We start from the raw sequence: 109,292 nt of genomic DNA, 5'->3' as shown, positions 1-109,292 counted from the left end.
TATTATTATTATTATAAAGTTTTAGTGATAGTAAGCATACATCAGGGTTAGCGTTAAGCCCATATCACTTTGTTTTGCTTTTGAACGAGTTAACTAGGCTCCTACAAGATGAGGCATTGCGATGTATGCTATTCGTTGATGACATGATTTTGATTGATGAGACTAAAAGAGGCGTCAACGTAAAGTTGGAAATTTAGAGGAATTCTCTAGAATCTAAAGGTTTCAAAATTACTTAGGACTGAGACAAAATATATGAAATGCAATTATAATAATAATATGAGAAAAAAATAAGGAAGTAGTTAAGATTGAGGACAAAAAAAAAAAAAAAAAAACCTAAAAGAGGTTATTTTCGATATCTTGGATCAATAATCCAAGAGAATAGAGAGAATACGGAAGATGTCGCGCATAAAACTAGAGTTGAATGGATGAAGAGGAGATGGCATCCAAAGTTTTATATGTCCACTACAAATCAATAAAATTGAAGGGGAAGTTCTATAGGATAGTTGTAAGACCAACCATGCTTTATGGCTTAATGTTAAGCGGTCAAGAAACAATATATCCATAAGATGAGTGTAGTGAGATGCGGATGTTGTATTGGATGAGTGGCAAGATAAAAAATGATGGAATCCAGAACGAATACATTTGAAGGAATTGAAGTGTGGCTTCAATAAACGATAAGATGAAAGAAAATAAACTTAGGTGGGCTGACCATATGCACTATAAACATAATACAACATCAATTAGAAGGTGCGATTTAGTTTAAGTGGAAGGGCTTAAGGATATAGATGGAACCAGTGAGAAAAGATATGGTAACTTATGGTATTATTGAAGATATGACTCTTGATATAGCAAAAGGGCCGAACAAAATTAATGTAATCAACCTCAAATAGTTGGGATAAAACTTGAACAATGATGATGATTATTATTATTATTGTAAAAAAAATTAAAAAAAACCCTTATTTACATTTGAAATTTTAAAAAGTCTCATGTATTTTATATTAGAAATTTTTTCAAAATCCACAAACCTTTGAACAGTTTAACAATTTATCCTCTTTAGCTATTTTAACTCATTACTGTGTGCATTTTCAGTTTATATTTTACACTTAAGTCCTTTATTCTAGAAAATACTAAATTTTAGTTCTATTTTCTTTTCTATATATGCGGTAAAGCTCAAATTTAGGGCACCCATACTTCTCACTATAACACACATTTGAAAAATATTATAAAATGGAATTAATTTAAATAAAAATAACCTAAACACCCCTATAAATTTCAAAATTTAAAAGTTTTATATGCATAGGGCACACATTCCTATATTTGTGTCCCCCAAGGTATAAACTATCCCATCAAAAGTTGAAGCAGATGATGGTCCCCAAAAAAACAAAAGAAGAATCAACGATTTGAATAGTTATTTAAAAAAATATCATTTTTATTTTGATTTTTTATTTAAATTACATATGAATGATCCCTATGTGAGGCACTGCGGATTCCTTAAAATTAGAGTCAAAATCTATTTCAAAAATAGATTAATACCTATTTAGAAAATAGATATTAATGTAAGCACCTCAAAAAATTTCTTAATTTTACCCTCTGTCCTTTCAGATAGTGAGATCTAAGTATTAGAAAACTCGAATTTCAAAATTTTTCTTTCAAAAATAATATCTAATGATTCCTAAATAGTTCCCAAAATTTTATAATGAAAAAATATCCCCCCAAGTCTTCTAACTGAGAGAATCGGAGTAAACTATGCTCACAATACATGCTCGAAAATAAAATTAACATACCATGCACATTCTCAAAAAGTGAAACTTAAAGGTAGAAAATATATGATATAGTTTTGATAGTAAAAGGGACTTTTTCTTTATTAAAATTTACTAACTACCAATGGACAGTATACTCCCGCGGGAGTATAAACTCTTGTAGTATAATTAATTGAGTTGCTTGCGGGGTTATCATTTCAAAGCAAAACAAAAATTGAAAAATCGTTAAAACCGTTATTTGAACAACAGCTAAGCCATCAGCCGTTCCTTGCCTGAGGTAAAACGCAAAAGCCCGCCCTCTCTCTCTCTCTCTCTCTAAAATTGTGTTATACGAAGCTCCACAGCCCAATTGTGACGAATTTCATCTCTCTCTCTCTATGCTTGCATTCTACAAAGCTCCATTCTCTCTCTACAATGTTTTTCTTTTAAAAAAAAATAATACAATCCCCACCTTCTCTCTCTCTTCATTTTCCACAGTCTACCTGAGTTCTGGTTTTGCTCCATTTTCTAATCCAAATTGGATTCAAGCTCTCTCTCTCCATTTCGTACTGACGCTCTTATTTTATTATATTTTTTTCTCTAATTAAAACAAAATTGCAGTTTCTCTCTCACATATACAATGTAAGTTACATGTGACCCCACTTCTTAGCCGTTCTCTCTGAATCCAATGGCTACCTTTATTCATACACCAATGTCATGTCAAACACAATTTTTATGTTTATTTTTTTCTAAAAAATATTTATGGATGAAATTTTGGGCGTCCCATCATAAAATTAAAACGATCCTAAAAAATATTTTTTATAAAATTAAATGACCAAAATACCCCTGCAATAATAAGAGGTATTCTGGTAATTTTGTATCACCGAAAATATTTTATTATTATTTTTATCATGTGTGCCAGCGCCAATGTCAGATTTAAGCATGTCCCAAATTTTGTTTTAAAGTGATTTATAAAATAAAAAACTCTGAACCGCCGGATCAAGATCCGACGGTTAAAAGCCAGCTCGTGAAATTGTGACTAGCCATCTACTCAGATATGATGATGGTTGAAACAAGAGGTAAAATATATATCGGGTGGGGTCACATAAAAACGCTTCCCACAAAGTACAAGAAATTTGGAGAGAAAAAAGAAAAAAGGACAATATATCGTTAAAACCGTTATTTGAACAGCAGATGAGTCAGAAGCTGTTTCTTTCTACTCCCCCGCCTCCTTACCAAAATAATAAAAAACCCCCACCTTCTCTCTCTGTTACACAGGCTATAGAATCTTGTTCTTTCTCTCCATCTCTATGGTTTTCTCTTTCTATGGTTTCTCTGTAATTACGCTTCCTTAACTCTGTTCCATCCATGGAGGACTTATCCAATGGCCCAAGGAAAAAAAGGCAAAGACTTGCAGACCTGCAAAGCAGTGGCGATGAATCTTTACCTTACACAAGAACGCCCAAAAGAAGTGCTTCTTCGATGGAGAATTCAGAGCCCACCATGACTCCTGCTGCGGGTTCACGAGAGACTTCGGAGACAACTGTGGGTTCTTTATCTGGTTTGGAAGAGAGCACAACTCTAGTTCAGGGTTCTCGCTCTCCATCAGAAGAAGTACGCGAATCCAGGGAGGTTTCAGAAGAGAGGGAAAACCCAATCACAGTTTCTTTCTCTAGTTCACTGGAGCCATCTCAGCCTGTGGAAGACTCTTGCTTCAGTGAAAAAGAGAGACAAGCACCCATTGTGAATTCTGGAGCCATGTCGTCTTCTCATATGGACCAAGAAAGGGAACATGTACCAATGGAAATTACTCCACTGAATTCCAATGAAATGGGGGCTTCTTTATCAGGTATGAAACCCGAATTCAAATTGGTTATGGCTTCCTACTCCTATCAAGAAAATAATTCCAAACTCCTTAAACATTTTTGCTCGATATATGTATCATGCTTCCTCAATGTGAATCAGTAGAGGTTTCTCTCTCTCTTATTCATAGAAGTAATCAGAATCAAATGAAGTATTTTCTCTCTGGTTTGGGAATCAAAGGAGAGAAAGCCTCATCCACCGTTATTTCTTTCTTGATGCAGAACATATTGAGGCTTTATCCACTGGTCAAGAAGAGCCCGGTTCAATGGAGAATCCCGACCTCACTAATCAAGAACGACAACATTCACAAGAAAAACCAGAAGAGGCAGAAGCAGGAGGTGGAGAAGTAGAAGAAAGACCACAAGTGGCAGAAGTAGGAGGAGGGAGAGAAGTGGAAGAAGGAGAAGAAGTAGTAAGTGGAGGATCACACCCTCATGCAACAACAGACGACTCAGACATCAAGGTCGTCGTAAAAATAAATGATGAGAGAGATGTGGTCAAACTGACACAAATTGGCATAAATGAGATGGATCGAGCCCATAGAAGGCTTGTGAGTTTTTCCATTACAAATGCAGCAGCACACATGGTTCGCTTTGATGACAGAGGCTCTGGAAACCTCTTCATCTCAGGTGTGGTTCTTCCTTTTAATGGCCGCGTATCAAATCTTAGGTTTTATTGTGAGTCTTTCGGGCCAATTCGTTCGTGGTGTATAACAGGCTTTCGTGAAGGGATCCTGGAAATTTGGGTCTCGACTGATATCGCTGACTACCTTTGTGTAAATGCTGCAATAGAGTACCAGAGGCTCTATAGTATCTTCTATAATAAGGCCATACTCTGCATTAAAGCCGCTCATGAGCTCGTTGAGGACCCCGAATTGGAGATGGACACACTTTCAAATTGTCTCTCCACTTCGCTTCATGGAGGGCTTGGTTGCTTTGGCCATGATACAGTGGTGACTATGGTGAAGCGTCATCTGCCTTTTATAGCTGATCAGCTGGTTGGGCTTGATCGAAGGTTCTCTGATTTTCAGGCAATAGAAACAATCAGTGAGAAGTTTAAGGATCAGGTAAAGAAGTATGAAATGCTTAGGCAAATGAACATGATGGATGGATGGAAATTGTCCGGTTTTTTCTACTCGATCCAAGATTATAACAAGGAGAACCATGGGGAGTGCTCTAAAAGTAGTCATGAAATATCCATGACTAAGGCTTCCTCCCCATCCACTCCTTCCAGTTGTAAAAAGAACGGCTCCCTCGAAACTAATGCGACATATGAGAGGAATCTCGATGTGAATAGGAAGGCACTCATGGATCCTCAGGACATAGTAGGAATACTGGAGTTAGAAGCAATTAGCATGACCCGAACCGGAGATAGTGAGGCCAAGCGATCCCTTCGAACACTTAGGGGATTCGAGATTTTGGATGGGAGAGAAGCTATGCAACAAATTGAAGACTCAGAGTCCGATGAATTCTACATTACCTCTGAGATTTGGCCATTCAATGTAGCCAATTCGAACCAAGTGGTACGATGTGAGATGTTTGGGAAGATCACCTCCTGGTGCATTACAGGTTACAATGAGGGGTACCCTTTTATTTGGGTCTCAACTCGAGTTGCAGATTACCTTTGCGAAGAGCCCAATGAAGGTTACTCGCCTTTCTATAAGGTCTTATACAGAAAGGCAATGCTTTGTGTTCTAGCCTATCACATTCTAAATAACGCACCATATATGCAATTTGATGAGTTTTTGCTAAAACTGGTTTTAGATCTAATGGACTGCTTGGGCACCTTCAAAGATGAAGAAGCCACTCGAAACTATGTAAATTCTCAGATGGGCTTTGTGGCCGAGCAGTTAATTGGACTCGATGCAAGGTTCTTCTCTAAACTGCCAGTCATAAAGATCATTATAGATAAGTTCAATGTGAATATTGGAGAGGCATGTCATTCATTTTTCTCGATCGATGAAAAGAACAAAGGGAGAGAGGGAATGAGAAATCTAGTGATTCATGCAGAAGAGAAGCCTAGGCCAAGAGAGCTCGATGTGAATAGAAGGAAATTTTCCGATTCTTTTTACTCGATCCACGACTGCAATGAAGAGTTTGACAAGGAGGCTTCAAAAGACAATGATGGTGAGACAGTCATGATGGAGGCCACGTCCTCCCAAACTTATTTGGAGAAAGAGAAGCGTCGCCCTCCAAAGAAGCGATCTCTTCATATAAATATTGAGAACCAGAAGAAGAATACAGAAAAAGCAAAGAAGGTGGCCATGGATACTAGGAAAATAAAAAAAGAAATAGAGGTGGGTGATGACGAGTTTGTCGCAGTTAGCATGACTGGGACCACAGATATCAAGACCACTCGGGCCCAAAGAAGACTTGAGGGATTCGAGATGTTGGACGAGGGAGAGGCATTGCAGCCCTTTGAAAATTTGGAATATGAACGACTGTACATCACCTCTGAGATTTGGCCAAGATATAATTTGGAAGAACCCGACCTAGGGGTTCGGTGCAAGTCCTTTGGTCCAGCCGTATCTTTGTGCCTCACAGGTTATAAGGAGGGGGCCCTTGAGATATGGGTGTCGACAGAAATGGCAGACTACCTTTGTCGAAAGCCAAGTGCAGATTACGTGCCTTTCTTTAAGCCTTTTTATGAGAAGGCAATGCTCTGCATCCGGGCCTTTCATATTGTTAGAGCTCATCCTAATTTGGAATTTGATGAGTTCTGTAGGAAACTGGTTTTGGATATATTGCCTCATTTTGACACCTTCAAAGATAAAGAAGCCGCTTGGAACTTTGTAAATTCTCACTTGGGTTTCGTTGCAGAGCAGCTTATTGGACTTGATTGGATATTCTTCTCTTTAAGACCATCAATAAAAAGCATTATAAAAAAGTTCAATGTGGATGAAGTAAAGGCATTGGAAAGAATGCCGTGTGGTTCATTTCTTTCACTCAACTACAAGATTTGGTGGATCAAAAACTGTCAATCAGAATACAAGAAATTGGCAGGGATAATGAAGAAGGCAGAGATTAATATGCCTCTGGGTTGGGCTTCAGGGCCTTTAAAATCTGTGGTGAAGCTATTTCATGGTATGAAGAAGGAAGAGGTGAAAAGAGAAAGGAAAAAGAAGCCATGGTCACAGTTGAAACTGGGTGAGGATTTGGCAAAGAAGGACATGGCTGTTACCAAGCATGTATGCAATATTTGCAGAGATTATCGGTTGAAAAAGATGAGGCAAGAGGACAGCATGAATGTAGAGCATGGTAGACCACGGGAAGGGCCCATGAAAATGGAGATGAGGAAAGAAGAGGCCATGAAAATGGAGAATGGGGGCATGAATCAAGAAGCAGATGTGATTGAAAATGAATTGGTTGCAGGCTACTTGACTGGACCTAAATCCATTGAGAGCAAATTTCGAAGGCTCACGGGGATTCACAATTCTGGATGAGAAAGGAGATATGCATGCCATCGAGGATTTAGAGCCCAGGAAGTTCTATTTTTCCTCTGAGATTAGGCCATTTTCTGCAGCGAATTTGAGCGAGGTGGTTCGACTCAAATTCTGTGGGCCAATCATTAATTGGTGCATTACAGGCTACAATGCAGAGCACCCTTCTATTTGTGTCTCCACAAAAGTTGCAACTTACCTTTGCGATGAGCCTAGCTCAGTGTATTCACCCTTATTTAAGCCCTTGTACATGAAAGCAGTGCTCTGCATCCATGCCTCGCAGTTTCTCAAGAGAAAACCTTCTGGGAAATTTTGTGAGCTTTTTGAGGAACTGGTTTTAGCTCTAATGGCCCATTTTGAAATCTTCAAGGACAAAAGACAAGCTTGTGCCTTTGCAGATTCTCACTTGGGCTTCATGGCAGAACGGCTAATTGAACATGATATGAGATTCTTCTCCAATTTACGTGCAATAAAAACCATGATAGATATGTGCATGGTGGATATAAGAAAGGCAGGTACTCCTATGGCGCATTTTCCACATTTGTTGATCTATAGAAAAAACGAATCGCTACATAAATATCGTTCATATTCCTCGGCCAATGAAAAAAAAGAGCAACATCAAAAACATCAATTGGAAGAGAACATAGAGAAAGTCAGGGAAGAGATCACCAAGAAGCCCGAGAGACATGTGAAAGTAAGACGAGAGAAAGCAACCAGAGAAGAAGGCATAGGTGAAGAGACAGGAGCACCAGAAGCCAAGAATATAGATGGGACTATAAGGCAAGGGAAGGACATGGAAATGGAGCATAGTAAACAAGGTAAGGGCATGGATATGGAGCATAGCAAACCAGAGGATGGTCAGGAGATGAATACAGAAGAGAAGGATGGGAGTGGAGCATGATAGAACAAAGCGCCGTCCGGACATAAGGAAAGCAAAGAGCATGGAAGTGGAGCATGATGGCATTGAAGGTGGGTCAGGAGATAAGAAAGAAGAGAAGCATGGAAGTGGAGCATGGTAAACCAAAGTAAATGTTGAAGTGCACATGAAGCTCTCTAGTGAGTCTCTATTTAGGCTTCTATATGGCCCAGGTGATATTCCTCCAGTGTATTGCTTGCAATACATAGTCAGGGGAATGGTGATACTCATCTCTACTATTGTGTATTGTACACCATACATATGCTTTCCCTAGACAAAGAGAAAGTAGTCTTCTTTAGAGGGAAATCGCCTCTTGTGAAAGGTGTCTTGGGTGCATATGTGTACCATATGGAGATTTAATAACTTGCTACCTTGAATACATTCTTGATTTTAGTACAAGATTATAGTTTCTAAATGAGTTTTAGCTTGGTGTTTTTTTTCCCTTTTTTTTTTATTTCGAATGAGTTTTAGCTTGGTAGCTTTTCTCATTGACCAAAAGTAGAACAAATCACCTTTTAGTATAGGGAAATAAGTACAGGGGAACAAAATGCATTTCTAGTGCTAGAAAGCTTGAAAAATCATCTCGACATCAGCAATTACGGATATGAAAAAAATATTTCAAATGTTATAAATATTTTATCTTGTAAAACATTTTTTGGATATCTATTTTAAATATTCAAAGATCAGTTAGATCTGCACATTTTGAAGCTTCAAATTCCATGGTTAGGAAAATAAATCAATTTCAAAAGTAGGTGGCAATAACAGCTTGTGACAATTTTTTAAGCTTCACCTATATTGGGCATATTGGGCTTTTGCTCTAAGAAATTGAACTAGCATAGATTAATAGGAATCAGGCTTGGGCTTGAATGGTTACCATTTGATGTAAACAACGCTATTGTCAAGTTCAATTCCTACACCTGAACCACCCAAGTTCAATTCCTACACCTGAACCACCCAAAGGAAAAATAAGAGAAAAGGTTAAGAGAAAAATTTGTATACCTGTCTCTCAAATCACAATCCTAAATAAACCCCCTAGTCTCCAAGTTCAAAAAAAAAATTAAAAATTAAAAAGCAAAAAAAAAAATCAAAAAAGATGTTTTTCATTTTTGTTATTGTCATAAGGAAAATTGTTTCATGCGGACTAGATCACATTTCTACATATGCGGTCCAGAAGTGTAAAGCATCCATCTTAAAGATAGATGCAAGTAGCCGGTCCATCTAAAAACAATGGAAACTAACGGTCCAAATGTTTTCTTGATAAAAATAATTTATTTTTTTATATTTATGATCTCCATGTAAGAGACTATATGTCCTTAAAAATTAAGTCCAAAAATCCATCTAAAAAATAGATTTTTAATAGGCATCGCATTTCTACATGTGCGGGCTTGGGCCGCATGCGAACCACGTCTTTGTCCTAATCACAATATGTATCTTTTTTATCTTTTCTAGTGACCCATTCATCAAAATCTTAGAAAAGTTTCCCCTTCCTTTCTCTCGGTTTCTCACTTGTGAACCTCTTGCTCCCTATTTCTCTCACAACCTACCTTGAACCTTCATATTTCTCTCTAATTTGGTGAAGTCCCTCTTTCTCTTGCAACCTCCCTTGAACCCTCATATCTCTCTGTCATTTGGTGAACCTCACCAATAGGTTAAAAGAGGCATCTTAATCTCATTTATTTAATGTATTATTAGAAGCAAAAAGAATAAAAAAAAGTAAATGATGTAATTTTGACAATGAAAAATGTAAAGAGATGGTTAAATGTCTTTTTCTTTTAACTTACATAGGGTTTAAAGGCGTCTTATGGATCTAGGGGGTTTAAGATTTTAGAAAAAAGGTTATACATCCTCTTCCAAAAGTTAAATACTAGACATTGCTATGCATGTAGTGCATGGTAGTACAATGGCTATCCGCCGTTCATATGCAATAATGGATGGTGGAGACGATTGACATTCATGTGTGATTTAGGGATGGGAGAAGGCAAATAAGGAACCCAGAAAAATGAAAGGAAAAAATAAATGTTGAAACATTACACTCTCTTTAAAGGTCTACAAGAAAGTCTAGCTCATAAGATCTTTCCATAAAATCCCAAAATACATCCACCTTCTCTTTCTCTGCCTCCCTCTCTCTTTTAGGTTTAATAGTTGTATGTTTATAAAAGAAATGGGAAAATGTCTCTCTCCATTTCTTTTATCCCCTCCCTCTATTTGACCATCTCTCTCTCTCTTTTCTCTCTCTAAAGCAACCACTATGGGCTTGTAGACTTTCCCATTTCATTTTTAGATTCTCGAAGATGACAATAAAAGTGGTATATATATTATTAATTTATTATTATTATTGTTGTTGTTGTTGTTGTTGTTATTATTATTATTATTATTATTATTATTATTATTATTGTTATAAAATCTCAGTAGAGCTACATCAGGGTCAGTGTTGAGCCCATATTTCATTGTTTTGGTTATGAACGAATTAACTAGTTACCTACAAGATGAAGTACTGAAGTGCATGCTATTCGTAGTTGACATGGTTTTCATGTAACTAGAGGACGTATCAACTCAAAGTTATAACTTTAGAGGGATGCTCTAGAATCTAAATATCTTAAAATTACTTGGCCTAAGACATAATATATGGAATGCAAGTTTAATAATAATAATATGAGTAGAAACAAAGTAATAATAATATGAGTAGAAACAAAGTATTGAAAATTGATGGCAAAAAAAATACTTAAAAGAGGTTATTTTTTATATCTTCGATCAATAGTCCAAGAGAATGAAAAGATTGAGGAAGATGCCACATATAGAATAAAGCCGATTGGAAGAAGTAGAGATGTACATCTGGAGTTTTATGTGACTGCTACATACCAATAAAACTAAAGAGGAAGTTTTATAGGTTAGCTGTAAGACCTGTCATGCTTTATGAGACAGAATGTTAAAGGGGTCAATAAACAACATATCCATAGGATGAGCGTAATATGACAAAAATGTTGAGATGGATGAGTAGCAAGACAAGAAATGATAAAATCCAAAACGAATACATTTGAAAGAATTTAGATGTGGCTTCAATATACGATGAGATGAGGGAAAATAGACTTAGATAGCTAGTGAAGTGCAACATAGACCTAATACAACATCGATTAGGAAGTGAGATTTAGTTTAAGCTGAAGCCTTTGAAAGGGCAAGATGATGGCCAAAAAAAGACATGCATGGAACATGAAAGTATAGCTCTTGATAGAGCAAAATGACAAAACAAGATTGATGTAGCCAACTTATAAAACGTTATATGCATTTCACGCATATTTCAACATTTGCATCCCCCAAGGCATAAACTATCCATCCAAATATGGATATAGATGATGGTCCCTAAAAAACAAAAAAAAAAGCGTAGAATCAACGGCATGAATATTTATTTTAAAAAATAAATTTTAGTTTTATTTTTTATTTTTATTTTACATATGAATGATCTCTATATTAGAAATTAATATTCCTTAAAAATTAGGGTCAACATATATTTAAAAAATAATGTCTCGATAATGAATATAGACCATCTGCATTTTAAATGTTCTAACTGTTAGAAAACTTGAATTTCAAAATGTTTCTTTTAAGAATAATATCTAGTGATTCTTAAGTGGTTCCTAAAATCCCCTCCCAATTAGATCTTAATTAAACTATGCTACATATAAGTGCTCGAAAAAAATTAACATACCATATACATTCCCAAAAAAGGCGGAACTTAAAGGGTGAAATATAAAAGGGTGCGGTTTCTATAAGGATGCAACCTTAAACAATCCAATTAAGGCGCATCTTAAAATTTTATCATATAACATGTAAGTTTGTTATAAAAAATTCTTAGTATTATCTTAAAATCTATTTTCATAGCTAATTAGAAAATTTTGAATTCCAAAAATGGTTAAAATCAAGTAGATCTATAAATAAATGAAAATCTTGAAAATAGACGGTTTAGATAATGTGTTGCAAGATGCACTATTTATGGGACTCAAAAACTTTTTTTTTTTCATATTCATAGGTCTCAATGTCGAGAAGATCGATTAGAGGGTTTATTCAACATTAAAACAACATTTCCGTTAGTGCATATGTGATTATACATTTTAAGGTTGCAACCTTATTTAAACTTTTCCCAATATAAAATGCATGATTTTTTTTTGAAAAATTGATAGTAGAAAGGATTTTTTTAAATCAAAATGCACTTACTACCAATGGACAGTATATCCCCGCGGGAGTATAAAATGTTGTGGCATAATTAATTTGGCTTACGACCTTATCATTTCAAAACCAAGCAAAAATTGAAAAATCGGTAAAACCGTTATTTGAACAACAGTTGAGTCAGTTCCTTGTCTGAGGTAACGAACCCAACCCTGCTTCCTTCCTTTTTCAAATAAATGCAAACCCCCGCCAACTCTCTCTCTCTCTCTCTCTCTCTCTCCAATTCCATTCCAATTGTAACGAATTTCATCTCTCTCTCTCTCTCTCTCTCTCTCTCTCTCTCCAATTCCATTCCAATTGTAACGAATTTCATCTCTCTCTCTCTCTCTCACTAATGTTATTCTTTTTCGGATTCTCTTTCTTAGTTTCTTTCTCTGGTTTCCCTGCAGATACGTTTTGATTAACCCCAGTTCGACCCATGGAGGACTCATTCGTTTCCCCAAAGAACAAAAGGAAAAGATCTGTATCTCCCCAAGGAAGGAAAAGAAGATTGTCTTGGACTGATTCAGAAATTATTTCAGGACCCATTGCACCTTCTTCCACTTCGATGGAGGAATCAGAACCCACCATAACTTCTTGCTCTGGTTCACAAGAGAATTTGGAGACAATTCCAGGTTTGTTATCTGGTTTGGAAGGGAAAGAAGGTCATGTACATGGTTTTTGCTCTGCATCTGAAGAGAAACCTCAAGCCATGAAGGCTTCAGGAAAGAGAGCCGCATCCACGGATCTTCCTTATGGTAGTTCAAAGAGAGTAAAACCCATTTCAGTTGATCCTTTGAATTTCAAAGAAACAGACGCCTCTTTATCAGGTATGGAACCTGAATTCAATTTTACTATGGCTTCCAGCTCTAATGAAGAAAAGGACTCCAAATCCTTTGTGGATTGTTCTTTTTCAGAAGAGAAAGATATATATATGATGGATCCCAATCTGGATCAATGGTGGTTTCTCTCTCTAATCCAGAGAAGAAACCTGAATCAATGGAGGTCTTTCTCTCCAATCCAGATAGGAAGCCTGAATCAATGGCGCCTTCTCTCTCTGGTTTGGGAGTGAAACCCACACCCTCTGACATTGCTCTCTTGCCATCAGGAGCTGCTATGTCTCTCTTGACATCAGGAGCCACGAAGACTTCATCCACTGGTCAAGGAAATGAACCCAAATCCTTGGTCGAACGCAATGTGGGCTCTTCCTCGGCTTCCAAACCATCAAAAGATTCTGATTCAAATGAGAACCCTGACCTCACCATTCAAGAGGAGCAACGTTCACAAGAAAAACTAGAAGGAGAAGATCAAGAATTAGAAGGAGAAGAAGAAGTAGGAGAAGGAAAGGGTGAAGAAGAAGAACAAAAAGAAGAAGAGGAAGAAGGAGAAGGAGAAGGAGAAGGAGAAGAAGAAGAAGAGGAAGTAATAGAAGAATTAAACATGAAGGACATAGTAGAAATAAATGATGAGACGGATGTGATCGCAGTGACTGCGCTTCACTTAGATGAGGACCGGCCCAGAAGAAGGCTGACAAGCTTTTCCATTACAAATTCAATGGGTGAAATGGTAATGTTTGATGAATCAACACCCGAAAGCCTGTTCATTTCAGGTGTGGTTATTCCTTTTGAGGGATGTACATCAGAAAATTTACGGTTTCGGTGTGGGCCTTTTGGGCCCGTTAGATCATGGTGTATTACAGGCTTTCGTGGAATGTTCCTCTCTATTTGGGTCTCAACAGGATTGGCCGATTACCTATGTGTAATGCCTAGAGAAAGCTACTTCCATTACTATAGCTGCTTCAAATTTAAGGCTTCACTCTGTTTTCGAACCTTTCAGGAACTCACTTTGGATAAAGAGGTGGAATTTGGGGATCTTTTATCACTTCTGGCCTTAAATATGCTAGACGATTGCCCAGGTTATGCTGACTTTAACTTGATGTCGGACGCAGCGAAGCCTCATATGGCTTTTGTAGCTGACCAGTTGGTTGCGCTTGATGAGCATTTCTCTGAGTTTAAGGTGATAAAAATGATAAATGAGGAGTTCAAGGAGGATATGGAGAAGATCAGAATTCTTAGGCAAGCGAATATGGTGAGCGGAAGGAAATTTTCAGGCTCTTTCTACTCGATCCAAAACTGCAATGAAGAGTTTACCAAGGCGAGCTCAAAAGATAATGATGGTGAGAAAGCCAGGAGAGGGGCCACTTCCTCCCAAACTTCTTTGGAGGAGGAGAAGCATCATCCTCCTAAGAAGCAATCTCTTCCTACGATTATTGAGAGCCAGGAGAAGAACATAGAAACAATAAAGAAGACGGCCTTGGATGTTAGGAAAAAAACAGAAGAAATAGAGGTGGTTAATGACGAATATGTCGCAGTTAGCATTACTGGGACCACAAATTCCAAGACTACTAAGGACCAAAGAAGGCTCAAGGGATTTGAGATGTTGGACAAGGGAGAAGTCATGCAGCCCTTTGAAAATTTAGAAGCTGATCGAATGTACATCACCTCTGAGATTTGGACAAGCTACAATTCGGAAGAACCCGACCTAGGGGTTCGGTGCAAGTCCTTTGGTCCAGCCTTATCTTGGTGCATTACAGGCTATGAGAAGGAGGCCCCTGAGATATGGGTGTCGACAGAAATGGCAGACTACCTTTGTCAAAAGCCAAGTGCAGATTACATGCCTTTCTTTAAGCCTTTCTATGAGAAGGCAATGCTCTGCATCCAGGCCTTTCATGTCATCTGTGCGACTCCTGATTTGGAATTTGATGAGTTCTGTAGGAAACTGGTTTTAGATATATTTCCCTGTTTTGACACCTTCAAAGATGAAGAAACCACTTGGAACTATGTGAATTCTAACTTGGGTTTCGTAGCCGAGCAGCTTATTGGGCTTGATGGGATAGTCTTCTCTGAAATAACATCAATAAAAAGTATTGTACATAAGTGCAATGTGGATGTTGCAAAGGCATTGGATAGAAAGGCGTGCGGTTCATTTCTTTCACTCGATGACAAGAATTGGCGGATCCAACAATGTCAATCAGCAGAGACCAGGAAGAAGCCAGAGATTGATATTCCTCAGGTTTGGAATTCAGGGACTTCAAACCCTGCGTTCAAGAGATGGAAGAAGGAAAAGGCAAAGAGAGAGAGGAAAAAGCAGCCATTGCCACAGTTGAAATCATGTGAAGATTTGGCGAAGGAGGACGTAGGTTTTACTAAAACCAAGCTTGGATACAATATTTGGACAGACTATCACTCAAAAAAGATGGGGCGAGAGGAGAGCATGGATGTAGAGCATGGTAAACCAGGGACTATGGAACATGATAAAACAGAGGTTGGTAAGGAGGTGACTACCATGGAACTGGAGCATGTAAAGCCAGAGTCTCGTATGGGGTGTAGGCAAGAAGAGAGCGGGGAAGTGGAGCATGGTAAACCAGAGTCCACCATGGAGATTAGGAAAGAACAAAGCATGGAAGTGGAGCATGATAAACCAGTGAGTGGTCCAAAAACTTCTGAGAAAATGGTGATGTGGATCAAGGCACCAATCCATGATCCAGTGTCTGGTGATATGTTGTTTGGAGGAGCATCCCTCAATGGAGAAACCTTGAGTGTTAAAGAGGTGGCATTGGTCAAAGAAAACGGGTGTGATATTTTGGTCCTAGTGCAGTATATGTATCAGAGGTCTGATGAGTCCAACATGGCTCATGGGAGAGTTTTAGTGAAAGGTTGTGACACTTTCTTAGGGAATGCAGCAAATCCAAAGGAAGTTTTCTTGAATGAGAGATGCATAGATTTCAAGCTAGAGAATGTAAAGAGAAAGGTGAAACTAGACTTGAGGTTGGTTCCTCACAAAAAGGATGAGTCTGCTGAATTCTTTTGTGGCAATGTTTATCTGAAGGAGAACAGGGCCTTTTTAAGGATTCAGAAGAAAGAACTTGAGCAAGCGATGGGGAAGTGTTCGGTTTGCACAGAGAGAGAGGCTTTGGTTCCTCTGAAGTTAGAGAGAGGAGATTATGTGTATGTAAAGGCTGTGTTTTGGGGGTATGATGACATTAAAAGACCACATGTGGTTTGTGAGGTTTTGAATGTATATGAAGAAGCCTCACCATCGTCTCGGATCAATGAAGTGTGGATGGAAGTGAGAAGGTTTTACAGGCCTGAGGACATTTCTGCCAAGACTTCTTATGAGGCAGACCTTAGAGAAGTGCATAGATCTCTCTCTCTCTCTAACACACGCAAACACACACACACGCACTATATATATATATATATATATAAAAAAAAAAAAACAGGAAGAATGCTATTGAGTTATCTTTATTTATTTTTGCCAAGTGACAAGTGGGGTTATTAAATAACTTGTCATAAGAAGAAATCTCTCTCTCTCTCTCTCTCTCTCTCTCTTCTCTCTCTCTAAATAAGTAAATATAAGAGAAAAAATAGACTTAAGGAGTATTTATTTTTTTTGCCAAAATGAGAAGTGGGTTGCTGAACAACCTGTGACAGGAAATTGCTTATTGATATTGTAGGTGTATTACGGTGAAGACATAATCCATGTTCCTATTGTGGGTGTGATACAAAGATGTCAGGTTCATATGACAAGAGACAACTTTCCACCTCCACAGAGTCTTCTTCTCTTTGAACACATCTTTTATTGTCGATATATCTACGAACCAACAAATGGGATTATGAAGATGGTTTGTCCTATTTTTGACCAAGTAGTTCAGTTAATCTGTGTCTCTAGCAAATAATTTGTAGTTCAGTTGATCTATCTCTAGCAAATAATTTGTTCATAGTAATTTGGTCATTATCTTCCAATGAAATGCAGTATGGATCTCTCTCTCTCTCTTTCTCTCTCTCTCTCTCTCTATTATGGTCTAGCACTTCATCAGATGGTGATGACATCATGGGCTGCGGTCTTTCTACAGCTCATTAGACTATACTCTACTTTGCCAATATAAAGTAAATGGATCAATTGGAAGTATATGTTTCCAAGGAAAACTTTCCTATAACTTCTGCTATAATAAATGACTGTTTAATGTTAAAGAAACTTAGAAGATAATATCGAGTTTAAAAAGTAGCTATAATACTAGAAAGACATGAAAATCAGTTGCTGATGTTATGGTTATTCAGCTACCTGAGAACTTGTTGACTTGGAAAGAAGAAGCACAAATCAAGAATAACAAGGAGGAGGGGAATGATGATTGTAAGAGGAGTAACGAAGAAAAAGAAGCCATTAAGTCTGATACTCTATTGCCAAGACATGAGGGGTTGGCCATTATGGATATATTTTCAGGCTGTGGTGGATTCACACAAGGATTGCAAGAATCAGGTAGCTAAGCTCCACACGTGCTTTTCTTTTCTCATTAAATTATACTTCTTCTCTCTCTCTCTCTCTCTCTCTCTCTCTCTCACACACACACACACACACACACACAACCAAAGAACTTGGACTGTAATTCTTTCAGGAAGCGGAAATCAAAGTTTCGGTTGTGCCTGTCAACTGAAAAAGAAAATCAGACTGAAATTCCAAACTTTTCATCGATTTTTTCTTCTTCAAAGCATATGGGGATAATATTACTTTTATTAAAAACCACTTGATTTGAATTTTCTATACTTTCCAGAATTAAAGCTGGTTTTCCTAAGACTGTTCAGCATTTTATCCTAACAAGTAAGCTCCTTTTGATTGGTGGTTTGCTTTGACTTGCAGGACTTGGATTCACCAATTGGGCATTTGAGCATGATGAAAATGCAACCAAAAGCTTCAAACTCAATCATCCTAACACTGAAGTTTACCATGTTAATTGTGCTGTGATGCTGAGGTGCTTAGCTGGAACCCATAATTCCTTTTTTCTTTATATTTTTCCTTTTTTTCTCAGTAATAAAAGAGTATTTCTAATATGGAAACCCACAATTCTTTTAATTTTTTATTCAGAAAAAATATGGCTGTATGCTCAATGTAACATTTTATATGGCAGGGCCATTTGACTTCATAACACTTGTTTTTTCTCAGATAATTCCAATAATTATCACCAGGACCTATGCGATGGTGGATTAGGAACTTCTTTCTGAAATGTGAAACACATTTGGTTAAATATGCCATACATATGCAAATTATGCAAGTTAATGGCTTCCATGACCAGATTAAGAGAAAAAAATAATGGTAATTCCTTAAAAACCCAAGTATTTAGAACAAAGAAAAAGATTGGAGAAACTTCAATCATTCATTCAGCTTGAGCTACACTCATCTAATACAAATTCAACTGTATCGTTCCCTCACTTTTCCGGCCTATATTGAGTTTTATCTGTAATTTTGAGCATGCCTAGAGATACTTAAGCTTAGTCTTGTCACTATGGAACCATAAGATTTTGGGTGGGTGGGTGGGTGGGGGTGTGTGCGTGTGTGTGTGTGTTTGTGTATGTTTGTGTTTGTGTGGATGCACACACATATAAATATATGATCGTTCAGTATGTGGAGATCATCTAAAACATTGATACCGGACACAATCTTTTTATCTTATAAAAGATTCTTTTTTTTTTGCTCAAAAATCAAAGAAAGATACCATCCAACATGGATAATTAATTATATTTTTTGGGACTTAGATACTTGACATATTTTTCTATGTGTATATATTTTTAAATGTGGAAATAATCTCAATCATACTGAAGTCACACTTACTAGCAAAAAGAAAAATAAGAAAAAGAAGAAGAAGAAGAAGAAGAAGACTAAGATTTTATCTATGTTTTTGTGCAAAACACATGCCTTGTACCAGTCTGGTTGCTTGTAAACTCTGAAATTTTGCCTTAGTTTGTCATCTTCTTCATTGATGGTTTTCTCTACAGAAATCTCATAAAGATGCATGGGAATATTGATGATTGCATCTTTGACACTAAATCTGCTTCACTGCAAATAAATCTAAACAAGGACCAAAAGGAGATGCTGCCACATAGGGGTGAAGTAGAATTAATCGTTGGGAGCCTTCCCAAGGTTTGAAAATTTCCCATTTTGTAATATGCTTTCCATGTATTTATAACAACTGTAATAGTTAATTGTTAATAAATCAAGCACTTAAATATTTGGTATCTTTTGATTTGGAAGGGAAAATATCATCCCAAGTTGAAGGAATTAAGCAAAATTTTGAATCTGAGGCTTATTGTTTGAAGTTTCTATTCTCTAGAAAAGTGATAAGTGCTTAATGGAAACTTGTGACAGAAACTACAGAAAAAAAAAGGGAAAACTTTGAAAGAATTACTCTTCCAATACTTAATGTGGTTCTCCATTTTACTGTTTCTCTTGCCAGAATACAGGAAGCGTTTGTAATAGCTTTCTAAGTTCTCTGAGTTTGTTTTGGATTCCAGCTTCTTCTTCTTTTTCCTTGGGAAGGGGTTTAGATTCATAAATAATGTATGCATTTCTATGAAAGGGCCTTTGAATAGAATTGATCATGTCCTATTCCTTGTGTTCTCAGGTGACAGATGGAAATGACTTGATTCACGAGCATGAATGGAATAGGGCCACAACTCTTCTATCCTATGTTGATTTCTTGCAACCCAATTTCTTTTTGCTTGAGAGTGACAAGAAATTGGTGACTCTCCCCACTAATCAGATCTTTCGTTTAACTATTTCTACACTCTTGCATCTGGGTTATCAGGTAAGGAATTAGAAAATGTAGCTACCCATTTAAGACCTCCTATAGATTGGTTTGGTTGCTTTTTGTTCTCTCCTGGTTTAATTGGTCTATGGTTTCAGGTGAGGTATGGTATCATAGAAGCCGGATGTCATGGTGTTCCTCAAGCTGGAAGGAAGTCTTTCATAATTGCAGCTTATCATGATGAAATCTTACCTGAATGGCCAGAGCCAATGCATGTTTCCTTGTGCACTAATGGTGATAGAGGTGCCCCGTTTCGTTCAATAACTGTCAAGGACTCCATTGGTGATCTAATGCTTTGTTTGGATTTGAATCTCGAAGAAGGTCTTTCATATGTGCGTTCTCTTACCTTGACTTATGTTCTCATATAGCATCACTGACATGAAATGGCATTTCATCGTTTACATATGTGCTCCTCAATCTAAGTACATGGGTGTAATGACATTTTGCTTGCGTTATACAGTTTAAAAATCAACCTGTTTCATGGTTCCAAAGCATCATTCGGGGGAACCAGAAGGTCTTGAAAGATCATATAGCATTTAATTCAAAATGGGTTGATTTGAATTGGGTGAGAGAGCAATTATTCAAAGAGGATCTGGATACTAATTTGCAAGTCCAACAGGTACACAAGGTACATAATGCATCACTAATGTATGTTTACATGTTTAGAATGATGGATTCAAGCATGTATAATCTGTGCAAGATAGGTATGAATATTGTATGTCTGACATTATTGTCGGCTCACTCCCAGCCACCGGATCAAGATCATACATATAAATGCTCTAGACACCTAAATTGTATACCTGTGGACACATACAAAACTCACCTTTTCTTTTATAGGAAACTATTTTATATAAAGATTAGATGGCTAGGTTATAGGCTAGCACTAACTGTGTTGATGAAGCCATATTTGATGCCATTGATGTCAGATCGCTCCCAACTATTTGATCATAATCAAATGGCTGGATATCTATAGACCCATATAAACTGTGTTGTTTACTTTATAGACCCATATAAACTGTGTTGTTTACTTTAAACACAAAAAAGCTTGCTCATTATATATTTAAGCAACAGAAGTAGTATATATCAAATTAGAGGGTCTTGTAGCACTCTAAACATGTCGACTTTGACAACCTTTCATATGCATAATTATCTGACATAGAATACTTACACACACAGAGCATGACAGCATGTAGAAGAAAGCTAGAGGAATAGATAGATAGATGTAATGATTGATTGATTGAGAGAGAGAGAGAGAGAGAGAGAGAATTAGTTAATCTCTTAATGGTGTTGCTCCTTGGCTTCTTCAGTATAATTTGTACCATTACGCACACGCTCACGTGCGTGTCGCTTCTTGGCTTCTTTTGTAGAATTTGTAGCATTATATTTTGTGTGTGTGCATGTGTGTGTTTGAGAGAGAGAGGGAGAAAGTGTGTGTGTTCTGTGATCTGATGTCAAGAGATAGTCAATTTCAGAAAATACAGGGGCTCTTTGGAAAGTTGGAGTGGGTAGGTAAGTTCCCATCCTCTAGTCCTCATCCCAAGCCCATTGGAAAGCTGGGAACTTGGTCTCATCCAAGCCATAACAGACCTCTCACTGTTCGTGAATGCGCTCGTGCTCAAGTAAGTCTGTCTCTCTCTCTCTGGATATTGAATGGACAATCTACCCAACCCATCGTAGTTTTGAAACACTGATTCAAAAATGTGCACACCTATACTTTGGTGATATTTTTTATAATATGCCAGTGCACATAGAGCTATGAAAAATGAAGCAATAAACTAAACGTCCTTTTAACTGTCATCAATGCCAATTTCTTGAATATGTGTTTTAAAACATCTTAGGATTTTGTGGGAATTGTTTTGGGAAACTTGAGTAAATTGTTCAGCTCTACGATCACATAACCACATTTTGGACCTCATTGTGATTGTAAGACCACAGTACGGATCACTTTGTGGTCTATGGTTCTCAATTGGGTTCTGTGCATGATTTCTAGACCATAATGTCTGATTATTATTATTTTTTGGGTAATCCAATGGGGAAGACAGCCCCGACCCATTTTTTCAAATAGTTTAGGAGTTAGGCTGTTGAAGATGTTAGTGGACTAGTGTCAGTGGGAATGAAAAGTAGGGTGTGGGGTACTACCATACAACCCCAACCCCTTTTCCCACGTCCCATGAGGGAGGGGCACCCATGAAAACAATCTTTCTAAATGGGCAATTTTGAAAATATGAAAATATGACTTGTTGACCAAATCATAATCCCATGAAATATGGGAAGTCTTATGTGATTGATGTGGGGTTGATATATCCTCCATCTTTTACTTAAAAGAGGGAGATAGAGATGAGAAACATTTTAAGAAGTTATGGATATCCTTTCCATATTGGTCATTATCCCATTGACCCATATAAGAGCAATACGTGGGGGCCTAGATCTCTTTAGCCTTCATGCTTCTCTCTTGAAAGAGAGCCGTGTGCTCTTGGGGTTTTAACCACAGCCACTTCTCTTGGGCCATTTTTAGGATGCACCTCTTTTGAGCCATTTTTTTGGGAAGAATCTACTTGGTGTATTGAAAAATATAGGAAGCTTTCTTTTGCAGAGAAGATGAAGAAGAGGAGATAGAAAGTTATCATTCTCTTACAGAGAAAAAGAGAGAGAGAGTAATCCTTCTTTGAGAGAGAAGAAAAAGAGAGAGAGAGTAATCCTTCTTTGAGAGAGAAGAAAAAGAGAGAGAAAGTTGTCATTCTTCTTAGAGAGAAGAAGAAGATAAAAGAGAGTCAATGATCATCTTCTTAAACATTTTCTTTATAGAGAGATAAAAAAGGAAGAAGAGAAGAAAAATAGAGAAAGAGAGAACCTTTTCTTTTAGAGAGAGAATGCTTTTAGAAAGAAGTCTCTGAGAGATCAAAGAACCTCAAAGAATAAAACCTAGAGAGAGAAGTCTCTAGAAGACATCAGTGAGCCCAAGAAAATTTTGTTTTTTGGAAGACTATTGTAACCATTGAGTTAATAGTGGATTGTCTCTTTCTCCCGTGGACTTAATTTGAAAAGATGAACCATGTAAATCTTGATGCCAATAAGTTTTATTTGCTTTATTGCATGTTTTCTCACTTATACACACACACACACATTGACTTTGGCATTTTTTTTGTGTCGCATATATCCTCGTTCCATTACATGCATCGACATTCGTGCGAGAGGGCTTTAAATGGGTGAGCCCAACAAATGATATTAAAGCAAGGTTCCCCTAGCTGTAACCTAATCCTGAGAATATGCTCACGACTGGGACAAGGTTCAGTGGCTAGCTATTAATCCCACTCTTTGATCACAGTCACTACTCCTGAGCTTTGCCCCAACTTTGATTGTATTATTTAATTGGGCATTCAGGATTGTAGTGGGACATGTCGTCAATCAGAGACAATCGATGAGTGCTCATTGTGCAAAGAAGGTCCTGACTAGTGGACTATTAGTCATCACCTTGATCAACAATGAATAATCATTGTGCAAAGAAGGTATTGACCAATGGACCATTAGTCACCATTTGACCAATAGTGAATCACTTTAATCGACGGTTGACTGACGGTGATACTCTGACCGATGGTGGATTGCTTAATCGACATAGGATAGCTTAATCGAAGGGGGATAATCTTAGCAAACGATGAATAGTTTAAAGGCGTGTGAAAGACAGTTGTGCGGATTTTAGATGGATTCCAGTACCGGGAGCAGGATGATATTGCTCAATGAGAATAACTAGATCATCTGGAAGTCAAAGATGGAATATCTACTATACTATAGGGACTTGTACCTACCCATTGGAGGGGTAGAATACAAGCTCGAAGCTATAACAGAGGATGAGTGGAAAAGACTAGATCAAAAAGCTCTTAAAATTATCAGACAATGGTTAGAAAAAATGTATTCCACCATGTGTCGATGAAGACATCCTCGAAGTCACTGTGGGATAAGCTACATGACTTGTACGAGAGGACGACCATCCAAAATAAGGCATTCTTGACTTGGAAGTTAGTGAACATGAAGTTCAAGGATGAGGAATCCGTTGCAGAGCACCTGAATGAGGTGCAAAACATCGTTAACCAACTCGCAAAGATGAAGTTGTTCTTGGAAGATGAGCTACAAGCTCTGTTTTTACTAAGTTCACCGCCGAACAATTAGCACACCCTGGTAGTCTCTATGAGCAACTCAGCACCTAATGGGATAGTGACCATGAGTCTGATCACTAGCAATCTGTTGAATGCGGAGGTGAGAAGAAAATTCACCGACACATGTACTCGTAAGCCCTTGTCACAAATCGAGAAAAATCCATGAATGGGGATCAAAATTGATCGAAGACAAGAAAGGGGATCACATGTTTTCATTTGTGGCAAGGAATGACACATTAAGAAAGATTGTCGAAAGCTCAAGAATGAGTGGAATGAGGACAATGTCAGAAATGAAGGCAAGGAAACCACTGCAGTGACCACATATGTTGGTGTGATTGGAAACTATGGTGAAGGGTGCATTAATACTGCATCATGCAACTCAGACTAGGTTGTGGATACTAGAGCATCGTTTCATGTTACTCCACAACAACGTTATTTTGCTTCTTACAGAGCCAAAAAATTTGGCTTTGTAAAGATGGGGAACAATGATTCCTCAAAGATTGTGGATAAGGGAGATATATGCATCTCTAACCCCACGTGACCACGTTTGCTAGGGAAATAATGTAAAGCATCTTTCTCTAGTAAGGGCTTTAAGGAAATCCTAGAATTGATGTATTCAAATGTGAGTGGTTCCATGGATGTCAAATCACTTGATGGTGCATCATACCTCGTCACCTTCTTCGATGATGCTTCAGGAAAGGTATGGCTGAAAACGAAAGATCAGGTGTTTTGAGATCTTTTAGGATTTCCACACTAAGGTGAAAAGGGGAAATGTAAGGTGGAAAGGGAGACATGCAGGCTGCTAAAGTGTCTCAGAGTTAGGAGTATGTCATCCACCACCAAGCTGTATTTGAGTAAAGCAATCCTCACAGCATATTACCTAATAAATAGATCATCGTTGTCGTTGGTGGTATAAGAACAATGGGATAGAAATGCAATCTTTAAAAAATTTTCATTGCATAAAAACTCAAGGGTTTAAATGGGCGAGTATCTCAATACAAAACCATAATACATATATTCCAGCCTACAAACATGGTTTATACACATTTGAATAATAAAATTCACTCCTAATAGGTCCCTTACAAATCCCTTACTCAAAAATACAATTAGCTCAATACAATATTCAAATATTCACAATGTACATCTCTACAACATATTGTACGACTTGCACTTGCAATTCCTCATTCTATCAAAATTATATGATAATTCCATCTTCATTCTACATCCTCATCATATATCATAATGTCACATACACATCATATACTAGATCATAATAATTCGATAAGATTTCAATTCGCATAAACAATAATGCATAGCATTAAAGTTCATACCGCAAGATTAAATAACAATCTCAATATACACACAATATACTCAATTTAACCAATCATGAATCCATTTAATAACTATAAATATATCAAATTAACATGCAAAACATATATGGAGAAACCATGGTTCGAACTCCTTGTGCCCGGGCCACGAAAGGGCCTTTTGAGGACTTAATTTTGTCCCATTGTCTAAGACACGGGTGATAATAATAACTCAAGGAGATCAATCCAATAAGAAGCAAATGATCACTTTTATTTCACTTAATGGGGATCAAATCATGAGATAGACATGTATCAAAATAGCCCTTCAAAGTTTGAGAAATATATGGTGAAACTAAACCATGTGGTCCATAAGGGACCGCACGAACTTTTCAACATTCAAAAAGGAACTCAAGGGACTATTTCATATGCTCAAATATGATAAAATAAACCTCTCATCAGTTGTATATTCTCAGTAAAAATTTCAGAAAAATAAGATCAAGAAAATCAAATTGAAACTACTCAAGATCATGGAGTAAGCATGCTAGTCTACACATACCATATGTATGAATTACACTATTGCTTTGGGACTCTTCAAATATCAAGTTTTCATGACCACAAATGAAGAAAACTACTGTAAATTAAGAATTACAGCAAGCTTTGATAATGGAAATGATGTAAGAATTAAAAATTTATGAAGAAAAATCAATACCTTAATGAAGTAATAGTATGGGCTGGATCACATAAATGAGATACTAATCCATAAAAGGGTTTCAAATGAAAGCTCAAGGAAGAAGATAGTCTCATGGGTGGCTACATTTTTTGTCAATGGCTCTCTCTCTCTCTCTTAGAAGTGAATACTTAAGTTAGAGTTATAATTGATCTCGTAAGTTACTTTTATACTTAGATGATAAAGATGGATTTGATCTTGATCTTGATCATTGATGCCTCATATCAATGGCACATGAGAGGCTTTTATCCAAGCCACTCATCCATATCTTATCACTAAGATCAATGGATAAGCTTTTGACACCCGACACTCCTTAAAACCTAGGTTTATAGTCATTTTACTTTGAAGCCCTTAGCTCCATGTTTATTTCCCATTAAGTCCAAATTCATGTTTATACTTATACCCATGGTTTTTGAATAATTTGTGAGAGTCAATAAAATACAAGAACATAGACATAAAGGTAATATGGGACATCCATACATGTGAATAAAATATATTAGGACACCACCAATAGGATTTTAACAGCACTAAAGTTTCACATGGGTCAAACCCATAAGGTGGTGCCACATAAGATATACCCACATGCTACAATATCATATATGGATAATAATATGAATTAAATTAATTCTCAAAATCCCATGACATCACACATGCTAAAAATGGCACATATGAGCAAAGAAAACATGTGACTTAAATTAAACTTAAGTCATAACAATATATAACATATTAAATAACAAGATAACATATTATAACATAATACCAACAAAATAATTAATGACAAATAGGTCCCCACATGGATATGATGTCAGCATGATGTCATTCACGAGTGGGGAGGTAGGGGTGTCACGTGGCATCCCTATGGCCACTTGGGATCCATATGGCATTCCTATAGGATGTCCTTGTTAGGTATTTTGTCAAACAAATTTGAAAATCATATTTTTTATTATTTAAAAAAATCTGAAAAATTCTTCAAAAATCCCAAAAATTCTCTAAATGATTTTTCAACATTATTACATAATTTTTCATCAATATAAAATACTTTCTCATCAATTTTAGATTAATTTGGGTCAAAAGTAAATGAGATCTCTAAACTTATAACACTAGTCGAAGTCTTCCATTGGGCTAATGAATGACGTTCCACCGATGTCTCAAGAAGACCCAATGGACTTATGCTCCACAGTCTATGACAGGGATACATAATTGATCACATCCAAGCCATTGAGTCAAAGCTTCCCGTCACTGGGGGTTCAATAGATTACTGGTGCACCCCTGTGGGACATGTGCACTAGCTCTTCTAATTCGGATAATACTATAGAAGAGTGGCTTCCCCATATGACTGTGGGTATACATACTATGGAACGGTCTCGTATCAGGATACGGGCTCATATCCCATGAGCCGACATTCTATACAAGCCGAATACTCTTCTAAATACTCGGGTTCTATTATTCTCGATTGGATTTTTCAAGGCCTGGCTTATCACGTCAACTATGAGGCATTCTAGTCAACATAGTCTTGATTGGGAAATGACCCTCACACCTCCTCGAGAGTTCATACTCTCAAAACGTATACTCTCAATGCCTCAAATACACGGGATATATGAATCTGGGCCCTAGTGCGCCAAGCACCTAGATTCAATCTCTCTCTAACTCCCACTGAGCGTAAGACTCTTGGCTTTAAGGCCTTGAAAGGTCACATAGCCACCAGTTGTTTTCTGTGGATGGTTAAATCCCATAGAGTTTGGACCAAAAAAGATCTCATATTCACACTTGATGGTGTTCGTGGTATTGGTGCACATGCCCAAGTAACATGTTACGATACCCTCTTAGATGCAAAAAATAGAATCCCAAAGTTGGATTTCACCAAGATCGTATACTTTTCTAGCTAGAAATAAAATATGCGAGAGCACGAGCTATAATATTAGAAATAAAGCATGAAACACATGCACTACAAGAGCACAAAGATTTACGTGGTTCAACCCAAGTAAGCTACATCAACAGGCATGGCAAACTAAAATCCACTATACCAATGAAAGTTACATCAAAAAATTTGGAACAAGGAGTTACCTCTCTAAACCTCAATAAAAACCCTTTTAAATCACTTTCCCTTCTATTTGTTTCTGGCAATTATTATTGACAACATCAGATAGAGACCCGAGAGCAACGAGAAACTGACTTTCTCTCTCGCTAAAAGGGAAACAACTAAAAATCTCTATAGAAACTACTTCTCTATAAGAAATCAGCATCTCAATCTACAAGAGACACATCCGTGGTATTTCTCCCCGTAGGAAGCTCTCTTCTCTTTAAGAGGACTTATCGACGCTGAGGAAGCCTTGACTCTCTCTTTAAAGGAAGCCACCATTCCCATATGATGACCTAAATAGGGCACATAAGTTCTTTGCGCTTTCATCCCATAAATATAAGATTAGGAATCCATATAATATAAGAAACTTCATATAAATGTTACATATATCTCAAAAGACCAAGAGATATATCTATCCAAAAGTCCTAATCTTTTTGGATTTCTATTTCTTTTAGAAAATATATCAATATTAATCTCAATCCCACATAATATGGATTAATCTCAATCCCACATAATATGAGATTTTCTAATGTGGGTGATTTTGGATAGCACCAAATCCAACAATCTCCACCTTGATATCAAAATCACTTGCTCACCATGCCAACATCCATCGGATAGCTTCATAAATTCTTCGTCATTTGTCAAATAAATACCTCCATCATTTTTGTTGAAAAATAGTGCTTGCTATCAAATTTCTCCACCTCTAACTTTGCATTCGAAACCTTTACTGTCATACCGACAACCCAAAACCAGGCTCTGATACCATCTGTTGTGATCTGATAGCACTTGTTAGGTTTTAAGAACCCTCTTAGATGCGGAAACAGGAATCCCAAAGTTGGATTACACTAAGATCGTATACTTATCTAGCTAGAAACAAAATATGCTATAGCACGAGCCATAATACGAGAAATAAAGCATGAAACACACACACCACAAAAACACAAAGATTTACGTGGTTCACCCCAAGAGTGCTACATCCACGGGTATGGCAAACTGAAATCCACTATACCAATAAAAGTTACGTCAAAAATTTTGGAACAAAGAGTTACCTCTCTAAACCTCGATAAGACCCTCGTCGAGCAAACTCTTTTAAACTACTCTCCCTTCCTTCTCTTTACTTTCGGCAATTATTACCGACAATGCCAGATAGAGACGCAAGAGCAATAAGAAACTGACTTTCTCTCTAACTAAAGGAGAAATAACTAAAAATATCTATGGGAACCATTTCTCTATAAGAAACCAGCCTCCCAATCTACAGGAGGCACATCCGTGGCGTTTTTCTCCGTATGAAGCTCTCTTCTCTCTAAGATGAGGACTTGCCGATGTTGAGGAAACCTTGCCTCTCTCTTTAGAGGAAGCCACCTTTCCCATATGGTGACCTAAATAGGGGGCACACAAATTCTCTGCACTCATCCCATAAATATAAGATTAGGAATTCATACAAAATAGAAAACTTCTTATAAATGTTACATATATCTCAAAAGACCAAGAGATATATCCATCCAAAAGTCCTAATCTTTTTATATTTCTATTTCTTTTAGGAAACATATCAATATTAATCTCAATCCCATATAATATGGGATTTTCTAATGTGGGTGATTTTGGATAGCGCCAAATTTGAGTATAAAAAGGTGATTAGCGATATGGGTATGATCTTTCATGAAGACTTTACTATTGAAGACGTGAAGAAGCCAGCAAAGCCACAAATCTTCAATGGTTCAAAACTGATCATGGTTCCTCCCATCGTGGTAAATGAAGCTATATGAGAAGTGAAATAAGAAGATGGGTCTAAAGAGTTTGACTTGTTAGTTCCGGGTGATGTGGAACAGGGGGAGCAACCTGTTCAAGAAGTGTCACCTACAGTTGAACTGAGAAGGACCTCTAAGGGACATAAACCTACAAAGTACCCCTCATTAAACTATCTCATATACTCTGAAAGGGGTGGACTAGAAATCTATTAGGAAGTTCAGGCCGACAAACACAAAGGGGCGTGGGTTAAAGTTATGCAAGATGAGACAAATCCTTGCATAAGAATCACACAATGACCTGATAAAGTTACCAAAAGGCAAGAAGGCACGAGCCAAGCAGATCCCTTCAACCAAGAGGAAGAAGGAAGACATACAAAAAGATCCCTATGGGTCGGCTGTAGAAAGCACACGTAGCGAAAGCATAGTGAGTAGAATCATCGCTAATCTTGGCAAGGAACATTGGGCAATAATCAATTGGATATATTCATGTATCTCAAAGGAACATCTAAAGTTTGTTTAAGCTTTGGGAGAGGAAAACCTGTGTTACATGGGTATACAGATGAAGACATTGCTGGAGAACTAGACTCCAGGAAGTCAATCTCAGGATACTGGACTACTTTTGCAGGGGAAGTTGTTGTATGACAGTCTAAGCTACAGAAGGGTGAGAAACTGTTGCAAGTAGGAAAAATCCATACCAATGAGAGTATGTCGGATATAATGACGAAGACCTTAACCAAAGACAAACAAGAGTCATATAGAAGCATAGTTGGCACGGGTGCTATTTGAGCACCTGGTTGATCTGCGAAGAGAAACTTCCCTCTTGGGATTAGAGGGGAAGATTGTTGGGCATCCCATCCCATGAAGAAGGAGCACCAATGAAAATAGTCTTCCTAATAAGGCATTTTTGGAATATGAAAATATGACTTGTTGACCAATTCATGAGCTCATGATATATAGGAAGTCTCTCGTGATTTATTGGGTCGATATATCCTCTAAATGAGGGACTACTCCATGGAAAGGTTTCAAATGAAAGCTCAATGAAGAAGATAGTCTCATAGGTGGCCACCTTTTTGTCAAGGGGGCTCTCTCTTTCTCTCTCTCTCTCTTTGAAGTGAATACACAAGTTAAGGTTATAATTCATCTCAAAAGTTACTTTTATACTTAAATTATAAAGGTGGAATTGATCTTGATCCTTGATGCCTTAGATCAATGGCACATGAGAAGCTTTTGTCCAAACGACTCATCCATATCTTATCACCAAGTTCAATGGATGAGCTTTTGACACCCTTCACTCTTTAAAACCTAGGTTTATAGTCATTTTACCTTAAAGTCCTTAGCTCCACGTATTATTTTTCATTAAGTCTAAATTCATGTTTATATTTATGCCCATGGTTTTTTAATAATTTGTGAGAGTCAATAAAAGGCAAGGATATGGATATAAAGGTAATATGGGACATCAACACATATGAATAAAATATCTTATGACACCACTAATAGGATTTTAACAGCACTAAAATTTCACATTGGTCAAGCCCATAAGGTGGTGTCACATAAGATATACCTGTATTCCACAAAATCATATGTGGATAATAATATTAAATCAAATTAATTCTCAAAACCCATAACTTCACACATGTCAAATAAACCACATGTGTGAACAAAACACTATGTGACAAAATAACTCACTTAAGTCACAACATTATAAAACATAATATTTTAAATAAACATAATGTAACTAAATAACAAAAGACAACAATGCCCCCCAAGCATGGGAATGACATCAGCATGATGTCAGTGCCCAAGGGGATGTGAGGCTGCCCCTTGGCATCCCTATGGCTCCTTGGGACCCACGTGGCATCCCCATGACTCGTCCTTGATCGTTATTTTGGCCAAACGATTTCAATAAAACAATTTTGTGCTTTAAAAATTTCAAAAAATTCTCCAAAGAATCCAAAAAATTCTCCAAATTATCTTTCAACATTATTATACATTTTCTCATCAATTTTGGATTAATTTGGGCCAAAGGTAAATGAGATCTCTAACCCGAATGACGTTCCACCGGTGTCTCAAGTCAACCCAACGGACCTATGCTCCACAGTCTATGGTAGGGACACATAATTGGTCGTATCAAAGTCGTTGAGCCAGAGCTTCCTGCCACCGGAGGTTCAATGGATTACTGGTGCACCCCTGTGTGACATGTTCCTACTCAAATACAAGGTTCTTTCAAAGTACATGTGCATTAGCTCTTCTAAGTTAGATAATACTATAGAAAAGTGGCTTCTCTATACAGTTGTGGGTGTACATGCCATGTAACGGTCTCGTGTTAGGATACGGGCTCATATCCCATGAGTCGACCATTCTATACAAGGTGAATACTTTTTTAAATACTCGAGTTCTATTATTCTCGATTGGATTATCCAAGCCCTGGCTTATCACATCAACTATGAGGCATTTTAATCAATATAGTCTTGACTGGGAGGTGACCCTTACACCTCCCCAAGAGTTCACACTCTCAAAACGCATATTCTTAATGCATCAAATACTCAGGGTACATGAATCTGGGCCCCAATGCGCCAAGCACCCAGATTCAGCCTCTCTCTAACTCCCACTGAGCGTACGACTCTTGGCTTGAAGGCCTTGAAAGGCCACATAGCCACCAGAAATCAGTGAGCCCGATAAAGTTTTGTTTCTTGAAAGACTATTGTAACTATTGAGTTAATAGTGGGTCTATTTCTCCCGTGGACGTAGTTTGAAAAGATGAACCATGTAAATTTCGGTGCCAGTAAGTTTTATTTGCTTTTTTGCATGTTTTCCCACTCATACACACACATCGGCTTTGGCATAATTTTTTGTATCCCATATATGCGTGTTTCGCTGCGCGCATCCGCATACATGTGAGAGGGCTCTAATTGGGTGAACCCAACACTGATTTCATATTGCAATACACAGTGAACCAAAATTTTGTAGAATAGACCCCAGGCCAGTAAAACACATGGATTACACTGTTTGAACCAAAATTCTGTGGTATGGCTCTCTTTCTTAAGCATGAGTTGGGACACGTGGCTGTTAGCCATGCGGCACCATGGAGGTGACACTTACTCCTTCCGAGGCTCAATTTAAATATGCTCCATTGAATTAGCTGAATTCTGGGAGTGTACTCAATTGACGTCAATATTCTGAACTCTAAAGTCTTAACACTTAAAAAAAGCGATATCATATTGTACCTCAGTGTTAATCTTATGTTATTGGTACTGTGTGCAGGGATTTTCAGATAGCTACATATTCTGTGGTGATGACATTCATGAAAAGCATCAACAAATTGCGAGCTCAGTTTCTCCAGTCGTGGCTATGGCCCTCGGCAAGAAACTACTCGAAGCTGTCCAAGCCAAACACAAACAATCTTCATCTTGAAGTTTTATATTCTCTCTCTTTCTCATTCTGTAGTACGTGATCTCTTGAAGTTGTATTTGTGAAAAAAAATTGTATAAGCCATTCAATCTCGGCATGACAGTGTATGTGAGTCTTTCTCAGCTTCTTGTTCACCACAGGAGTCTTTGTGTTGGTTACAATTTAGAGAGAGAGATATATATATATATAGAGAGAGGGGGAGGGGGAGAGTAGAGAGCAATTACATCAAGTATAAATGAATACGTAGAAACCAACCTTTTAAGAGAAAACCAATAGAAACCAACCTTGAGAGAGAGAGATTTCTTCTGGTAAAAAGAGGAAGGGAAGGATGAAAATTCAGTTTCTATATTTTGGAAATTCTACTTGCTTATTATTTATCAAGCAAAAGGAAATTCGAATTTCTCATTAGTAGAATTAATAATATAGCAACATAATTATAAAGTAATGAGTAATTTATGCGTGTATCCTGGTAAAGTTTCGTTATTTTAAGAAATCTCCAAACTTTTTTACGTTATTACATCTATATCCAACTTTTACTATTTTTTCAAAATGATGACATAGGATCTTGAAGATCTGAAGTTTATCCTATTTGCAATAAAACACGACATAGGATCTTGAAGATCTGAAGTTTATCCTATTTGTAATAAAACACTCGGACCTTTTCTTATGTGATTATAATGCTTACAAATACTTCAGATCATGAAAATGTGAAATTCTCTGGCTTTGTAGTGTAAAAATCTGAAGTTCTGTCTTGCCTCCAGCAAGCCCACACGAGTTCCGTGACCCCAACAGGTCTGCGGGCTTGCTCGAGGCTATAGAGAACTTCAGATTTTGGAAATCGGAAGTTCAAAGTTCTTGCTGCACACATGGAAGCCATTGAGAACTTATTCGTAGTAACTTAGGATTTTTTACTATCCTAAGTAAAGGGAATTTGGTGAAAAGAAAGACAATATATCGTTAAAGCCGTTATTTGAACAGCAGCTGAGTCAGCAGCTGTTTCTTCTGCCCCGACTTCTTCCCAAAATAATCACACACCCCACCCTCTCTCTCTCTCTCTATGGTTTCTCTGTAATTACGGTTGCTTAACTCTGCTCCATCCATGGAGGACTCATCCAATGCCCCGAGAAACAAAAGGCAAAGACTTGCAGACCTGCAAAGCAGTGGCAATGAATCTTCACCTGACACAAGAACGCCCAGAAGAAGTGCTTCTTCGACTGATTCAATAAATATGTTGACGACTTCTGTTGCTTTGATGGAGAAATTAGAGCCCATCATGACTCCTGCTGCTGGTTCACGAGAGACTTTGGAGACAACTCCGGGTTCTTTATCTGGTTTGGAGGAGAGCACGAGTCTCGTTCATGGTTCTCTCTCTGCATCAGAAGAAGTACACGAAGCCAGGCAGGTTTCAAAAGAGAGGGAAAACCCAATCACAGCTTCTTTCTCTAGTTCACTGGAGCCATCTCAGCCTGTGGAAGACACTTGCTTCAGTGAAGAAGAGACACAAGCACCCATTGTGAATTCTGGAGCCATGTCGTCTTCTCACATGGACCAAGAAAGGGAACATGTACCAAAGGAGATTACTCCCCTGAATTCAAATGAAATGGAGGCTCCTTTATCAGGTATGAAACCTGACTTCAAATTGGTTATGGCTTCCTATTCCAATCAAGAAAATAATTCCAAACTCCTTAAACATTCTTGCTCGATATATGTATCATGCTTCCTCAATGTAAATCAGTAGAGGTTTCTCTCTCTCTTATTCATAGAAGAAATCAGAATCAAATGAGGTTTTCTCTCTCTGGTTTGGGAATGAAATCCCAACCCATATCTGTTTCTTTCTCCAAGATAGGAGAGAAAGCCTCATCCACTGTCATTTCTTTCTTGATGCAGAACACATTGAGGCTTTATCCACTGGTCAAGAATGGCCCGGTTCAATGGAGAATCCCGACCTCACTAATCAAGAAGGACAACATTCACAAGAAAAACCAGAAGAGGCAGAAGCAGGAGGCGGAGAAGTAGAAGAAAGACCAGAAGTGGCAGAAGTAAGAGGAGGGAGAGAAGTGGAGGAAGGAGAAGTAGCAGGTGGAGAATCACACCCTCGTGCAACAACAAACGACTCAGCCATCGAGTACATAGTGAAAATAAATGATGAGAGAGATTTGGTCGAACTGACCCGATTTGGCGAAAATGAGTTGGGTCGAGCCCATAGAAGGCTTGTGAATTTTTCCATTAGAAATGCAGCAGCACATAGGGTTTTCTTTGATGACAGAAGCTCTGGAAACCTCTTCATCTCAGGTGTGGTTCTTCCTTTTAATGGCGCCGAATTAAATTTTAGGTTTTACTGTGTGTGTTTCGGGCCAGTTCGTTCATGGTGTATAACAGGCTTTCGTGAAGGGTCCCTGGAAATTTGGGTCTCGACAGACATCGCTGACTACCTTTGTGTAAATGCTGCTACAGAATACCAGACTCTCTATAATTTCTTCCATTATAAGGCCTTACTCTGCATTCAAGCCACTCACGAGCTCGAAGAGGACCCTGAACTGGAGATGGACAGACTTTCAAATTGTCTTGCCACTTTGTCGCATGAATGCCTTGGTCGCTTTGGCCATGATGAAGCGGTGATCATCGTGAGGCATCATCTACCATTTATAGCTGATCAGCTGGCTGGGCTTGATCAAAGGTTCTCTGATTTTCAGGTAATAGAAACAATAAGTACAGAGTTTAAGGATCAGGTAAAGAATTTTGAAATGCTTAGGCAAATGAACACGGCGAATGGATGGAAATTGTCCGGTTCTTTCTACTCGATCCAAGATTATAATGAGGCGAACCATGGGGGGTGCATGAAAAGTAGTCACGAAAGATCCATGACAGAGACTTTGTCCCCCTCCATTGCTCTCAGTAGTGAGGAGAACAGTTCCCTCGAAACTACTGAGACACATGAGAGGAATCTTGACAGGGCACTCACGGATCCTCAGGACATAGGAGAAAAATTGGAGTCAGAAGCAGTTAGCATGACCCGAACCGGAGATAGTGAAGCTAAGCGTCCCCTTCGAACACTTAGGGGATTCGAGATTTTGGATGGGAGAGAAGCCATGCAACCAATTGAAGACTCAGAGTCTGACGAATTCTACATTACCTCTGAGATTTGGCCGTTCAATGTAGCCAATTCGGACCAAGTGGTAAGATGTGAGATGTTTGGGGAGATCACCTCCTGGTGCATTACAGGTTACAATGAGGGGTACCCTTTTATTTGGGTCTCAACTAAAATTGCAGATTACCTTTGTGACGAGCCCAATGAAGGCTACTCGCCTTTCTTTAAGGCCTTATACGAAAAGGCGATGCTCAGTATTCTAGCCTTTCAGATTCTTAGTAACGCAGCATACATGCATTTTGATGAGTTTTTACTAAAACTGGTTTCAGATCTAATGGACCGTTTGGGCACCTTCAAAGAAGAAGAAGCTTCTCTAGACTATGTAAATTCTCAGTTGGGTTTCGTGGCTAAGCAGTTAATTGGACTCGATACGATCTTCTTCTCTAAATTGCCAGTCATAAAGACCATTACAGATAAGTTCAATGTGAATATTGGAGAGGCAACGAATAGGAAGGCTTGTCGTTCATTTTTCTCGATCCATGAAAAGAACAAAGGGAGAGAAGGAACCAGCAATCAAGCTATTCATGTAGAAGAGAAGCCTAGGTCAAGTGAGCTCAAAGTCCAGTAAGGGGATTAGGAAAGAAGAGAGCATGGAAGTGGATCATGTTGAAGCCAGAGTTAGTATCTGTTTGTGAAAGCGCTTGTGCTCAAGTATCTCTCTCTCTCTCTCTCTCTCTAACATGCCTCACCTCTAAAATACACATGATCAGACATGGTTAATATGCTTCAAAATATGAGATATTATTAGTACTAGAGACTAAGAGTCATCCCTGTTATCCAGGTCTCACCTGCAAATATAAGTGAGCAGAAATGCATTTATTTTTGAAGATAATTTACTGAAAATATGCAAGAATGAAACATTGGACTCAACTATCTCTGCAAGACTGTTTGTCTGTAACAATAAGAAACCTCTACTTGACTTCATTATTCCACTGCAGAACAATATCCTTCTGAATTACTTTTGCTTCGGCCAAAGAATCCACCCCTGACAGAGAGAGAGAGCATGTTGCTAATTCATTTTTATGAGAGAGAGAAAGAAACCGTGTTTATCAATTCATGTTTTCTGACAAACAGAGAGGAAATCCTTGTTAGTTCGTTCATGTAATAATTCAGAATATAGATACTGTTATTTAGAGAGAGGAAGATAGATCATGTGATGTTATTGAATCGATATGCAGTTATTCACGGGTCATTACACATTCTGTGGCGCTTACCAACACTGCAGACGCTGACAAGTTGCGAGGGTGGTGTGGCCAGTGTAGCTATGGCCCTTGGCAAGCCAAACACAGGCTCTCTCTCTCTCTCTCTCAACATGTATGTGTGAGCGTTTATACTCTGGGATTACTTGAAGTTGTATAGTTTCTCTCTGTGCACTATCTACTATGCAATGTACTATGAATACAAATTATTTTGTACAAATCACTCATTCTTTGCCCGAAAGTGTAAGTAATTCATTGTCAGCTTCAAATTCTCCATTAGAGTTCCAATGTGTTAAGGCAGAGAGAGTATTTTTCATGGAAAGATACTGCAGGTTATTTCAAAGATATTTCTTCATCTTTCAAAACTGTACATTTTTCATGGAAAACGTAGTGTAGGTCATTTGAAAGATATTTCCCTATCTTTCAGAACTATATATTTTGACATAGTGTATTACTCATAAAATGGAATTTGGGATTTTAGTCCTGTAGCAAAGAATTAGTATGAGAGAGTAAAGTGTACATAAAAAAACAACTTCTACCCTCGTGTTCATGGAACAAAAGGAAGAGAAGGGAGTGTAGTATATGACAGACGTCACACCTTGCCTAGGTGCATAGGCACTCGAGGCACACTTGCACGCTCGCATCAGCGCAGAGGCACCCGTGCCAGTGAGTAGGTTGCATTGGATGCATAGAGAACATGAATGACACGGACAACAGAATCAAAACATGCGAACAAGACTGCTCAATCTTCAGAAGAACAATATCCCATTCAATATAGATGAACTTGTTCTGACTGTCATTAAAACAATTATAATAAGAGCTGCAAGTTTTCGTTGAAGCAATGTGGTTTTTTACTGCAATTGGCTGTTTCAGGTGCGATGGTTCATTTTTTGGAAACAAAAGTCTGAAATTGTTGTGACTATCGGCTGTCAAGTTTCATGAATTGTTGTAAGCTCAACGTTTTAATGACTACTAACAATCAAGTGGCATTATTGTGGGAAATACAAATTCAAATAATAACGACAATGATGATGATATTATAGTTTGAGATCAGCATTATGGGAGTATGGAAAAAGGGAAAATATAAAACCTTTGAATGAGTTGCATGGAACGTGGAAAGAGTAAAGCATTGGATTTTGGAGACAATGACAAATTGGGCCTCAGTTAGGAAAGAATGTCAAGGATTTCTTCAAGAATGATGTTGTAAGGACTACAACTCATAGATGCAGCTCAACATAACGTGATTATAGAAGTGGAGACTATAAATATTAGATTTGGCGATAGAAATATCACCGTACCTATATTTTTCTCAAAAGATTGACAATATTATAGTAAAAAAGAAAAGGTGTTTCTTGGGGAGAAAGAAAGAAACCCTAGTAATCTCTATCTAAGGGAGTCAAGGAAAATGCTTGACCTTTTAAGAGTACCCATTGTTGTCATGAGAAGCGATCTCCAAGAAGGAGATGAGTCTCCAATAGAGAGAGATATGGCCTCCTAAGATGTCATCGTGGTGTGCCTTTCATATTTATTGTATTCTGATTTTGTGTCTACCCAACTATGTACATGATCTTGGGTAAGATTCTCGTATTTATAATTCCTAATTTTATAAGCGAGGGGCTCCCCAGGACCTACACGAATGCAATCAAATGGTGTAAAAGAGAATTAGTACCCACATACATTAAAACCATTGTGGAATCATATCCATGATCTAAAAAAGAATCCACTTTTGTCCCATGAAAAATGTAAGCAAGATAGTGTGCTAATGCTTATTTGATTATAAATAAACTTTAGTTATGCTTTACTAGCTAGATTTGGATGTGGAAATTACTCTGCGGAATAATTCATGTTAAAATAATTATAATAATAGTAATAATAAGAAATATATGCAATAAGACCATTTATTTTTTATAATAGGAAGTCACAATTATTATCCACTGTTAGATGTGAAATCGGGTGGTTGGATGTGTGTCATTGACAAAGCACAAGTCCAAAAAAAAATATCTCGAACTATGTGACACACTTTAAGCTGTCAGATTTCATATCTCATGGCCAAGGATGATTAGGAGCTCCTTGTATTAAAATTACACAGTCTCATAGTATACGGCCCTCAATAGGCATATATAGCATGGTTTATTTCAATTACCTCGGTCATAAGGCCTACTTGGGAGAATTTTTCAATCTCAGATTTCGAAACCCCTTAAGATTTAAGAGGTAGATATCCTCAAAAAAAAAAAAAAAAAAAAAAAAAATTGAGTTTTCTATATCTCATCATCTAAAAATGGGATTGCCTCTATTAAATTTCGAGACATTATTTCTTCAAATACGTAGAGGGTACAATTAGAATATTTTTTATTAAGATTAATTTATGGGTTGAAGAGCTTATATCACCATATTTGGATTCCTAAAATTAATTCTAGGAAAGATTTTACCGGAAGGAGTAGATACGCATTGAGTAGAATTATTTTTTTTGTTTTACAAGAACATTGTTCTGCTTGTGTCGTTATCATTACAAAGCAAACAAAGTAACCGTTAAAACCGTTATTTGAAGAGCAGCTGTTTCTTGTACCCCGCCTCCTTTTCAAATTAATCACAAACCCCTGCTCTCTCTCCCTCTGCTTTTCTCCATTTCTCTCTCTAACTAAACATTGCATCTCTCTCTCTAGAATCTTGTTCTTTCTGCCATCTCCCCTTCTCTTTCTTGGTTTCTCTGTAATTGTGCTTGATTGCCCCTGTTCCATCCATGGAGGACTCATCCAATGCCCTCAGACGAGAAAGACCTCCAAACCCACACAGCAATGGTGATGACTCTTCTCCTGACATAGGAACGCCCAAAAGAAGTGCTTCTTCTACTGATTCAATAAATCTTTTGACGACTTCTGTTGCTTCAATGGAGAATTTGGTGCCCACCATGATTCCTGCAGCTGGTTCACAAGATAATTTGGATACAACTCCGGGTTCTCTATCTGGTTTGGAAGAGATCACGAGTTTGGTTCATGGTTCGTGCTCTTCATCAGAAGAAGTACACGAATCCATGGATGTTCCAGAAGAGAGGGAAAACCCAATCGCAGTTTCTCTCTCTAGTCCACTGGCAACATCTCTGCAAGTGCAAGACTCTTCCTCCGATGAAGAAGAGAATCAAGCATCCATTGTGAATTCTGGAGCCATGTCATCTTCTCATATCGATCAAGAAAGGGAACATGTACCAATGGAGATTATTCCTCTGAATTCCAATGAAATGGAGGCTTCTTTATCAGGTATGAAACCCAAATTCAAATTGGTTATGGTTTCCTGCTCCAGTCAAGAAAATAATTCCAAACTCCTTGTAGTTTCTTGTTCTCTCTCTCTCTCTCTCTCTCTCTCTCTCTCTCTCTCTCTCTCTCTCTCTCTCTCTCTCTCCCTCTCTCTCTCTCTCTCTCTCTCTCTATATATATATATATATATATATATATAATGTGAATCAGTTGAGGTTTCCCTCTCTAAATCAGAGAAGAAGCCAGAATCAAATGGGGTTTACTCTCTCTAGTTTGGGAGAGAAATCCCATCCCATATCTGTTTCTTTCCCCACTGATGGAGAGAACCTCGTCCACTGTAATTTGTCCCTTGATACAGAAAACATGGAGGCTTTATTCATTGATCAACAAGAGCCTGGTTCAATAGAGAATCCCGACCTCACCATTCGAGAAGGACAACATTCACAAGGAAACCAAGAAGAGGCAGGAGCAGGAGGAGAGGAAGTAGAAGAAAGACCAGAAGAGACACAAGCAGAAGGAGGGGGAGAAGTGGAGGAAGGAGAAGAAGTAGGGGGAGGAGGATCACACTCTCGTGCGATAACAAACAACTCAGACATTGTGATCAAAGTGACAATAGATCATGAGAGAGATCTGATCAGACTAACCCAATCTGGAGAAAATGAGTTGGGTCGACCCCAAAGAAGGCTTATGAGATTTTCCATTATAAATGCAGCAGCACAAATGGTTTGCTTTGATGACACAAGGCCCGGAAACCTCTTCATCTCAGGCATGGTTCTTCCTTTTAATGGCCCTGAATCAAATATTCAGATCTATTGTGAGTCTTTTGGGCCAATTCGTTCATGGTGTATAACTGGCTTTCTTGAAGAGTCCCACGCAATTTGGGTCTCAACTGATATCGCTGACTACCTTTGTGTAAAGCATGAAACATTGTACCTCCCTCTCTATAGTCAATTCATAGATAAGGCCTTCCTTTGTATTCAAACTTTTCAAGAGCTAGAGAATGACCCCGCATTGGAGATGGATTTACTTTTAAATCATCTTGTTGGCATTTTGTTTGATGAATGGGACGGTTCCCGCCCCTTTAATGCAGCGCTGATGGCGGTGAAGTGTCATCTGCCATTTATAGCTGATCAGTTGGTTGGGCTTGATCGAAGGTTCTCTAATTTTCAGGCAATAGAAACAATCAGTGCGAAGTTTAAGGATCAGGTAAACAAGTTTGAAATGCTTAGGCAAATGAACATGATGAACGGCCGGAAATTGTCCGGTTCTTTCTACTCGATCCAAGATTATAACAAGAAGAACCATGGGGAGTGCCCCCAAAGTAGTCACAAAAGATCCATGACAGAGGCTTCCTCCTCCTCCTCCTCCACTACTCCCAGATGTAAGGAGAAATGTTCCATCGAAACTAATGACACACATGAGAGGAATCTCGACACGGCACCCATGGATCCTCAGGACATAGGAGAAAAAACGGAGTCAGAAGCACTTAGCATGACCCGAACTGGAGATAGAGAGGCCAAACGGCCCTCTCGAATACTTAGGGGATTCGAGATTTTGGATCGGAGAGAAGCTATGCGACCAATTGAAGACTCTGAGTCCTACGAATTGTACATTACCTCTGAGATTTGGCCACTCCAAATAGCCAATTCGAACCTAGAGGTACGATGTGAGATGTTTGGGGAGATCACCTCCTGGTGCATTACAGGTTACAATGAGGGGATCCCTTTTATTTGGGTTTCAACTCGAGTCGCAGATTATTTTTGTCATGAGCCCAATGAAGGTTACATGCCCTTCTTTAAGGCCTTCTACGAAAAGGCGAAGCTCTGCATTCTAGCCTTTCAGATTCTAAATAAGGCACCATATATGCACTTTGACGAGTTTTTGCTAAAACTGGTTTTAAGTCTAATGGACTGTTTACGCACCTTCAAAGAGGAAGAAGCCGCTCGGGACTATGTGAATTCTCAGTTGGGTTTCGTGGCCCAGCAGTTAATTGAACTCGATATGAGCGTCTTCTCTAAATTGCCAGTCATAAAGACTATAATAAGTAAGTTCAATGTGAATGTTGGAGAGGCAATGAATAGGAAGGCACGCCATTCATTTTTCTCGATTGATGGAAAGAACGAGGGGAGACAGGTCAGTAGCAGTCCAGTGATTCATGAGAGTAGAAGAGAAGCCTAAGCCAAGAGAGCTTATGGGGATCAGGAAAGGAGAGATCATGTTGAAGCCAGGGTTAGTATCTTTTTGTGAAAGCGCTCTCTCTCTCTCTCTCCCTCTCTCTGCTATGTGATTTCTCAAAGTTGGATGTTCTCTCTCTGTCTCTGTATGTGTCTACTATGGCATCCCTTGAGGCTGTAAGTTTTCTGTGCGTAATTTCTACTGTGCAAATACACAATGCATATTTTCACTCTGTGTACCATGGAAACAAACTCTTTTGTCCAAAATCACTCATTCTTGGCATCAAAGTGCATGTGATTCATTCTAAACTTCAAACTTCTCCACTGGGTCTACCTTTGTGGGCTCCAATTTGCCAAGACACAGTAGTATTTTTCAGGGAAAAATATTGTAGGTTATTTTAAAGATATTGTCTCTTTTTTTTAAAACCAGTGTTCAAAAAATCATTTCGGCCAAAGTACTCGCGCATTGGCCGAAGCGAGTTAGTCGGGCGAGTCATTCGCTCAAGTTCAGCTCATTTTTAAAAAAAAAATAAAGAGAAATTTTGTTTTATATATATATATATATATATATATATATATATATATATAGTATGAGCACTACTTTTATCAATCATGAGGACTAACTGTGGAGATTTAAACCATGGCCACATTAAAATAAAAGCATGAGGACTAATTGTGAAGCGGACATATGACTGAAACTTGACGTGTTAATATAATTGAACTTTGAAAAAATGTTGTACAACCTACTCTAAGTCGCCCCGGCTGAATCTCATATAATTGTTCAAAGCTATACATTTTGAAATGAGATTATATACTATAAGACCATTTCTTTTTTGTACAAGGAGGTCACAATCACTTTTAGTCATTGGATGTGAAATCCATTAGATGAAAATGTGTCACAACATTCAAGAAATTTTATTTTGAACTTTGTGCCTAAACAGTGACACATTCTGAATCACGCAATTTCAAATTTTAACGGTCAATGGTGATTGTGACCTCCTTATGTGAAAAGCAAATGATCTCATTGTACACATTTTCTTTTGAAATTGTAGATTATTTTTGGAATTTTATTCTTGTAGCAATGAATTAGTAATAGAGAGTTAATTATATATAGAGAAATACGTTTTAGTTTTGAAGAGAAGGTTGTGGAGTATGTGACAAATGTCACCCCTTGCATAGGTGCAAGGGCACCTGAGGCACACTTGCATCAGCGCAGAGGCGCTCATGCAAGTGTGTAGGTCGGGTTTGCAACAAGCAAGTTTGGATGCTAAGAAAACATAAAATAGACTAACTAAACAATCAAAACATGTGAACAAGATTGCTCAATCTTCAAAGAACAACATCGCACTCAATATAGATGAGCTTGTTTTGACTGTGAATAAAACATTATATAACAAGAGACAAGTTTTCGCCAAAAAAAATGGTTTTTGACCAGAATTGCCTGTTTCAGGTTGGATGGTTCATTTTTTGGAAACAAAAGTTTGAAAATGTAATTGTTGTGGCTATCGACTATCAAGTTTCATGAATGGTTGTTACTTCAACTTTTTAATGATTATTACCGATCAAGAGGGGAAATAGAAATTAATGATAATGATGATGATGATTATCGTCAATATTAAAATAATTTACCCATTATTTAGGGTCGGCTACAGAATCCTAATCTACCGTTCTTATGGACCACGATTTGAAAATGGGAAAATGTAAAACTTTTGAATGAGTTGCATTGAATGGGGAAAAAGTAAAAGCATTGGATTATGCAGACCAATGGCAAATTGGGTTTCAGTTTGAGAGAATGTCAGCGATTTCTTCAAAATGTTATTTTCTATGGAGAAGGGGCTAAGATGGGTAGAAGAATAAGACAAATAGAAGGGAGATGATTTCAGCATTCGAAGGTGACAATGAACTCATTGGGCAACCCTGGACAAGGGTGAAATGGACCCCACCTGACCTGGGACCCGAGGGGTCGACGTGATCCAAGTTTGGATATAGGTTTAAAAATTGGATCCAATGAGTCGGATTTGGGTGCAAATCTTAGACCGAACGCTATTCGGGTCCGGGTCTAATAATATTTTTTTGGGTCTCAATTTATAAAATATATTTAAATATAGTTAAATACATTGATATTTAAATTTTTGAGTCGGGTCTAGTTGGGTCCCGGTCCAGTGATTTCAGGTCTAGGTCTGGGTCGTGGTCCAGCCCCATAACACTTTTTTTGAGTCCAACCCGATCCGGACCTAATCCGACCCATTGCCACCCCTAACCCTAAAAAACCTAGAAGCAGGGGCCTGGCTGTGAGATCACATTGGAGCGACAAATCTCACTCACCCCTAAAAGAACTAAAGCTTCACCTCGAAGATGGTTTTTATGAGTCCTAGCACTCATAAGTAGATATGCATCATGTCGTTATGATCTATGAGTTTGGAATTATTTACGTTTTACGTATGTATAATCTCTCTAACGTGACATGAAGATCATGAATGTGCAAAAAAGCAAAAAAATCTAAAACTAGAAGATAAATGTTTTGAATTTAAGTTATAAACACCACTGCTCCACACATATGTTTTAAGATGGATGTGTGATTAGGGGTGGCAATGGACCAGGACCCGATCTGGGATCCAAAGGGTAGACCCAACTCAAGTCTGGGTATAGGTTCAAAAATTGGATGCGGCAGGTCAGGTCTAGGTCCAATGAATACTATTCGGGTCCGAGTCTGGGTCCAGGTGTGCGTCTCATATGTATTTTCGGGTCCTAATTTATAAAAAAAATAATTAAATATATTTAAATACACATATATTTTAATTTTTGGGTCGAGTCTGATGGAGTCCAGACGGGTTTGGGTTTGAATCCCACACTATATTTTTGAGTTTAGGTCTGCGTCAGGGTCTAGTGACTTCGAATCCAATTGGGTCCGGATCCCATAATACTTTTCAGGTCCGGACCTGACCGGACCCGTTGCCATTCCCAGTGTATTGGCTCACCAAGTATAGTTATGCCTCCCCCATAATAAACTACTTTTCCCCTAAGTTTTATCGAAACCTGAAAAGGTACAATTAAGGACTCCTAAATTTTAACGACTCATGAGAGAAAAAGGTGAGAGTAATACAGCGGGAGAGAGGAGAGAGAAAGGGAAGTGCGAGAGGGGAGGGTAGAGAGAGAAACAAGTGTAGTGAGAGAAATTGAGAGGTTAGAAAATAGGGAGGGAAGGAGAGAGATGAGAGAAAGGGTGAAGAGAGAAGAAAAGAAAAGAGAGAGATGAGAAAAAGGGAGAAGAGAGAGAGAAGGGGAAGTGTGAGAGTGGAGAGGGAGAGAAGGAGAGTGAGGATGAGGGACTGAATATCAGACAGTCAACTACCACATTATGCACCCAGGGGAGCATATACTGTTTAATTACTCCTTTGCCAGGATTTTTAAGATTTAAAATTTTAATCTAAAAAATCTCTAAAGTATTATCATATTATTATTTAAAAAATTGTGGGGAGAAAATGGATATAGATGTAATAACACAAATTTTTTGGTATTTATGTATTAATGCTAAAAAATGTATATTTTTGTAATTCTCATTATAAAAATTTGAATTTTGAGTTCTTTAATATCCGAAAATTTGATGGTCCACCTACATTTTTTCTTATTACTTTTTTTGGCTCATAGGAAGCATTGATCTTTTTTTTTTAGAAAGGGTGTGTTTTGCAGGAAGTTGTAACATTAAACAATCAAATCAAGGTGCACCTCTAAACTTTGTCTGAGATGTGATTTTGATGTCGAAAATTATTAGGATGATGCGAAAATTTATTTTCATCTTTAACTATAAATCAAGGAGATTTACAATATATAACAATATTGACAATGGATAGTCTTGATAATGTGTTGCAAAATATACTATTTTTAAAATATGAAATCTCTTTTTTTTTCTATATATATATATATATATATATATATATATATATATATATATATCGATGTCAAGGTGATCAATTAGTTGTTTTCCTAACATTAAAACAACCTTTTTGGAAGGATTTTAGAGGTGCACCGTAATTCTACATTTTAAGGTGTCGACGTTATATGAGCTTCTTCTTTTTAGAAATTTGCATACAAATCACAACAAAAAAAATTTGGTTTTTAGAGGTAGATTTTTCTGGTGTTTTTGGCGGTTTGAAAATTGGAATTTTGAACTGGCCAAATATAAATATTTGTTTTGGAGTTTAAGCCAAGTAGAAACCTTTGATACTCACAATAAAGATTTATTGTGTTTAGAGCGATTTGAAGGTTTAACCTTCAAATTAGGGATAAAACAAGAGTAAAAAACTCGAAAGTTTTAGACCTTATTGTAAAATGTCAAAAAAGGTGAATTGTTTTTACTACAAAATTTATTTTAGATCAATAAATATTTATTTGGAAAATTTTATGAAAATATTCATTAGAGATTATCTAATCAATATTTTATCCATTTCCAACAATTCCAACTCATGATCTTTTGATAGGTATTTTTGATAATAAATGAAAGGGAAGTTATAAAAAATATATATATTTTTATATTATTAGAAATAAATCCTAATTTTTTTAAAACCTCCTCCATACCCCTTTTCACCACTTTCATAATTTTATGATTAAAATACCATTTACAGAAGTATTGGGTCTCATATGTCACGGTTCTTTAAGTGTCGTGATGCTTCAAGTGACCATCGCAGTTCTTTAAGTGACATGGTTCAAGTCATCATCATGGTTCTTTTAGTACCTTGATACTTGAAATGACCATGTGATTGTCCAGAACCCAAGTGTCGTGATGCTTTAAGTGACCATCACTGTTTTTTAAGTGTCGTGATGCTTCAAGTAGGCGTCATGGTTCTTTAGGTGTCGTGATGCTTCAAGTGACCATATGATTGTTCTTTAAGTGCCGTGAGGCATTGGCTTAGAAACTACTACGACCATCATTGTACTGGGTCGATCGTGATACTTCCACGGATATAAGACCATCGTGAAAGGTATTTTCGTTAAAAAGACATATACAGTGAAGAAAAAGATTGTAAATGAGGTTTTGAAAATATTTTTTTAATAAAAATATTTCTTCAATAATTTTTATTAAATAATCTAAAACATTTAATCTAAAATATTCAATCTAAAATGTTTCAAATAATCTAAAATATTTATTTGATAAAAATATTTAAATTATTAAATAATTGATCTTTTGTGTAGATATTATGATTTCTTGAGTTGGTTGGGGAAAGGGACATGCGTAGTATAAACTAGAAACTATCCATAGCTCTTACGAGAGAATAAATAAACAGTAGGCTCTCGCGGGACCGTGAAATGTTTTGACATTAATGAAAATGCACTGTTCTCTCCGCCCACACACTATCACTGAGCACCTGCTCATATTTCATTTCTCTCTCTAACCAGCAGCACAGTTTTATCTCATCTCTTTCTCTCTCTCTAGAAATGGCCGCCATGAGCTTCAGCTGCCGCCTCACCCCAGCCCTATCCCTCCTCTCCTCCTCCGCGCGCCGCCTCCCCCTCTTTCTCTCCTCTCCTCTCTCTCTCCTCCCCAAACCCCTCTCTCTCTCTAAAAAGCCCCAGCGCCCCCTCTCTCTAAAGTCCCGCCCCTTCCACTCTACCGCCATCAGGTCCGCCATTACTGTGGGCGAGAAGCTCCCAGACGCCACACTTTCCTATTTTGACCCCGCTGGGGAGCTCCAGACCCTGAAGGTCTCCGACCTCACCAGTGGCAAAAAGGTAATCCTCATTGCGGTGCCGGGTGCCTTCACCCCCACCTGCTCGCAGAAGCACCTCCCAGGTTTCGTTGAGAAAGCTTCGGAGCTGAAGGCGAATGGAGTTGACTCCATTGCCTGCATCTCGGTGAATGATGCCTTTGTTATGAAGGCTTGGAAAGAGAATCTGAAGATTGGTGACGAGGTCTTGCTCCTCTCTGATGGCAATGGCGAATTTACCAGAGCTCTTGGTGTGACATTGGACCTCAGTGATAAACCAGTAGGCTTGGGGATTCGGTCGAGGAGGTATGCTCTCTTGGCTGATGACGGTGTTGTCAAGGTCTTGAATTTGGAGGAGGGCGGTGCATTCTCAGTGAGCAGTGCAGAGGATATGCTTAAAGCTCTTTAGAGAGAGAGAGAGAGAGAGAGAGAGAGAGAGAGAGAGAGAGAGAGAGAGAGAGAGGTCTACTTTGCAGCTTGAGGTTAGATAAGATCACTCCTCTTTGCTCACTCTCTCTTCCCCCTTTTTTTGTTTTTATTTTTTCCCTTTTCCAATGATGACTTGAATTTTGGTTTGGTAATAATGGAAATGGTTTCATTTTCTTTGTTTTTGAGGTGATTTGCATTGTTTGCAAGTGATTCATTGATTCATTTATGATAGAAACCCTAATTTTTCCTTTTTTGGAGAGACAGAAAGTTAGGATTTGTTTTACTTTGGTTTTAGAATACGTGGGGGTTATGTTTTGATTTATGAAGCTTTGATCTACCACAATTCGGTGATGAACAATAATAATTTTCCTTAATCCGGTTTTAATCAATTATTGAGAATACATAAGCTATTCAACAGATTCAAGAGAAAGGATGAGTTGAATTTTAGGTACATCGAATCATGGGGATTAGGGGTGATTGCTGGGTTTTACCTTTATCAATCCTTGGGTTAAGCACTGTAGTTTTGTTAGTTCTGGTAAAAGTTTCACTGCTCCATTGATTGTATCAGTCTCTGATCTGCTAGTTAAATTTGTCCCCAAAAACTTTCTATTCATGGATTTATATAAAGGCCCCAATATGCTTCAAATTTACTTTTCAGCAACATCTTAGGGTTTTGTTAGGTTACTCATTTTGTTGTGTGTTTCCTATACTTAATATTTTTGGGCACTTGATACCCATACTCCCCAATACAAGTAAATTACTTTTCAGCATCATCATAGGGTTTTGTTCGGTTACTCATTTTGTTGTGTATTTCGGATACTTAATATTTTTGGGCACTTGATATCCTTTCTTCTCAATATAAGTAAATTTTTTATATAGTGGTATTTTAGGTAATTAATCAACATGAAAGTACGAATATTTGATAGAGAAAAATATATTAACCATTTTGCAGATGACCCCGCCCAGAGGGGATGTAACATGATACACAGAGTGGAAATGTACTTGATCTAATAAATAACTGCTAGGAAAATGCTATTTTGTACAAAGTTACACCAAGGTCTTTTGGTAACAACCACCTAGCCTGTGAATCAAAAAGAAAAGAATTGGAAGGTAGGGATGTACATGTCTATAATATGTCTTCCTTGTACAAAGCTGAGCATTCATGCACCCCACCTTGAGACAAAAATAGTGGGGGCTTAGCAGAAAAGGGAGAAGGGTGAACCGAAGGGGAGACATGAGTTGGGATTGCAATCTAAATGTCCTTAGCAGTTCCTAAGCTTGGTTCCATGATAAGGATTAAAGTGGCCTTTCAACATCACCTACATGGAGCATTACTGGTTTCCAACAATTAATAAAATGTTATTATCCTCTTCTAAATGTATCTATTCCACCCCTCACTGATGACAAAAATCGTCATTGCTCAAAAAAAGTTTTTGTATTAAAAACACAAGGGTATTAAGCGTCCAATGAATGTTGACCAGTTTAAGGGAATGGTGTGGGGTTTGTATAGAACCTAGGCTCTAAACAATCAAATTTCTAGCCTACCTTCTAATAGTGTCGAGAAATGTTGAGAAATGTGGTTTCAATATTGGAAATCTTTGTGATAGCCTTAAAATATATTTTCATCTTTATTTATAAAGTTTAAAGTTTAAAAAATAGTGTAGATCTATAGATCTATGAAAACTTGAAAATCTTGAAAATTGACAGTCCAAAAATGCATTACAAAATACACTATTTCGATAAATTGAAATCCATTTTTTTCTCATGTCCATGCGTCTTGATGTTGAGATGATCAATTTGAGGATATTTGGGCATCAAAGCAACGTCTTCTAGTGAAAATTTTGAGGTGGGCTCAAATTTGATTGTTTAGAGCCTCGGCTCTATATAAACTTTTCCCTAAGGGAATACCCCACTAACAGTGTATTATCCAATTTATGTGACCAATAGTTGAAAGATAAATAATGTTGACTCATTTGTCCCATGTTCTTGGAGCATTGTACTTGTTTCATAACAAATTTGCATAAGTTTGTGTAATTACTTGAGAAATTTGCAAAGTAGAGTGAGTATTTTGGACCAGAGACATTTTTGGAGACCTAGTATCTAGATTTTGGCACTGAAGGTATTATATTCTTTTGTTTTCTACTTCATGTAATGTAGTGTAAAAGGATCTGTATTTGTTGAGTTTTTGTAGGATTTTATAGTCATTTTGTCTTCTATTATTTATTTGCTGTTTTGATAGCAGAGTAGGTCCCTAGTAGATGAAATTTGGTCTCCAGTTACATATGATTCAAATTTGAGGGATAATTATCATTGTGTATCAGTTGGATCTTGTTCCTCAAGTGGTAGAGAGAGAGAGAGAGAGAGAGAGAGAGAGAGTATGTGTGTTAAGACCACAACTTTGCAGGAGCCGATTTTTTGTTTCAAGATCAAATTATTCAATGGCTGATGTTGGGGCATGTGAGGACTTGTATAGCACTCCCTATCTCTCCTTCAATAGGTAGGGAGTCGTCTTTCAATCATAGGGCATCCTCTCATTAGGTGTATGGAATTGTCCTTGACTTCGTAAATGATTTTTAACTTCAAAAGCAATGTGGCAAGAAGCAACCATCATCATAGTTGTGAGAAAACAAATACTTGTATTCAGTCTTGCTACCATCACACATAGATGGAGTTGGTAGCTGAATTAGGTTCTAGTAGAGAGTTAAGGAGTATGTTGTTGTTATGTATTGGAGTATTTAGTGGGAAAATGGGTTATGCCTACCTAGGGATGAAGTTGAGAAATGGTGAACACATGAAGAAATACTATTAAACATTTTTTCTGAACATGTTAGGCACCATGAAAAAGAATCATGTGGGGCTTGTGATTCTTTATATTTTACGTGAATATAGCTTCATAGAACATGTAAAGGCCTAAAGGCAAAGAAGCCAACTTTTAGGGTTCCTCACTTGTAATTTTAAACAATTTTTGGTACTTTTAAATAATTGAGCTAAGAAGCCACGAAGCCAAATGATGGTCAAACTTGTTTGAAATGACAGTCCGAGGGTCCCAAACTTTGAGCTAAGAAGCCACGAAGCCACCTTCCAAAAGTCAAATCGATCCGACATCGTATAACCAAGACATGGCCCGGTGAAGCTCAACCGTCCATTTTGCAACATTTATATGAGCCTCAGGCAGTGTTTCAAAAAGAGCTAGGCGGGTCCTAGGTGGCCTGGGGGGTCAGGCCACCCAAGGCGGGCGTCCAGAACCTGGCAGCCCAGTTGATTCCAAAAAGAATTCTACAGTTATATATTGTATAACATATAAGAATTAGGCATTTAGGGTATATGAGAATTCAAAGTATACTGCACATTAGCATACACTCCATAAGCATAACCATAAGTTGGTCCATAATCCATATCCAATTAAAAGTTAAAATTTACCGACTAACCAAATTACCAAATCAAAGTTACCAAATAGTACCAAACCAATGGAACTACAAATCCACTATCCACAAATCACATTACAGTATTACATCACCATGAGGAAGAAAAAAAAAAAATGAAAGTAATACTTGAAGACTCTAAAGAATCTTCAATAGACAATAGTTCAATCAAAGTTCAAAGTTTAATAATTATTTAACATTCATCATCAGAAAAATTAGGGTCAGCTGCATTGACATTATATTCATCGGAGTCGTCGCCGTCCTCCGTCTCTTTTGAATCTGCCTCTTCTTCCTCCTCCACCCTCGTTCTCTGTGCAGAAGATCTAGTGGCCCTAGGAGGGTCAGCTGATGTCCCTGAAGCATCCATGACCATGTCCTATGTCAATCCTTCATATACTTGACATAGACTAGGTCATTGAGCCTCTTTGATTCAAGCCTGTTCATTTTCTTTGTATGAATCTAACAAAATCAAATGAAACTAATTAAAATCTATAGTTCATGTATTATTAATGCAATTATACAAATTACCCTTACGGCCTTACCCCTTCAAACGTACTCCAATTGTGCTCACAACCGGATGAGGAAGTTGTTAGGTTTAAGATCCGAATGGCCAATTTTTGTAAATTTGGAGAACTACACCCATGTTGGCTCCACCAATTGGTTGCAAAGATGTAGAATAAAATCCTAAATAAATAATATAATTATAAAAATGAAACTTGATTACTTGAACTTGATGAACTTAAAAATAGTATTACTACCTTGATCAATTTTGGTCATTTGACTAATTGCCATTCGACTCCCAAAAGACTTTAATGAGCACTTGTAATTTATCAGCTCGTCAGTGCATATAATATCTTGGATATCAGGATCAGGGACTAGCACATCTACACACTTATTAAATCCAGTCAGAATTGTGTCATTTATGTGTATATCATTGTCAACATAAAAAAAGCTAGGTTCAAATAATAACCATTTGTTTGCAATGACCGATGTAGCTCTCTATCCCACTTCTCATCAATAATCTCCCAAACAGGCTTATAGCTGTTCTCATCATCATCAAAATTTTGGGCTCTCTCACTTTTTCATTTCTCCATAGCCTCATATATATAGCCCATAGAAGGCTTGTCACTATCAACCATGCGAAGGAATTTGACAAGAAGAAAAAATACTTAAGAGCACCCTACACCCCTCGCCAAAAAGCCTTATAAAGGATAATATCTCTCACCTTCTTTCCAACCTGATCTTTGGACCACTTGCATGCTCTCCAGTCATCCGAGGTAAACATTTGCCTCAACTGCACTATCCTTGAATGTATATTATCTAAGCATAAGTACCAGGTCGCAAATCTCGTGACCCCAGGTCTCACAATCTCTTTCTTCTTTGGAAATCTATGCATCATGCTGATAGGACCACCAAAACATTGATGAGGGACCGTATAATAGAAGTGAGTTGTCATCTTTATGGAAATTACGGTGGGTCATGAAATTTTTGGCCAAAATTCGAGGGCCATATCTCTCAATTATCGTGGCCAAATGAGCTCAAAATTCGGTATGATGTTCATTGCTATGTGGGCGTTTCATCCATATATGGATTGATGGGGTTCTCTGCTCGGATCGAGATCAAATCGAGCCAAGAAATCAGGGGTTTGCAATAAGTGAATGTGTATCAGCCTCATGACCTCCTCTCACCCTTGGAGCAAATCTCACGATCTGTGCGGAGATTTGAGCTAACCCTTTGCAGGGAGGTTCGCAACTCAGAGTGCAAGCATCCGTATGCAACAATCTTCAATCAAGCAAAGAAAAAGGGGTTGAATTTTAGAGAGAAGTTGCCTAAAAAATGAGACTATAGAATTTCTATTTTCAGAAAAAGAAAAATCGTCGCAAACTCACAACTTGACGAAATGGCGATCATTTGCGCCAAAATTTTCTCCAAATAATAGTATTATGATTTCTCAAAAAATTTGGTGGTGGATCATCGAATGGTAGCCAAATAAGAGCGCAATAGAAAAGGCTTGGAGAAATGATCATATCTCGCCAAAACGGCCTTGGTTCTTGCTCATATTTGTTGCTAAATGATCATGGAGCTGTGCTCTTATGATTTTCTAGAGAAAATTTGGTAAAAAATGATGGAAAAATTGCCTAATTCAAGGGTTTTCTAGTTGGAGAAGGCTATTCAAGGGCAAAATGTTTAATCTTTGCAACATTGTTTAGAAAATCAACTCGGCCAAGGTACTCGGGCCGTGGCCGAGGCGAGTTAATCGAGCGAGTCTGTCTAAGTTGCAGTGTCCAGTTCAATTTTTTTGAAAGGAACTGAAGACAAAAAGGTGATATATATAATACCGTGGCCGATATTTTTAATGAAACAATGAATGGCATGTTGGTTTGGCCGCCTAATATAAAGACACCTCTTTACAATAGGTGTTGAGTTCGATTATTGGGGGCTGTAGTTTTTTTTGTGAACTCCCATCTTGTAAAATTAAATGACGGTCTTTAAAAAGTGGTGTTTGCTAGTGAGTTCGCTATTGAGATTCGAACCCTAACCATGGTAAGACATATTTGTCAGGACTAATCGTGGAGCCATTCAAGCACAAGTGACTTGAATTTGACATATTAAAGTAACAAGTGATCTATTGCAGCACTGCCGTGAGATTACCGTTCGCACCTGAGCGGGTTCCACTAATGAGAAGAGCTCGAGCAACTAGATTGGCTGTTCCAACTGAGCAGGAAAACCCTCTTAACTACATAACTCCACGACCACCTTTTCTGCCTACCTTACCGACAAAGGAATGACAACAATGTTTACCCACTAAGAAATGCTGTTCATGATAGAATTATCATGAAAAATAGAGAATTATCATAGAATATAGTTATTTTAATATTTATATTATAAAGACATAATTACAATACTAATGAAATTATAATAATTATATTATTAATATTTTATTAAATAATATATAGTATATTGTTCATATATTTTACAATTTTAGCATTGTGGAATTAATGAATAGCATCATATAATTAATATAACTCTATAATAGTTTCCATAATTTTGTAATTTATGTATTAAATTTTTTATTTTTATTATTTTCTTAATCAATTAAATACTATTTTATTGCCTACCAATAATCAATATTACTAATTAATTATCATATTTTAATGAATAATAATTAGCCAACCCCAAATAGTTGGGAAAAGGATCGGATGATATGATGATAAAATGAAAATTAACTATTAGAAAATTATAATAAATGTACATTCTTTGTTAATATTTTATGATTATATAGTCATAAGTATGATGCTGATTACATTAATATTATGAGATTATTGTTGTTTTCTCAAAATATAATGCAAATATATTATTTTATATGTTATAATTTCACCATGTAGATAGATAGATATGGCTCGGATGATATCATGATAAAATGAATAATAATTATTAGAAAATTATAATAAATGTACATTCTTTGTTAATATTTTATGATTATATAATCATAAGTATGATGCTGATTACATGAATATTATGAGATTATTGTTGTTTTCTTAAAATATATGGCAAATATATATTTTCTATATGTCATAATTTTACGATGTAGATAGATAGATATTCTAATTTTATATTTATTATAAATTGTAAGATTCATTAAATATAATTAATATATCTTAATCATGTAATGTTATTATGTAATTATATATTAATAGCACTTTACTGATTATTATTTTATTTCATCATCATCATCAATGCCTTTTCAAGGCTTAACTCTGAAACACATTTGGCATCGGATGATTATGATGTAGACAATGACATGCGAGTGTGCTTTTCCTGCCCACTTTTGTTATGTGGAAATTAAAGTCTTTGTGTTCTGTAACCATCTGCACAAAGAACATTGTTTTAATGAAAAAAATGCAATACGGAAATTATTATCTCATGAAACCAAGAAAGAAATGTTATCCTATTTTTCTCCAATTTCTTTCTGGTGTTTCCATTATTTATTTATTATTTTATAAGTTGTTTTGGTCTAAGAAAGGTGAAGACCTTAAACTTTCCCTTAACCTGTCCTAAGCCCGGGTAAAGGAGCGGTGTGTTAGGCAGGTAGCCAATATAAAACTTTGCTAAAACCTCCCATTAATCCTGAATCTATTATTTTATTTTAATTAATTAATTAAAAATTTTACTAGTATAAATGATATTATAATTGTAATTACATTGGTCCTTATATTTATTATTAGTATGTAATTAATTAATTATAATTATATTATTATATGTCAATAATTGTACTATTTGTAATTATATTTCTACTTATTGGAATTTTATAAATATAATATAATTATATCACTAATAATATATTAATATGAACAAATAAATAATATTCGTTTACTATAAGTCTAATGCTCTTCATGTATTAGTTAATCAAATTCAATTGAATTATTGTTTGAATAATGAAAAATAAAACAAATCCACAAAAAATAAATAGAGAAAAATAATTGCTAGAATCAATAATCTGAATAAACAAACATAAAACCTTACCATGACCAGTAAATAGAAACATGGAAAGCAATTACAATGAATAAATTTTAACTAACTATAATAATATTATGAACAAATGAGCCGTTATTAAGAACCTGATGATTGGTGTAGTGTCAATGGATTCTATATCCTTTTTCTCAATAGAGTGATTCTATGGTAATGAGAATATGTGGTGGGATTTCCTCTGTATATGGTTGCTTTGTTGGAATTTTGGATCTCTTTTTCTTCCCTAAATGAGGCCAAACAGTTCATAGCTCTCCCACAGTTTCTGAAATTTTGAATAGATGATAAAGAATGATTTGATGAGTGTCCAATTTTTCTTTTAATAGGACAAAGATGCCATGGGAGGTGAGTTATTTCATGCTAATTTTGAAAGTTCATAAGATAACATGAGAGTTTAGGATAAGTAGTTAGTATGTCTCTCAGAGTCATCTCTAAATGTTTTTTGGTATTCTGTCATGGCAATAAGGTTTTTTAAGATCTTAGATGTAGTGACTCGTGAGTCATGATGCATTGCACTCAACAAAGAAGAACAAGCTTAGTCTGCCACTCCCACATACCTTTTCTCCATCTTCAGTAAATTATTATCTTGGTTGTTACTCACAATGGTGCCCAAGTATGGATGCCCATGCAGACATGGTAAATACATGTATACATGATGCAACTTGGGTTTTCATGCAAATCAAGGATGGTATATCACTTATTTTTGTTATGTGCATTACTACATTGTATTCCATAATACACAAACAATATCATATGCAGGACAATATCATATGTTGCTATCTGCTTTCAAGCCATGAATAGAAGCTAGTGTTGAGTTCGAGAAACCTGCCCAAGTCGAGATCAACTCGAGTCTTTCATTGGGTGAAATTTATAACAAAAAAACAGTGTTCCTAAAAGTGTCGGGTGGCCCCTAGGCAGCCATGGACGTCCTGGCCGCTTAGTGCCTAGGTGGGTTCCCGCGGTCCTGGGAGGCCCAGGTTCAACAAGGGGATAGGGTTGTCCAGGGGATCCTGTATTCACTTCTTTCAAGTAGTGAATAGAAACTTATATTCACTTATTGAGTTCGAGAAACTTCCCCAAGTCAATTTGACTCTTTCTTTGGGCGAAATTTATAACAAAAAAATAGTGTTCCAAAAAGCGTCGTGTGCCGCCTAGGTGGCCATGGGGTCCTGCCACCCACCTCCTAGGTGGGAGCCCGACAACCTGGGAGGCCCAGGTTCAACAAGGGGGTACGGATGTCCAGGGAATTCTGTTTTAGGTCCCAATCTGTATAAAAAATGCATATTTAGGCAAATTTTTATATTTTTATACGGAATCATGCTAAATTCAAACCAAAGTACTACGGTACTACCAAAAATACACAATCAACAACCAATGAACCTAACCATAATGCATACCAATTCATGACCTTAATTCATAGTTCCATGCCATTCCATAATCCATTCCAGACACATGATCCATTACCCATAGTAACCAAACCAAAGTAAATCAAACACAAACCATGGTATCATACTGCCATACACATTTAAGACAAATATGAGTCTATTGCAATAACACATTACACATCATAAAACATTAAAATCCCATAATCCAAACCAAATTACTAGCACAACCAAAAATACAATACAGTCACAATCCTTTATGCTTGATCTTCAATCTTCAATTTTTATATGTTTGCCAATCTCAAAAGCTTAGTAATGATCCTCTAGTAAGCTTCCTAACAAAAGAATGATGTTTGGATCAATTTCGGAAGCTTTGAATTTGAAGTTGAATCCAACCAAATTTGAGATTTAAAGAAGTTTTTGAGTTTTTTTGGTGTTTTTAGAGGAAAAGGGGAAATTTACTGGAAATGCCCGCACCTGAGGGGCATTTCCGCCCTTAGGCACGTAGGGGTACCCTACCCAGAAGGCCCTCCCAGTCCTGAGTGAGGTGACGAGGTCCCCTTGGCCCCCCTAGGCTCTGGGCAGAACTGTGCAAAGAACTCAGAATGTGTCTGAACTCTGAAATTTTTGATATATAAGAATTTAGTTTTCTTTGTTTATTTGACCAGTGCATGGTCTCTTCCTATGTGGTAGCTTTGCATTGTAACTTAGGTGATGACCTTGAATCAATTACTGTTATAAGCACTTTCCTGTTTAATTTCTTTATTTGAGATTTTGAAAGACTCACTAAGTTCTTTTCAGTATTAACTATGTAACTCATTAAGTTGACTTGATTTTGGCCCTGACCGAGTCGACCACTGAGTTTGATATTTTAAACGCTGTTTTCAAGTATATTATGTTGTGTATAGAGAAGGCCGGACTCAAGAGACAATATGACACATAGAGGTCACTTCCATATGCAAAACCATACAATGGTCAATGACTATTCGAAAACTTGAACTAGTACTTCACAGACCTTTACTTTGATCATAGACCATGACAAAATACTTGAAAGCTTAAACTTTACTTACCCAGAATTTAATGATGCTCAAAAGCTTGCCTTAAAAGGCTGACGACATGGGTATGCAAAGGCCATAGTCAGTAGGGGAAAACTGATGTTTTCTGCTGTAATCCAAGGATGAAAAGTGAGTGATTGAGTGTGTGATATGGAGGAACTTGATGATAATTAAAAATAAATGAAAAAGAAAAATGGAGGAACTCTGTAAATGGGGGAGGAGGATTTTTAGGGAGAATCATTTGCAGTTAAAGAATGGGTAAATGTAAGCTTCTGCCTTTTCCATGCCAAATTACGAAATCTGTAGCTGCAATTCAAAAGAAAGCAAGGATTTAAAATTTATTCGAGGAAAGAATGATGTAAGTTGTGGAAATGGTTTAAAATCTTACTATATGTTGCTAAACTACTTTGTGTGATAGTGGAGTGTAGTTGCCTCTTTGAATCCAGAGAAGATGAAAACTATGCAGTAGTTGGCTAACTCATTAAGGAGGGCTGGGAAATTCGGGTAATGGCTTATTGCTTTATCAGTTGATTCTGGCCAGATGACATTAAACTGGGGAAGGTTGACATGTGGGCTTCTTTCTAGTTATCAGGAAATAAAAAGGGGGGTGGCTTCCTTTGTGTTGAAGATAAGCATTGTGAATTGAGGTGGAAGCATTGAGAGTTTGTGCTCTTCGAGCTTCGCTCATGCGTTCATGAGGAGGAAGCAAGGATGGGTAGGACTGCTAGTTTCTTCCACATGCTAGCTAATGCTACGGTGCAACAATGAGCTAAAGATTGCCAGGTCAATCATAAATTCCCTTTTGTGCCCTATGCAATTTGTGGAAGAATATAACTATGGTTGGGAAAGGTGTGATATTGATAGCATCCCTGAGGAGGTGGAAGTAGATCTAGAGAAATACTTTTGAGGGGAAGCTAGGAAGGGGGTAGTGGTAGATTTAGCTTTGGGGCCGGGTAGTTCCTCTATAGCTTTTCTCTAAGAGTGCGATGGAAATACAGGAATCTTCCATGAATTCCGTGCACGATTTGGGACAAAAGAAAGAATTACCATGACTCTGAATATAGAAACAAAGACATCTAGGACTTTATACCAGCAAACACCTGAAAGAAAACTTCATACCATCAACACCGTTGAGAGAAGTTATATGTTTTATCAAATATTTGGGGAGCTTTTATTTGAGGCAAGTGGATTTCAGATGGGGCCCAGGTGGCTGTGCTACGAAGAAGTAAGAACGGGAAATTTAGTTAAGCCATAATTAAGCCAAGAGAGGATATGATTATATTCATACTGGCAGGAGTTTTCTGTATTGGTCGTTCGCTTGTTTGGACATGGTATGGGGACAGGTGGAGGTATATGAGGGCATGCTTTAGTGATGATGACTAGGTCTTTGACAGACTTCTTTAACAGCTTTAGAGGCTGTAGGTGATCTGTTCCACTCCTTGCTTCCTCTTGTTCACTATGATTTCAGAAGCATTCAGTGGTGACTTATCAATAAAGTGGTGAGCCTTCTGCTGTACAAGGGCTTGATGCTCTGTTATTTTGGGCTCGTCTTTGATGCCAGATCTATTGAGATTTGAGCCTGGCCGTTAGGAGATGGGAAACTGGGGAAATTTCAAGTAGAGCTCAGGGGAAGCGAGGGAGGTGTATTCAGGATTCCGTGAGAACATACAATGACAGTAGTGGAACTGAGTGCCTTCTGATTTGTCTTAGGAGTAATCTCACAGCTCTACGATCAACCATGGAAAGTGATTTACTTTATGTTATTAAATGGGTATTGGAGAAACATCCTGTGTGTGGAGGATCATAGATCTCTTCAAGGAGATCATCTCATCAGCCATGTGGTGCTTGCATTTGATAGCAGATCTCAGAATGGGTGTTAAATTTTTTTTAAAGCTAATTTCGCGAGGGATTTGAGCGGGGGTTCCTTTCCATTGTATTAATTTGTGAAAAATGTACAAAGGAAATATACACAACTAAAAAATATATGAAATCCTCTCTACTAGCTCAAGATATACATCTGTCCCATTATATATCTCCAGCATGCACAATTAAAGCTCTCAGCGTGAGGGTTGTTGAAGATTGCTGATAGCTTAACTAAAGGAGAGAGAGAGAGAGAGAGAGAGAGAGAGAGAGAGATTTTAGAGCTTAGATTGAGGAGTGGGTAGAGAGGGCCTTGTGTATTGAGATACTTCTCCACTTTCCTTACTTTCTGCTGTATTTATATCGCCTTGCTTTGTTTGTAATTGCCCGGCTTATCTTGTATGTTTTTGTTTTTCTCCACTCTTGGGTGTAGCTTGATATATAACTTTGTGGTAGTTTCATTGAACAAATGGTTAATTCAGGTCACACAGTATCTTTGTGTATGGACATTTCTAACCGTTTTATTTTATGTCTATTGTGTAATATGATGTTGTCAGCTTTGTGTATAGAGATGGCTTGGACATAACCTCTTAGGTGACCTGGACGTAACCAGGTCTAGGGCACGAACTTGGATCCAAATTGACGTGTAATTATATATATATATAGAAAAAGTCTTCTCAATGTCTATAGGCGAAAATGAACAGTGATTTTTATTATGTTTATCACCGTCCAAAGTGCATTGCATGGTTATACTTGTTTAGTAGTGTTTCATTTTTTCATTTTTTTTTTTTATGAATCATAATGATCTGAATTTTGGAGCGTATGTACATTTTAGTGAGGCGCATATAATAAAAATATTAAAAAAAATTATTTCGCAAAAGAAAAATTGACCAAAATACCTATGTAAATTTTAGAGGCATTTTAGTCAATTTATATTTTGTGAATTATTTTTTTTATATTTTTATTAGATTTTTCGATTTTTGATGAACACACGCTCTAAATTTCAGATCATTCCGATTTGTAGAAAAAAAAATGAAATACTACCGGATAATTGTGACCGTGCGATGAACTTTGGATGATGATGAGCATGGGCGAAATCACTGTTCATTTTCGCCTATAAGCGTTGCGTAGTGTTATATATATATATATATATATATATATATATATATATATATATATATATAGTGGGACAACTATAATGAATAGTAATATAGGTGGAGTAGGAGCCGGCAGATTTGTATCATGTGATTCAGAATATATTACTATATGAATTTTAATATTTTTTAAAGAAATCAAATCATAATAAAATTTTAGATGTTTACTAAAAAGTAGGGCACACAATTAAAAAATATTTCTCAAAATATAAAATGATCAAAATAATCTTGAAAAATGATAGAGGTAATTTGGTCATTTCAAATTATTGAAAAGAATTTTTTTTATATTTTATATCGTGTGCAATAGTGTTAGGTATGTACATTCAAAATTTCATCTTAATCAGATTTATAGAAAATAAATTTAAATTTATATAATGATATGCATTTTAAACTACATGATGTAAATCTGACGGTTGAGATTTTACCATATTACTATCATTATAGCTGCTCAGCTATTGTAAGGTTTACTTATATATATATATACATAGGAAAAAGTTAGTATATGCACACTAACCTACAACTACATATGAGCCCAACGGTTCAGATTTAATCTAGACCGATCTGATGGTCACAAACTCAAAATAAAGCGTGCCTTCTAAGATGTTTCAATTTGTGATGGCTTGAAAATTTATTTTCATCTCTAATTATAAAATTTTACTTTAAAAATAGTGTAGATTGAACATATTTATGAACACTTAAAAATTGACGGTCCAAAAATTCATTACAAGATATACTATTTTTAAAACTTAAAATCCATTTTTTCTCATGTCTACACATCCCAAGGTCGGGACGATGAATATGAGGAATTTTTTAGCATTGAAACTTCTTTTAACAAATTTTTGAGGTGCGCTGTTTAGTGCCTCAGTCTTATATAAATATTTTCCATTGGCTTGGGTTGCCCCAACTAGGTATGGACCTGTCCTGCAAGTCCATTTTTAGGGTCTAAAATTAAAGTTTTGGGTGTTAAAGAATAGTCCGATCTTGCATCTTTTCATGGCCTAGTCAAATCTACACTAGGTCTGGATGTGTTTTATGTCCTAGAACGCTTGACATGAGCTTCTTTTCGATTTCCATTTAACTCATCTATTCCCAATTCTCCTGTTGAATATTAGTGGGGCTAGTGGGGGCAATTTTCTTACCAATTTTCCCTTAATGAGATTTTCTATAGTTACTCACCAATCAATTAACCCTTTGCTCAAATAAGCAGCCAGTTTTCTCATGTCACTGTTTTCTCTTATGCAATTGATCAGCAATTTGAGCTTTATTTGTTTATGATTGGGAAAAATTTTTCGTACCCTCAATTTTTTGAAACCATTATTCAAGAGACTTATAGTTTCAAAGCCTTTATTGTAGCATAGCATCCCAATCTTTTGCGTCATTCAACCCTCTGGATCCGAGTAACTCTATTTGATCATATACGATTGATCTAAACAAATAATAAAATGACACCTTTTTCTCTTTCATGTTAATGTCCTCTCTATTGCTTCTCTTTCTCTCTCAAGATGGAGACTAACATCTCTCTCCTCTCTCTCTCTCTCTCTCTCGACTGAACAAAATGTCTCTCGCCTCCTCTCTCAATAGTGAGCAAAACGTCTCTCTCCTCTCAAAAAAAAAAAACTCACAGAGCTCTCAACCCTTGTGGTCTCTTTCAAAAGCCTCAAATCTCAACTGTGTATCTCTCTCCTCTCTCTCACTCTAAAAAACCCACATATCTCTCAAGCCTTTATTGTGGTCTCTCTGAAAATCCCCAACTCTCTACGTTTATGTCTCTCTTCTCTCTCTCAAAAATCCACAAAGCATCCTGTGCTCAACTTTTTGGGGGATCTTTCTACCCCCTCTTGCCGCCTCTACAAGTAAAAGAGCCAATGAACCACCATAAAAAAAGCTGGTAAAGATAACAAATTTATTTACCGCAAGATTAAGCTTAAGAATGGCTACAAATTGATAGAGGCCATTAGTGCTTGATCTTGCGACCTCTGCTCCTACAACAATAATGGCATGTTTCAAACTATCCAAGACGTTCATAGAAAGACCCCAAAACTCCCTGCTGGCATAGACCGTAGCCTCAGTGAGATTGTTGAGTTTCAGCTTCGAAACTGTAAAATTAGCAAACAATTGAACCCCAATCCTTCTAGTTCCATCCGAATTAAAATCTAGGGTGACCCAATTTCCAAAATCTCATTTTCTCTGTCTATGCTTATCGCGACACTTCTACTAGGGCTTTTCTTTATCATATCAACAACTTCAAAAACAGAGAAAGTTGATTTGGACAACGAATATCCATTACACCGAGAATTATATCTCGTGAGCAAAATCCTTCAACAAATTATGATATAATTAGTACACTATCGATAATTGGTCAATTCTTTATCAAATTCTCATCATCAATTGGAATATCACTCTCAGGATCATTGTTTGGAAAACCCACAAAACCACTTAGAGGAAAGGCCTTGATAGAGAACTCCACAATCTTGGCATTGAATTTTGAACTCCACAATCTTGGCATTGAATTTTGCTTACACAAGACCGAAACCCGCATCAACTATACTCACATGGATTCCTTGAAGATATGCGGCCAAGAAATGGCCACTCTCATGCACTATGATATTGGCTGCCAAGACTGCAATTGCTTCAAGAGCAAATTGGGGTTCCTTTAAGCTTCCAAGAGAGAGGCGAGGCTTGCAATGGCGGAGGGCCTCAAATCTCTGTTGCGCAAGAAGGAATGGGATTTGAGAAGAGGAATTTGGGCTTTTGAGGCCATTCTGGAACTGATTTTGCATAAGAGAGCTTCAGGAATGAGAAGCCATAACTTGGCCTTAAGAGAGAGGGAGAGAGAGAGACGTTATGCTCTCTCTTAAGAGAGACGGAGAGAAAATAAAAAAAAAGGACCCAAGGTTTAAGAGAAAAATGTGTTATTTTTTTATTTGTTTGGGTCAATAATATGCGGTAAATGGAGGTTATTTGTGTTCAAGGGGGTGGAATCTATAAAAGATCGGAGCCTTATGCAGTAAGAACGGTTTTTAAACCTCAGGTCTTATAATAAATGAGTTACAAAAATGGCGGTACAGAGAAATTTTCCTTTTATGATTAGTAGCAATTCATCAATAATTCTTTTGCCAATCCCAACAGAAAATAAAAATAAGTGAAAAACACTTGTTTTCAAATGGAAATTGTTTTGGGGTTTAATGAAAAGGTCAAGATAAATGGCAGGTCAAGACGAATCCTGTAGATTGCTACTCTCCAAGATCAAAGATGAGAGGGAAATCACCATTTTATGCACCTGAATTATACGTCTTGCCAAGATTTTTATGGATAATTTGCACGGATCGACAATCATAAGATTTTGTAACGAGTTGACAACATCTCATATGTTACAATTTTGTCAGCTTAATGCTAACTATTCATTAAAGTCAGACTATTGATCATCATATATTATATTTATATAAGAACCCGTAGAATGTTCGTTTTAAGGATAAATTACTCTAGAAGTGCATTATATGATCATAAGGATCAAACACCATTCAATGTCAACAATGGACAGTTCGGAAATTTCAAACTCAAAGTCCGTTCATTAACATACCCTAAACCCTAAACCTTAAACCTCATACAAAAAATAAATATGTGCTAGTAATTGAATAGTGGATTCTCATCTTGACAAGGGCATGGCTTAGTATGGAAATGGCTCTCTCTTTCTATACATATACACATCAAACGGCACAAGTTGACCCCGCTTCGGCCATGTCAATCAACCCTAATACTATATATATATATATATATATATATATATATATATATATATATATATATATATATATATATATATATATATATATATATATATATATATAACATATCCTTAATTCCCCATCTTATTTCACGTTAGACTTTCTTTTTCTTTTTTTTTCAAGCGGCATAAAAAAAACCCTCGAGTATTTCACCGTACTCCCTCATCTCTTATCTCCTACGTTTATTCACTTTTGGCTACAAAAACTAACCCCAACAAATTCTTTTATCCTATCTCAATCAAAAAGTTTTTTTAACCCTATTTTGCAGTTTTTAAAAAAGCTTTTAGATTGAGATGGAATAAAACAATTTATTGGGGCTAATTTTTGTGGCCAAAAGTGAATAAACGTGGGAGAGAAGAGATGAAAGCGTTTGGTGAAATACTTTTTTTTATGCCGTTTGGAAGAAAAATAAGAGGGTCTACCATAAAATACAATGGAGAATTAGGGGTCTGTAAGAAATTTTCCCGAAAATTTTTTGCCCGCACATATATCCACACATATCAAGATGAGCTCTCCCTATTTCCACTCTTTTTGTAACCTTTACCTATACTCTCCTTCTTTTCTTCTGGTGGGACTAAGATTTTTTTCTTTTTTGCTTAAAACTTCATTTTCGTAGTACTTTCCTCTTCCTATTTTTATCCTTGTTTTAAGATTCACTCCGGAGTAAAACGAAGCCTCAGTCGATTCGGGAGAAGCTTTTGGATTATTCTTTTTAATTTAAATTAGATATTTATATAAAAAATGTATAAATATAAAAATATAAAAATAAAAATTTCAAAAAAATAAAAAGCTTAAGAAAAAAAATACTTTTATACAAATATTTCTTTGCTTCTGCCGAATCAACCCGAAGTTGACCGAAACGACAATACCAAGCTTCGCTTCACTTCGGTCTAGATATAAAATCCGCAGGCTTTTGCCTTTTTGACCGAAGCAAAGTGAATCTGAGAACACTAATTTTTATCATTAACTCTCCCTCTTATACGTTAAAAGGCTATCTTTGTCTCGTTGATTGTGTTAGTAAGTTCCGTTAGAATATGAGCCCTACAACACATAGAGTTGGTTGATGTCTTATGAGTTGAGTTCTATGAGGATTGGAAAGTTGTACTTGGTTAAGTGTGAGCCCTCATGTGGATTAGACTTCAAACTGTATTAAGATTAGGTTTATGTTTCTGTGAGCCTATATGATGAAGGCATGGGGAGGCCATGTTTCTGTGGTCCTTGGTGAGGCATCAACTTGAGGTGTAGTTAGAGAGAGAGAAAGAGAAACATTGTGAAAGAACAAGGGATTGAGAGAAATTGTAAAGAGGGGCATTGTACATGTGCCTTGTGTATGTTTTTTTTTATATTAATTAGGATTCATGATTTGATAAAGTTTTAAGTTGGCTGTCTATCTAATACAACTTAGCTCTTTTACCCAAGTATGAAATGGGTTAAGAGAAAGTTTAAAATCCTCATTCTACTTAAACCAATGTTTTTTTTTATTTTAAGGAGAGCAAAATAAATGCAAAGAGAAAGACAGAGAAAGAGAAAATGAACAAAAAAAAATTCGTTGAAATGGGTTGTTGAGAGAGAGAAAGAGACAGAGGATGACATTGAGTAATCTAAAAATAATGAAGACAATGATGATATAGAAGAAATAAATAACAATCAAGAGAAATCAAGAGAAAAATAGTTAAATGATGATGTGAGAGAGGAGGAGCAAGAGAGAGAAGACAACATTAAGAGAGAAAAAAAGGACTCGGGGGTGAGTTGGTTTGATAAATATTATAAAAAAATTTAATAAGCAAATGCATAGCATTGTCACTGTTGTTCTTTTGGAGGTTTTTTAGAGAACCATCACTCAACTATAACTTTTTTACTCGAGTCACTCTCATCTTCACACGACTATTGTTTAGTTAAATTCTTATTTGGCTCATTATTTCTTGTTCTCATTGATATACCTCATGGTGTGAAAAGTTAACATTTTAGACATTAGTCCCGCATAGGGGTGACAACAGGTCAGGTCGGGTCGGGTCTACGTCAACTTTGACTCGGACTCATCCGATTAAGTTTCACTTAAACCCGAACCCAAACTCGAATCTAGAAATTAAAAAAAATAAAAAATTATTATATTATTTAGTATATTTGTTTATATGTCTCACATCTTTTATATCGGGTCAGGTCAACCCCCAACCTGAAGCTTACCTATTGGGTCCAAACCTAGACCCAAACCCGGTTTGGATCGACCTGACCCGATTGCCACTCCTAGTCTCTCAATGGTCATGAAGAAGTATATGATAGGTGAGTGTAACTATAAATTGAGAGTGAGAAAGAGAATCTATCTTTATGCTTGTGAAGCTTGAATAAGCTTTATATATATAATACTTATACACATAAGCTTATACATATAATATTGGAAAAATTGTTGAAAAAGTCTTAAAATATACTTTCTAGACACTCTACCCCCACGCCAAACTTTTTTCACTTCTTTTTTTAAAAAACCGTATCTTCTAACTAATATCCCCCCAACCTAAAAAAAATAGAAATAAAGACAAAATTACCCTATCTTTTTAACTTCTATGTTAAAAAGGGCATTTGCGTAGGCAGTCCGGCATTTGCGTAGGTAGTCTGGCATTTGCGTAGGCAATCCAGCATTTTGTGACTGTCGATCCGGCATTTGCGTAGGCAGTTCGGCATTTTGTGGGCGCAGTCCGACGTTTTACGTACTGTAATAAAATCACTCCGACGTTTTGATGCAGTTGTCCGACAATGTATATGCACGGTCCGACGCTATGTTTACTGTAATGTGGGCAGTCTGGTGATTTGAAGTAGTGCTCCGGCAATTTACATACTGAAATGGGGTCAGTCCGGCGTTTCACAGTTTCGCTCCGGCGTTATGGTCGATCTATTTGGCACTGGGAGGATGCAGTCTAGCAATATCTTACTCGCGGTTCGGCATTACAAAACTTCGCTCCGGTGATTTTACTACTGGAGATGTAAGCCCGTCATTTCATGGTCTCGGTCCGGTGTTTTAGATACATGAGTAGGGTGATCCGGCGTTAGTGGTCTCCGATCTGGTGTATCATTGTCTAAACAAGCAGTCCGATATTATAAAAATGCAATCCAGCATATGTCGTAAGTCCGGCAAATAAGAACTACAGTCCGGCAAAAGTATTATTGGGGTTCGTCCAAATGATTTGTTCGTATAGTAAAGCCATAAGAAGGGGTATTTTCATCAAAAAAGATATCACTATTTGAGTTGGGGTGTCAGTTAGAAAAGATGGTTTTTAAGAAAAAGAAATGAGGAAAGTTTAAGGCGGAGGTAGAGTGTCAAAAAATTATAAGTTAGGGGGTTTGCAGTAGTTTTCCCTATAATATTTATACACATGAGCACGCACCCATACATATACAAATACATATATTCTATAGATTTAAATGGTTTATTATGTAAATATTAAAAACATGAACCAGATTGGCTCTGGGTCTTCCAAATCCCTTTCGGGACGGGTTTGGGTAGGAAGGACTTGGATTCGGTCAAGTTGGGTACAATCAAAGGCAGGCCTACCTTAAAACTATTTCCTAAGATGTATTTTTGGGATAGTGAGCATTGTGATGGCATGAAAATCTATTACCATCTTTAATTATGAAATTTAAAGCTGTAAAATGATAAAAATCAAATAATTTTTTAAACAATTAAATATTTTTGAAAATGTACAATCTACGTAATATACCATATTCATGACTTGAATTATATATACGGGATTGTCTAAAAAAGAAATATAGGATAGGTGAGAATATATATATATATATATATATATAGAAAAAGCTGGGATTAGCCCATTACTATATATATATATATATATATATATATATATATGGAAAAATTTGGGATTAGCCCACTAACTCATATGAACATATGAGCTCAACGGTTCAGATTAAATATGGGCCGATCTGACGATCACGGATGTCTGGTAGTGCTTGAATTTTATTTTATTTCTACAAATCCAAATCACTTGAAATTTTAGGTGTGTGTTTATCAAAAATAGGTGAATCTTTGAAAAATATAAAAAAAATATTTTACATGAAATAAATTGATCAAAACATCCCTGAAAAATTTTAAGGGGTATTTTGGTCATTTTTTTTTTTATGAATAAAGTTTTTTATATTTTTGTTAAGTACGCCTTGATGAGAAGAACATACGTCTAAAATTTCAAGTGATTTAGATTTGTAAAAAAAAAAAAAAAAAATTCAAGCACTACCGGACATCCGTGATCGTCAGATCGACGTAGATTCAATCTAATCCGTTGGACTCATATATTCATATAAACTAGTGGGCTAATCCCAACTTTTTATTTTATATATATATATATGTATATGTAAATATATATATATATATATATATATATATATATATATATATATATATATATATATATATATATATATATATATATATATAAGGCTTTTGGACATCAGAGTAATTTTTTATTTTATTTTTTATCGTGGATTTCGTTCAATTCGTTTTAAGACATCAGAACAATCTTTTTCTTTATTGTGGGTTTTTAATGTGAGCTAAGGTTAACAGCTTGTATAAACTTTTTTCCTTTTAGGACCTCTGACATTTCATTTATGTCGCAATTTTCTTCATTATTCTAAGAGATATCAACTTCTTGAAAGAGAAATGACAAAGATGCCCTCAGGCTCAAATCTATTTCTTATCATCCCTTCCTTCTTTTTGCCTTTCAGCTGAGTCGCTTTCCATCGCTTTCACCCATTTACACTCTTCGCATCTTCTTCTTTTTTTTTTCTTTAAGTAAAATGAATTCATATATTAAAAAAAAAAAAAATATCGACAAAAGTTATGTACTCCTGCTCAGTGTTTGTGTTGGAAAAATGGATAAGTCCCTGGATCGCCCATTTGGAAAATAGGTTTGGATCTACAAATCAAGGGTTTAGATTTGCAATCCGACAGAGTGAATCGGTAAATTAGAAAAAATAAAAAATAAAATTATAAAACATGGGATCAAAGCAGCCGATTCCCTAATAAAACTAACTGATTTTATCAAAGAACTATCCGATCCTGATGGGAAGCAGCCAATTACCACTATAAGCTAGGAGCTAGACCGGCCCACAATTCGAATCAGATAATTCCAATTTGGATGAGCATTTTTAAAACCCTGCTCCTATTGGAGTACATAGTACATTTACTACTCGGAAAACTCTATCTTGGAGCATTTTTAAGAATCCAAATTTTGAAGTTGTAGAATCAGATCCAAGTGTTTCGTTACTCAAAAAAAAAAAAAAAACAAAGCAAGTTTCAAAAAATACTCATTTGGTGATTTTCAAATGATTCTAAAATTTCAATCTAAAAAATCTTCCAAAGGAGGTCATTAATGGCTACATTAATGGCTACAGGTGCCCAAAAAAAAAAGGAGGCTTCACATTCTCTTTCTATAGAGTTCCTTGACAATGAGATGTCATAAAGGAGGTCCCATACAAAGTATAATTGAGTTGTGTATGACTAAGACAGGAGACAAATATAAGGTAAAACATGGTAGGGGACCCTACACCTTTAAAGGGTCCTTCTAAAAGGGCTCTATGGAACCCAAAACTTGAGACAAGCCAAAGTAAAGGTTGGAGTTGAGCAAGGACAAAAGTTGGCAGTATTAATGAGGCGTATTTTCGGTTGCTGCCGACACTCTATTAAGAATCATTTCCATTTTTTTTTTTTTTTTTTTTAAAAAAAAAAAAAAGGAAAGAGAGAGAAAAAGAAACATAGAGAGAGAAAAAGAATGGGAGAGAGAAAGAGAGAGAGAAAGAGAGAGAGCACGCAGTTGGGCATGGGAGAGACCTAATAACGGTTGTATGCTAGTGTTTTGTGTTGTTGCTAGGAGTAAGAGAAGGGCAAGGTTTCTATAAGTTCTTGGATACATATGGAATTGAGTCCCCTCTTAAAAATCCATTATTTTTTAGATGGATTTAGGACTTGAATTTTATGGAACATATAGTTTCTTTTATTGAGATCATGAATATGCAAAAAGGTGCGGTTTGTATAGAGCCTAGGCTCTAAACAATCAAACTAGAGCCTACCTTCAGATAGTATCGGTAAATGTGGTTTCAGTATTAAAAATCTTTTTGATAGCCTTAAAATATATTTTCATTTTTATTTATAAATTTTAAAACTTCAAAAATAGTGTAAATCGAAAGATCTATGAAAACTTCAAAATCTTGAAAATTGACAGTCAAAAAATGCGTTATAAAATACGCTCTTTTCAAAACTTGAAATCCATTTTTTTTCTCATATCCATGCACCTTGATGTCGAGATGAACAATTTGAGAATATTTGAGAATCAAAACAACCTCTCCTAGTGATATTTTTGAGGTAGGTTCGAATTTGATTGTTTAGAGCCTCGGCTCTATATGAACTATATGAACTTTTTCCTATGCAAAAATAAGTAAATTTTAAAAATTAAAATTGATAATTTCATGAAAAAAATATATAGACCATTTGTTTTAACTTTATTAGAGGGACCGCACATATGCATCTATCTTTAAGATTGGATGTTTTATGCTGAGGATGCAAATGTAGAAATGCGTCCCCAAACACATACAAGACTTCTCCAAAGAGAATCAATCACTTAGTTGTCGATCATGTGTGTGCGCCAGAGAGAGAAAGAGAGAGAGGAGAGAGGTGGTGATTTTGTGGTGGTATAAGAGATGATAAATCACTGGTAGTTGTCAATAATGTTTGTGTAAAAGATGTGTGTTAAGAGAGAGAGAGAGCACATGGATGGCATTTTAACTGGTGAGCATGTGTGAGAAATGGAGGGATGAGTGTGTGATGCACATGGGGCTGTTGTGGCCTTGACCACTCATGCATGGACACTAAAAAGAGCAGTTTAGACAGCTTGTACACCACTGCAACCTCTCATGGGTTGGAAGGGATGGTGGGTGGGGTTTAGGCACTATGTATGAATGTGGTGGAGAAAGGGATATCATGTGATGGTCACCAATACAAAGGGTCCTACATCTGTCTCTCCCCCAGAAAATCTAGGCATACCCCAACAAACCAACATCTTTTAAAATCAGTGCACATGTTAATATTTTATGTTGGAAAATAGAATCCATCTCTCGTTCTATCTCCATCTCTCTCTCTCTCTCTCTCTCTCTCTCTCTCTCAAACACACAAAGAATTCTCTCATGGACTCTAGTAAATCTTTTCTCTCATAGAATTCAGTAAATCCTCTCTCTCTCTCTCTCTCTCTCAGAAAAAAAGTGAAAAGGAAAAGACAAACTCCTCTGTGAAATGCTGATGCCATGTCCCAAGTCCTAACAGCTGAATACAAGAGGATCATTCCTAATATTCTCTCTATGGTTGTTGGCATCTTGCTTATTATATCAGCCTCTATGTCATTACCATATACCAAGATGCAGAGGAATCTTATACGCATTTTGATAGACTGTATGATCCATATCTTAGGCTCGTTCCCTTTGTCTCATATTAAACCTTGGAACCCCCATTTGAACAGACCATCCGAACTTAATGAGGCACCTTCACTCAGGAAATCCAGAGACAATCCAAGTTTATGAAGGAGCATTCACTTCGAGGAAATCAAAGACTGTCCATTCCGAAGTGAGTGCTTCGAAAAAGATTAGAAGTTAGATTCTGGAACACACAAATGGGAACCTCCGTATCCCACTATCTTGAAGAAGAATTAATATTTCAAAGAATGGGTCAAATGTTCCAATTTATGAATTTAAGAAGAACTTTAATCTTGGAAAATCAGAACCATATATTCAAAAAACAAATATTTTATATAATATAAAGTTGGAGGAAGATGGAACAATTTTGCTTACCTAAGAATAGGGGTGCAATTTGTGATCCTTTATAAATAAATACAAAAAAAGTCAAAAAAAAAGAATAGGTTAGGTCACCCAAACTGCCCGGTCAACCTGAACCCAGTCCAGGTCTGGACCGGCCAAGTGGACCCTGTTGGTCAAGTCTGGGTCCAACAGACCCAGACTGACCAGGTCTGGGTTCTGCCTGCACCAATATGTTTTGGGTAGGGGTAGGCCCGGCCATTGTGTGTGTGTGTATGTGTGTGTGTGTGTGTGTTCACCTGACGCAGAGGATCAGGTCCATGCCCATGTCTGGGTCTGCCCTAGACTCTTAACGGTTTACTGCCCATCAAAGAAAAGCTTGAGTTAAGCGTTTGGTGTTGGTTCAGACAGCTCCATCTTCCAAACAAGCTTAGGAAACTTCAAAAACCTTAAACAGATCAAACTAGGCCTATACCAGTAAGAACACAGGAGCTCATGCAAACCCATTTCTTTCCACTATAAATATTCACAATAAGGATCTCTATTATGTAACTCCCAAGGTCAAATTTCATGCATTCCTAATATTTTTGCATGCAACTGGTACACTTAGCATCTTGAAATGAATAAAATATCATATACTATTTGCACAAAACAACGGATTTAAATATATTCAAGAGGATTTTGGTTGTTGTATACAAAATAAGTTTCACCATTTTCTTCAAAAGCAAGAGATTTTGCCATATGCCTCTCCAATGGGTGAATCTGATAAGGGGTGGGGTTTAGGTGCATCCCTAGCAAACCTAGTCTAGCATCAACCTTCCAAGTCCATCTTGGATATGGATTGGATCCAAACTTTACACATCTATCATCTCAATCACCACGATCATGAATATGTAAAAACAAAAATGAATTTTGAGCCTCAAAAGGGGGTCCATATTGTACCCTTTCTTGGACAATTCATTTCAATCTTCAAAGATCATTAGATCTACACAGTTTTTGCAGTTCCAAATTCACGAATCTGAGGTGGAAATGGATTTATAGTGTTTAGGGAGTTTTTTGGTTCCTAAACCCTTGAAATCCAGGGGGGGGGGACACATGAGTTGGCGGACTCACCACAAACGTTTTGCATGATGAGCAACGCCAGTTTCTTACTGGTATTCATATCCAAGAGGTTGACCACATTACTCTCTCAACTGTAGGCATGCAAACCATATTGCTGACTTTTTAAAATATTTCAATCTAATTCATGAAGTTTCAAGTTTAAAATCTACAACAGGTCCATTAATCCAATGCACGAATCAGGCAGCAAGAGTAGATCTGGATTAAGTCTATAACTTTTATCTACTAAGGACGAAAGTTCTTTGACAATTTTAATTATGGAGAGAAAGAGAGAGAGAGAGAGAGAGAGAGAGAGAGAGAGAGAGGTAGGTCGATGAGAACACTGTAAGTATCTGGGGGAACATTTCAAAGAATTAGATCTAAGTTGGGGCAGGGACCAAAAGTGGGAGTGAAGAATGAATACTTTCGAGTAGAGGGTTGAAAAGATGGATGGAGGTTTCTAGGACATGAATTCCTAAATAACCAAGGATAAGGATTTCAACATTAGAGAACCTCATTTATCAAAAAAATATTATGGACCCTATTCCTCAAATTCTTTTGCTTTGGTCAAGGTGATATGCATGGCAAGCCAAAGCTGATGATTGTAAGTTCCATCCCTACGATGGGTAGCCTTGAACTGGCTTTCAATTTAAAAGTCACCAGTTAAAAACTTAGCTCACAAGGGAACCTTCAGGTATTGGGCATGGGAAGCACACTTAAAAGACAACCCTGAATAGTGCTTATGACCTTCACGGGGCTGGGAGGTCTTTGTGACCATACAGAGGCAAAAGTAAAAGCCTTCCTGATGGCATTAAAGTTTTCTTTGCTTATCTCAGGCCCATGATTTTGGAAGGCGATTTGCTCAATGTAATTAGATGGTTGCTCATAGTAGGTACTGTTCCCGGAGTGTAATGATCATTATGGAGAAGCCTTTTAGTGGAGTTCATGGTGAATCCATTTTGATTGAGGAATCTTGTGCTTCCCATAACTGTTGTCCTAATTTATTAGTTTTGCATTTTTTCTCTTATCCAAGGGCTATGTCCTTTAGGTTGCACCATTCATGCTAGTTGATGTAATCAATCATCATATATTAATAGCTACAAAGGGGAGAAGGACTACAAAAGCTGAGTATTCTATGCTACATCATATAGTGGGGCACTTGTTCACTTGACTAGTCTAGCTTAGTGGTTAGAAAATGGTGTCAGTTGCACATCTCAGGAGTATGACAATGACATTCTTATGGTTGATGGCCATAGAGATAATGAATTGTTGAGTGGTAACTTAAGGAATAGGTTCGATAACTGGAGCGGGATTGAATTTTATTGGTTTCATTTTTCAAAACCAACCTTTAGGTCAGCGAATGTGGAAGAACTAACTTTCCATTGTTTATGTGTTTATAATATCAGTCATGTTACACACGTTTAGCCCAGAAATCAATTTGGAAAAGTCCATAACAAGATATCAAACTTCAGTTGAACTCTTCCCTTACTAAAAAAACAACATTTGAATTGAGGGTAAATTTAAGTTTTGCAAAAATCACTTCATGATATACATTTTACACACTTAAATAAGTGATCCATGGTATGATTAGCTCACCTGAGACTAATTTTTGGCTTTTGGCGACTGCCAGAACAAATGATGGCACACAGAGTTCAAGAACATGATTCAATATCATTCTGTGTACACTTCCATTGAATCATTCTATGTACATTTCCAGATACTACAACAAAGGGTGATTCAACAATTCCAATTGTGATTCAACACTTCTAAGTTCTAACAAGTAAGCTTGCATTCTTTTAGGGGGGGGAGGGGGGGGAACAAAGTGCACTTGCATTCAAAGAGTGTGGAAATGCATCCTAAACTCCTAGTATCATATGTGCTCAAAAGCAATGACAAGGGAATAGAAGTTCAATTGTAACATTAGACCCAAGGGATTGTTAAAATTTGGTGATATGTCTGACTCGGACATGGCAGGCAGCTGAGTCTGGAACAAACCAGATCGGAACTGGCTAAGCCTGGCCTGTTCCAAATATTTAATTATCTTTTTTGTTTGGAGTAGGTTGAGTCCTAGACAGACTTGGCTGGGTATGACTCGGGCTCAGATCCTAGCGAGACCCGACCAGAGTACCTGCTTTCCCACACTGACGAAAGTAGGCTACTAAATTACTAATCACCTCACATGCAACAATCTTTAACCTCATAATAGATTACCATCAGCACATAATATGTGACCACTAGAATAAAAGTACCAAGAAAAATGCCATATGCTAGCAAAGAGGACCTTGAGAAGCAAGAACGTCCCTCCAATCCAATCAACTTCAATTTTCAGAAAACAAATGCCTTGTATCAAATCAAGTCAATTTTGCAGCAGGGTAATAATTCTAAATGGAGAAAGGATGGAGCAGTATCAAAAACGATGTTGCAAATGCATTGACGCACGATGAGAATTGCATAGCATGCATGCTTTGCCATCATTCATCTAAGATTCATTGTATGATACATACAGATAATTATTTATGGCATACTCAACAAATGCAACTCAGTACATGACTTTAAACTATAGTCAATACCAACTACATATGCATTTTACAAACAAGGACAACATTTTTGTGTTTTGAACTTTCATAAATACATTCCTTTGACAACTCTTCTGTAATTCTGTATGAGTATCATTTACCATCAGCATCATTGAGGGAAATCATTTTTTCATAATCACGCCTCCCTTCCTAACAACGGTCCCATATAAGCCCATATGCTATGGCGTGCTCTGGTCATATCTTGAATGCCTAACATTTACACTTGGGCATTGAAAACACAAAAGAAGGATCTTGTGACCATAACTGCTAATCAATTGATGAACTTGAAGTGAAGTTCATTTCGCTCAAAACGAGCTCAGCTTCTTGAAACCTTCCCTCTTCTCTGAGACCAGTAATCAATTTATCACAGTTAAAAGAACTTGGATAAAAGCGATTTCCAATCATTTCCTTGGACAGGTAATCATTTAGCTTTACATGCCCTTCCATAAGAGTATTATATGTGAGAGCACTAGGAACCAATCCCCTAATTTTCATATCTGCAAGCAATTTCTCTGCTTCTCGCATCTTACCTTCTGCACACAACCCTATGATGAAACTAGTATAGGACATCTCATCAGGCTCTAACCCATTGTCAATCATCTCCTTATGCAAAGTAAATGCCTTTTGAACATCCCCGAATTTTGCATGCTCTTGAATCAATAAATTATAGATCATGACATCCGGGATCACATTTTTCTCTGACATCTTACTGTAAAGCTCATCAACCTTTTCCATTTTGCCTATCCCAGAAAGTCCACTCATTAGGGCATGGTATGTTATGGTGGAAGGTTTAATGCCCATATTTTCCATATTTTTGTAGAGCTCAAGAGCTTTGCTCATATCCCCTATTCGTGAGTACCCATCGATCAAAGAATTGTAAGTAATCACATCAAGAGTTACACCTTCATTCTCCACGTTGTGCACTAAATTCTCAGCTTCTATGACCCTACTCTCTTTGCAAAGGCCCTTAATCAAAGAATTATATGTTATCACATCTGGGGTTATTTCCTTACTCACCAGTTCATCAAGCAATCGAAAAGCACTTTTTAAATTACCCACCTTGCAATGACCATCAATCAAGGTATTGTAAACTTGTATATTGGGAAGAACTCCTCCAGCACACATATCATTAAGAACAAGTTCAGATTCCTGCAATTTACCTATCTTGCATAGACAATTTATAAGCGAGCCATAAGTTACTACATTAGGTTTGATTCCCTTCTCTTGCATCTCTCTAAGAATCTGAAAGCACTTCTCAAACTCACCAAGCCTCCCATGTCCATCAACCAACGTATTATACGTCACAATATCGGGAACCACATTTCTCTCCATGTTGTGCGCTAAATTCTCAGCTTCTATGACCCTACTCTCTTTGCAAAGGCCATTAATCAAAGAATTATATGTTATCATATCTGGGGTTATTTCGCTACTCACCAATTCATCAAGCAATCGAAAAGCACTTTTTAAATTACCCACCTTGCAATGACCATCAATCAAGGTATTGTACACTTGTATATTGGGAAGAACTCCTCTAGCACACATATCATTAAGAACAAGTTCAGATTCCTGCAATTTACCTATCTTGCATAGACAATTTATAAGTGAGCCATAAGTTACTACATAAGGTTTGATTCCCTTCTCTTGCATCTCTCTAAGAATCTGAAAGCACTTCTCAAACTCACCAAGCCTCCCATGCCCATCAACCAACGTATTATACGTCACAATATCGGGAACCACATTTCTCTCCATGTTGTGCGCTAAATTCTCAGCTTCTATGACCCTACTCTCTTTGCAAAGGCCATTTATCAAAGAATTATATGCTATCACATTTGGGGTTATTTCCTTACTCACCAGTTCATCAAGCAATCGAAAAGCACTTTTTAAATTTTACAAACCCCTTTATCAACGCATGGTAGGTGAACCTACAACGCTTCAGCTTGTGTTCCTCCATCTCCCTGGCCAAATTTAAGGCTCCCTTTGTGCTACCACTCTCACAATGCCCATCGATCAGAGTATTATATGTAACACCATCGGGCACTAAGCATTTCGAAACCATCTCAGTGAAGTAATTCATTGCATCTTTCGTTTGTTTGTTTTTGCATAAACCGGATATTATCACATTATAAGTAAAAGAATCAGGCCTCGTTTGATTCTTTTCCATTATTGACAGCAAATCAATAGCTTCCTTAATGTTTCCTAACTTCACAGATGATTGTATAGCCGTATTGTAAGTGAATGTATCAGGCCTAAGCCCTAGCTCCAACATTTCAGAGAACACTTCTAGGGTTTCATTAAAGAGTCTCCCTGAAGCTAAAACCTCCAGAAGCTTGTTGCCTGGCAAAATTGAAGGCAAAACACTGTATCTTTTCATCAATCGAAAGCTTCCATCGATTCCATTGCCAATTTAAGATCAACACATGAATTTAACAGTAAGTTACAGGCTAATGTCTGGACATGAGGAGCATCAGAGAAAGATTTGAGGAGCTCAGAAGGAGAAGTGAACACGCTTCTGAATAGTAAGAAAGACCTGATTAGGGTTTGAGCGTTCTGAGGCTTACCTTGTTCAAGAAGATAACGAAGCTTGGTGATGCTCTCATGGAGGTGTTGCTCTGCATTTCTGGGGTTTCCCTTCTGGAAATCCACGGGGAATTCAGAGAAAGCTTGAGAACTGTGACTTCTGAAGCCATTAAAAGCTGCAGAGAAACGAGATAATTTTTTAGTAAAAGAGCAAAGGCGGGAAATGAGAGAGCAAAAATGCCTTTTCTCCATTAAAGGAGCTTCAGGTTTGGAGTAGAAACAGTTCTTTCAAAAACCTTTCATTTCAAATCGAACCGGTAGTCGGCACCTGTTACTAAAATGTTAGCGTAATATTTTTTTTATTATAATTTTAATATATCAAATTAATTATTATTATGATCATTAATTTAATTATAGTAATATTTATATAAAAATAAATTTATATTATATAATTATTCATAATTTTAATAAAAATTCATGATTTTTATATCTATAACTAATCAAACTATATTTAATTTCATTAAACTAAATGAATTATTGCATTTTTTAATTATCAAAGTATAATTACTATTATTCATATACACATACTGATCACATTTATAATGCCGACCAACAATATCTGCGAAAATAAAAAAATTAAAGTGGTATATATTTGTATAATAATATTATTATGAATATGTAGTTATATTTATGGTAATGCAATCTATAATTATAATTATTTGTATAATAAATATGATATTTAGTGAAATATTACAATCATACTCTTGCAATTTTTAATGAATAATTATAATTATTTTGTTATGAATATTGTAATAGTTATGAATTATAGTTAATATAATCAAATTGATTAATTTTCTCCATGTTAATTCTTGTTGAAAAATATTATTAATTGATATAAAATATATAAAAATTGTAAATTTTTATTCATTATAAATAAATTTATGCAGTATGCAATTGTAATTTATTAATAATACAACATAGTATCATAATATCCACTAATGAAATTATAATAAATAATTATATAATAATAAATTTTTAAATAAATAAAAATATTATAAAGTTTCAATATCTTTAAATTTATGCAATATCAATTCCTCTTAATTATTATGAATATAAGTTTTCATTATAATATATTATATTCATTAATTCCTTATATTATTATAAAGCATAGGTTAATTATATATAATTCTTTATTACTAATAAACGATGCTAATATACTATTTATGTAAGTGTCATTATATCATTATAATTAATATATACCTTACAAGAGAGAGAGAGAGAGTATGAGGGTTAGAGAGAGTGTCGAGATGAATAGAGGACGAGGGAGAGGGAGAGAGGTGCGTAAATAAATTTTAAGATTTTTTTTTTTTTTATGAAACTTAAAAACTTTTATTCAAAAGGCTGAAAGGAAATTACAGAGTTAGAGACAACAGCCTCCGATAACAAGACTTTTTTTGGTAAAAGAATCAACCAACATATTAGTAATTATTCATAGCTCTACTTACCTTTATAATTATATTATTTCTAAAAAATTGATATATGTGTATTCATAGCTCTACTTATCTTTATAATTATATGATTTCTAAAAAATTGATATATATATGTGTATCATTTTAGAAATGTTTTGTAATCTCTTTCTATGGGTTGTAGAGAGCCTTCCTCTTTCCTCATCTCAAAATGATACATGTATATTTTTTTAAAATCTCTTGAGATCATAATAACCACATATTTTCTGTGTAATGGATTGGGAGCAAAACATTTTAGATATCTTATTGGGATGAACAACAACATATAATACTCTTTAGTTTTCAAAAAATTTAGATAATACGTATTTTTTTTTTGTAAAATTTAGATAATACATATTTGCTTATATATTCATGATGACCACATATTTTCTTTGTGTAATGGATTGGGAACAAAACGTTTTACATATCTTCGTGGGGTGAACAACAACATATAATACTACTTATTTTTCCTAAAATTTAGAAAAAGGTGCAGTTGGCAAACGGAGGCATCCGTAGCTATAGAGATAAGGTGCACCTTCAAATTTTATTATGGTATATAATTTCGATGTAAAATGTTCTTAGGATTATCTCAAAATCTATTTTTATATCTAATCATAAAATTTTAAATGTCAAAAATGGTTAAAAATAAAGTAGATCTATAAACATATGAAAATCTTGAAAATAGACGGTGTAGGTAATATTTTGTAAAATACACTATTTCTTAGACTTAAAATCTTTTTATTTTTAAAACTACATTTCCGATGGATTTTTGAGGTGTATCGTAGGTATAGAGGTAAGGTTGCAACTTTATATAAACTTTTTCCTTTAGATAATACGTATTTTTTTTGTAAAATTTAGATAATAAATAATTTTTTATATATTCATGCTAACGACAGGTTTGTTTCCTAAAATTTAGATTATTCTTATATATTCATGATGACCACCTATTTTCCTTGTGTAACGGTGATATGATAATTTTATTTCTGATTTGTTTCCCACGTATGTAAGCCATGTTCTATGGTTGGTACAATTTGGTCAACGAAAAGTCCCACATAAAAATACCTAAAGTTCCTAGAAATTCATTTCAAAGTTATGACATATTTCAAAAAATGCCTAATAACTTTCAAACCAAAAGATTATTAACAGGAGGTCTTTTCCATCTTAAAATAGATTCAAAAGGTACCTTCCCCACAAAATTTCGTCATTAATAGAAATGTTTGTTGTACTCAATTGATAACACCAATGGGAGTTACAATTCTGAAAAACATGGCATATTTTGGCAAGATTTCAATAGCATATATCCACACCTATATTCACAATCACATTCATATTCATACATAAATTTCACACTTGATGAACTAAATAAACATGCATCAAATAAAAGCATAGAATCATGGAAGCTAGATCTACTTACATGCACCAAAAGAGACTCTAAGGTTCTCCACACAAGTTCCTTTCAAAAGACCAAGCTCTAAGGATGTGTTCAAGCTTAAGGCTTTAAGACAAGAGAGGGAGGACGTGGGTGAAAGGGCAGGGAGAAGAGAGAGAATAAAACCCTATAGAGGGGTATGAAGGAGGATATAAATAAGCAAAGAAAGGGGGCGGCAGCATGCAACTAACAATTGGCATATGCATGGCATGCGTGTGCCAACTCAAGAGGCATGTAACAATCATGAGGGAGAGAAGAAGTGGCACATGCATGGCATGCGTGTGCCAACTCAAGAGACATGCAACAATCATGAGAGAGAGAAGAAGTTCCCCTGGACTGTCGCGCTCGACAGCATTGCCCTCGGTGGCGTCACGCTCAATAGCGTCGTGCTCGACAGCATCCTCGTGCCGACGACTAGCCAGTGCACCACAAAATGCCGAAAAAATCCAGGTCCTTACAGAGTCACTATAGCTCGAGGTAAAAAGAAGGTTTTATTATCCTCTCCTTTGAGGATAAGGTTAATACGATAGAAATATGAACTTCAAAGTAAAAACATCACAAAGAGCAAGACGATAAAGACATACCTTTTTTCCACTTGCTTTTTTGATGCAATAAGAGTCGAATTCCAGAATTTTCTAAAGATTGTGCGATGCTGTGAATATCAAATTACAGGTTTAATATACATTTACTTTACTTGCTTGTACTCTTTTTCGATTTTTCGGATATTGTCCTTCATTGATTTTTCAGATATTATGCGATGCAGTAAGAGTAGAAAGAGAGTATGATGATTTAACTGAGAAAGAAAGTCGTTGGGTAAAAAGTAAAATGGAGTAGAGAGAAAATGAGGAAAGAGAGGCAATGAAAGATAGTTAAGAATGTCCATATCATCCGTTTTATATAATTAGTGGTAGTTATGAGATGTTTGGAAATTACTCTTTACAGAGGTACCTTTTCAAAAATGTATCTTTATTCATAGAGGTAGTTATGGCAAATTGTAAGGATGGGGAGGAAATAGCATATCTTTTTTTGTTTTTTTGGTGGAAATGTATCGTTGTGATATTCATAACTACTAATCCCAAAAAAAGAGAAAGTTGAAGAGGGAGATGTATAATTATGCCTAATTTTAAGGATGGGGAGGAAATGAAGTATCTTTTGGTAGGAAGGTATATGTGTGATATTTATAACTACTAATAGCAAGAAAAGGGAGATGACACGTGTCATAAAAAAGAGCAGGTTCTCTTCTCGTTTAAACTATAGTAGATAATTGCAAATAAATAATTTTGGAAGAAAATGAAACGTGTCTCGATTGGAAGCGTGCACATGTACACCCTTCCAACAGTGGAGATTTTACAACTAATAATTAGTATCATATTTTATTTTTATGCTATTTAGATATATTCCTTAAAAAAATATTCAGTATAGGTCCAAATGTTTTCGTAATAAAATTATTGTTTATAATTTTTAAAATTTATTTATTTATTCATATCCACGATCTTCATGTTAGAGATTACGTGCCCTTAAAAAATTAAGCCCAAATATACATCTCAAAAATAGATTTTTAAGAGGCACCTCATTTCTACATGGACTCATAAGAACTAGGTCCATATAACTAAGTAAAAATGATTAAACAATATTCCAAATAAAACAATGACTCAAATATCTCTAAATTTATTTTGATCAATATTTTTTATTTTTTTTAATTCTACTTATAAAAATGTTTATTCAATTCTACTCAGCCTAGCAACTAACCTAAAATGAATTGAATTGGATCACACACCTATAGTTCTAGATCTTCCTAAAAATAACTACAGGGCATCAGTGGGTTGGGAGGTGAATGCCTCTATATAACGTCCCACCCTCCACTCGTATCCTTAACATATTTAAAAAAGGGTTTTGTTAGGGTACTCCTACAGATGAAGTATTTCTTTAATATACTCAACCTTTACATATTTTAAAAAGAGTTTTATTAGGGTACTCTTACATATGGAGTATTTTTTTAATATACTCAATATACATTGGACATTTGTTACCTTTATTTTGTAATACAAATTGTTTTGAACAAGGGTATTTTTCATCATTGAGATAGGTTGAATAGATATTTCTATAAACTAAAACTGGTAGCATTTTATCAGTAATTAAAAAAAAATTAATGTACTTATCCCAAAAAAAAAAATTAATGGTCTATATGGGTGATATCATGCTTCATATGGATAATATCATTATCTACTATAATTAGTAAATATTTTCCTTTCTATCAAAAAATTATATTTTATCTTTGATTAATTACTTAATGGGTGTAGTTTCTATAAGGTTGCAATCTTAAACAATCTAATTAAGGCGCACCCGCAAATTTTATCATAATATGTAATGTTGGTATAAATAAGTATTAGGATTATCTTAAAATCTACTTCCATATCTAATTATAAAATTTTAAACTCCAAATATAATTAAAATCAAGTAGATCTATAAACATATGAAAATCTTGAAAATGGACAGTCTAGATAATGTGTAGCAAGATACGCTATTTTTGGGACTCAAAACCCTCTTTTTTTTCTTTTTTTTTCATATTCAACATCTCGATGTCAAGATGATCAATTAGAGGGTTTTTCGACATTAAAGTAACATGTTCTGAAGCATTTTCTAGGCGCATATCTAATTCTACATTTTAAGGTTGTATATCCTTATATAAACTTTTTCCGTACTTAATATACTCCTAGATAAAAACTTACTACATTGTAAGGTATGGGTATCAAGTGCCCAAAAATATTAAGTATATTAAAGAAAACTCTGTGCAGAAGTACTCTAATAAAACTCTTTAGTAAAAACAAAAGAAAGAGCACTAGACTATCTAATTTTGGACAGTCACATCTAAGCATTTAGATAAGGGTGCGGTTTGTATAGAGGCTAGGCTCTAAACAATCAAATCAGAGCCTACCTTCAAATATTGTCAAGAAATGTAGTTTTATTATTGAAAATCTTTGTGATAGCCTTAAAATATATTTTCATATTTATTTATAAAGTTCGAAGTTTCAAAAATAGTGCAGATGGACAGATCTACGAAAACTTGAAAATCTTGAAAATTGACGGTCTAAAAATGCCTTACAAAATACACTATTTCCAAAAGTTGAAATCCATTTTTTTCTCATGTCCATGCATCTTGATGTCGAGATGATCAATTTGAAGATATTTGGGTATCCAAACAACCTCTTCTAGTGAACTTTTTGAGATAGGCTCAATTTTGATTGTTTAGAGCCTCGGCTCTATATAAACTTTTCCCTTTAGATAATCATTTTTTTCTTTAATAAATATATATTTCGTGATTTCTAAAGTGGATTTCAAGATTTCATATAAAAAATCCTCTCACATCTCTCTTAACTTTGTTTTCACTCTCTCAACTCGAGCAAGGCAACTTTCTAGTTCTCCTAGCTTGCATAATTGTTCTTGTACAAAAAAATAAATGAGAAATTTTTTTGTTTACGTGTCTAATATGAGTTTTTTAGGGGTAGATTTTTTAGAATGAATTATCACTTAACTTATACTAGTTGGATTAAGTGTGCACGTGGGAAAGAATGTTCATTTAAGTAAATAATTATTTTAAATATGTAACAAATGAATCCTTTGATCTAGGTGGACATATCACGATAACAATATTAGTCAAAACAAATTTAAAGAATTTTGTTCTATTAAGGTCATACGATAGTGAAGCATAAATCTATAAATATTTTCTCACTATTTTCGACAATGTCATTTTGGGCTTACCCTTTGGTTTTTTTTAACGTTCCACTTGAACTAACTGCACCTCCTAATAGGTGTTGTACTGGGTCTGCACTACAAATGGTCAGCCTACTTAAGTCTACTCTCTCTCATCTTATTTTATCTTATAGCTTATTGGTGTCACACCTAAATCTTTCAGAATATATGTATTTCGAGTTTTATTTTTTCTTGTCTTGCCGTTCATATATCTCAACATCTCCATCTCCGCTACACTCATTTTATGGGTATTTGTTTTTTGACCGCCCAACATTCTGCCCCATAGAGCGAAGCTGGTCACATAATTGTCATATAGAACTTGCCTTTCAGCTTCATTAATATGCAGTGGTCACATAAAATTTTATTTGCACATCTTCACTTTGCCCACTCAGCTCTAATTTAATGTGCATATTCCCCAATCTCTCAATTCTTTTAGATTGTCGAGCCAAAATATTGAAAGTGCACTCTTTTTTATATTTCTTTCAACTTCAAGTACTTCATCATCTCTACTCTTATTATTACTAAGCTTGCATTTCATATATTATGATATTATAATAATATTATGAAGACCCTAACGCAATTCTTCAAACCATATTCCACTAACAAAGACGCAAGAGTTAGAGAGAGAGAGAGATTAAAAATCGCAAAATGAAAGTAAACGTTGATGTCAACCAATTCACTAATAAATATGTGCAAAGACAAGGCAATACATTTGTAAAGTGAGTGGCCATCGTCAACTATGTGAGATGATCCTAATATAAGCACCAAACACAGTATAATAAAACAGAGACATAAAATTTTTAAATGAAAAAACAATCATAATTATATAGGAGATAAGCCTGATACAAACAACAAAAGCAAATAAAAGATCCACATCCTTTTTATAAAATCGCAGTTCATCTTCCGGTGGAGGCGGTTGGAGTGCTCTACATATATATATATATATACTATATATAGGAAAAGTCTTCCCAACATCTATAGGCGAAAATGAACAGTGATTTCACCTACCATCATCACCGTCTAAAATTTTTCGTACAGTCACAATCGTTCGGTAGTGTTTTATTTTTTATTATTTTTCCTACAAATCGAAATAATCTAAAATTTAGAGCACGTGTACATCTTAATGAGGCGCATCTAATAAAAATATAAAAAATTAATATATAAGACATACACTTTTATAGCAAGTGCTCGTACTGAAAAGAATATATTAATCCTCAACCAAAGGTTGAGGTATCAATTCATGCATAATATATATAAACTTAGTACATATTACTGGGCCCGAGTCCAAAAAGTTGGTGTGCACAATTTTGTTGAAGAAACTTGCTAAAAAAAAGTGGAGATCCTTCTTACGAGGTATCACCAACTCTAAAAAAGAATTGGCAATGTCTCCATAAAATAATTGGAAATAAAAAAACACGTACCTGGTTGAGAGAAAGGAAGAACTATGAAGCAAAAGAGAGGGAGAAATATAACAAAATAATATATTAGATGGAAACCAATGGAGTTTGAACTTTTAAATATTGGTTTAGTGAGATTATCTTGCTCTTTGATGGGGAACACTCTTGGATATAGAAATAATCTTAGATATCATATGCGTATCTCTCTCTCTCTTGAATTTTATTTCTCTTATATATTATTATATAATAAGATAGCATATCTTTCTGTCTCTTGAATTTTATTTCTCTTATATATTATTATATAATAAGATAACAAATCTTTTTCTCTCTTGAATTTTATTTCTCTTATATATTATTATGTAATAAGATAGGTTACTTTTTATTTCTCCTTTATATACTTACTATAATAAAATAGGTTAAATTTTATTGCTTCTATATATATTACTATAATCAAATTGGTTAAATTTTCATATTGATCAAATTTTAGATCCTCGGTACCTTATGTCCCTCGTGATTAGTTGGGCATGATAGGATTTGAGTTGGGGACATGTACGCATTTTAAGCGGTTTGAACCAAAAAATGGGAAAAAAATTAGGGATGACTTGCATGCATAAGTTTTAGGATATGGGGCGCAAAACAATAAATAAATACAAGATCTAATTGTTAAGGAGGTTTTAAGAAAATAGGAAGAAAGAATATTATGTTGATATAATGATGAATATGAAAAGTTTTCATTAAGATATGGTGTATATATATATATATATATATATAGAAAAAGTTTATATAAGGATGCTAGCTTATAATATAGAACTACGGATGCCCCTAAAAAATCCATCGGAAAAAGTAGTTTTAATGTTGAAAAACCATTTGATTGATCACCTCGACATCGAGATGTATGACTGTGAAAAATAAAAAGATTTTAAGTCTCATAAATAATGCATTTTACAACATATTATCTACACCGTCCATTTTCAAGGTTTATAGGTCTACTTGATTTTTACCATTTTTAAATTTTAAATTTTATAATTAGATATAGAAATAGATTTTGAGATAATCCTAAGGACATTTTACTTCAAAAATATATACCATGATTAAATTTTGAAGGGCACCTTACCTCTACGCCTAAGGAGGCGTACCTATACAAACCTCATCCTATATATATATATATATATATATATATATATATATATATATATATATATGAAAAAATATGAGATTAGCCCACTAGCTCCTGTGAACATATGAGTCCAACTTTCCAGATTGATTCTAAGACGATCTGACGATCACGGATGTCTGGTAGTATTTGAATTTTAGTGTTTTTTCTACAAATCCAAATCACTTGAAATTTTAGGAGTGTTTTCATAAAAAATAGGTGAATCTTTGAAAAATATCAAAAAAATATTTTACATAAAATAAATTGACCAAAATACCCCCAAAAATTTTTACAAGGTATTTTGGTCATTTGCTTTTCGTGAAATTTTTTTTTTATATTTTTATTAAGTACGCCTTGATGAGAAGAATACATACCTAAAATTTCAAGCAAATTGGATTTATAGAAAAAAAAATTTAAACACTACCAAATTTTTGTGATCGTCAGATTGGCTCAGATTCAATCTGGGCCGTTAGGCTCATATGTTCATATGAGCTAGTGGGCTAATCTCATCTTTTCCCTATATATATATATATATATATATATATATATATATATATATATATATATATATATATATATACTTTAAAATTTCAAGTGATTTGGATTTATAGAAAAAATATTAAAACTCAAATACGAAATGAGGTCGTAATCATCAAATCGGCCTAGATTGTATATAGCTATAAGTTAGTGGGCTAACCTCAGTATTTTCCTATATATATATATTGGATTTTTTTTCTTTTTTTGGAAATATGTACAATAAGATTATTTATTTTAATACAACGTCACAAACATCATAGACAATTAGATATGAAATCAGGTGTTAAGGATGCATTATTGTTTGGGCACAAGGTCCAGAATAAAACTTCTCTAATGTCATGCCATACTTTTATCCATTGGATTTTACATCCAATGGCTAAAAGTCATTATGACATTCTTTTACCAAAAATAAATAGTTCATAATATATACATTTGTTTTTTCTTATTTGAGGCTAGACTCCATTGTGACAGATTTACATCCCAAAAATCTAGGATTCTAAAAATATACTTGTTAAATAGGGTTTTTTTCTTATTATTCTTTTTAAAGGTAGTTCAGCTGTAGAAATCAAACTTTGGACAAAACCTAACCACTTATGCCCAAACACAAGTCCTAATTGCGGTGTTTAAGTAGTCCAATGCACGATATGCTAATGCAGGAGCTTAAAATCTTTTATAACATTTTGACCAAACATATAGATACAATATTGGAGAGAGAGAGAGAGAGATTCTATTCATAACATTACGAGAGAATCGTAGAGGGCCTATTATAATATGGGAAGATGCCTTGTCTCCTTGGGGACAGTGTTCGAAAAATCGAATCGGCATCAGAATCAAAAAAAAAAAAAAAAATGTTAAAAATATAAAAAGGATATCTAAAGCATGATTAAGTAAAGTGAAAATTCGTGAAAAGTAAATTTTAAAAAATCAATTTGTGTTTAGAGGTGTTTTTTAAATTTTGAAAAAAGATGGAAAATGTAAAAATAAGTATTCATGACCAAAACATTTTCTAATCTTTGCCAAAATGATAAAAAAAAACATTTAAAAACTCATTACAAAGAAATCCCTTATTTTAGGGGATTTAATAAAAAAAATTAATGTTTTTTAAAATACTAGGCTGGATCACTCAAACCGACCAAAACCAAAACCGGCCAGATCTAACCGGCCGATTCCGATTTGAACCGGCCAACATTGCATTCACTGGTTGGGGGTTCCTAAGACATATATCTTCAATAATTTTTGTAAATTTTCTTGACCAAAAGTTTTAAAATGGAAAAAATTTAACCAGGCTCCACCAATTGATTTCATTAAACTCAATTTTTCAATTTTTAATGGAAGCTCAATTGGAAACCCCAACAGGGCAGAGGTAAAGGGATGTTGAGAAATGAGAGTGCGGCCAAAAATTTCACATATTCAAGTCCGTGTGGAACACGCGAAGCAAATGAAGTTGAAGCACATAGACAAAATTAGTTGCTAAGCTTACTACTAACCTCGATGAGGTCAGGAATTTTGTAAATGTTATCAAATGGTGCAAGGGGGAACTCACAAAGATTGACTTCAATTTTCGACAAAAATTTTTGACAAAATATTGCCCAATTTCTGAGAGTTAGTATGATTTCAATGAGGAATGTAGCATGAAAGAAATTTTGGCAAGAGTTCCACTTGAGCATTTTTGTAGGATTATATGAGCTTTTAAATGATGCACAAACGTGCTCAAGGTTAGGTAGTCAGGGCAGTGGGGCACCACAATATGCGCCCAAGCTTGCGTATGTAGAAATGCGTGTCTATTAATAAATCTATTTTTGAGATGGATTTTTGGACTTAATTTTTAAAGACATGTAATCTCTAACAAGGAGATCATAAATATGAAAAAATAAATAAATTTTAAAAACTATAAATAATAATTTTAGTTAGAAAACATTTCAACTGTTAGTTTTTATTGCTTTTAGCTAGAACACTTATTGCATCCATCTTTAAGATGGATGCTTTACACTTTTTGGACCGCATATGTAGTCATGCAGTCCAGCCCGCATGAAACAATTTTCGAAGTTATATTCCTATTACGAGTAGGAGACCCATGCCTCATCGAACTGCCCAAATAAAATATTAAAAAAAGAAATTTAGAGGGACCACTAAGAAAATACATTATAAAAAAAAGAATACCAAGAGAATAAAATATAAAAAATAATACAATATAAAAAATAATAATACAATATAAAAAATACTAAGAGAATACAAGATAAAAAATACAACATAAAAAAAAAGAAATTTAGAGGGACCACTAAGAGAATACAATATAAAAAATAGTAACAGAATACAATATAAAGAAAGAACTGCCCAAATAAAAGATGAAAACAGAAATTTAAAGGGACCACTCAGAGAATACAACATAAATAAAAAAGGCATTTTCCGTGTTGAGAGTGGGATTTGAACCCACGCCCTTTCGGACCAGAACCTTAATCTGGCGCCTTAGACCAACTCGGCCATCTCAACACCTTATGTTATAAGTCTTTAAATAAATCTACAATACATAGCCGTCTAATTCCTCGTATGATTTCCTCCCTGAAAACACAGTTTAGGTGAGAAATGATTCACAGCGTATAACGGTGACTGGAGACTTGCTAGCGTCCTGAACTCAAGTCACATACAAGCTCGGCCGAGTCGGACAACTTGATCCAACTAAGTCTTTGAAAGTTTAAATGAGATGTCTTTGGCTTGGGTCACTTGTTTTTTTAGTGTTAAGTCATTTAGACCCAGCACCCACTCGAGTTTAAGTTACTTAGGCGAGTACGAGCTTGTGTCTTGCACTGGCAATGGGCTGGGGCTGGGTTGGGCCTACCTTGACCCTAGTCCCTAAAAGGCTCACCCATGCCCGGCTTGGCCCTGACTAGGCCAAAGAGGCCCTAGCTCAGGTCTGTACCTAGCTATATCCAGGCCGGACTAGATAAAAAAGCATCAAGGAAAAACGTAAAGAAAAAAGTGGATTGAGCTAGGCTGAACAAGGCCGGCCTTATTGTGGCCCAGCCCTCGGGCTACATTTTGTGGCTCAGGCATTAGTTTTTTAGAGTAGGGCGAAGCAACACAGATTGTATATTATAAGACAATTTATCTTGTGTACAAGAGCATCACATCTACTCCTAGCCATAGGATTCAAGATCAAGTGGCTAGGAGTGTGTTACAAAGTTTGAAAAAATGTTTTTGGGCTTTGAGAATATGGTCAGTCTCCCGCCATCTAATATGATGCCTAGTGGTAGTCTTGATTATGACATTCATGTACCAAAAATACTTTGTTCTAGATTTTCCCTTCACTTGTATATTGAGTATTCATTGTATTTTTTATATTGATTGATATATCTTAGAGGAAAACGGATTGTGAGTCACCCATCTTACAAAAACAGTATGGGCTAGCCAAATTCAATCCTAATAGATTGGAACTTCAAATGGCCAAAATTCTTGGGGACGATTGCACTGAACTAGATGTCCAATAATAATAAACAAAAATGTTCTCACCCTTGTCAATGAACACTGGTTGTCCGATGGTCAAATCTCAAATCTGGACCATCCGATCTACAACTATTCCATAGGCCAATCGACTCAAATTTTTTTTAGGGATTATATACTATGAGATCATTTATATTTGGTACAAGAATGTCACAATTTTTTTGGACCATTAGATGTAAAATCTTATATTAAAATGTATCACAATTTCAAAAAAACAATTATTTCGGACTTCGTGCTCAATTAGTGACATATCACAACCCATCAGATTTCACATCCAACGGTTGACAATGATTGAAACCTTATTGTATCAAAAATAAATTGTTTTTATCATATACATTTCTTTATTTTTATCCTATCTTTAAAGATATTATATAAACTGAGACATTTATCTTTCATACAAAAAGGTCACAAACACCCCAAGCTTCCTGGCACAAAATCAGACAATTGCGGTGTGTCCATGCATAAAGTCCAATAAAAATTTTATGTAAGGCAAACTCAGTAAGGGGTATATTCTAAGCTGCCCACTTTCACACATAACAATTAAGAATATTACGACATTTTTATACCCAAGAGTAAATGGTCATATTGTATACTTTTCTATTTTAAAACATTTTATTGTATTGCCTGCTTTTGGCCTGACACCCATAACACTGACTTACGTTATGGGCAAGGCCTAGGGCCAATGTATCGGCCAATATATTAACCTATAAGACGATCGTTTTTTGAACCATGGTGGCAAATAACGGGTAGGAGGAATAATAAATTATAGCAATAAAGGGTGGGTAATTTGTCCTAAAGATGACAAGGTTACCAAATCTACCAAACAAGAAAATAATGAGATTGAGATGTGACTTATCAATGTCTAATGTCACCCCCACAAAAGCCACATGTAAATATCACACACACACATTATTACACTATTGAGTACTATACATTATGAAGTAGTTATATTATAATAAACTTTCTACAAATGAATGAATAATTGTTGAATTTTTTTGAGCTTGGGTCCACTAGGAATTGGCTAATCTGTTTACATAGACTTTTCCTAAAGGAATATGCTCCTTTTACTATAGTGACACTAGGAAAGAGATTTAAAAGCAATTAGAAGGGTATAGTTATATTTTGGTTTTTTTTTTTTTTCTTCTTCTTCTTCTTATTCTTGCATTTTATTTTATTTTATTTTTAAGTATTACAAGGGTATATTGTTGAACCAAATGGTATTATACTCTTGCAGGAGTATATTGTCCATTTATTGTTTTGGGTGAAATGCTACCTGCAATTAATTTTAGGTCCTCAAGTTTTGAGATGTAGCATCTTCGACTCATAGATTAATCTCAATAAAAAATTTATATGATTGCACCATCTACGCACTTGAAAACATATATCTTGGTTCGATCAAGTGTTAGAAAATTCAAACTATAATTTTTTTCCTTTTGAGAATAATTATCTAGTAATTCCAGAGGCTCCCAAAATTGTAGGTTGAAAAAAATCCTCCCAAATTATGTGCCCAGAGGTTCCATTGGTCATATTATTATCACATATGCAGGGCCAATAAGTGAAGCGACTACAAGTTGTGTTGAAATGGCTACTCTTTTACAGGACTTAAAGCTTTTTCGTATCAATAATTTGGGTGATGATTGTCTTATTGAAGGGGACTCTCTGAATGCCATTATATGGTGCAATAAAGAGCAAAAAGTTTCCTCATAACTTAAATCTATAGGGTTTCATATTCTTGACTTGGTAATATGCCTTTCTATTTCTTTCCAGCATGTTTTTAAGGAACTCAACTGTTAGCCAAAATAAAAGAGCATCCTTATCATGGCTTTCTATTTTTTATGATGTAATCCGTTTTGGGTAACCTCCCATATCAATAAATAATTTTGATATTGAGGAAAAAATAAATTCCTCCCAAATAAATGTTCTAAGGGGAGGAAAGGTAAAGTATGATCCTGAGGGAGCACAGTATACATGTCCGTTTGTTAATACTTGCTGAAGTAGGTGGAAGCAAGAAGTACGCATTGGTAATGCTTTGCTGGTAAACCCTTGCCCTTCCATGAGAGGGGAAATAAGCATGAATTAAGAAATGCTTCTTGTTAGTACTTGCTTTCATGTTTTCTTTGCTTTTCTAACATAAGAGAGACAAAGGTAGGGAAATACGCAAGGATAAAGTAGAAAAGGTTTCTATACTTTTTCTATTACATAGAAGTTCTATACTTCTCATCTAGTCATTCAATTTAGATCAAATACGTTATTCACCGTTATATCTAAATCATACGTTTCAGATTATTTTATTTTTAATTTTTATTCTATAAATTATACAAATATGAAATTTGGTATATGTCATCATCTCAATGGAACGCACCTGAAAAAATATAATTTCTTTTAATAAAATAAAGTAACCAAAATCTCTTAAAATTTTCAAGGGTATTTTCATCATTTTGTTTTATCAGAAATATTTTTTATATATATTTTCAGATACAAGTTTAAGGGAGGAGTGGATGCCTAAATTTTGGTGTCAAATTTTTTTTTGTAGAAAAATATTAAAAATAGAAAAAGTGTAGAGGTGTGACATTGTAATTGAATCCATCTCGACCGTTTATTCAAATCTGATAGCTAGATCAGAAAAATATATAATTACTATACATTAGGGAAAGTATAGAAAGCTTGCCCTTGAGAAGTGTGACTTTCATGTTTTTTGTGCTTTTGTGACATGAGTGAGAGAAAAAGAGATGGGAAATAAGCAGTGTTTTTTTGCTCTAGAGAGAGAGAGAGAGAGAGAGTACTTGGCTTTCATGATAAACATGTTGTTTATGTTCGTTAGAATATCTAAAAGATCCTTATTCATGAGTTGTGAAAGACCTAATCGCATTCACCATTTGGGCAAAACACAATAGGAGGCGTATAAAACGATAAGGCCCTGTTTGGTGCATTGTTGTCGGCTCATGCATTTTGTCAATTTTATGTTAGGCACGTAAACAATTTTCCCGGGTAAGCGAGCACTACTTAGTTGCCGGAAAGTAGCTCACCGGGGCACTTAAACGCACCTTTGATTAATTCATCAATTGGAAAGTTCTTGATGTAAATTAGTCTTTATGTTTTTTTTATAAAGAGGTCATAATTATTTTTAGCTGTTAAATGTCAAATTGGATGATTTGACATGTATCAAGAAGTTCGATAATTTATCTTTGAATTTTGAATCTAGTCATTAACCAAGCTCATAGTCCCACCTTGTACTAAAGGTAAATGGTCTCATTTTATACTTTTTTTTTTTATTATTATATAAATTTTGTATATTTTCTATAGCTCATGGGTTATTTGTGCTTTCCCTTTTTAAATATCAATCGTACTATTAAGTAATTATTATTTCATTTTTCCAAAGTCATATCCATGGGGCCTAGTACCCTTGCATTTTAGGATGACTTCTATGAGCATGTTTAAATGTACTCGTTATCGTTAATAATTAACTATTTCAATAAAAAAAATTTCTTGATACTGATTTTTTTTTTATAATGTCCATCATAACTTATAGGTGATTTTTTATTTAAGTCTCACTTTTTGCTTTTTTGAGAATGTATCTTTACTTTATTCAATGTAATTTGCTGAAAATGACATGATTTTTATTAGAAATAGCTAAAAATTTCTGCAAATTATGAAAAGGTTAAATAATTAGACCATATTATATATAATACAAGCTACATACCAAACATGTAACAAAATTAAAGGGATTATACACAATGAGACTGTTTACCATTATGATACGGACGTCACACTAACTCCTAACCCTTAGATGTCAAGTTCGATGGTTTAAGGTGTGTTACGTAGTTCAAGAATTTTTTCTTTTCTTTTTTTTTACTGAGTCTAGTCAACAAACATACTTACAATGACCCAATTTAATGTCAGGCAGACAAGAATGATTTTGAACTCCGTATACTAAAAGTAAGTAGTCTCTTTGTATGCTTTCCAAAAGTAAATGTCATTCAAATGGAACCTATATATACAATCAGTTAAAAAATATGTATAAGTAAAGATTGTCTACAATGAGACTGTTGAGAGGGTAATGATTTCATGCAACGGTTGTATAATAATATGATGCAATAACTTTAAAAAACCATCTTATGACTATTTGTTTGATCCAAATTTTGAAATATACACTTTTTTTATTTTAATGAATAATAATAAAAAAAAAATGAAAATACAACATAGAAAGTATTTTTTTAGCCCAATTAATATAGGCCGTTCCTTTTGGTGAGATGCGTAGATCTAGGCATTCGAAGGATTATTTCCATTTCTAATTTCTTTAGATAGCTTTATTATCATTAGATGAACAATGTTAAAAAAGAAAAAAATGATTTTGAGTTTATAAAAGCTAAGATCTTGAAATTCACAAAATAAATAGTCTAGATTTGTTTTTGGAGGAGACTCATTTTGACCATATCTAGGGTTCAAATTGAACTTTTATTTTTGGAGATTGATTATTGAGATGAAGAGAGTGTGTGTGTAAATTTGGGGTCATACAAATACCACAAACATGGTTTTCTAGAAGTATCGTTGCATTATATTATAATGCAATTGTTGCATTGGATCATTGCTCTGAGACACTATTTACCTTTGGTTTAGAGAGGACACAATTACTTTATAACCATCTGACGTAAAATATGATAACTTAAGTATGTCACAGAGTTCGAAAAAATTTCTTTTGAACTTTAAGCATGGTCAATTAAATAAGGGAAAAGTTTATATAGAGTCGAGGCGCTAAACAATCAAATTTGAGCCTACCTAAAAAATTTCACTAGAAGAGGTTGTTTTGATGCCCAGATATCTTCAAATTGATCATCTCGACAATAATATGTATGGACATGAAAAAAAATGGATTTCAAGTTTTGGAAATAGTATATTTTGTAACGCATTTTTGAACCGTCAATTTTCAAGATTTTCAAGTTTTTATAGATCTGTCAATCTACACTATTTTTTAAGCTTTAAATTTTATAAATAAATATGAAAATATATTTTAACGCTATCACAAAGATTTCCAATATTGAAACTATATTTCTCAATACTATTTGAAGGTAGGCACTAATTTGATTGTTTAGAGTCTAGGATTTATACAAACTGCACCCATAAAATAAATGCAACCACCAAATTTCACATCCAACGATCATGATTAATTGTGACCACCTTATACCAAAGGTAAATTATTTCATTATACACTCTCTTGTTTTTTAAACCTTGTTTTTCTGCTTATGTATTTGCGTATGCAAAAGAATAATTATCTATTTGTATATGCAAGGGAAAATAAATATGAGCGCAAATTTTAAAATTTTCACCACTCTTATTTGTTCCTTCGACTTTCTTAAAATTTCTCCCTCTTTTTCTCTCTCTAGAAGTCTCACCCCTATAAACTCTCCACTTAAAAACCTATTTAATTTTCTCTCTACAAAATCTCATCCATCTCCTCTTAAAAATATCTTTTATGTATTGACGAAATCTTGGTTTTAAATAATAATGTGTTTTGCAGAAAAAGAAAAGAAAAAAAAAAAAGAGCCTGAAAAACCAAAGAGGGGCTTTTATATACTAATCATGCCAACCAAGTTTGGTAATGATCAAACTAGGAATTTATCCAATAGAATTAAACTTATCCAGCTAAAGAAAAAGGTAACCCAACCAAACAGAAGATGACGGATAAAAAATTAAAATAAAATTATCGTTATCATTGTCATCAAATTTTTTTTCCAACTAATTAGAGTCGGTTACATGAATCTTGACATGTCATTTTGCTCAATTAAGGGTCATACCTATAGTGAAACCATAAGTCTCCGTATTAAAAATCAAAATAAAATAATATATTATAAGTAAAAATAAAATAAACTAAAACAAATATTCCAAAATTTACATTTTTCAAATCCCTCAATTGAAGCATCTTGCAACACTAATGGTGTCATTACCTATTAATATAAAATCATGAAACCTTTAATTTTAAGGAATGCAATATTTTAACCTCTATAAAAACAAATAAATAAAAGATTTTAAGATAAAGGAGTTCTTACAAGTTTTAGATTGTCAGATCTAAGAAATACCTTGTTTCTATATGGTGATCCTATCGTGGATCCCAAAATTTTGCACTCGACAAATCCTCTCCGGTTCCTTTTCCCAACAGCGTAAGAATACAGTGTGCTCCCACATGGGGCCTCAAAAACCTCCCATTCTATTATTTGCATTCAAATCCTTCTTATATTTATTCAGTAGTGAAAACCAGGCCGCTTTTGTGATATTGATGTGATCAAAGGAGATTGTACCCTTTTTGTTTTGAATCAATGATGCTATTCATGGTTGTTTACCCCATTCTATGCACACTAACTAACAAAGTAGGTCACACAAAAACTCAAGAAAGGAGGAAACTCAACAAAAGTGCTACTTTTTGGGTATAGACTATTGAAGTTGTTGTGGCCATTGTAATCTTTGACATAAATATTGCATGGGTTTGTTTTCCCTATCCTTCTTTGTTTCTTTGAGTAATCCACTGGGAAAAACAGCCTCTACCTTTTTTTTTAATAGATTAGGAAGTTAGCTTTTTCGAAGATGTCATTGGGTGGTGTCAGCAGGATTGAAAATCATAACGTGATAACCAGGTATGGGGTGCTATCACCACGACGCAACCCCTTTCCTGTTTTCCCAAATCTTCTCATATGCTTTTATTGACCATGCACAACACATTTGAAATGGATTATGGGATGTTCTCATATGCTTTTATTGACCATGCACAACACATTTGAAATGGATTATGGGATGCTGGCATATACCACGCTCCCACGGGAGCATACACTATATATTTACTACCTCGGTCAAAGGACTTATTAGGGAGGGTTTTTTCAATCCCAAATATTAGGAATCACTTGATAATCAGTAGTTGATTATTTTCAAAAGCCAAAAAAAACTAGAACTTGAGTTTTGTAACACTTAAGCCTCACCCTCCGAGAAGTGAACGGTCTATCTTCAATCTTGAAGCATTTTTGTTTTTTTGTGCTCAGAGAGTATGATTTGGAAAAAAAAAAATTATCGAGGTTCGTCTATGTGGTGAAAAGGTTACATCCCTAAATATGCAGTTCCAAAAATATTCTTAGGATAGGTTTTATCCGAGATAGTAAATGGATAGCATACTCTTGCAGGAGCATGAAATCTCATGGGTTATGAGATTATGGTAGTCCAAGATGGACAAAATGGAAATATTTGAGAACCCAACTCGTGTTCCACAAGCTAAAATGTCAATCTAAATTGAATCCAGTTTTTAAATATAGAAAAAATATCGAACACGAAGAGAGAAGGTGTATGGAATGGTGCAGCATGGATCATCTATGTCCATTGTCAATGATGGAAGGTAGATGTTGAATATAACCAATGTCCATCATCATGAGCTCAATCAATATTACCCATCTAGCTTAAAGCAGGTAGGGCTGGCAATGGACCCAGACCCAAGGAGTAGACCTGATCCGGGTCTGGGTATAGGTCAAAAAATTGGACCCGATAGGTTAGGCCCGGGTCCAAAACTTGGACGCGAACATTATTTGGTCGGGTCTGGATCCAGGTCCGATAATATTTTTTGGGTTCTGATTTATAAAATATATTTAAATACATAGATATTATAATTTTCGGGTCCGCATCCAGGTCCCACACTATATTTTTTGGTCCAAGTTCAGTGAATTTTGGTCCGATCAGGTCCGGGTCCCATATCATTTTTTCAGGTCCAGGTCCGGCCAGACTAGACCCAACCCAACCCGTTGCCACCCCTAAAAGCAGGGCTAGGTGTCAATCGGAACTCAAGTTTTGTGCACATCCATATCTCATATGGGCGATCAAATTATTGAAAAAATAAATTTATAAAAAAATGAGACAAGTAGTGTGGTTCTTAGTGAATGCAGGCTGTCCATCTAGTAAACAATAGATCTAAGCCTTCAAAAACGGAAAAATCATTTTTTCTGAATTGCTTTTTTTCATATCCAAAATATTATGAAAATTTCAGTTCAAACAAATTCCTACTTCACTTATAATGTAACCATAGCATTTTGGCAACATTCCAGAAAAAAAAAGAAAAAAGAAGAAGGAAGTAACCATAGCATTTTTGCTCATAAAATATATTTCCTATACATTATATATCCACATATCCACAGTTTATAATGTGTGGTCAACTTTCCATACCATATAACTACTATCAATGTGTGGCCATATGCCAAAAGATTGTTTATATTGTTTATGAAGGCAGGTGTTTATGAAGGAAGGTGTGGAGAGAGAGAGGAGGTCCACAATGTACATGGTGTTCACCATTAAAAAAAGATAAATAAATATATAAATGTCAATTTAGGTCAATTTTAATTGAACTACTCATTGGCATAGGAAATTTTATTGGTATATATAATAAACTTGGAGAAAAAAATAATTTGGAAGTGGTTCAGAAGGGTAGGATGTCTTACTCAAAAAGTAGAAGAGGGTGAAGCTGGTCATGAGTTTCTCATGTGAAATCATCCCCTTTTTATTTAGGAACAAGGTAGATGGTCCATCTTGTCCTTGTGAACCTTAGACCAACCCACCTTTTTTGCCTTAAATATTTTCCAAAAAAAGATGATTCTAGTGGCCCAAAACCACTATCAAAACCCCCCAAAGAAGCTCCACCAATTACAAGCTAATTCACATAACCTATCACAAACCCTAGGAAAAATATCCATGATACCCCTCGATCACAAAATATCCAAAATGCCCTTCATTTTTATTATTATTATCATTTATGTATAAGGTTTAATAGCAAAGAAAATTAAAATTTTAGCTTTTTTAAATTGACCTTCCCCAAAAAAATTACTTGAGTAAATCCTAGATTTCATAATTAGAGCTGAAAACACATTTTTAGGTCGTCCTAAAAATTTCCAACATCAAAATTACATCTTCTAACAAGTAATGTGTATTACCTTGATTGTTTAAAATTGCCACCTCATGCATACCGCACCGTTAATCAATTAGAGATGCTTATTGTTTTAAATGAGCCAATAAATTGTGCCTTTCTATTCAATTGAAGGGGTTTTCTTAATTATCTTTAAAATGGTGGAAGGCATTGAGGTTGGTACTTAACTACTTAATTGTATTGGCAGAAATCCTTTTTGTTATTATTTTTAATATATATTTATAATACTTTTTTATATTTATCTCAGAGACCGCCCAAAATAGTATACGTTTTTCTAGAAAATGGTTCGATAGAGCTGCAACCCTATTAAAAAAGGTAAAGCCTCACCTCATAATTCATCGAAAATTACAATTGAAGCATTGGAAAACCTTTTCATCAATCATCTCTGCTTGAACATATTAGTTGTGAAAAAAGTTAAGATTTTAAGGTCTAAAAATCGGGTATATTGTAACAAATTATCTAGACTGTCCATTTCACCAAAAAAATAAGTATTTATAGATCCGTAAGATCTGTACCATTTTTTTTAGTTTCAAAGTTTATTATCAGTGTTGGAAATTGATTTAGATCCATCATCAAGATTTCCATTGCCGAAAATGCTTTATAGACGAGGATTTAAGGTGAAGCTTTATTTTGTTTTCATAAAGCCTAGGCCATACTTTTATTATGTTTATTTCAAATATATATTTTCTCTTCTCTATATTTCTTTTATGGATGAAGTTTCTACAGGGCTTAGGCTTTATGAAAACAAAGTAAAACCTCACCTCAAATCTTCATTCGGAAAGCACTTTCGACATCAGAAATCTTCATGATGGCTATAAAATTAATTTTCAACACCGACAATAAAATTTAAAACTAAAAAAATGATAGAAATTATACGGATCTGTGAACACTTAATTTTAGAGCAAAAGAGATGGTCTAGATAATACGTGCAATATACAATATTTTTAGAATTTAAAATCCGAATTTTTTTTGCACAAGCTGGGATGATCGATTTAAAGGGTTTCCAACGCAATAATGGTAATATTTGAAGAGTTATGAGGGCAAGGCGAGGTGAAGCCGTATGAGACCATTGATTTTCATTGCACCCCTTTTTTGTTATTATTTTGGGGGGAAAACTGTCGGTGGATTGGTCCTCCAAGTTTCATGGAAATTTCCATGCATAGGCCCTACAAAGGGTATTTTAGTCATTTTAGCAATCCCGCTCGTTCTGCTTCTTTAAGCTGACCGCGGTTGTTGAACCCTAAGAGCGACATGTCTCCCTCTCCCGCTTAATTAATTCTCTCTCTCTCTCTCTAAATTTCATTTTCTCTTTCTTAATTATATTTTTCAAACTCTCAATTCAACTACCAAATAAAAAAAAAAAGTCATATTATCTCTTTCTCTCTTAATTGTCTCTTTCATGCTCTTAATTTTCTCTCTCTTAAACTCCAACTCTCTTCTTTTACCCTGATTTTGTTTCTAAAATCACAAAAAAGGATCACCATTTTTCATTCTCTCTCTAGAGTCCAAAACCCAAAACCCAAACACATTGTCAAGGCACCTCCACTCTCTCACATCCTTTTCTCTCTCTCTCTCTAACACCTAGCTTCTAGGGTTCTTCAACTCCCCCACTCTCTCACATCATTCTCTCTCTCTCTAACACCTAGGTTTAAGGCTTCTAGGCTTCTTCAACTCTCCAATCTCTCACATCCTTTCCTCTCTTACTCTCTCTCTCTACTTTCTCACTCTACTCTCTCACCTCCTTGTGTCCCTCTCTAACACCTAGGTGTCCAATCATATTGTCAAGGCTTCTAGGCCTATTCAATTCCACCACTCTCTCACATCTTTCTCTCTCTCTCTCTAACACCTAGCTTCTAGGCTTCTTCAACTCCTCCACTCCCTCTATAGCACTTAGGTTTAAGGCTTCTAGGCTTTTTCAACTCCTCCACTCTCTCACATCCTTCTCTCTCTATAGCACCTAAGTTTCAGGCCTCTAGGCTTTTTCAACTCCTCCACTCTCTCACATCCTTTTCTCTCTTACTCTCTCTCTACTTTCTCACTCTACCCTCTCACCTCCTTTTCTCTCTCTCTCTAACACTTACTCTTTTACTCTCTCTCTACTTTCTCACTCTACCCTCTCACTTCCTTTTTTCTCTCTCTCTAAGTCCAAGCATATTATCAAGGCTCCTAGGCCTCTCCAATTCCTCCACTCTTATATCTTTCTCTCTCTCTCTCTCTCTCTCTAGCTTCTATGCTACTTCAACTCCTCCACTCTCTCACATCCTTCTCTCTCTACTCTCTCACTTCCTTTTCTATCTCTCTCTAACACCTAGGTGTCCAAGCATATTGTCAAGGATTTGTAGGCCTCTTCAATTCCTCCCACTCTCTCACAACCCTAAAATCCAAACTCCCAATCAACTCGCTTTGTTAATATAACTCCAAATTAACAATCACCTCTCTCCATCGCTATCTCTCAACTCTAAATTCCAAACTTCAAAATAACTATCGCTTTGTCAATATGTATTTAGGGGAAAGGCCGCAAGTTTCGCATAAAATCAGGTGAAATGTTGGTCGTCGGTGCTCACGGCTAAAATTGGGCCGGTATTACGCCGAAATTAACCAACCTTTCTTTTATAGGGTCAAATACTTACTTTTTTTAGGGCTCGCCAGACCGTCCTCGCCCTGACAAAATAGGGCTTGAGCCACTATTGGCCCGACGGCTATGGTAGGGCTAGTGCCGTTTAGCCCTCATTCTCCCTTTTTTCTTTTCTTTTTTTTATCATTTGTTTTTAGCCCAGCCTACTAGCCCGTACCTAATAGGACCAAGGTCTAAGCTGGGCATTATGGGGACAAGGGTTGGGCCCGCTTGCCACTAAAAGTTATTATTATAGGAAAGTAGAGAATGAGACCATTTACTTTTGATAGGAAGAGGTCACATTAATTTTAACCATTGAATGTAAAATTGGATGGCTTCAATTATTCCATTGACCGAGCTCAAACCTCAAAAGAAATTTTTTCAGACTCTATGATACATCCAAGCTATCAAATTTCACATTAAATGGTTATAAGGAATTGTTACCACTTTGTATAAAAAACAAATGATCTCATTGTATACGATCCCACTATTATTATTATTTCGATATGAGAAGGAGGGTGGTATGTTATGTTGAGCCATTTGTCCAAGCCACATCTGCACCAACCTCATTCCCAAAACCAAATTATTTATAGGGTGCAGTTTTCATATGGCGAATATTTGATAATGCAGCACCTCAAAACCCCACTAAGAAATGTTGTTATGGTTGCGGGAATCATTGTAATGCCTTGCAAATCTATATCTTTATCTGACTATGAAATTTGAAGTTCAATAGCATAAATCAATCAATGGTAGCTTAGAAAACATGTTGCCAGATAGACTTTTTTTAGGGCTTGAAATCTTTTTCTCTTTTATTCATATACATGATTGTCAAAGTATAAATTGACGATCCCAAAATTTTCGAACATGAGCAATGTTATCTCTTGTAAGAATTTAGTTGCAACTTTGTGAAGCTGAGGACCTGCAAAATGCTTTCCCTTCTTTTTAAATCACCTCAAAGATTTAGCATAAATGAGTGTTTTGAAGTTGTAAAAGCTTCTAATTGATCATGTTGACATCGACATGTATAGATATAAAGAATAAAATATTTTTAATCCTAAAACAAACGTATCTTGTAACAAGTTATCTAGACCATCTAGTTTTAAGATTTTCAAATACTTATAGATCTGTTCGACTTGCCCCATTGTTAGGAATTTAAATTTCATAATTATGGTTGAACATGGATTTTGAAGCCATCATAAAGATTTCGCCACGGGAACTAAAACTGTTGGCAAAATTTAAAAGTACACGCTACCAGTATATTATATATAGTATAAGGTGGATAGAAAAGTGAGTTTCCGGTGACTTACCGGAATCTCAATTTGGTCGATGAGAGGTCATTTCGATGCAAAACGATCGTGTCGATATCCCCTTCAATACCTTATACAAACCTCACCTTATATTTATTTAATTCCTATTGGTAATAGCATCAGACCCTCCCCATTATCCTAAAACTACAAATTTTCATTGAATTCAGCTCCAAATATCCTAAAACAGCAAAAGATAAATGTCTTAAAAGTTCTAATAAAATTTTATCTTGAGACATGAGTATTAGGGCAAAATTTTACTATGCTTGGACCTAGGCCCATTATTGCACCAAGATTAAAATATCGGCCAACATTTTATATGGGGGTCGTTGGTGAAGAAGAGGACGAAATTTCGGGCCGAAAGTTCTGTGCCAAATATTTTATCACTTTGAGGCTCAAGGTATTGCTTGCACTTTTGAACATGAGACTTATAATACAATGAAAATATTGTTAATGAAGCTAAGTTAGAAACTTAGAAACAAGAAACAATAATAATTTACAGGGCTTGATTGAACGGCCCATCTGTACGGGCAGCCGGCTGACCTAAATTAAGAGAGAGATTGAGGAGAGAGAAAGAGAGAGAGGAGAGAGAAAGAAAGAAATAGGAGAGAGAGCTGCCCGTTGTTGCCGGTAAGAGGTCGAAAATCAGTCCACCTACACACACAACACAAGTTAGAGAGAGAGAGAGAGAGTTTTAGGAGAGATAAATTTTTTGAGGGAGAAAGTATGAAGTATGGGTGTGGTTTGTATAATTCCGATCCCCTAAACAATCAAAGTAAGGGCCCACCTTCACATAGTATTGAAATATGTTTTTGCGATGGCTTGAAAATTTATTTTTCTATCTAAACATAAAATTTAAAGCTTAAAATATAGTGTAGATCGAATAGATCTATGAACAATTGAGAATTTTGAAAATTGACGGTCAAAAAATGCATACAAGATGAACTATTTTTAAGATTTAATTTTTTTTTTTTTCATGTACATACATTTAGAGGTCGAGATGATCAATTTGACGATTTTTTAGCATCGAAATAACTTCTTTTATTGAATTTTTGAGGTGCACTTTAAGTTGACTGTTTAGGGCCTCGCCCTTATATAAATTATTCCATTAAGTATGGAGTTTTATTGAACGTGAGAGAGAGTTACAGAAGGGGAAAGAGATTTTTGGAGAGAGAGATTTAGAGAGAGAGAAAAAAGGTTTGGGAGGATTTGAATGGTTTGGACGATACGACGTTGAACCTAATTGTTGCCTTTTTTTCCACACTTTTATACATTCATAATCAACCTGAAAGCTATTTGATACTGACTCTAGGACGGTAATATCATACTTTCTCAATGCTACAAAATGATTTGTTTCTTAAATGAAATGAAAAAAAAAAAAAGAATTCAAATTTGAGTATTGAATCTATGGAATATATTCAATTCATCCATGGACCCATGTTTACATTCGAAAAACCAGAAAAAAAAAAATGAAGAAAAAGAAAGATAGAGTTAGTATAATGTGTCAACCTTATACGGTTGAAGTAAGCCACACCTCAAAAATCCTCAAGTGGTTTGACATTGAAAAACCCTTCAATCAGATCGTCTCGACCTTAAGATGTATAAATATTAAGAAAAAATATTTTAAGTTTTAAAAATATTACATCTTGAAATAATGCGCACTTCTTGATTTTTTCGGGAGATGTACTATTTTTCAGTCGTTGCCCTATCAAATTTTTAAAATGCACAATGATGTCTTTTATATACAACTTAATCAATGTTTTGACAGGGTTGTAGGCTCACCACAAAACTCATAGAAAATTATAGTTATAGCATCAAAAAACTTTTAAATCAATTAAAACTTTTGATCATTATGGTTGTCGGAAAAAAATAAGATGTTATATCTTAAAATTAGTGTATATTATCACATATTATCTAGACCCTTTATTTTCAAGTGTTCAAGGATATGTAAGATCCGTACCATTTCCTGAACTACAAATTTTATAGTCGATGGTTGAAATTTATATTAGTGCCACAAAAGAGATTTTTCATGCCCAAACTTTTTTTTAAGCGAGATTTCAAAGTGAGTGTTTACTTTTGGATGAAGTTTCTATAAATAAAACCTCGCCTCAAATCCTTGTCCATAAAGCACTTTTAGTAATAGAAATCTCCAAGATATTCTAAAATCAACTTCTGACAATAAATTTTGAAATAGACGATCTAGATAATAAATTTTGAAACTCAAAAAATGGTATAAATCTTGCATATCTGTTAACACTTATTTTATGGTGAAATGGACGGTCTAGATAATTTGTTATAATATATATTATTTTTAGAGCATGAAATCTTAATTAATTTTTACAATCATAATGTTTACGCCAAGATGATTGGTTTAAAAAGTTTCCAAGAATTGCAATTTGGTTTAAAAGGTTTTCAATGCTTGAATTGCAATTTTTTAAGAGGTTTCACTTACCTTGATTGGGCTCCAACCTTATCAAACCATTTTCATAAAATGATTTTCCAAATAAGGTTTTTTTTTTTTTTTATTAATGCAATTGAGTTGTTAATATGGCATGAAAAAAAAAAGAAAGAAAGAAAGTTTTCACATAAAAGACAACAAGGTTTTGAAAAATAACGAAAATGCCTTCAAAGTAATGACTATACGTATGTCCTTATGATTTTTGCTGTTATTTTTAGTATGTTTTATTGACAGTTGTAAGATGTTGGGTGATGTATTGCAAATTACTACCAAATAAAGAAAGCTTCGTTTTAACTCTAAACAGCAGACATCTCAAGAAAATCAATCCATTTAGAGAGAGAAAGGACGAAGGAGAGAGAAAGTAGAAAGAGAGAGAAATAGAAATGGGAGAAATAGAAACGTAAAGGGAG

The 109,292-nt window shown here is 35.6% G+C and overlaps 5 protein-coding genes, 1 long non-coding RNA gene, 1 other non-coding gene and 1 pseudogene across 12 annotated transcripts; 4 read left to right on the top strand and 4 right to left on the bottom strand.

The window, feature by feature from the left end:
* Positions 1 to 12,385: 12,385 nt before the first annotated feature.
* On the top strand, positions 12,386 to 33,348 carry LOC18441450 (DNA (cytosine-5)-methyltransferase 1B). 4 transcript variants are annotated; one of them, XM_088851905.1, is made up of 11 exons: positions 12,386 to 12,984; positions 13,263 to 16,348; positions 16,671 to 16,838; positions 17,275 to 17,473; positions 17,852 to 17,963; positions 18,985 to 19,129; positions 19,611 to 19,793; positions 19,892 to 20,125; positions 20,254 to 20,412; positions 21,266 to 21,412; positions 33,068 to 33,348. In XM_088851905.1, the coding sequence occupies exons 1-11, from the start codon at positions 12,594 to 12,596 to the stop codon at positions 33,215 to 33,217; spliced, it is 4,974 nt and encodes a 1,657-aa protein (XP_088708031.1). In that variant the 5' UTR covers positions 12,386 to 12,593; the 3' UTR covers positions 33,218 to 33,348. The 4 variants fall into 4 exon arrangements, 3 of the variants coding, with proteins under 3 accessions (XP_088708031.1, XP_088708030.1, XP_088708032.1); XM_088851904.1 differs by having other exon boundaries at positions 20,254 to 20,421; XR_016044397.1 differs by lacking the exon at positions 18,985 to 19,129 and having other exon boundaries at positions 20,254 to 20,421.
* Positions 33,349 to 34,132: 784 nt separating this feature from the next.
* On the top strand, positions 34,133 to 37,793 carry LOC110007867 (uncharacterized). Of its 2 annotated transcripts, XR_002282156.2 has the most exons (3): positions 34,194 to 34,833; positions 35,102 to 37,013; positions 37,541 to 37,793. XR_002282156.2 is itself a non-coding variant. In XM_020671730.2 (2 exons), exons 1-2 carry the CDS (start codon positions 34,314 to 34,316, stop codon positions 36,928 to 36,930), a joined length of 2,349 nt encoding a protein of 782 aa, XP_020527389.2. In that variant the 5' UTR covers positions 34,133 to 34,313; the 3' UTR covers positions 36,931 to 37,191. The 2 variants fall into 2 exon arrangements, 1 of the variants encoding a protein (XP_020527389.2); XM_020671730.2 differs by lacking the exon at positions 37,541 to 37,793 and having other exon boundaries at positions 34,133 to 34,833; positions 35,102 to 37,191.
* Positions 37,794 to 40,092: 2,299 nt separating this feature from the next.
* On the top strand, positions 40,093 to 43,219 carry LOC110007865 (uncharacterized). Its single transcript, XM_020671716.2, has 2 exons — positions 40,093 to 40,815; positions 41,171 to 43,219. Exons 1-2 carry the CDS (start codon positions 40,302 to 40,304, stop codon positions 42,988 to 42,990), a joined length of 2,334 nt encoding a protein of 777 aa, XP_020527375.2. The 5' UTR covers positions 40,093 to 40,301; the 3' UTR covers positions 42,991 to 43,219.
* A 5,123-nt stretch (positions 43,220 to 48,342) lies between these two features.
* On the top strand, positions 48,343 to 49,299 carry LOC18441453 (Thioredoxin superfamily protein). Its single transcript, XM_088851903.1, has one exon. It carries the CDS (start codon positions 48,420 to 48,422, stop codon positions 49,095 to 49,097), a length of 678 nt encoding a protein of 225 aa, XP_088708029.1. The 5' UTR covers positions 48,343 to 48,419; the 3' UTR covers positions 49,098 to 49,299.
* Positions 49,300 to 62,923: 13,624 nt separating this feature from the next.
* Positions 62,924 to 65,635, bottom strand: LOC148779658 (putative membrane metalloprotease ARASP2, chloroplastic pseudogene; annotated as a pseudogene). The gene has a single exon (XR_016044395.1). The product of XR_016044395.1 is annotated as a putative membrane metalloprotease ARASP2, chloroplastic pseudogene (transcript).
* Positions 65,636 to 68,624: 2,989 nt separating this feature from the next.
* Positions 68,625 to 83,355, bottom strand: LOC148779657 (uncharacterized). Its single transcript, XR_016044394.1, has 3 exons — positions 83,213 to 83,355; positions 80,335 to 80,469; positions 68,625 to 69,370 (listed from the first exon to the last, which is right to left on the bottom strand). It is a non-coding gene; the product is annotated as an uncharacterized LOC148779657 (long non-coding RNA).
* On the bottom strand, positions 77,631 to 80,340 carry LOC18441454 (uncharacterized). Its single transcript, XM_088851901.1, is given in 2 exon segments — positions 77,631 to 79,638; positions 79,640 to 80,340. Coding segments are annotated over 2 exon segments (2,103 nt in total). The 5' UTR covers positions 80,148 to 80,340; the 3' UTR covers positions 77,631 to 78,043.
* Positions 83,356 to 92,473: 9,118 nt separating the features above from the next.
* On the bottom strand, positions 92,474 to 92,554 carry TRNAL-AAG (transfer RNA leucine (anticodon AAG)). The gene has a single exon. It is a non-coding gene; the product is annotated as a tRNA-Leu (tRNA).
* Positions 92,555 to 109,292: the final 16,738 nt, after the last annotated feature.

The sequence above is a fragment of the Amborella trichopoda genome, chromosome 11 (genome assembly GCF_054954075.1).
Source record: "Amborella trichopoda isolate Santa Cruz 75 chromosome 11, AtrichopodaSantaCruz75HAP2 v2.0, whole genome shotgun sequence".
Lineage (NCBI taxonomy): Eukaryota > Viridiplantae > Streptophyta > Magnoliopsida > Amborellales > Amborellaceae > Amborella > Amborella trichopoda.
This window is presented reverse-complemented; position numbering and strand designations above follow the sequence as displayed.

Bases quoted from the DNA above. Each gene is read 5' to 3' on its own strand.
- LOC110007865 (XM_020671716.2), top strand. From the start codon at position 40,302: ATGGAGGACTCATCCAATGCCCTCAGACGAGAAAGACCTCCAAACCCA. The intron at 40,816-41,170 runs GTATGAAACCCA...CCCTTGATACAG, and splicing joins AATGGAGGCTTCTTTATCAG to AAAACATGGAGGCTTTATTC.
- LOC18441453 (XM_088851903.1), top strand. From the start codon at position 48,420: ATGGCCGCCATGAGCTTCAGCTGCCGCCTCACCCCAGCCCTATCCCTC.
- LOC110007867 (XM_020671730.2), top strand. From the start codon at position 34,314: ATGGAGGACTCATCCAATGCCCCGAGAAACAAAAGGCAAAGACTTGCA. The intron at 34,834-35,101 runs GTATGAAACCTG...TTCTTGATGCAG, and splicing joins AATGGAGGCTCCTTTATCAG to AACACATTGAGGCTTTATCC.
- LOC18441450 (XM_088851904.1), top strand. From the start codon at position 12,594: ATGGAGGACTCATTCGTTTCCCCAAAGAACAAAAGGAAAAGATCTGTA. The intron at 19,130-19,610 runs GTTTGAAAATTT...TTGTGTTCTCAG, and splicing joins TCGTTGGGAGCCTTCCCAAG to GTGACAGATGGAAATGACTT. The intron at 20,126-20,253 runs GTGCGTTCTCTT...TGCGTTATACAG, and splicing joins TCGAAGAAGGTCTTTCATAT to TTTAAAAATCAACCTGTTTC.